The sequence below is a fragment of the Pyrgilauda ruficollis genome, unplaced genomic scaffold (assembly GCF_017590135.1).
Source record: "Pyrgilauda ruficollis isolate IOZ18807 unplaced genomic scaffold, ASM1759013v1 scaffold63, whole genome shotgun sequence".
NCBI lineage: Eukaryota > Metazoa > Chordata > Aves > Passeriformes > Passeridae > Pyrgilauda > Pyrgilauda ruficollis.
The window spans coordinates 2,045,043-2,189,221 of NW_024528044.1; the positions used below are offsets into that span (position 1 = coordinate 2,045,043).

General features: G+C 37.5%; 3 protein-coding genes across 5 annotated transcripts in view; all 3 read left to right on the forward strand.

Moving 5' to 3' along the window:
• Window positions 1-23,064: 23,064 nt before the first annotated feature.
• G2E3 (G2/M-phase specific E3 ubiquitin protein ligase) lies at window positions 23,065-45,437 on the forward strand. 3 transcript variants are annotated; one of them, XM_041484119.1, is made up of 16 exons: window positions 23,065-23,125; window positions 25,757-25,815; window positions 27,181-27,278; window positions 29,207-29,308; window positions 30,851-30,975; window positions 32,046-32,211; window positions 32,881-32,987; window positions 34,067-34,183; window positions 34,988-35,112; window positions 35,214-35,346; window positions 36,026-36,148; window positions 37,289-37,599; window positions 38,246-38,427; window positions 38,590-38,762; window positions 40,602-40,801; window positions 41,399-45,437. In XM_041484119.1, exons 2-16 carry the CDS (start codon window positions 25,776-25,778, stop codon window positions 41,641-41,643), a joined length of 2,247 nt encoding a protein of 748 aa, XP_041340053.1. In that variant the 5' UTR covers window positions 23,065-23,125; window positions 25,757-25,775; the 3' UTR covers window positions 41,644-45,437. The 3 variants fall into 3 exon arrangements, with proteins under 3 accessions (XP_041340053.1, XP_041340056.1, XP_041340055.1); XM_041484121.1 differs by lacking the exon at window positions 23,065-23,125 and adding an exon at window positions 24,496-24,883; XM_041484122.1 differs by lacking the exons at window positions 38,590-38,762; window positions 41,399-45,437 and having other exon boundaries at window positions 40,602-40,689.
• A 5,523-nt stretch (window positions 45,438-50,960) lies between these two features.
• Window positions 50,961-96,481, forward strand: SCFD1 (sec1 family domain containing 1). The gene is made up of 24 exons (XM_041484118.1): window positions 50,961-51,034; window positions 51,742-51,830; window positions 52,813-52,903; window positions 53,645-53,767; window positions 54,840-54,927; window positions 58,607-58,696; window positions 59,880-59,935; window positions 60,910-60,995; window positions 62,703-62,802; window positions 65,931-66,070; window positions 67,107-67,197; window positions 67,548-67,621; window positions 68,167-68,248; window positions 75,050-75,146; window positions 78,533-78,603; window positions 79,534-79,613; window positions 80,163-80,225; window positions 81,278-81,353; window positions 83,261-83,314; window positions 87,695-87,747; window positions 90,242-90,275; window positions 91,504-91,569; window positions 94,146-94,214; window positions 95,156-96,481. The coding sequence occupies exons 1-24, from the start codon at window positions 50,978-50,980 to the stop codon at window positions 95,177-95,179; spliced, it is 1,854 nt and encodes a 617-aa protein (XP_041340052.1). The 5' UTR covers window positions 50,961-50,977; the 3' UTR covers window positions 95,180-96,481.
• Window positions 96,482-132,748: 36,267 nt separating this feature from the next.
• COCH (cochlin) overlaps window positions 132,749-144,179 on the forward strand; it is a 20,975-nt gene continuing 9,544 nt past the window's right edge. The window contains exons 1-3 of the mRNA XM_041484111.1: window positions 132,749-132,786; window positions 132,865-132,909; window positions 138,451-138,607. Of these exons, the coding sequence (XP_041340045.1) occupies window positions 132,762-132,786; window positions 132,865-132,909; window positions 138,451-138,607 (227 nt within the window). The 5' untranslated portion in view covers window positions 132,749-132,761. The remainder of the gene's footprint in view (window positions 132,787-132,864; window positions 132,910-138,450; window positions 138,608-144,179) is intronic.

Below are 144,179 nucleotides of genomic sequence, written 5' to 3' on the forward strand. Positions count from 1 at the left end.
TTTTCTAGAATACTGTCCATCCTTCCAAATGTGAGACAAAAGTCTCTGAATGCAAAACCCAAAGTGGGTTCTCATTATCTGAAAGAAAAACACCTTAACTAGCTTAATGACGTCCAAAATTAGGATATGTGGAATATCTATAATACTGAAAACCTTGTGAAACACCTGTATTATATGTAAGATTTCATAACCACTCAGACTAAGTAAAAGCTGACCATGTCTGAAATCTCAATCATGTGACCAGAATATCAGTGTTTACCACAATAGAGTAAAATATTCAAGAAGTGTTATGGAGTAAGAACTCCCAGGAAGTAAACATGTATCTTTACACAGAATAGCTGCAACCAAAGATAAGGGAATAAGCTTTCCACCCCAACAGGTAGAACACAGTTACCAGACATGGGTGTGAAAACAGAACTACAGCAAGGATGATAATTACATGTAGAAGAAAAGTGGTGCCTTTAACCTTTGAAAGTAACGGTGAAGTGATTCATTCCATGGTCATGACAGCTATTCTTGCAGAACTGTATGGTCACACTCATTCCTGAGGATCAGTCCAGCAAAAAGCACCAAAGCTAAAGAAAGCTAAAGCTAATAATGCTTACAGTTATGTCAGCATAGTCAAAATGCTACAGCCTATGATCCTAAACTGACAAATTGTTACCTAATCACTAACAGCAAGAGTCATGGCACACACAGCCAAGAAATGCCATGATAGAAGCCTAATGAATAGATTAATTAATTGTTTGGATCCAATATTTAAACCCTATGAACAAATATACAATGGAACATAGAATCACTTTGGCTACAAATTCACCTGTATCCTGAATAGATATTGAAGTGATTTTATTGGGTATTCATTGCTATTTTTATTTGGCATTATGTTTAGGTTTCATAATCTAAACAGTTAGGTTATGAAACCTTGAAGTAAATGGCAAGCAGAATGAAGGCTCAACTTAAATGTTCAATTAGTTTTATCTAAGCATTAAAATAATTTCCTGGAATATGCTTTCATTTGAGCCAGATTTTGTATATATTTGCCATTATCATTTCTTATCCTTCAAATAATGTTTCAAGAAAAATGTTTATAAAACTCATTTTGTTCTGCTAACCCTGCAAACTAAATATGTTTCATTTATTTTTAAATTAAGTGAAAATTAGCCAGGTGTGATAGATAAGTTTTCTATACACAGGTCTAAATATTGACAAAAGGAAACGTGTCACTGGAAAAATCATCAGTCTAGCAATTATCACGTTAGCATGTTAAGTGGAAAAAGATGTGAAACTTCCAAATGTGTCAATACAGATTATTTCATTTCCACCAGCTATCAGCTATACTGTGAACATCAGTGCCTTAGTGTCTATTCAGCAACAAGTCAGTTTTTGCAAGCAAATATCTTAACATGCCATGAAGAATTGTCAGATCTCTGGCAAAATTATGCACATCCCCTTGAGAAATGGTCTGCCAAGCAAATATTAGACATTTCTAGAAGGACAGACATTACAGGGATAGAGCCGCAGGCCATGAACTGGAACAACCAGTCAGCAAGACCTGTCTTGCTCACAGACATGGCAATGATTTTCAGGCCCAAATGTGAGAGGACAGGGAACAGAGGAGAAGGAGCTGGTCACCAACCTTTTCTACTGCTGCTGTCCATCAAAAAATGTTTCAAGAAGTTAAATTAAGGGGCACTGATTAACGAGCAGCAGACAAAGCAAGGAAGATAGAATAATGATCCTTGTAGCTGAACAGTGTGCATTTAAAACACATATTTTTCTTAACAATGTAAATAATTACTTACAAGAGCCCTGAGTACACTGGTGCCTAAACCAGTGTTTAAGTTTTAAATCTTTATCTTGTCTATAATAGCACTCATAATTTCATAGCAGCTTATGAGGGCCACAGCTCACAGAATTCATTATCTTGGAGGGAGGACTTAGAGACTCAATCCTGTGAGAAATAACAGCATGAAAAAAGGACACTTGAGCTGAATAACACTTTCTTGCAAGGGTCCTGCAATGTTGCAAGATGTTGGATCTTGAAAAAAAAACCTCTCTCAATTTTGAGTGGTCTTGGAGAGGTCCTAGCTGACTCGAAATGTTATCCCAATTTTCAAGAAGGGCAAGGAGGAGCCCAGAAACTACAGGCCTATCAGTCTCATTCAGTGCCTGGTAAGGTTATGGAAAAATTATCCTATAGCCCTTGAAAAACACCTGAAAGACAAAACAGTCACTGATCACAGCTTCATGAGAAGTTCCTGTACATCAAACCTGATTTCCTTTTATGACAAGGTAACCTACCTAGTTGATCATGGGAAGCCAGTTGAAGTAATCCTTTTGGATTTCAGTAAAGCTTTGACACTGCCTCTCACAGGATCCTTCTGGACAAAATGTCCAGATCACAGATGGATAAACACGTCATGGGATGGGTGAGAAACTGGCTCACAGGTTAGACACAAAGAGTGAATGGGGTGGCATCAGGATGGCGACCTGTCACTAGGGGGGTTCCATAGGGCTCCATCCTCAGTCCTGTACTTTTCAACATCTTCATTAGTGACTTGGATGCAGGACTGGCAGGGATACAGAGCAAGTATGACAAAACTGGGAGGAGCTGTTGACTCCCTTAAAGGCAGGGAGGCCCTGCACAGGGCCACCATTCTGCTAAGGTAAGCAGAATGGGCAGTGCTTCAAGCACAGTCTGGGGACATCTATAGAGAGAACACCACCAATTTCAGTGACATTGGGCCAGATCATTACTGAATTACTCCAAGCCACAAGTTGGCTTTGTATGGGTAGTTTTGTAAAGAGCTACAGTACACCAGTATTGTTTTCTGGCTGAATTATATCCCACCTTTGCAAACTCTCAAGGAGACCATCTCGAATGCATGTGAGCAAGACAGAACTTGTGAGGTAGTTTAATCACAGAAATCCAGTTACTGAAGTGCTGATCTTGCTTATAACAGCATTCATTGTACCATGGTCTAATAGACCTTTTTAAGTGAAGAACAACAGTATCCTAATTTCATTTGTACTGCTTTTTCCTTAGAAGCATCGTTATCCAATATTTTAAGCCTCTTTGCATTAGAAGTGCATTATGCAGGCTGCTGGTGTGATAGTCCAAGCGTTATTTATATTTAAAACTATTTTTCCAAGGACATAAATCTGTATTTGCTAAGCCTTAATAAGCACTATCATTTTATGAAAATCTACTACTTCCCATCTATTTCCTTCAAAAATTTACTAATCTTTAACTTCCAAGCAAGAATTCTCAAATGCATAAAACACTGACAGTTACTGTCATACAAATATCATAATGTTTATGTGAAATGCCTCAATGAACAAATAGGGGTTTTGTCATTTTAATTGCAAACAGTTTGTATGGTATTAAATTTAAGATATTGCGATCATCCCATTCTTCTCTTTTTCCGTGTCCTCAGGACCACATGATTTGAAATCTCCTTTAGCATTGATTTCAAGATAAAATTTCAGTAGCCAACAAGAAAGATATTTTCGTATTTCCTTTTTATCTTTTTTATTCTCCCTTGGTGCTCAGCATCAAACAAGATTTGGCCCCAAGTTGTGGAGATTTTAGGCAATAGCTTCCCCATGCTTAAATTTTAAAAGTAGTTACCATAGCAACTGCCAGACACAGCATATGGTGTGTCTGTTACCTCCAAGATAACAGAGCAAGTTCTAAAGAATTTTCTTTACAATATGTTATGAACCTTTGTACTTTTTACAATTTTTCAGAGTGCAGTATAAGGTACTGTTGTTCCCTGACATTCTCTTCAAGCTGAATGCTCATTTTGTAATTCTCTCTTGCATATTAGGGAAATATTTCCCTCTCTTACTTGTATTTTTATTCACCCAATATTCAGCAAAACAAAAAATAATAAGGTGGGGAAAAGGAGACATTTGTTAAGTTTTATCTCAAGATTCTACTTAGTTTTGCTACAGTTTTTCCCTTTCCTTCACAGCAACAATCCAAAAGCAAAAATACAGAAAAGGCATAAATCTTGTTTAAAATTTTCTACTATATAGGTTCTAGGCATGCAGACATTTTGCAGAGGTCTATACAGCCTTCAACCCTTTGACTCCAGCTTCGCATCTGTAATGAAGAATTAATATATGTGCAAAGTGGCCTCAAACAGGAGGAACTCAGAAACACACCTGTCACCTCTTGTTTGGTAGGTAGTACATATCCCTTGTGTAGCAAAGATTTATGTCCAGACCCCTTTCCAAAGTGTTTTTTCCCTGCTGTGTGTAGCTCCTAAAGAGCAAAACCTCTAGGACAGCTTTGTGGGTGGAATGACTACTTACCTTCCTCCACACACCGAGAAGATGCCTCTGTCCAGCAGAGCTCACAGAAGTTCAGCCTTTCAATGCTTGCCTTGCTTTGCAGAATCACATGCAGATTTGAGGAACAAGGGTAATAGGCCTTTATTCCTCCTTCTGCACCTCTGTGGTTGTATAGGCTGAGACAGGATTAAAAGAATAGTTACTAGGATACATAATAATGTTCTGCTCTATAATTTTCTGTCCCCCGAGTCCTTCATTCTGACAACTTTCTGCAATTCAGGCACCTTCTGCAAAAATCTTCTAAAAAATTAAAAAATAAAACTGCACCAAAACAGGATGTAAGAGTGCACATTTAATTCTTCCCCTGAGGAGAAGCTAAGAAAGGGAATGAACTATTCATTATACACTTACCTTAATGCACAACTACAAGATGGTGACACTACTCTGATGAAGATGCAAGATAGTGTAAGAACAGAGTAAAATATTTTACAGGGAATTTTGCATGCTTGTGGGGGTTTTTCGCCTTTATTTACTCTTCTTTTACCATGCTTACTTCTCAAGGAAAGGGGAGTCATTCAGTAATTGGAACTGCATGTTGTTACCTTCAAGAAATACTTGGTCAAATGTCTTGCAAAGAAATACTTTTATTTATTTACAAGTTGCATGGTTCAATACAGCAATTATTAGTGTAGATGTATCTTTTTAAATCCTCTTTTGCTGCCTGGTCAAGGGGAGAAAGTGTCTAAAGAGCATAGCAGCAGGTACTATTTCTGGACATTAGCTTTCAGTGTAGCTTTCAGCAAAGGCTCAATGATCCTACTGTGGAAAAAAAAAAAAAAGAAAAAAAAGAAGACATTTTTCTGCTGAAAAGAGTGGCAGATTTTTTTTTTCTTTTTTTCCTAGTAATAGCAGTTGAAATTAACTAATAACCGTAGCTACAGGAAAAGCAATGGTAGGAACTTCGGATTTTAGCTGCTAAATGGCATGTAACAGAGAAAGGTCAGGTGTGTTTCACCTCATCTTGATCATGTATTATCAATTTATTATTCTGGAGCATTTAGGAGAAGAAAATTACTCCTGGTGACCTGATTGATAAAAAGACGGTGAGAAAATATGATAAATATGTTTAATTAATTAATATTATAAATATGTTTACTATTAATGAATATGTTTTGTTTATTTATTTATATTAATTGAATATGTTAATTAAGTTAAAATATTTTATTTATTGTATGTAATATAAAAATAATTTTAAAATTAAAGTTTAAAATAATTTCAAATCATAATTAAATGAAAATGCTCTAATGTAGGAAGACATAGTTGCCACCCACCATGCCCCACTTTTATTTGTGCTGTAGGCAGTATCAGAGTACATAGGCAGAATATTGGTTAAAGTCACTTCATACCCATGAATGCCATGTTTCTCATGAATTTCAGTTTCATAGGTACTTATGGCTTACTTTTCCTTGCCAGCTCATGGATGGCATTATTTGTTGCATTGGACATACCGTTGATATTAAGGATATTGAGATCTCCACATGTTCCTAAGGGAACAGTTAACGTCTCATTCACTTCCTTATTTTGATGCCACTTCCTTCCACTTAATCCTGAATTTTTCTAGTTCTGCTCTTAGCAAGCAGCCGTCTCCACAGGCAGTGGTCATGTGTACCAGACAGCCACCAGGCCACCCATTGCACAAGGAGGGCCTGAAAGAGGTGGGTTCCTTCAGCCCTACGAAGAATAACCGAAGGGGAGATCTTAATGATCTTCTTGCTGTCTTCGACTGCTTACTAGGAGGAAAAACAGAGCCAAACTCCTTCTATGGGGCACAGTTACAGCCCCATTCATGCTACAGTTGGTAGCATGAATTGCAACATGGGAAATTTCAGCTAGATCATAGGAAAAATGCTTTCATTGTAGTAAAACAGTGGAGCAGGTTTCCCAGAGAAGTTGTGGCATTGCCACCACCCAAAGCTCAATCAGGCGAGGTACTGAGTAACCTAGTTAAGTTGATCCCGCTTTGAGTGGAGCCAGATGACCTCAAAAATTCTCTTCCAACCTAAATTATGTGATGATTCTGTGATTCTATTCAGTTCAGAAAAGCTCAGCAGGCAGTATTTACCACTGAAAAGACTTCCCTAATTGAAAATATGAATATGCCTGGCAGTTATAAGTGAAAGGGTGTGATTTATCCAAAGTAGTTTGTGCCACAGAGGGAGAGGTTAGTATTTTTCACTTTTGGATGGTTTTTTAGTTTATTACCAGAGAGTATGTTGAATTTAGTAAAGTTATTCCTGGTGAAAACACAAATAGCAGAGAATCAACTCCTAAACATGAATGCACCAAAAATAAAATATCTGAAAAGCTTCTTTTCAGCATGGTTTATTCTATTTCAGGAAACACAGAACCCAATAAGATATATACAAAGCCCCTCTGTAATTAACTGTAAATGAAGTATATCGCTACAGTGTATTAGTAATTCCATATAAACATATTTTCTTCCTGAATGGTTATAAACAGGCACGCCATAACCTCATTTTTAGCTTTTTTCCACATTATAAATTCATTTTTCTCTTTGAAAAATGTCACTTTCTTTCCAGCAGGTTAGTCCCAGGAGGTCTGGTAACTACAATTACTCCATTTAAATATTCCACGGATCTGTCAAGACTCAAAAGAATTCTGTAGTGTCAGTTTAAATATAAATATATATAATTCTAGTTAATAATCATCGCTTCAAGTCTGTTATGAAAACTGTATTACTCATTCGGAGTGTGTGTGATGTTGTGTATGTATGCAGCATTTGTTGCAGCATTTTCATTGATTTAATTGTTAAAACCAACCATACTAATGACAACACATCAATGACCTCATGCAGAAAACAACATTGTTTTTAACAAGGTTAACTGGTCTATAAGTGTTTTTTACTAATTACTTAAGGAAAAAGCACCAGAAATTTAGTAGCTTTTCACATAGAATATATGCTATTGTAAAGGCAAATACCAGCAAAACATATTTGATGCTTTTAATTTCTATAATATTTCCATCTGAAGAAAATACTTTCATTTGTCAGTTACCAGCACTTTTTTTTTCCTTTGTGGGGTAGGGAGGTTAGGAGAAGTTGACAATTTTCTGCTACCTTATAAATAGCCTGAAACACTACACATTTAAAAGACAACCTCCTTAATGGCTTCAAAACAAAAACTGTTATGTTGATCAAAAATGTAAAACAGTATTGTTTCTTAAAGTCTAATGTGTTCATTGGATCTTTATTTACTTACCCTGCTAGAATAGCCCTTGCAATACAGGTAGAAGTGTAGCTCTTTTTACAAAAGTTTCAGTGTAGCAGAATGAATATGCCCTTATGCCCATCAAACTAATACCAATAAATAGCATTTTGAAGCTTTTAATCACCATGACAACCCACCTCAGATTCTTCAATAAAATGCCACAAATATACTGATTTATGCACACCTACCATGTGTTCATAAATATCACCAGTGTTGTGCATCTTAAAAACACATAATGCCATTGATGTCTTTCTCTTGGAAAACTCATCAATCAGCACTACAGCTAAAACTTTATTTGTATCCTTCTATTTATATTAAGTGTTGAGTAAACAGTTCAGTTAAATAAAAAGACAAATCAGAGATACAGACAAATTATGTCTCAAACATGTAAGGACATTCCTCAAGTTTGAAAATCATTGGAAAAAATACCTGATATATAAATAAAGTGGAGGAATTACTTCAAATATTTACAAAACAGAATTAGAATTCACATTATAGAACTCTTCAAAGTACTCTTTCTGTCTCAGAAAGGAAATAGTTGACTTAAATAATATAAGCAGAGTATTTACTAAGCTGTGTGAGTAAGTATCTAATTATTGATATGAGTCACATTCTGATGTAAATGCTGCTTATGCTAATGATGAAAAAATCATGAAAAATGTTCAAAAAAACTGTCCCAAGACCAAAATTCAATTCAAACCACTCTGGGAAATGGGATGTTACAGACATCTACCTATGTAAAGAAAACAAATACCCACTGCCACTTACCAGCACTCACAAAATTCACCAGTTACAGTCCATTATCTTCCATGTTTGCAGGACTGGTGCAGCTGTGCCACCATACCTGCCAGGGGGAGCTCATTATTGTCACAAACCAAAGGACAATGTATGGTCAGGACTGCAGGCAGGCCTGCCACACTTGTCCATGCATGGCCTGAATGGCTCACCATACAGCCACCACCACACCTCCCACAGCCTCTGCCCCTGCCCCAGCCCTCTGGAGCCTCCGCTCCAGAACATTTTGCCATCATTTCCACATAACCTGTTTTAACAATCTCTCATATCTATAGCCGAACCAACCACACAGACTTTATTAGTCATGGTTAATTGAACGTATTTCAAGTACAATTTGTATCTGTTAAGCCATTTTGCAAGGTAATAGCCGACAAACTGGGCAGATTTCTTTGTCCTTACTTCTCTCAGGGGGTGTCAAAGGGTATCCTACCATCAGCATCAATTTTGGGAAAAGCAATTTTCTACACACACACAAAACAAAGACAAGAACCAACAAAAAAAGAAAAAGTCAGACATCAGCCTTCTCTCTGGCACCCCAGGCCATCCCCCACTTTGTCACGAGTCTTCTTACCACAAGACCTTTTATCCCAATTTGTATGGTCAGTCACAGCAGATGACACCAAGAACCTCTGAATCTTTGTGCCAGTCTGGAAGCACAACAGATAAATTCAGCTGAGACATCTCAGAAATACCGCCAAGTACTTTTTGGGATAGACATGAACAAAAATTCTTAGCATTCTCCTCTTCTCTATCCTTTCTACCATTCCTTCACTGAACTCTACTACAGAACAATACCATACATCCATTTGTAGAGGAACAAAGGCCACTTGAGCATACCTGCATTTGCATGGTATTTCACAGGACCTGAAGGGCTTAGGGCATGTTGAAGACCTACAGCATACATGTGAATGGCTTGGTCCCTAGAAGTGTCTCAGAAAGCATCATGGATGCAGGCTGGTTGATTCCCATACTTCAGTAAAAAACACATAACAGAACTGTGCTTCAGAAAATGTGAGGGAGCAGGGCAGCAGGGGCTCTTTGCAGTCTTGGTGTATCCCATGCTTCACTATCTGTCCACTCTGCAGACATCCTCAGCAGTAATCTATCAGATATGTTAACTCTGCCCTATTCACTTAAGATTAGCTGTGAACTCTGTAATAAAAGTGCTAGTTTTAATATCAGGACAAAATCCTGCTTTTGCTCTACATGTCCATCCAAAAATAAAAGCTTCCTGCAACCAAGTACGTCCTATAATGTAGCAATACTAACAACACTGTCTCTCCCAAAAACCTCTAGTTTTTTTCCACCCCTCTTCCTATGACTCTATCATAGTGAAGACATATTGTGCATTCTAAGATGGCATTGCATTATACTATCAAATAAAGGTAACTTTCTTAAGTTTCATGGATAAATGCCAAATTATGTTTATTTTCAGATTTCAGTACATGAAGTCTGCAGTCATTTCACTGCAAGCCAACAAAGTGAGTCTATCGAGATGTATCCCTCAAAAATTTCTTTCTCTCTCTGTAACTTCATATAATACTTTCCGTGCTCAAGAAACTGAAAAATGAGAAAGACACTCATCTGCCTTTTAATTAGCCATTTATGCTCAGTCTAAACCTGTCAAAGGGACAGAATGCATGAAAAGCCAAAATTTAATATTTTCCTTAAAGAAGACTTTCAATACTTTTACATACTAAAAAGTTCCATGGTGATGAGATTATATATAAGAGTTTACAAGACTAAATGAAACCTTACTACAAAAAGATATCTTGAAATTATTTGTCTTTTAGCCTTTGCTGACTTATGGCCAGTTGCATCACTTCAAAGCTTTCACTATCCTCCTTCCATTAAAATTACAATATAAATTACCAAAAGGCAATGCATAATATATATAATATATATAATCACCTTTCATGTATGTTGAATACCACATGCAGTATTAAAATACTAATGCTGTGTTGTACTATCTGTTTAGATTGAAAATCTACATTTCCTACTTAAGAGTTTCCCTGAAAATGCTTTATTTCATAAACCAGTGTTGATGATGCCAAAAGGGCTCAACTACATTATTTAGGTACTCATTACTCAAACACACAAAAGGTAAGAATTATCTTTTACCTGTAGACAGCCCAAGGCTGGAGAGCTAGAGACACTACTAGAGCGTGAATCTTTGTAGAACATAAACCCATAGAGATTAACCTTATTGTTTTCTCACTATTTCTTTAAGGTACTATTAAAATAAAATTAAAAAGACAGTGAGCTGAACTTCTCATGGCAGCTGAATATAGCTGGGAGTAGATTGAGAAAGTCACAAGTTCAGACACTAACTGTTATTAATCACAGTTATTTTTTACTTTATAGCAACTACATTGGTAACAACTTCATTTTAGATAAAAAACTTTCATTGCTTCCTGTGTTTCTAAAGGAAATCTAATATAGGGATCACAGGTTTTGTATGGATTCAGCAGAGCTTTTGAGCTGTCAAGACTCAATCCAGGCTGTTAGAAGATTTAGCGAGGCAACTCATAGAAAAATAAGCACCTTCCTCCTCTTGAATGAGTTTAAGTTTTAAACCAATACTTCACTTTTTAAAAAAAAAGTTTTATCTGCTCATTTTATGACTACTGCATCACACAGTTGATTCTCAAGTCCAAAATACCACTTGTCTAGAATCCTAATGACATTTACAGGGCCTACAATTAAATAAACAAAAGATACTTTACCATCTCTCAGTGTCTTGTCTCTGTAAAAATTACATACTGCACTTCTACAGAAATGTATCTTTTCTTCTGTTTAGTTTATTACATACAGAGAATAAGTTTTAGGTATCTTTTTATGTCTTGTAGCGCTAGTCTCTAAACTATATGCAAGTACTTTCAATGAAAAGAGAAAAAACTATAGTGGGAATAGCTTTATTGTCATATTTTTACTAGTGGGTGTGAGAAGTGATTTAACTTACAGGTACTGATTATTTAATTGTATTGATATAGAGCATAGAGCCTACCATGACTAGTGAATCATTCAGACTGACAAGAGGAGGTGTAAAAACTCTTACTGCTTCTATTCTGCCACATCCTGCCACCTTTACAAAAGAAAAAGCTTTATTCACAAGTGGGGGTTAGTAAGCCATTAAAGTTCTTGATAGCAGCTATGAATGCGTAAAACAAACACGTCAAAACCATACAGTATAGTTCTGTAATTGATTGGATAATGATTATCCCAAGAAATGACTATATCATCAGATGCACAATATAGCTGACTCTGAGCCTACATATGGTTTAAAAATAATCTTTGTAAACTTTACAAAATTAAGCTTATATGGTATATTCCGTTTAATTTGTTAGTGTGTAACCTTTATTCAACACAGTTTTATAAACACATTTACTTGTTTGGATGTGAAAAGATACCACAAACTATTAAAGTCTTTGCTACATTGTATGAAAGAAATTGTACTTTATATTTTCAAGCCTATAGCCCTGCGGCAGTAGTTGATTAAGAGAACATGAATATAGTCTGAAAAATAATTGTGTTTTCGACAATACTTAAACCAAAATGAATCGTGCCCTGGTAGCCAGGAGGGCCAGCCCTGTCCTGGGGTGCCTCAGGCACAGCATCACCAGCCACGCAAGGGAGGGGATTGTCCCAGTCTGCTCTGCACTGGGGCAGCCTCACCTCCAGTGCTGGGGGCAGTTTTGGGTGCTGCAAAATAAGAAGGATGCAAAGCTGTTAGAAACTGTCCAAGGAGGGCAACAAGAGATGGTGAAGGGCCTGGAGGGGAAGCCGTGTGAGGAGCAGCTGGGGTGCTTGGTCTGTTCAGCCTGGAGAAAAGGAAACTGAGGGCAGACCCCACTGCAGTTACAACTTCCTCTGAGGGGAAGAGGAGGCAGCCACTGATCTCTTCTCTGTGGTGACAGTGACAGGACATGAGGCAATGGCCTGAAGCTGCGCCAAAAGAGGTTGGTTATTAGGGAAAGGTTCTTCACCCAGAAGGAGGTTGGGCACTGGAAGAGGCTCCCCAGGGCAGTGGTCACAGCACCAGCCTGACAGAGCTCAAGAAGAGTTTGAACAATGCTCTCAGGAACATGGCATTGGGGCTGGCCTGTGCAGGGCCAGGAGCTGGACTTGATGATCCTTGTAGGTCCATTTCCACTCAGGATATTCTATGATTCTATAAAAAATAATTAGCAGAATTAAGATAAATTCTCAGTCCTGCTTTCAGCAACAAGAATAGAAAAAGCTACCTATAGATAGGTTTGAATATGACTATCTGTCAGGTTTTAGAAATATAAAAAAGCATAGGTTTGGAATTAAAAAGTCTGGTTTTCTTTTCTTCCTCATCAGTTCTATGTTTTTCACTAAATTCAAGATGCTGAAAAGGAAGCAAGTAAGGGATTCAGATAAATCACTTAATTTCTTTTCAGTACCACTTTAAAATGAGGATAATTTTTTAAAAATATGTAAACTATCTACTTTCAAACTTAAAATTTTGATTTTTTACAGCAAGGAACACATTTTAAAATCATACTTTTCTCATTGTTTTTCCTATTGTATTTAAATAACACGTAGCTTTCTGTTTGTGTGGGGTTTTCACCATATATTATACATATCCAAAATTTTTATCTTCTCTTTCAGTATCATTAATTTTTCCTTTATTAGTATAAATTAATATTCTTGGAAGTCAGGTAAAAGTAATACAGTGAAGGCATTAACTAATTTGTCCAGTAACAGAAACATTAATTGTAATGTGAAATTTTTTATTCATATTACGTTTTTCCTTGCTATTATCAGAAGAAACAAAATAAGGTAAGAGCAGTATTAGATAAGATTCAGTGCTGGTAAAAGAGTTCTGAGCTAGTGACCATATTCACTGGGAGCTGAAAGAGTTTCTATTAAGTACTATCGTGTATTTGTTTTCCAAGAAATTGTTTCTTCAACAAACTACTAAAAATCTGCCTGTTACTAGTAGTCAAATATTGAAGGGAAATCTTACCTCCTTTTTTTATTTTGTACAAAAGACAACCACAATGAGTCTGACTGCAGGACACAAATATCAGAAAATGAAGTTGAGAATGGTTGTGTATCCTGCACAGTTTCAGAGATAACACATTAGTAATGTCCCATCAGAAGAAAGCTGGAACATCTGGACAACTCTTTAGTGAAAACAAGTTTTATTTTACAGAATAAAAGTGAATGACAAGGAAGTTAGACTGTACTAAGTAATGCAACATGAAAAAAACATTGCAATAATCCTGGTCTAAGGTGAAGTTTGCAGGTCCAAACAGAATAATCTTTGTGCTTGTACATTTAGCACAGCTTACTCTTAACAACTGGCATTTCATGATTGTTGATGACATCCAAGCTGCTTTTCAGAACAATGCATAACAGTCTTTTTAGTTAAACACGAACTAAAAATTATGTCTGGCAATTCACCCTACTTATCAATTTCTAATTAATAAAAAGGATGAAACCACTAGAATTGAACTTACCCTGTGAAATGACAGGATGGAGGAGAATCATAAGAACAACTTAGTGACATGAATGGGGAAAGTAAGCACTGATACAGGATGTTGTAAGACTGATAAAGAATTCTATTAAGATATTGTTATTCAGCATCAAATTGTAAAAAATCTTTTTACATGAAGTGAAAAATCATAGAATTTTAAAGTTCAAAGAAAAGATAATGCAATTACAACAGGATACAGGTGAGCTACTTAAATTATCATATTCCACTTAACTCAGTGATCATAATAATTTTGCAACTCTATTATCCTGAGCTATGAAGAATAATTTAGAAAATCATTGACTCCATCTAGTGGTAATTTTCTGTAATTTTTCACTTGCAACTTCTTCAGTAGAGAAATCAATTCCAAACCTTCATTTTAATTTGTTACAAGTCAAGAAACAACAACAGAAAACAACAATCAAGAAAATCAGCCCACATCTCTTGCAAGAACAGTGCTCAAAATATTCTGCAAAGAAAGTCACATTATTTTTCATACACTATAGTTTAGAAAGCTGAGATGGAGGGAAATGAGACAATTTTGGCCAGTGGCAGAATATGGACAAGAGTCTCAGCCTCCCCAGCCACAAGGCTGTCCCTCAGAGAACCAGGATGACAGAGGCAATTTTTCTCCTTGGATATCTTTGCCTCAGATTACTGGTAGACTACTGATGGCTGGTACTCTGAATGAAATAAAAAAGAATTGAATGAAGTTGTATTTTTCCTTTTCATAACTTAGAGGAGGGAGGCATATCACTGCAGCCACCACATTAGCCATTACAAGTAACCATGTTTGCAGGCTGCTGAGACAATATAAAGAATCAGACCTTAGAATATGTTCTGCTTACTCAGCCCCCATAATGTAAAATTTAATCAAAGTGGCAGCATGGCATGCAGAAATTTACACTGCAACTCCCTGATGATCTACCTTATTCCAGAAAATAAAAAAACCCACAACACACACACACAAACACACAAAACTCAAAACAAACAGAACCATATAACAGATCCAGTCTCCAGGGCAATAACTGCATTTTTTAAAAAACATTTTTCAAACTGTAATTTTTCAAAAAGTTTTTAAAAGCATTTGACCCAGATGAAGTAATTTTGGATAATCTTGTTTGTATAACTACTAAAATGTAAGCCTGATAGAGACGTTTAAGATGTGGAAAGCCACATGTTTATTCAGGGTCATTGAAAGAAAAATTAAATCCATAGTGATGAGAATCTAAGGAATTATAGAAAAAAAACGATGTTAACATTGTGAAGTTTTGAGGCTTTGGGGAAATGTGGACATCAAAAAAAGTTAATTTTTATTCCTGATTTTACAAGAATACTTATAAATTGTAGCAATATAGTGGACCTCAGAAAGGAGACAGTATTCATATCCAGAGTTTCCATAACAGGGCAACAAAAATGTCACTGTTCTAGTCTATGTAAAATCAAATACATAACACTCTTCCCAATTAATAATTTGGAAAGCTATCAATAAATTTTGAACTGGTCCACAGCTATGAGGAAAATATCAACAACTGATAGGAATAAGCATCATTCCATAAGCAGGATGATTGGAGTTCAGCTCTAGCTTGAGTTGATTAACACTACCTTGTCAGTCATAGTCTGCACAGCCAAAAGAGCTATGACACTGAGCGAGGAATTAACACTACTGTGAAATGGGCTTTCAGAGCTAAAATTTGAATGTTGAAACGATTCACTGGTGAAATTATCCCAAGATTATTTTGAGGAAGTAAACTTGGCAAGCACAGCGCAATCCTAAAAGCAGTATAAACAGTACATGTCAATAAAAAAGCTTAGTTGCCCTCTGCTGGTTTTAGTCAACCACAGTTGATTCACAGAATTTCTGCAGCTAAACCCCATCCCACTCAAACCCATCTCCTCTTTGACAAGAGTATTAATGAAAAAAACACTGGATTGAAGAAATTCTAAGCTACTAACACTTGTTCTCCCAAGCCATTATGTTCAGTGCTCAGTACACTGAACAAAGTAGACAGGACAAAGTAGAAGGATTTTACATGCTATCCTTATCAACACCTATGGATGAGCAGAGCATCTTTAAATAATTCCCTAGACAATTGAGAGGGACTCCATAGCTAGTCACTTTAAAAATGCTGGAATTTCATAGAATAGTTATCTCTCACATATGATTACCAAAACAAAAAATTAGAGGAAAAATTCTTTTCAAATTTTCAAGTAATGAAGATACAGGGTGACTTCAGGTCTTAATAAGAGCTAATTGCAGCCTAAGAGATCTGTCAGTTAGAATATATTACATCCTCTACAGCATCTGATTAATATTTTGGTATCCATACACAGGATGTAGATCAACAAAAGAAATGCAGTACTTGAAACAAATACAGTAAGTATATTTTTCATCGTCAGTGATGCAGCAGAATTGTAAGTAACATAATGTATTAAAGATCGCAGTCGCAGGTATTGGCACTTTTCTATTTTGCTTTTAAATTATACCATAGAGATGATCCCTAGTGCACAGTTCTGATACTGTGGTCTTGTAGCTGCATATCAGAACCTTCTTCTCCTATTACAACCATACCTTAGAGAAAAGAAAAATGTCTGAGCAGACTTTTTAATAGGAATAATTTTCCATGCCTCTAGTTTAAAAACAATCCATTTTATAATAAAATTATTTATTTGTAAGTGTTTGTACTTTTAAAAAGAATAAAGGCTGTTTTCCCTTGACAGTCATTCAGTAAAAGAATGTATTCCATTCCAGGAATTAAGTAGTCACCTGCTATTTTTAATCTTTTGTCTAGCCAATTTTCAGATTCGGGGCAATTTGCAGCATGTGAGAAGTCTGGAAAATCATGGATTGTAGTAGTGAATTTCAGCTCTAAATTTCTGCAATGAGATAATACTTATGAGACAACATCTTAATCTAAATTATTTCTGTTCTCCAAAACAGGTCTCCCTCAAGAGGAAGAATTCCTAGTGAAATAGTAAAATAAACACAGAATGCTTATGTAAGTGCATCACAGCCTAAGTCAGGTGCAGAATATATCATCATCATTAAAACCATCAAGATTTCAGGTCATCCAGCCATTTCAGAGCTGAGAATTTAACCTCACCTCAGCCCTTGAGAAGAAGTAATAGAGAGCTTTATAATCAAATTTCCTTTCTGTGTAAATTCAAAAGAAACCATTGGTAACAAATACAAAAATCAGGACTTAGACTCATTTGTCACCAGCAAATGATGCTTCCTTGGCTGTTTTTACTTCATCTGGTATTTTCCTTACATCTATCCATGAACTTCATAAGAGCAGTGCATAGGTCTTTCCCCCACAGAAGTCTTAATTGCGGCATCTAAAGGTAGGTGTTGTGACCTCCCTAATACCTTCTTGCTTTTCACTTGTGGGTTGCTCCTGGCTGCATGCCAGGTACCCACCAAAGCTGCTCTCTCACACTACTCCCCTTTGCAACTGCACAAGGGAGGGAAAAAATTTATAATAAAAGGTTCATGAGTTGAGATAAGGATAGGGCAAGATCACTCAACAAACACCATCACATGCGAAACAGACTTGACTTGGGGATACTGAATTTATTACAAATCAGAGCAGAGAAGGATAATGAGAATAAAACAAATCTTAAAAACGCTTTGCCCCCTGCCTTCCCTCCTTACTCAGGGTTCTATCTCCTCCCCTCCCCACACTCCCTGCCATGGCCCAGGGAGACAGGAATAGAGGTTTCGGTCAATTCCTGCCACTGCTCAGGGAGAGGAGTCCTTCCCCTGCTCCAGCATGGGGTTCCTCCCACAGGAAACAGTTCTCCACAAACTTTTCCAGTAGGAGTCCTTCCCACAGGCTACAGTTCTTCACGAACTGCTCCAACGTGGGGTTCCTCCCACGGGGTGCACTCCTTCAAGAACAGTCTGCTCCAGCATGGATCCCCCACAGGGTCACAAGTCCTAACAGGAAAACTGCTCCAGCGTGGGCTCCTCTTGATGCTGACATCTCAAGAGTCACAAAAAAAGTTAACAATCTGCCCAGAGAGTTACAGGGAATGAGAAGGGGTTATGAAATAGGGTCCTGCCTTATTCTTGCAAAAGGTGGAATATGTAAAAATTTTCTTAAGAAAGGATGTTCTTTGATGTTTGATCTTTGCATACTTTCAAGCCTAATCAACAACAAAGATTTAATCTGTGAAACAGATAGCAGCCAAAAGCAAGCTCTAAGTGATGTCCAGGTGTTAGAAAGAAAAATTACTTATTCGCCTTGTTGAGGTTTAGGACTTGACAGGATCTAGTGATCTCACACCTAAAGGGAGGTTAAACAAAATTTGGGAAGAAGGGTAAACCACAATGAATTCATAATTTATGGGCCACAAGGACATTCTGTTTGGCAGAACATCCAAGATAAGGAAGAAATTAATAAAACCAACTCAGCAACTGCACTGAATCAGCTCCAACTGAGTAAAATGTAATTCCATAATTCTAGCAGGGGGAAATCTGCAGCCACCAACTCACAGACCACCAAACCTGGAAACCACTGACTCAAGAGAAAGACTGAGTATGCAGACTAATTAGCATGAGAAGACAAGAGAATCATTAACCAATAGAAGATAGAATATTAATTAATAAGAGAACCATGCCATGTATAGCTAATAAACAATAATGCCTTTGGCTGGTAAAATAGATAAATAGTAAAGTTTTGATAGTTGGTGTGCTTGATTTGTTGAAACCTCCACCTTGCACCCTGCACAGAATAAACAATGTCTGCTTTCTAAACGAGACTGGGCCTGTGTTTGGAGAGCTCTTAAAACTGGCAACACTCCCTCCACAGGTCTGCAGGTCCCTGCCAGCCTGCTGAAGTGCAGACTTCCAAAGGATTCAGTCTTCTCTTGGGCATCCCCCTGCTCCAGTGTGGGTCTCTTCCACAGGCTGAAGGAAGATCTCGGCATTTTTGTGGTCCTCCATGGACTGCAGGAGCACAGCCTTACTCACTGTAGTCTTCACCATGGGCTGCAGGGGAATCTCAGCTCTGGCAGCTGGAACACCTCCTATCCCACCTTCTCCAGTGACCCCAGTGTCTGCTGAGTTGTTCCTCTCACATTTTCTCATTGCTTTTCTTTGGCCACAGAGATGTGTTACATATGCACAATAACCTTTTTCCTTCTTAAACATGTTATCACAGACGTATTACTGCCATTGCTGATAGACTCGGCTTTGGCCAGCAGCAGTCCATCCTGGAGCTGACTGGCATTGGCTCTGCAGGACATGGAGAAACTTCTCACAGCTTCTCACAGAAGCCACCCCTGTAGTCACCCCCAGCCCCCCAAACCTGGCCACAAAAACCCATATACACTGAAGTAAAATACATCAGCAGAGCAATCATTGAGGCCATCAACATTTTTCTTCTGCTTTTGTCAGAATCCAGTACTAAGCTTTTGTGGTGAAATTCCTATATTAGCATATAATGTTTTTTTAAAGAGATTAATTGTTACAAATCAACAAAGTTGCAAACAGACACACTGGATCTTGGAGCTGGGATATTCATTCATATGTAATTCAAAGTTATTTGAGCTGCACAGGACAATTACACCCTCAGGGTACACCAGTGGTTTCATGTGGGAGTGGACATGTGTTTCTGTCTTGTCTGGGTCTGATGCAAACAAAATGTTTGCAGGGTGCACTGAAGAAAGATTCACCATTGCCTGAGAAGGCAAAATTAGCATCTTGATTGTCACAGTTAAACACAAATGTCTTAAAAAAACATGTATTTAAAAAAATCCAATAATTCATTTTTGTAAAGGCAGATTTCTTTTCAGATTTGTTCTTGTATCTGTAAAAAAATATGAATGATATTCAGGGCATCATTATGAAAGTAAAATACAATGTAATTGACTGGGTATTAGGTGAAAGGAATTTAGAGTCAATTCTGAATGATGGCTCTCAATGACAATTTAGGGGTATGTTTCCAAATGCTTCCATGCTTTCCAAAATCTGGGTCTCTTTCTGACATTTTCATTGAAGAGCAGCATAAGCCCTAGACTACTAAGAAAGAAAAACTAGTATTAATCACCTCTTAAGTAAGGCTGTCCATAAGACTTTGGCAGAAGTAATGTGCTGAGAACAGACAGAAACCTTCCAATTAAAAAAAAATTATCATCTAATATGCACTTTTAAATGATTTTAAGGTTTGAATTTTGTTTGATTTCTGTGTCCACTGACTGCTCCCTCATCTGAGTTTTCTTGGATTGCTTAAGGTAAACTGTTTCACTCCACTCTTGTTTAATTATTACTGGACAAATAAGCTGGCTACAGTCTATCCAACTGAAAAATTCTGGTTCAGCAGATTTCACCTAAGTTTGCTCAGTTCTGCTTATTTATAAAACCTATAAGATTTCCACAATAAATTAAACAGAAAATACCAGCCCTTGAAGAAACAACCCCTGTCCACCTTCAAAATAAATATTTATATAAATTATCAAAGAAAATGTTTTCTATTCTACTTTACTTTTATAAGTAAGATTCTTGCCTGAGGTGGATTAGGAATTTCTTAAGCAAGGCTACTTATCTTACAAATTATGTTAAATATTTGTATGCTCAAACAAGCATCTCAAGAAACATTAACGTATTTTAAAGGTTTAAGAAACACTGGAAGGCATCAGCATTCAGAGAACTAAGTGGCAGTAAAATTTCAAAACATTTTCCCAACTAACTATTTTCCCTAAAGCTACTTATCATACAAAAACGGATACAATTTTCTTTTGGAATATTTTATAAGTGTCTCAATCAAAAGCATTTCATCAGCATTAACAATAATCTGTTCTACAAAATGCTTTCTGCAAGGCAAGTATTAGCTGATATTTAAATACAGCTTTCAAACATAAAATACAACATGAACTATTGAAGTAAAACAGCACATTCACATCTACAGTCTAGAACTTGATCATTTGGATTGAGAGAAATGGAAGTTTTTCTGACACTTACAGGATGAAATAGGAAAAACTTTTTACAGTTTTTTAACTGAACTTATAATCTCAACAAACTATCAAGTAAAAAAAAAACAGAGATATATAAACTACAGCTGGTCATCATACGTGGAAAGATAATTTTAAAGTGCTTTGTGAGCTTCAGAAGAAAAGAATAAGTCCATTATTTAAAAAGAAATATATATATATAGATTTTAAGGTAACCTGGACAACTTTCTTTCAAAAACAATCCAAGAATAAGGACTTTATTAGTTATCATGTTAATTTTATTATTATATAACAATGTAAACTGAGTATAACATGCTGCCATCATGTGTACATCCTAAAAACTTTATGACATGACTACTAAGCATCTCCATATGTGGCTTGGAATTTTGACCATACTTCAGATGTTTAGAGGATGCACTGCTTGTCAGAGTTTTACATAAATATAGAAAAATGTTTGAGACTGTCTCATTAAATTAAAAACAAAATGAAATGTTCATAAAACCCAGGAGAACACTCAGATACATTCAAATGTTAATACTTCCTTTAGAGTTCTCCCTTATGGGTAGTACTACCTGATTTCTGACTGAGAAAAATTACAATAATAACAATAATAACTATAATAATAATAATTTTCATAACTCTAACAGAACTTAACAGCTGAACCAAAATGAAATATTCTGTATTTGGAATCATACAGCATACATATCTGTATACAGCAAATATATTCTGTAATATATACCAGAAATAGTGTTATATATTACAAAATATGGAGGTAGTATAATAATAACATCCTTTACTCAGTACACCATTACTTGAGACCGATATACCCAGAATGCGACAGACTGGGATCAGACTCTCAAAAGACAACATTAAGGCTTATCATTTCCATTAGCAGTGTGACAATTCCTGACATATACATTAGAATAGTCAGCAAGCCAGACAGGATACAGATAAGAACAATACTCTAAACTTCTTGAATACGTGCATTTGAATCCATGAAGGAGAATGGAAGCTGCTCTGGATAGCAGGTCGGTCACTGGTTATTGGATAAAATGGGACACCCACCATACTGTGGTACATTTGGAAAAATCAACATAATAAGTTATTTTTTTAATGAAGAAAATCATTACCTATAATTGTCTTTCTCTACCTTTCACCCTGTTTCAGATCCATAGACATCCTTCTTTTCTTTTCTTTTCAGAAGTACAGAAAAGAAGGATTAACAGCTGTTTAACAATGCAGGACTTGGCCAAGACACAGAAGTAGGTAAGCCCCAGATACACAAACCGAGACTGTGACAAAGACCAGAAACATTCCGTCCCATTACACTGGGAGCTTAAACTGGAGATTAAGCTGGAACTTCCTAACTGATGAGGGGGGAAGATGATCACATATTTGTCAGGAAAGAACAAAGTCATTATGGGGTATTTTAGGGTAGCAAAAGGTGTTATGGGATGTTTAGGGGAACGGGTGTGATGAAGGTACATTGCAGGTGTACCTGCGGTGGGACAATGGGGCCAGCCGAGTGAAAACAAGCTGCAGGTCCCCACACCTGCCTAAACAACTACAGATTCCAGACAAGCTCTCTGCTCCGTCTCTGCCTGCAGCTAGACAACTTCCAGCCAGGGCAAGTGATCTGGGATCTAGCTTGGAGATCGGCAGAGACTCCGGGCTCAACAGCCAAGTTACCAGGGGGAATAAAGGTGTGGAGCAGGTACTGGAGAGACCAGCGTGAGGGCGGGGATGGCGGAGAGCCGCTCTCGGCAGCGTGCGGGGGGGCGCTGAGCTGACACCCCCTCAGCATTCCCAGCGCCTGGACCTCGGGACTGCAGCATTCCAGCTCTGCTGGGAGGGGAGGAGCACTCGCCAAATCCCAAAGCCGCTGGAATGAGCTCCCTTGTGCCGCACCACCAATGGCATTCCAATGGAAAAACATCAGCACAAACATCAAACACAACTTCACTGAGAAACTCCACTTCATTGCAGATATGGGGAAAAAAGGGTCAGCACGGCCTGACACGGTGGCAGTCTAGGCCCCTTGAGAACAAGCTGCAGAAGACAGAAATAAAAAAAAAAATTTAAAAAAAAATTAAAAGTATTTCTTACAAAAAAAAAAAAAAAAAAACAGCTTATCGTTTCCTCAGGTAAATCCTCCAAAAGAGGCTGGCCCGGTGTTCCGGGGCCGCAGGGGCGCTGGGCGGGGCGTGCCGCACTTCCGGCAGGGGGCGGATGTTGGGGTTTGAATCGGCCGTCGGTTGGCGCGGCCCGGCCCGGCCCGGTCCGAGCGGTGAGTGCCGCCCTCGGGGCTCCGGGGCGATTGATTCCGGGGCTGCGTGAGCTGCCGGGGCAGGGAGGCGGGAGCCCCTTTCTTCGCCGTGCGGGAAGTGGCGTGCGGCAGCCTCCCAGCCCGTGCTTTGGGGAGCCGCCGCTGCTTGGCTCCCGCCACTCGGAGCGGCAGGAGCCCCGGAGAACTAACCAAGCATGCTCCCTCTTGCCTCCGCGCTGGCGGGAGGCGGGCGGCGTCCCGGGGAGACGCGGAGTGCGGCTCGGAAGGGAGCGGGCGGGCAGGACCTGCCGTGGCCCTTGTGCCGGGCGGGGGTGGCGGCTGAGCCCTGCGAGGTGCGGGGCAGCCCCTGAACCCCCATCCTCGGCTCCCTCCTCGGGACCCGCCGGGAGCGCTGCCGGCCCGCCCGGGGCTGGCTGCCGAGCGACGGGACTTTCTCGGGACACGGCTCCGGGGTGACCGCGGGCTCACCTGGAGGTCCCACTGCGTGGAAATTCGGGGTGCACAGGTGGCTTCGTGAGACTTCCTTTGTTCCTGTGTTTGGGAAAACGTGTGCCTGATACCTTGGGGCTGGCTTTGGTTTTTTTGGTTTTTTTTAATCTCTAGTTAAAAGACTCTTCAAACGCGTTACGTTATGGAGCAGTAAAAAAATAACAGAATGTAGCAAAACACACTCTCTGAGGACTTTTCTAGCCTGTTTAGGCAAAGTAGATACATTTTATTTACACCGGTTTTCTAGACACTGGGCGATAATGGGGTCGTTCCTGCCTTGCAAACAGATGGATGCGGAATTGCTTTGTTCTGTAAAAAGCCCCAGAGGACTTCTGCAGGGGGCCTCAATGGTTGATCCGTGTGTCTTTTAACTTGTAAATTCGAACCTTGGGTTCACATACCTGAAAGAATTTGAGAAAAGTAGAGGGAATTGGGGGTGGGTAGTGTTTTCTTTTTTCTTTCTATTTTGCTGGAGCCAAGGAAAGGTGGGAAGGTGATTTTCTTGTTTTCAACCACATATGTGCTTTGTCCACCTGTAGGGCGTTTTGCCAAAAAAAAGCTTATGTGGCCGTGTGTAGGTAGTTTATTTGTCGTATTACTGCAGGAGCGTGAGAACGGTGAAACCGATAGTGATCATCCTGGGGAAATCCTGAAGACAGAGAATGTGTGTGAGCTCTGGGTCTTTTGCTCCCTCTGTACCTGATTAAATATAGTTATTCCTCTTTATTTTGAAAAAGGGAAGTGTGTTCCTGGGAAATAAGTAGTCACTTATTTAATCTATCAGTGCAGTGTGTCTTTAGGAACGTTTTCATCTAATTTAGTGGTGATGCTTTTTAGTTTGTTTTCCTTTTAGACCATTTTGTGGCCAAGGTCCTTTGTGCAACCACTCTGGTTCTCAGTGGCATAGGACACTTGCCTTGTGCCTGAGACTTCTGCCTTCCTTTATTTTTCTTTTTCAATATGCCTCCTTCCCTAGATCTCCAGTAAAATTGCTACAGTGCTTTATTTGCAATAGTTTGAATTAGCCTAAAGTTTGTTCTTGAAGCTGATATCTGGTAGTCATCAAAACTGTAAATACCGGGATAGCTGGCAGTCTGTCAGGCTTCTGGTTTGACCCTTGGATTTGTTACTGGCTGCTTCCCTGTTCACTTCAGCCTGCAAGAGGGAATTGTCTGCCTACCTGAGTTCCAGCCTGGAGATGCAGGCCATCACTCCTGATTCTTGGCTTGCAGAACTTAGGTAGTGCTTTCTTCAGCTTCCTAAGGGAAGGTGAGTCAAAGATCTACAGATGTTCCTGGAAGAGTTCTGAGAAAAAAATAATCATCTTGGTGCTGTGGTGAAAACTAGGAATTACTTGGTTTGGGTTGTTGGGTTTTGATTTTCCTAAGGTGGGCTAGGATAGGGTGCATGGTGTGGCACACAATAAAGGACAGCTCATGTGATGTTTGAAAGAAATGCAAGTTAGGTCACTTTTACTAAATAAATTGCTTTCTACTTCAGAATGTAAAATACATTGTCCTACATGGTGTAAATTCCCTTGTGTGCATGTCCCAGTTTTGGATTCATCACCTTTTTAGTTTGTGGTTTTTTTTTTTCCTTTGGATTTTTTGTGGATCAGGGTTTCTCTGATTAGGCCAGGATCCCGCATTTTCTCCAAACAATGGAGACTGTATTCATGGTCACATCACTGCTCAGTTGTTTGTTTTCAAGTTCTTTGTATTAGTACAATCTTTATTTGAGCAGAAGTCAGAGCTGTTTCTTAGGTTATCTGTGAACCATTATTTCTGTTGCTTAAAATAAGTAGGAACTCTTCTGTACAATTAAGTTTGTAGATAACTAGCTGTTGTATTGGACTTTCTTTTCTGGAAATAAAATGTATTGTTTGTTAGTTTGGGGAAAGAGGCAAAAATTGCTATATCTCTCATGGTCTCCGAAATTGTTTTCTGGACAATTGCATCCTGCTTTCTGAAGCCCTGTCTCCCACAATAACAGTTGAATTATTATATTCTTTTATCATAATCCCACTTTTAGTTTATGGAGTTTATGCGCTTTTTTTTTTTTTTTCAGTTAAACATAAAAGAGGTGTATAATGTTCATTAATGCACTGGATGTATTTAATACCTTGTTTCTTTTGCATGACAGCCAGCCAGAAGAACTCAGGATGAGTAAAAATACTAATTTTGATGTTCAAAGCACAAAAAGTGAGTAAAAATTTTATCAAATAATTTCAGAAATACGTAATATGCATGTATAATGGTAGTCGTGACTTGTTTTATTCATGCTCAAAGAGTAGGTGAGTTTCCAATCATCAAATTTCTGTGTCCAGTTTGAGGCTCCTCAGTACAAGAAAGACAAGGAGCTACTGGACAGTGTCCAGCGGAGGAAACAGAGATGATTTGGGGTCTGGAGCATCTCTCATGAGGAGAGACTGTGGGAGCTGGACCTGCTTAGTCTGGAGAAGAGAAGGCTGAGAGGGAATCTCATTAGCACATATGAATATCTCAGAGGCAGGTGCCAAGAGGGTGGTGCCAGACTCTTCAGTGGTGCCCAGTGACAGGATGAGGGGCAATGGTCATGAACTAAAACACAAGAGCTTCCCCCTCAACATGTAGAAGAGCTTCTTTACTTTGAGGGTGACAGAGCACTGGAACAGGCTGTCCAGAGAGGTCATGGACTCCTTCTCTGGAGACATCCAAAAGCCACCTGCACAAGGTCATGAGTCACCTGCTCTAGGTGGCCCTGCCTTGCAGGGGTTTGGACCAGATGATCTCCAGATGTCACTTCCACCCTAACCATTACGTGAAATTGTGTTAGAATCACCACTTGTCTCAGGAAATGAAAAAGAAATAACTTAAAACTTTTTTAGTTTGTTTGCTGTAATTAGACTATTTTCAAATAGTATTTTCTGCAGATGTTTTAGGAAGGTAATCTTGTGAATTTATCACACAGAGCTGTGTTTGAGATGTACCATTCAGCACTTTCTTAGGCTGAAGCAGTGCTATTGTTACTGCTGTGACTGTTTCTAATCCTAGAATACTGTAAATGTATTTTATACATCTACTGGGAATTAAAGGGAGGCTGGTAAAAGTCTGTGGAACTATGATAGTGGACTAGAAACTTTGGTAAGTGGGAAATCCTCAAGGTATTAGTTAAATGCAGTGTTGTCTCAAATTGTTAAATGTTTTTAAAAGCTGTGGTAGCAACTAGATGACATTTCACATGCACCTGGACATTGCTGGCCATTTGATAATTCTCTTTGGGTGTTTGGGGGAGAATATTTCAATCGGGAGCACAGTCTGCTTGTGAATGTAGCTTGGCTGATAGACCACTCCTGAATCAGCAGGCTGGTGAAGTATTTTCTTTCTAGTAACTAGAGAAACAAATAGTACATTCTTCCATATCTGTTATAAAATTCAACAATAAGGAAAGGGATATCTACTCTCCTTTATCCAGTAATCTACTTGAAGATGCATGTGATTAAAAGAGGTGAAAGCTACTGCTCTGTAGCTGATCCATAGCAATTCCAGTGCACTCATTGTGGTTATAAACATGATTCTATATTTTAGTCTGTGTTCTCTGTGGACGGACAGATGACTGCCCTGAAAAGTATGGAGAAAAAAGGACCTATGTGGAATACAATCTCACTGTTCATTATTACTGTTTGGTAAGTGTATGGTATTGATCTTGGAGTTTTCTGTTTTATCTGAAAAAAAAGGTGCAACAAGTATTTAATACTAATAACCTGTCGTGGTTTTGTAACAATTTTGTTGTTGCAAAGCTTGAAATGTGAGCTTTAACTCATAGCCTTGAAAGCTTGTACTTGTCAGGTGCAGCAGATGAAATAAGTAAATCCCCACAAGCCTTTATACAAAGCTAAATTCTGTTCATGATCCATTTAAAGGAATTAATGAATTCTCCTAACCTATCATAGCAAATAGCAATGAAAGTACATGTTAAGACAAAAGGAAGTTTTGCACTTACATATTGCCTCCTATAAGAAAAATGTAGTTTCAGAATTTGAAATGTGAAAATTCCACTTGGTGTGGAAAATACAGAAAAGGTTTTTTTTTCATTTCTCAGTATTTCTTGCTGACTGTGAGCTATTCTCTGACATTACACAGAACATTGTGACACTTAAGTCCTAATTTTCAGTTAAGTTATATGTACCCTGTTGATCATATTAGCATAGTTTCACTAATTAGTAGAAGTGTATAATGTAAACAAAGCTGTGGATATAACCTGCAGCTTTTGTTATCACCCTTGACATTTTTCCAAGATTCGTATTCTTAAAGGCATACTTAAACTTCCTCTCAAACTCTAATTTTTTTCAGGTTTTTAGAATAACATTACTACTTTACAAAAAAAAAAGTCTTTTGTTTCTTAATAAATAATAATTTGAATTGTTCTCCCCAATTTTAAAATGGATGTCAAGTATCAGAAGTAATGTAAGGGGTATGTTTTCTCAACAAGTTCTTTAAAGAGTGTTGATTGTTGATGGTTTGAATACTGAATGCTTTAAAAACTAAGGAGAGTGGAGGTTTTCTGAAGTTACATAAAGATAGAGAAATTTGGTTTTAAATAAATTTTAAGCAGCTGTAAGGAAATAGAGGCCATTATACCATGTTAGTGGTAATTTTGTCTCCTATATAAGGCCATATCAAATGATTTTAAAAATCCTATCATGATGAACAGGTAGGAAAAGTCATGCATGCAATACTGAGCTTTAGGAGTTAAAAGGTATTTTAACTGCAGGAAGCTCATTGAAGTATCTTTTACAATTTTTTTTTCTCTACTTTTAAAAATGAGCAAAGCCCTGTGATTTTACTTAAATATAGTGTATGTTATGTAAGAAAAGAGTTCTACAAAGAGGCACATTAGTGACAGTTTAATTATTCTTTGCCAAATGTCGCACAGTTGGAAAAAGTATATTTAATTGGTTTGGCTATGTAATCTTACATTTATTTGAGTACAGTATTGATAAAACTAGTTTAAATGGTACTATGTTGAAATTATAAAATGAGACTGTAAAGAATATAAACAGCATCAAGTTGTGAAACTCTTCAGTTATTTGAAGATTGTAATGTAGCTGCCTAACTTTAAATTATCATCAGGCTCTTCTGATTTGCCTAGTTACTTGATTCTGTGTTTATTTAAATCTCCTCTAAAGCGAATTACTTTTCCTCTTAGGTGACACTTCAGTACAGTTACTTCCTACTGTGCTTCATTATCTTCACAGCACAATTGTCATTCATATTAACTAAGCTAATTTAATTTTACTTCCTCTGAAGATTTATATGCTGAAAGTAATTGTTTGACAATTATCTGAATAGTCTGTATACTTCAAAAAGGAAGGCAAAATATGCTATCTCAGACCCTATAATATTATACAATACTCTGATGTTATTAAATACTTATTTTCATTTTACTGGTTATTGTCATGTCAGACAAAAAATTTGTTTTATATCAGATTTTTAATCATTAAAATGTTTCCAGTGAGCTTTTTTAGACTAAACTTCTCTTTTGACAAGCACGCTGTAATTTGAAATCTTTAGGTTAGGTAGATGTTTTAAAATACTTAATTTGTTTTTGTAGTTGATGTCAAGTGGCATTTGGCAGAGGGGTGAAGAAGATGAAGGTGTAGATGGATTTTTAATCACAGATATTAGAAAAGAAATAAAAAGAGCTGCAAAACTGGTAAGAATAATGTCTTTGGTATTAACAAGGGGAAAAAGGTAACTTTTAAGTGCTCTTAGTACTGCCTGTGGGGTTTGTTTTCTTCCTCCAATGGATAATGTGCTGGGCGCATTCAAGCACCTAAATTTTATGTCTAAGTAACAAATATATTGGTTTTATGGAAGCCACAAGGGATAAAACCCCTGCAGAAATTGTAGTGATACACCCTTCAGGAGAAGGAAGCACCCAAGATTTTGCTCACTGGGCAAAAGGAGTGACAAAAGTCAGAGGGTCACTATAAGTCAGAAAGTTTTATTAGTCATTTACACACTTGGCCTGGGCTTTGTGGAGGGTACCTTTTTGGGGATAGGTTTCTCCACCCCCTATGTAAATTAGTTATCATGAGCAGTCTGTTCTTTCAGGCCTTTCTGGAAATGGGTTGGAGGGCTTTGGGGGTCTAAATCCTGCCCCAGAATCCATGCCCGCTTCTGCTACACATTCCTGTGCTTACGCTGTGCTGTGCTGTGGTTCTTTCTCATAGCCAAGTGAATCTCTGCCAGGCCCTGCTCCAGTCAAATCTTCTCCTTTCTCACAGTGTGTCCATACTAGTAGTCCTTGGTTATCACCAAGGTGATAACCTTGTGTGTTACTGCCAGCAGTCCCTGGTTGGCTCCAGAGCCATGAGGTTATCAGTGTCTGGGACATGCACATTAGCCCCATGTCTTCTGGGAATCGAGCTCCAAGAGTCTCACTTTGAACCACTGTTTATAGGGTCACAAGAGAGTGGGCTTTAGTGACAGTAATTTTCCATCCTGGCTGCAATTTGAGTTGGTAACGTTCTCTGAAGTTTCAGTAACAAAAATACTATTCCACTTGGATTGTTATTCAGCCAAGAAAAAGTTTCCAAGATTGGTATAAAACAGGAGCTCATTAGATACCTGTTAGTTAGTTAGATACCTGTTAGTTCCTGAGAACAGTGTTTCTGATGAGCCTTGAGAGAGGCTTAGTCAAGTCCAGTTGGTTCAGGCTGAGGCCTAGTGAATGTTTCTGAGATTACAGTGTGGCCTGGATGCTCCATTATAATTCATCCCACAACTCAAGTCAGCTTCCCTGGGCCTCTAGAGTTTGCAGCTATTGTTATTCCTTGGGTAAGTTCCAGATAAATAAGAGTGAATTAAACTTTCATAATACCTCATGACATTGTGCTGAGCTTGAAGCTGAGAGTAAATAATTTATACATGCCTATATATAAGTATATATAAGTGTATGCCTATTATAGCTATATAAACTATAGGTACTGGCAAAATTACTTGTATGTTATCTTACATGTCACAAGACAATATGCATATAAACCGATACATTAAGTCTGGGAAATAACTGCATATGTTTAGTCTTTGTAACAGAGCTAAACCTCATTAGTCTTGTCTTAGTCTTGTCACAGTTTTAATCTATTAGCTACTACTCTTTCTTACACTTTTTCTAACTTTTCTCTTGGTTTAATTACTGTAATTTTATTTGTATTTAAAATATTAATATTCTGTTTCCAAAACAAATTATTTCTAGACATGTAATATCTGTAAGAAAAAGGGAGCTTCAATTGGATGTGTAGCTCCTAAATGCAAACGAAGTTACCATTTTCCTTGTGGATTACAAAGGGAATGCATTTTCCAGTTTATGGAAGACTTCAGGTGAGTTTTGGGGCTTTGTTGTTTTTCCATTTTCAATTTATTATATTTAGACAGGAGGTGACTTGGGTTTCTTTCGCGGCTTGTTATTGGATAGGCTGATAGTTGCAAATGACATCAGATTATGTAGGAAACAAATACCTGGTTTGTGGTAGACATTAAAGTCAAATAGTTACATGGTGTACCTAATATTTATAAACTTGATTCTTAACACTTTTAAATACATGACTTTATGCTTATACAAGTAGTTAAGTTGTTTATGAAACTGAGCAGTAAGTTCTGAACTCTGAAATAAACTGCATAATGGTCGATTTGGTTTTTTGTTTGCCTGTCTCCTGCGCCTTTGTTGAAATGGCAGAGCTTTGGCTACCTGTATCTCTCAATGGTCAAAACACAGTGTCTGCCATTTTGTTGTGTTTCCAAGTTTATTAGAGATGGACTGCAGGGGAAATGGGCTTAATATCAAATGTCAAATAATGTTTTGTTTTCTTTTACTGTCATCTGTCTAGCATCTTGGCTGTAGTCAAAATACTCTTGAGTGCATTATCCTTGTTGTGAGCTGACTTTTTAGGGTGGATAGATTGAAGTCTAGCAGGCACTTAATACAAAACAACTTGCATTACCTCAAGTACATGTAAAGATAAGGCATTTTCAGAAAGGTTTGTTCTAGAGCTGCATTTCTTTGTTGTGTTGGTATGGAATATCCCTTAGGTCAGTAGGGATTAGCCATCCCAGCTGTCTCATCTCCCAGTTCCTTGTGCATCCCTAGCCTGCTCACTGGTGGGGGAAAACAGAAAAGATCTTCTGTTCAAGATCTGCTGGGCAATAACTAAAACATCACTGTGTTATCAACACGGATTTCCTCACAAATCCAAAACGTTGCCTTACAAGCTACTATTAAGAAATTTAACTCTAGCCTAGCCAAAACCAGGATGTCTGCATTTTTAGCTTGTTGCATAGCACTTACTCATGAAAAATGGATTAATGAATTACTTTTGCTGTCTTCAAATTTTTTATGAAGATGTTTCTTAAAATGTTGTTTTGTTACTGGAACCATAAATTATTCTCTTTAGATCTTACTGTTGGGAACATAGACCAGTCCAAGAGTTTATGGAAAAAGAACCTAGAGGAGCCTCACAGTGCACAATATGCCTGGATTTGGTTGAACATCTTCCAGTGTACACTGTATTGAAAAGTCCTTGCTGTAAAAATGCTTGGTTTCATCGAGAATGCCTGCAGGTAATACAGGTTCTCCCTTTCATTCTTTTTGCATCCATGGAGATCACATTTCTGTTTAAAAATAATGGAACAATTGCTTATTGGTAAGTGTAGGTAGTGGGTATGTAGGTATGAAGTATACTAGGTTTGAAGAACAGTGCTAAAATTGCATTATGGACACAAAAGTATTTTGAGGTTTTAATGCTATTATTTTTTCTCCCCCGTCCCCCATCCATGTTTCTGCATGTATGATACATACTTCATGCCTTCACTACTTTTGAAGTTGAGCAAGTTTCAACAAGTCATTATGTGCAGAATCTGAGTGCTAAAAATGTAATTTCTCCATCATCAGTTCTCTTTGGCTAAATCCAAGACTAGAAAAAATTACAACATTCTTTTTGTAAATTTATACTGGATCTAAAGAGGTTGACCGAAAAGGATGGTGCTTTCATTTATGAACCTTATTCTGGCATATGAGCTCTTTCCTTAAAGGAAGAGAAAATCCTTGCCATTCGCTTTAATGTCAAGTCACATCATGACTGATACCAGCTTTAACACCCATGTCAGGACGGTATCCATGACTGTAATGCATCTGAACATTAAGACATAATTTATTGTCATCTTAAGGATGGTAGTAATTCAATAATTGGTCTGGTTTCTTTGTTGTGTTTTTTTTTTTTCTTGGCACAGTATCAAGCTTTGAGTGCTGGGATATTTTTCTTTAGGTGCACAGTATGTAATAACCAGGACAGATTTCAAAAAGAAATGTTGAGAATGGGCATACACATTCCAGAAAGGTGAGTAATTTTGTTAATGATTACTCTTGTATGAAAACTTTGATAGGCTGTTACAAATATTTATTTTATTCTACAGAACTTCAGCTATTAATATGTGAAACATCCATTCTACCTTCAGTTGTAGAATTGTTCAGTTTGGTAAGGAGTAGCCTGTTTCCTTTTAGATATGCATAAAAATTGGCGAAGGTGAAATTAGTTACATCAAACATAAAACAGAAAGCTCTGAAAAGTAATTTTTAATGCTATGATTCAACTTAAATTCTAAACCTAATTAGAAGATAAAAGCACTTCTTCAATACAGTCATTTTTCCTTAACGTAGCGATTGCTAAGAAGTGTGTCTTCTGTGTCCAGGTTTAATTATCTGAATTTCTGTCAAGGCAGAATTTTAATTGGCTGATTACTCAGCCATACAGCTCCTATCTTCTGCCTAGGGACTGCAAAGGTTATGTTAGTATATCATCTGCTTCCAAAGTTCCAAGCTGGTTTTCCTGTTTCTATCACCTGATGAGGCTCAAAATATGACATAAAGAGATCAGAATGATGTCTCTTTGTTAGAAGTATTATTCCTTAATAACTATTAGTCTCTTCAGAGAGCACCATCAGTGTTCCCTCTTGAGACAAAAGCTTAAAATTCTGGAGAGGAGGAACAGTCAAAATAATTTATGAACTTCACCATACTGGCCTGGAACATTCTGAGTTATCATTTATGAAACCAGTTTCAGTGGTAACTTTTGTAGGCTGCCTAAACAAATATCCTTGTTTTCTGTGAGAGAAAAAAGGGATGGAGACAGAGCAAACATGCTCTGTCACTGAAGTCATATTAAAAAAAAAAAAATACTTGAAATCAAAGTAACTTCATGCAAGAAAAATTCCGTCTATGTGTTTTATAGTATTATTTTAGTTATTAGACTTTTCTTCCCCCCTCCCCCCTCTGTTACCTAGAACGTCCCTGTTACCTAGAACATGACATGACTGAAATATAGTCATATGTTTATTGCATATATCATTTTCAAAATACAAAGTAACCCATTGAAACAATCAGAAATAGAGTTCTGATATTCTTCTGCCTTGTTTACAGGGATGCATCTTGGGAACTTGAAGAAAATGCATATCAAGACTTACTGCATTGTTATCAACACTGTGATGTTAAAAGATGTCTCTGCAAGAAAGGAAGAGACTATAATGAACCTGATAGGTATGATACATAAGCAGGAAAGTATAACTTAGGATAGAATAGGGTTTTTGACATTTTTCATTGTTGTTATTTATAATTTTTATTTATGTAAATGTTTTGGTATTTTTCAGCATCACGTTTTAATGTCAAGCCAACACACTGTCTAGATAGTGTGTTTGTTTTACTCACTATGATCATATTTCAATACTAAATTTCTCTAACTTGATCTGGTTATAAAAGCCATGAAAACCAAATTTAAGGGATTATCAGTTACCTTGTCCTCATTTTATACAGGCTGAAGTAGAATTTGTGTATCAACACAGCATGTACCTAAATTAATATCGTGTATGTATCATTCAGAGTTTAATTCAGCAATTTAAAATACTTAGAGCCTTTACAAGAAGTTATTGCTAAAGTAGTAGACTTAGGTCAGTAGTTTGAATGCTTCCCTAGAGAGCTCTCCTTTAAAAGAATTACAATTTGGAAAAGCTGACTGGTGGATACCCATAAAAACAGAGGAGTTTGCTGACTAGCAGGATGAGAAGAAAATAGTGCCTGCAGTCTGTTGACTTCAGGACAGGGGAGTACTAATAGTCTCATTCACTGCAAGGTGCTGGAACATGAGTAGCTTTTTTTTCTTGTTGCAGCCAGTTATGAGTACATCTTGTGTGAAGAAAGTCTCCTTGATTAGAATCAGTTCTGCCAGACTGATAAAATTATGCTTTGTTGGTTTAGTGTCAGGATTGCACTTGCTATTGATTAGTCTTTGTTTTAACTAGCCTCATTCTTCTGTCTAATTCTAAATACCTAAGTTTTTCATTTTAGTAAATGGGAAATTAAACGTTGCCAGTACTGCGGTTCTCGTGGGACTCATTTGGCCTGTTCATCTATGAAGTCATGGGAGCAAAATTGGGAGTGCATGGAATGCAGAAGTATCTTTGCAAAATCAGGTGAAGTTATGGATGTGACAGTGATTTCTTAAATGATAATTTCAGGTTATGTAAGCATACTTTGCAATGAGAAAATTCATTAATATAATGTAATCCTGCAGGGAAGTATAGCAAACAGAAAAAGCGTGCTTTGGCTACCTCTGAAAAGACAAATGGAACACCCTGTTTGCTGGAAGGGCCACCTCCGAAGTCCCCTCGGCAGTCATCTGGATCTCCATGCAGTTTTCTACTCCAGTGTGTAATTTTCTGTTTTTTCGCAGAAATTGATCATTGCCATAAGATAATATGTAAACATGAGGAAATGATGGCTTATTCCATAGGAGGAACTTACATTTAATTGCAAATCAAATAAAGTTGGAATTAAATTTAGTGATTGAAGTTTTCTGAGTAAGCTATGTACTCTGGAATTTTGCTGTAGTTATTTGGATTTGGTGGCATGTAAACCACTTTTTACTTCAGTAAAGATAGCTCCTTGTTAAAGGAATTTTAACAATTTATTGGTAACTTAAGAATATACAAATGGCAAAGCTTTAAGTTTGCTTATTGGTATTTTTTCCATTTTAATAGTGTTCTAGAAGTCTGACTTAAGGATAGATGTTCATAACAATGTTTTCCTCTGCTGTAATAAAAACTTTTCAAGTTTGTAAAAACTAATATTTTTAGTTTTTACTTACTGTGTCAGGACTTTCATCTGATGTATCAGATGCAACTAAAAACACATCCTAAGACCACAATGTAATAAAATACGGAATCGTTTTCAAAATTGTAGTTCAGGCACTAGTGGACTTCATAGAAATTGAGATACTAATGAGATTCAGTACTGATTTAGGGGGAAACTACACTGCTACCTTGAAATAGGAAGTGTTCATGCATTCTTCATTCTATCTTCTTAAAATACTGTTTTGGCTTATAGATCACCAAAGATAATGTGCCAGAACTTGTCACCTTGCTCACACCTAGAACAGCCAGCATCCAACAGAGTGACAGTGTCCCCATCTCCAGTGATGTCAAACAGGAACTTGTCCCTGAGGCACAAGTATTTCTTCTGTTTTTCTTATTTTGAAGAGTAATCTAGCACATGGCTGTTTACTGTGTTTCCTACAGACCGTGCAAGGGGGAGGGTCTGTCTGTGTGTGTGTGTGTGTGTGTTTGTGTATATACAGTATCCATATATATTTCTCTGTGTGAATCTATACAGTATGCATATATATTTGTGTGTGTATATACGTATATAGTCACTGCAAAAATGAGATGAGCATGCACTTAAAACCAGAAGTCATAGCTTGAGAAAGGCTTCTGCTTATATACTAAGTGCTAGAGGGGTGTGAAGAGAAAAGAATGAAACCTACTGAGAGTTTTTAGGTTAGGTAGTAAGGGGCTCAAAACCCAGAAATGCATGGCTGATGCATGGCTAAACATTCTTTAGAAAATAGGGAATAAAAAGAATCCTAATTGCTTTCTTCTAATTAGACGGGTCCTAAATTTTAAATGTTTTTGTACTTGTACCATGTGAAGAGTTCATGACTGTACTAAAGTCAGTGCTAAAACAACATGTTTTAATATAAAATATTCAGTTTGAGGACATAAAATTCATTATCTTCTTGTGAGTAGTTAATTTATGGATTCTACCTTATGTGCTAACAATTCTGATGATGGAATAAGGTATTTCTAGTAAATGCAGTATTTGAGATAGTTTTGGTTGGAAGCTAGTAAAGAAAACATCTTGTTTTTTTAAATGAGAATTTTCTTCCTAATCAAATATACCTTTTTTATTATACTGACAATGATTACTCTAATTTGGTTGCAAAACATCTGTAATGCAAAATTATAAACTTCAATTTCTCACTTGTTTCATGTTGTTTAAATGTCAATTTGTGTGATAATTGTTTGGCACTGTGTTGGAGTCATTGAATTAAGAAAATCAGTATTTGATTTATGCCAGGGTAATTATTTCCACCTCCTTTTATCAGTTCTTAGAGGTATTCTAAAACTTGCCACTACAGTGTTAAAATTTTTTAAATATATACTGTTTTACTGATATAATTCAGGCAATACCTGAATGTGCCACAGTGTTAAAGAAGTGTTCTTCTTAATAGACTATTTAAATATTTTTGTGTAACTGTTGTTAATTATGAATAATAGATTTCATCTGAAAATACATGCAATTTTCTTGTAGGTATTTAAGACAGCAAAGAAGGGAAGTTTGTAATATACTGAAGGAGTTAAAGATACAAGTTAAAACAAAAACAACAAGACTTAACATCAATGCAGAAAATATTTGGAGTAGTGCTTTAAAAGGATTTAGACAGCGCATCTTCAATCCTACAAACACTATTGAAGTAAATTTCTCAAACTGCAAAAATAGATCGAAGACAAATACTTCTGCTGCATCAAAACACCATTTCTTCCAAGCATTAATGCTTCACCTTCAGAATTCATCATTGTTTGAGGGCTCTTCTGGAAAGAACTTGTCTCTTGATTTTCAAGGTAATTAGTTGCTTTGTTCAAAAGTACATTGAGAAGTGTATAACTTTAAAATATTTTTTAATCTTCAGCCAGCATGAGTGTCAGTTCACAAGTATAGTCCTGAAGGATGAAAATTGAGGATTAATTTTTTTATTTTTTCAATTCTAAAGAGGAATGGTGTGTGGATTTGTAATTTAAAAAATTTGTGTTGGTAGGAAATGTTGATGACAACCATCAAAAAACACCATATAACTAGACTTGGAACTTTTTAGTTAGTGTTTTTGTTTTCTTTAATTGAATTTCTTTCTTCCTGATTCACTGTCTCTGCTAATTATTTTCCTTTCCTCAAATTTATAGAGCATTATTTCTCATTGTGTGTTTTCAAAAGACCCCAAGTTAGCTTCTTTGAGTTTTTATGCTTCAGAATTAAATACTCATTGGGTGTAAAGTGGAAGAGGACGTTAGATCTCCCAAACCTTGACAGTGGCTGAGGAGTTGGCGTAAAAGAATGTGGTACTCCTATGTAAAAATATGGTCTTATAGTTTGAACTGTCAGAAGATAGCAAAAGTCATTAAGAAAAAAAAAAAGGCTATGACATTTTCTATTAAAAATGAGGATCAGAAATAATTTCTATACATCTAAATAAACATATTTTTTTATTTGCAGCTGTAAAAGAAAATCTTTATTTTGAAGCTGGTAAAATGATTGCAGTTTCTCTGGTTCATGGTGGTCCACCTCCTGGTTTCTTTTCCAAAACACTGTTCAATTGTCTTGTCTATGGTCCAGAGAATGTGAAGCCAGCTTTGGAAGATGTTGCTGATGTTGATGTAGCACAAACAATAAAAACGGTAATATGCAATAAGTTTAATTTTATTTCTTGCTCAAGACTATATTTGGAGATAAAGAAGGACTTACTGAATATAAATTTTGTTGAAATGAAAAGGGGTTTTTTTCACATATATGTATACACGCATGTAGTAAACAAGTGCCTAATTTATCTTTTTATGCAGATAAAATATGCAAATAGTCTGTCCAGCCTACAGTCTACACTACAGGACTGCTGTGCATTCCTCACTGCTGCTGGCTGTTTAAGACCTGTAACAGCTTTGTGTGATAAGAACATGCTGGTGAATGACATACTGATCTATCATGTAATCAAGAGAATTACTTTACCCCTAGAAAGGTTTGTTTTGCTTGAGTTTTCGAACTTCTTGGTTCTTTTCCTCACTGCAGCTCTAAATAATCTGTTGCTAAAACTAATACTAAGAATACTACTTTCAGGTATTCTTACTTACTCTCCATTTAAACCACTGAAGTGTACTGTAATTTTCAGTTGATTAAACAGCAACTGTTAACTAAGTAATTAAACTGAAAAACTTATTTCTCTACGCATTTGCTCTGGCTTCTTCTTGGTCACATTACATTCCCTTTTCAACCTTATGAAGAAGGCAGATTTACAGTTTTTAAACTACAGCATCACAAAGACTTTTGCAGTGTAAAATTTCTCTAGCTTATGTTCAATTCTAATTCACAATTGCTTAAATTTAGAATCTTTATGTTTTAGAAATGTTTAACATATGTTTAGAATTCAAATGAGTTTTCTAGAGTTCTAATTAGGGAGTTTGTGTGTGCTATTAGAAGTGCAATACTGTCAACAAGTGTAAGTTGGCCTGCTTAGAACATAAGCATTGCATTGATGTTTCTGTGAGGTAATGATGACCTCATTAGCTGGAAAAGTTGCAGCTCTTGACTGTTCTTTGATTGGTCTCTGGCCTTACTTCCAATTTGCATTCTTCATCTGCTCAGTAAGAATGTATTGGATGCTAATTTTTCCAACAAGCATAGCCTGATTTAAACTTCACATGTAGTATTACCTCTGACAAATTTGATTAACTCTGTCTCAGAGAGCTATGAAAACTGATTCTTAATGTGAGGCTTTTTGTAAACAAAGGTCAGAAGAATTTAGTCCTTCAGTTCAGGGCCCTCTGGGATGTTTGAACAATCTATATCATATTTTAAAACTAGTGAGTTAAAAAGTAAAACATAACAAATAGTGCATTTAAATAAATGCACTAATTTAAACACTTAAATATTAAGTTAACTTGAAAACTTAAGCATTTAAACACGATGAAGTAGTGGAGTTTTGTGCATTTGGGAGATGGGCGATGGGCATAAGTGAGTATAACAAGAAGTTGCTTGTCATTATAAGGGATTGGGAGTAACTAGAGAGCTGGTTATTTTAGCTGTTAAATGTTCTATGCCACTGGGCACCACTGAAAAGAGCCTGTCTCTCACCTCCTTGCACATTCTCTTCAGATATTTCTACGTGTTGAGATTCCACCTGAACCTTCTCTTCTCTAGGCTGAAGAGTCCCAGCTCTCTGAGCCTGTCCTCAAAGGGTTATGCTGTAGTCCCTTAATCATCCTAGTCACCCTTTGCCAGAACCTGGCACTGGACACAGCACTTAAAAGTATGGCCTTACTGCTGCTAGGCAGAGGAAAAAGATCACCTCCCCTGAGCTGCTGGCAACACAGTTCCTAGTACAGCCCAGGATGCTGCTATCTGCATTTGTCACAGGCAGAAATAACAGCATATAAACACATGCAAACTTGCAAAAGCCAAACAAAGACTATCTTTTAATACAACTCATTTTGTCTATGGACAAGGAATTTAAGCTGTTTTCCAAAGAGCTATTTGTAAGAAAGAGAATTGCTATGTTTTCTTACTAAAGTAAAAAGTATGCATTGTACATACAGTCAAGTACCTGACATACAGTCAGGAAATAAGGGTAATTTATACATATCACTGGTATTTCTTTCATCTCCCCAAAAAGCTCTACAGAAACATTTAGATTGTTAAAACGAGAGGTAAATGCATTTCCCAAGATGAAGTTGTAGTACTAGGTAACCTTGACAAGATGTAGAGACTGGAGATGGGGAAGATTTATTATATCCCATCTTGCAGCTTTATAAAATGCAGAGTTCTGATGCATGGTCACTCTTTTTTTATCTCCTTCTCCTAGTTTTAGGCAGGGTTTGAAAACACTTGGCATTCTGGAGAAAATGCAAATGCACCCAGATTTGTTCTCTAGCATATTGTGCTACAAACCCGAAAGACTCTCAGCGGAAACTGTTTACGGCCTCTTTACAATCCATTCCTCATCAGATGTAAATAAAATTGAAGGTGCTCATTTTTGGATGGGCTATTTGCAAGATGTGGAAAGTAAGTTTTGGGGGTGTTTTCTTGTTTGGTTTTGTTTGGTTTTTTTTTAAATGAAAAAATCCTCCCCTTCCCTATCCAGGTTATTTAGTTGCTGGTATACATGCAGAATTTGATTTTTAGATTTCAGTGATGTAAATAAATTAAGATTTTGTAGTCACTGTCAGTTCCTAATTGTTCCTGCTTCCCCCTTTTTCTTACTAATTAGAATTTCTGAAAGTGTTGCCCAAACCTTTAGAGTGGTAAATATCTGAAAGATCTGCTTTAGGATTCCTGTGAATTAAAAGATAAAAATCCAACACACAATCTAAGTGATACAGAAAAATCCTTTATTAGATAGATTGTCTGAAGTCTTAAAGACCACCATTTTCTATCTTTTACTTGCAGAAGAGATTTTTGTATTCACTTAATATTTTTCAGAACTAACTTGAAGTGGTTTTTTCATGCTAAACTTTTTCTTAGGTAGCCATATAACTGCATATTTATTCAGCATATTGATTTGATTTCATATGGTTTTTTTTTCTCTTAGCACTTAATATGCAGGGTAATGGTTTATGTGTAATAGACAATCAGTGATAAAACGTAATCCTTTTCTTTTAGGTGGTGACTCTGTAGTAACGTTGGAGGATATTCTGCTCTTTGTAACAGGCTCCTCTTATATACCATCTGTTGGTTTTGATCCTGAACCTACTATTAAATTTTTGCATATAAGGTATCCCATTGGAAACAGACTTCTTAATTGCTTAGAGCTTCCTAGAACAAAGACATATCAGCAGTTCAAAAATAAAATGGAACTCACCATCAGAAACACACTAAGAGTTGAAAGGGAGTATTTTTGCTATTAAACTGAACATTGGAAACTTGAGTTTTCTGCAGGAACATCTGCTTTCAGTTTGCTACTGTATTTTTGGACAACATCCTTTTAGTATTTTCTGACCTTTCCTTCAAATTATGCTAAAAGTTGTAATGTTATTAGAGGAAAAACTATTTTCAAAATTAAAAAAAAACTTTATCTCCTGAATAATTTTCCTTTTAAAGTTGACTTTAAGAATCCTACATCTCTTGCAGAAGTAATTTAAATGTCAGCTTTTCCTGTAGACAGGTATGAAATGTTACCACACTCTGTAACAGGTAAGTATGTGGATTGTATCAAATACTTAGGTAACTTATTTATCAAAAACAAACCAAGTACATTTTGAAGATAATTTCAGTAGAGCATTGTCTTGCATAAAACTCTGATGCAGTTCTTCAGTTCGATGTATATTTTTTCAGTAATTGTTTTGTATTGATTCATTTATGTTCTGATGGTTCATAAAAACCCAGGAAAATTAAAATACTTGTAGTTTTATGGTCATTGTGGCTACTGCATTGAAGGTTTGGAGAAAACAGGTAAAATAATACAGCGTAAGAACAAAATTCGGTTGAACTTGTGTCTCTGTTTTTAAACAAAATCTTTGACATTTAAACATTTCTGCATTCTACTGTCATACATTAATTTTTAATTATTCATAGAGCCAAAATAGTAAAAAACAGAAGGAAATCTTTGAACCTGCAACAATACCTGGTCTTTCAAAGTGAAATATAGCAGTTAGACTTAATGTTGTTAAGTATGAAATAACAAAAGTTTGTTGCTCATTAGAACATGTAAACTTGTCCTCCATTAAAGTATTTTCATTCGACCATGCACTAAAACCCTTTGTTAAACTAAAGGCAGTCTACCATCAAGCTTGTCTGGGCCTGACACTTTTCCACCTTATATTCTAAATTCTTCCAGTTCAGTCATAGACACATTCTGAGCACTGTATAAAATATATTTCAGTGCTGCAGTAGTTTGTGCAAATGGCTGGGCCATTAAGCTGTAAAATTTAAGTAGTGAAATTCCTATACAGCAACACTTTAATGTTACTAATGCTAAAACTATGACATTAAAAGGGCATTTAAATACATTCTTTTTAAATGTATGCTGCCCTCTGTTTTGAAATTCTATTACTTCCCTCTGTTAGTTGTGACTGCCTGTGCTATATGTTCTTAACATAAGCTGTGCTATAGATGTAATATAGATACATATGTATCTGTATGTGTCTATATGTATGCACATTCTTCAAAATATTGGAAAGTAATTATATACTCTTTTATTAATATAGCTTGGTTTGAATTGAAAATATAAGCAGAATTGCTTTGCATTTAAATTCTTTGGCAAGGAAGTACATCCACAGTAATTATAAATGGATAGGTGCTTCTGAAAAAATAATAGAAATTCTAAGGAAATTATTGCAAGTCTTAGATCAGACATTTCTCATTATTAATGCCTAAAACAGTCCAATCTCATCAGTCTTGTCATTATAAATTTAAGAATATTAGAAATTAAGACAGGATTAGCAGTGGTTTTTGCTTGTTGGCCAAAAGCACATTCAAGTCTCCTGTAAAAGAAACATATTTCCTGGAGAATGTAATTTGACTTGTTTATATACTAAGCATTTTCTCAGTGTCTTCTCCAATAATATTCTGTGTTTCTGATCTTTGCATAATTTTTGACTCTTATTTTGTCAATAAATTCTTTGTATTCTTAGCCTTCTCAGTGGTCTGTTACCATTATAGGGAGAGTGGTTTGGCACAAATTTGTTTACATAATAAGGATTCATGTATGTATTTTTCAAAAATAATGACTTTCCTGCAAATATCATATTATACTTTAAAAATGAGTGCAGTATTTGTTTTTCTTGCCTAGCTAACGATAAATGCCTTCTGTAATGTTATTCTTCCATATGAGAAGTACAGATTTTACAAAAGTAGCAAGCAGAGTGTGAGTAATTTTAAAGGACAAGGACTTTGGGTACCTGCAGTGGCAAGAGAAATTGTTCAGAACCTGAAACTAAATAAACAGCATTTTAAAACCTTCAATGGAGAAAGAAATAATAAAACAATGTGAACATAAGGCTTCAAAACATATCTCAGACTACAAAAATAGCATTCATATCTTTTACTGCTTATTACTTTTGAACTCAGTATTTGAAAGGTTTTTATATAAAGGCAGAACTAACCTATATGCCAGCTGTAAAAAATGTCAACTTTAAAACGATCTGCTGTACAATGCTATATCCAAACACTGAATTTTAAAATCAGTAAAAACATAGTGTGTAGTATTGCTTGAAAGGTTTTTCTTGCACAGATTTTGTTCCCAATTTCTAATACTGACGTGTACCCGTTCAGGACAAGTCGTCTTTCTCTTTTCTGTTGATTTGATCAGCTCTATCTAGGGGCTCCAATATAATACTTCATATATTCAAGTTATATTCCTGAATGCTGCTGTGGAAAGGAATCTCCTCATTTTCAGCATTTACTTATATAGACCAGTCATAAATTTATTTGAACTGTTCATTAGAATTCCATTGAATAAGCTAACTTCCAAACACAGAATTGTCTCCCTTGTCTTGACATTGTAAGAACAATTTATATAGCTATAAGGACCCCAGGTTTTTATTGTTGTAACAGATCACTGAAGTGCAATATTATGGGGTAGTTTTCATTTAAATAAACATAGCCTGAGGCACACCTTGAAATTAGGGAGACTGCTTACTTTCAGTATTTCTGTAACACAGAGAGAATAATTGTGTATGCATCAGTTGTGTATTAAATATATTCTTATAGAAGCTGCATCTTTTATAAGATTGTCAGCACCGTGAAAGAACTATTGCATCCTTTTTGTGTTTGGCCAAAGAACTTCACCCCACAGTTTCTGCATCAAACTTTCAGTTTCTATCTGGAATTAGCACCTCAAATAAGCTATTTGTTTTCTAGAGTGATAGTTTTCTACTAAACGGTAACATATTAGTATTAGTGGGTTTTTTTTATGGTCTCCTTAACAATGTAGATATAATAAAAAAAACCAGTCAAGTATTTTAGCTCTATGTTTGAAAGGAATAAGAAATTTGTGCTTTTTTACCCATTCAGAGGATGCTTACCAGAAAAAGCTGTTAGCTTTTTTAACTGAATGAAAGGTGAAATACAGTCCAAAGGAGAAAAAATTTGTTCATACTAAAAGTCTAAACCATTGTGTGCTGCACCTTTGATTACTTTAAGATGTTATGTCCTGGAATCTGAAAACATGAGGATTTTTTGAATATTAGTTATTAATTCACACTCACATTCTGCATATGCATTTTGAAAATGGTATCTAAAAATTAATTTAAATAGAAAGAATTGAAACATAGAAGCCTCCAAAATAGGCCTTTCAAGTATATTTTGAATCTGTTTTATATGGTAAAACATGTTTAAAGCTCAAACTTTTCTGTTTCTTACCTAAGGGAATGTCTAATAGGAAAAAAAAATGCGAAAACTTTTGAAGTGTCAAATCATATATATACACAAAATCGTTTTCAAAATGTTAATGTTTTTGCACTCTAATCCTCTGATTTTTGTATTACATAAACAACATTATTTTTAAATTTATGGTATTTAGAATGTTATGCAATACAATGTAATTTTGTAAATTTTTCTAGCTCTAACTTGAATTCTGCAGGATCAGTGCCTAAACTGTTGCATCTTGAAGCAATGTTTTGTAGCATCAGTGTTGAAATAATCAGTAATTGTGGGAAATACCGTGTATATGTCCAAAGTGCAATAAAAGGTTAAATATGTAGCTTCTGTGTTTTTATTTTGTTGATTTATGTATTTTAGCTCTATTTTCTGTAGTTTCATTTGGGTAGCTGTAGATTAACAAAGCTGAGCTGGGGCAAGGCGTTTCTTTCCCGTGGGATTGCTGGAAGAGCATGAAGGCAAGGGGCCTGTGGAGTGTGCGACGTGGGGCAAAGCGAGGCAAACTTGTAACTATTCCATTGCAGCAACTCACAAAAACTACATTACTTTAGCTCTAGCTAGATCCCTCCCTGGTTTCGAAGCATCAGTCCTTCCACTTAGCAATGAGGTGGTCGTATCAAAGCTGCTTCAGTTATTTCTTCTTCAAACTTCAGTCCGAGGGCATAACCTGCCACCTACTCAGCACAAAAGCGGTGCAAAAGGCCCTGTGCTCAGCCGGGCACGGCACAGGCCTGCGTTTCACTCGTCAGCGGGCGTTCCTGCCCCGCCGCTGCCGCGGAGCGGNTCGGGCGGGGCAGCGGGGCCGGCCGCATGCCGCCGCGCCTGCCTCTGGCCCCGCGGCGCGGGCTGCGGGCTCCGCCGCGCCTCTGCCGGGGATTCGCGCCCTCTCACCCGGCTTGGGTCTCCCGGCAACGGGGTGGCGGCCCCTCTACCGCCTTCTCCTCTCCTCTGCGGCGGCGGGCCCGGGGCGGCGGGGCTCCGGAGCCTCGGGCCGCAGTGCTCGCAGAGGGACCCCGGCCCCGCTTGGGCCCTAGGCCCCGGGGACGTGGCCGTAGGTGCCGCCGAGGTGTGGAAGGCGCCCCCGGGGCGGGACTTGGCCGGGCCCGGGCCGTGAGCGGTGCCTTCTCCCGGCCGTGGGAGCGCACACTCCGTTTCGGGTTCTTTCTGCCCGTGGGAAAGATCGACGGGAAATAGCGTTCACTGGTGCGAAAATAAAGTTGCTGTTGTCATGTTCGTGTTGAGACAATACAGGGGCGTCCGAGTCTGTACTGACCCTCAAGAAGCTGGGAATGCGATAACAACAACTAAACTAATTGTGCATGAGGATTTCTGTGAGTAAAGGTTTGTTAGTTCAGTCCCTTCTGAGATTGCTGAGAGTCCTTAATTGATTCTTCTTTGCCTTGATGCTGCTTCATAATGCCTTGTACACACATTCCGGGAATGTCAGCTCCGTAGTCCTCTGCTTCCCTTGCTTGCCAAAGTTGTAGTCAGTAGTTAAGCTGTAATCATGACACTTTCTTCTTGTCAGCTGCAGTATCTTTGGTGGTATAGAGGATTCTGGATGCATTTAATTACCATGAAATGTTTGAAGTCGTCTGCCTAAAAATCTCAGTCATAGTCTCTATGGACCTTAAATATTTTACTAGTATGCTTAATTTTTTGGTACCAGTCTCCTTTTTTGTTATCTCATTCCTCTGCCCTCTACCATTGATAGTGCTGTTTGATGTTCTTCTGAAGTCCTTTGCTTATCTTCTCTTTGCTGTCTTTCTAATAAAGCCTATTTTCTTTGAGCTCATATTCTGTACAGCTTTATTCTTTTCTGTTTCACCGTGTTCATAGGGTGGTGTGGGTTCAAAGGGACCTTGAAAATCATCTCATTCTAACTCCCTGCCTGCTATGGCCAGGAATATCTTTCACTAGGTTGCTTAAAGCCCCATCCAGCCTGACCTTGAGCACTTCCAGCTATGGAGTATCCACAGCCTCTCTGTACAACAAGTTCCAGAGCCTCACGACCCTCATAGGGAAGAACTCTTACTTTATATCTCATCTAAACCTACTGCCTCCATTTAAGGCTATTCCCCCTTGTCCTGTTACTACATGCTGTTGTGAAAAATCCTCTCCAGGATTCTTGTAACTCCATTTAGGTACTGGAAGGCACTGTAAGTTCTCCCTGGAGCCTTCTCTTCTCCAGGCTCAACAAACCAAACTCTCTCAGCCTTTCCTGACAGGAGAGGTACTCCAGCCCTCTGGTCATCTTGGTGTTCCTCCTCTGGACTTAATCTAACAGGTTCAAGTTCTTCTTATGTTGGGCCCAGATGTGGGCATTCCACACACACTCCGCCTGTGTGTACTCCAGGTGGGATCTCACCAGAGGAAAACAGAGGGGCAGAATCCCCTCTCTCATCCTGCTGGCCATGCTGCTTTGGATGCAGCCCAGAGTGCAGTTGGCTATCTTGGCTGCAAGTGCACATTGCCAGGTCATGTCAAGCTTGTCATACACCAACACCCCCAAGTCCTCCTCAAGGTTGCTCTAAATCTGTTCTCTGCCCAGCCTGTATTTGTGCTTGGCATTGACCCAACCTAGCTTGCACTTGGCCTTGCTGAACTTCCTGAGGCCCACAGGCCCACCTCTCAAGCCTGTCAAGGTGCCTCTGGATGGCTTCCCTCCTCTCCTTATTGAGGAGGAATTTCTTCATGGAAAGAGCTAAACATTGGAATGAACTGCCCGTGGAGGTGGTAGAGCCATCATCCCTGGAGGTGTTCAGCTGGACGTGGCACTTGGTGCTATGGTCTGGTTGACAAGGTGGTGATCAGTAAAAGTTGGACTCACTGATCCTGGAGGTCTTTTCCAGCCTGAATGATTCTGTGATTTTGTGACCATACCTGGCTTGATGTCATTGGCAGACTTGCTGCAGGTGCACTCAGCCCCATTGTCCATGTCACCAATTGTTGCTTGATTATTTCAGTCAGCGTTTACAACTGAATCCATGTTGTCTTCTGTTAAGGAGGTCTTTTCCAAGGAGCTAGATTCAACAACTAAAATGTACTCAGAAAAAGGTTTCTCATCATTTAGTTATGGTCTTACCATGCATGTGCACCTTCTGTTGTGACCTTTATCCTGGTTCATAACCAGGATTGGTTTCATAACAAAAGCATATCATTGTGCAAGCGCAGTAAAAACCTGATCCTTGCCCCAGAGAACATTCAACATTAATGTAAATGAAATGACAATATGAATACAGAAAAGGAACTCGGACACTTGCTGAATGTTGACATGATTGTCACAGCATGTTAATAGTCTGATTATTCTTTCTTAGCAAAGAGCTTATGCCAAGTTTTGCTTTAGATGATAAACTTTGCAATGCAATTGCTTCAACTTCGGTAGTACCAAAGCACATAACCCGACAGCTTTATATAAAACTGCTCATATGGCTAAAGATGTTACCAGCAGTGAGGGGCCAAAGAATTCAGGAGCAGCCTGTAATGAATTTTCAGAGCTGCTTCATGGTGTTTAAAAAAGAAGAGAAAAAAAGTATGAAGCAAGTGGAAGGCTGGAGTCCATCAAGACTCAGCACTCAGTGCTAGCTTGGATTTTCCCACATTCGTGTTTCACTTCTAATAATGTCGTTTGTATGGGCAGTACACAGGAGGAAGCAGCACAGCAGAAACTCTGCCTGGCCATGGAGAGATGATATTAGGAAAGCCAGAGTTCTACTGAGGTTGAGCTGTGCAGCATGTATCTCAAGAAAGAAGTGCTTCTGCTGCAACATTAGTAGCAAAAATGTAAATAAGAAAAAAGGTTGGATCTTTGCTAAATGAACATGGTCATTTAATGGTGATAGACACAGATAGGGCTGAGGTAACCAGTGCTGCCTTTGCCTCATTCTGCACCTACAAATGCTTCCAGGCCTTAGTGTCACTTTGGAGTCAATCATTCAGTGAATCCTATTGGAAAATACTTCTCGTCACATGAGGGAAAATGCATACATGAATTTATGTATGGTAAATCATGCCTGACCGGCCTAATTGCCTTCAATGATAAAATGACTGGGTTTGTAGGCAACAGGACAGGGGTATTTCATTTACCTTGACTTCAGCAAAGCTTTTGACACCATGGTGTTATATCCAAGTTAGGAAGTCACGGACTAGATGGATGAACAGCTAACTGAAAAAACTGGTTGTATAGTCAGGCTCAGTGAGTTTGTAATTAATCAGACATAATTACCTAGAGGCTGGTAACAACTAGAGCACTGCATGAGTGTATTCTGTGACCTCTCCTGTTTAAAATGTCTGTCAATTACCTGGAGGGCCTGTCAGAGTGTACTCTGATTAAGTGTGCAGGTGACAGCAAACTAGGGGAATCTCTTCTACTTGAGGGCAGAGCTGCCATTTGGAGGCACCTAGATGGGCAAGAGGAATGGGCCAGCAGAGATCTTACCAAATTTAACGGTGACAAATTCCTGCCCTTCTAAAGGAAGAACCCCTTGCAGGTACAGGCAACAGTATGAGGGGTTGCCAGACTGGAGAGCGGCTCTGTCAAAAAGACCTGCAGGGGGTCCCAGTGGACTGTCAGCTGGAGGGAGTCAGCAGAGACTACCAAGGTGGTCAGAGGCTCTGGTGAGGCTGTAGCACTAAGGGTTGTTCTGCTTGGAGTTTTCTCCAGGTGGCTTCAGGGTGGAGCCTACAGCAGCTCCCCAATGCCTGTGGGCAGCACTGAGAAGATGGAACCAGGCCCCTTTGTAGTGGTGTATGGCAGTAGGGTGAAGCACAACAGGCATAAATTGCATAGCATAAACAAGATGTTCAAACTGGATGTAAGGAAAAGCTTTTTCTCCACAAGGACAGTTAGTGCCACAGGTTGCACAATATGGTTGTGGCATCTCCATCCGTGGAGAACTGACTGGATAAAGCACTGAGCAGCCTGGCCTAGCCTCAGAGCTGAGCCTCCTTAGGCAGGAGGTTGGACTGGAGGTCTTCCAAGGTCCTCTCCAGCCTGAGATGTCTTGTGATACTGTAGATCCCAGGAACTGCACTATGTTCATTCAGCCAGAGTCAGAAGTTAAGTGTTTCTACTGCTCTCCATTTATGAGCTAAGTGGTATCCATCACTCTAATTTCTGCAAATTTTTCCTCTTTGCAAAACTCTGTGATGATTTTGTTAGGAGTTTTAAGAGTATCAGCACTATAGCACAAATAGTTTTTTGCTGCTAGTAAAAGATAGGAGAGCAGCACATACTGTGTTGTTTAATCAGATCAATGAGGAATAGTAATAGTTTTATAAATTAGAGGTAGGTAAAACAATCTGCTTTGGTTTGTGGAATGGAAAGTTAAATTAAAGTTCATTCATATTTCAGAGAGTTTTCCTGCTACAAACTGAGGGTATTTTTTATCCCTTAAACCAGCAGTTTCTTCATATGAGTTCTCAAAATCTTTCAAACTGTGCATTGATTTTAGTCAGGCATAAAGGTATTTTTTGTTTGGTGTGTACAATGTTGTTTCTGTGGGGTATGAAAACCAAATCGGGGAATAAAGCAAACTAGTTCAAGAAGATACTGGAATTATTTTTAAGGGAAACATTATTAGAATATAGCCTGTATACTAAGGAGAATTAATGTTTTAGAACTTGCTTCTTTACCTTTTGCTGTGTCCTCTGGAGTCCATAAATTCTAGCAGATGTGAGCCACTTGTCAGTCAAAGCTGCATAAAAATAATGAAAATGTGACTTGTATTTATATTTTGTGATGGTTTTCCTTTCAAATGAAATGTATAATAAAATCCTGCTAAAGTCTTCAAGTCACTGTTGTTGAAGTGTAAAAGAGAGTAAAGCATTCTTTGGCTTTATTTTCCAGTGGCTTTGAAACGTATGCTGAACTTCAATGTTCCTCCAGTTAAAAACAGCACAGGAGAACCAGTATGGAAGGTAAGAACTTTTGGAACTGGAACATGAGAATTTTATGGTGTTCAGAAAAGTTCCGATTTGCAGATTTTAACTAAATCAAGTTCATCTTTCTTGTGTTATTAACTTGTACAAAATATTTTTCCTGTATTGTAAATACACAGAATTGAGTATCAGAACTGCTGAAAAAATACTGGAGTCAGAAAGAAGCCCGTACAAATGGAAGAACTATTGATAGCTTGAAGAATCTGAGTTCAGGCTAGCTTTATTACCTTTAAAATGTAATTTGTAGGTCATGAGGAGTTTTTGTTACTACAAAGCATATATTCTGTCTCTTCATCCATTGTAATTTTTCACTAATTCCTATTTTCTCTTCTGATTTTCCTCTTGTTTTCTCCCAACTGCAGTCAGAAAACTCTGCACATAAAATAACAAACTTCAAACAGCACTCTTGTTTGACAAGACATTTTTCAGGAGATGGAAGTGATGGTTCTTTTTCCCCCTTTATCACTGAGTATCCCCTTGTTTTTTCTTTTATATTTTATTTATTTGTAAGCACAAAGGGAAGTCCATGACAAATTAATGATTTATTATAAATTGGTAGACGTTTAGATGTTGAAGCACTTTTGAAGTTAGGGTGGTAGCTCCTTAAACCTGAATTTCTGTATCTACTGTATTCTACAGTATTCACTTTTCACAGCACTTTATAAGATGATGTGTATCTGTTTCAGGTTCTCATTTATGATAGATTTGGCCAAGATATCATCTCACCTTTGCTGTCAGTGAAGGAGCTGAGGGATATGGGGATCACTTTGCATCTGTAAGTACTTTTTAAAAATTGGGAATTATTTTCTAAGAAGAACATTATTTAATATTTCCCAAAATAATTAACAAATCAGTGAAAAATCATTTAATAAATAACTGCTAGAATAAAGATTATAAACTGACTTGTTCCTGAATCAGATGCCATTATGCAGAATCAGGGAGTAGAGAGATTGTTCCAAACCTTGTTCACTAGGATTTCTTGCTCAAAACAGGAGGCCCTTGTTCAAAAATAAAACTTATCCAGTAGGTATTATTTTGGTATTTGTCTCTACAAATCCTTTTGCAATCATATATGTTAAAATTATATTGGCACAGACTGTTTCGTGGGACTGAGCATGTTCTTTGCTTATCTTTTTACACGTAAATTTTACTTGTCTGCTGTCAAACATGTGAAATCTTTAGGTATTATTTTAAGAGATTTCTCATGTCTTTTTCACCAGATGACATTTACCTAGTCCGTTGTCATTCCTTAACTGTGGTAATAGTCATGAAGAAACTTTGAACATATGTGTGGTTTTTTCCAAGTTTATTAACTTTTGCTAAGTAAAGACTAGAAGTGGAACCAGTTTAACACTTACACATCAGCAGAAACATGAGAAAAACATGTAAGCACCTTGTCTTCAAGCAGGAAAGGCAAGTTTAATAGAACTAAATATAATGATTTATTACCATATGAACAGTTCACATATGAACTTCATGGATGCAGTATTTTAGCTTCCTCTGAATGGATAATCTGTTTTTGAACATTTGTAAAGACTTTTCTCAACTTTGAATAAACTTTGAGCACATCTATTAATATATTCAGCCAAAAAATACACAAATGTGATTTATTTTTTTGCTAAAACTCTAACTAAATATAGAAGGAAATTGTAGGAAATTTCATTCATCTGTACAAATAAATAATTTCTTTAACTTTTTTTAATTTTATACATATCAGAGAAGAAACATATTGGAGATGTCTTTTTTCTTCCTGTCAGGCTTTTACATTCAGATCGGGATGCTATTCCAGATGTTCCAGCTATTTACTTTGTAATGCCAACAGAAGAAAATATTGACAGAATGTGCCAGGTAACTTGCATCTGTAATGTTTCAAAAGAGCCCACACAACAAGGTGTGTGAAGTAATCCTGCATTCACCAGAATGTGACTGTAACTACTAGCACATATTTGTCAGAAAAATATTATTCTGCAAAACCTCAATTTCCCAGCAAGTAGAAGGCTAAATATGTCTGGTATGTTTCAGAGAGAGTTTGGGGAGTGAAAAGACAAGAGGCAGTGGGTCCAAATATTCCATTTAACATTAGAAAAAGCTATTTTAATGAGGGTGGCCAAACACTGGAACAGATTGCCTGGAGAGTTTGTGGAGTCTCCATCCTTCGAGAGGTTCAAAACCAGACTGGACACTGTCCTGAGCCACCTGCACCATTTGATACTACTTTTGGAGGACTGGATTAGGCTAACCTCAATTTTTCACATTTCTGGTAAGGAGATGGATGGAAGGTTGACATCTTTCCCAAAGTAAGGAGAAGAACAAAGGGTATTTTTCGTCAGCAATAAGGGGTAGAATAGTAATTGCTCCCTTCTAGCTTAAATATAATTTCCTGGTTTTTTGCAGTTCCGTTGTAGGTTGTTTATATCTGGATATGTAATCAAAACACTGTGTGTAGAGCTGTATGAATAGGCAGCTAAGCACTTCTGAAGGTTTAGTTTGATTGTAGATAACTGTAATTACATAGTAAAAGCATGATTTCTTCTTTTAACTACTCAGGAATGTATTAGTACTTCTTCAGGAAAATTTTGTTTTCTTTAGGATCTTCGAAACCAGCTTTATGAGTCTTACTATTTAAATTTCATTTCTGCCATTTCAAGAAGTAAACTGGAAGATATTGCAAATGCTGCTATAGGTGCTAATGCAGTAACTCAAGTGGCTAAGGTAAGGAAGTCCCCCAGTCCCTAATATTAGCACCATTAAAGGTGTCACTTCATTCTTATTTTCAGGCATACTGGGGGAAAAAAAACAGAACCTGCAGTCATCCCAGTAATGCAGCTTAGTACCATACTTCAGCTGCCAAAGGCAAAGTGTTACAGGACTTTTGGGCTAAATGATAAGAGAGGAAATACAGTGGTTTCAGAGGATTCCTGATCACATCAGCTGAATGAGCGCTTTCAGTGCATTTATGTTTCTGTATTAGCTCCAAAATACACAAGAAGAGCAGTAGGAGTGCAGTTCTCATTTGAAATAATATTTCATATGTACACACTTTTACTGAGTACTCTCCTTTACCTTAATGATTTAAAGGCATGTGTTAGGGATTTACTTTTATTGAATGGCTGTACCAAAACCTGTAAATTACTAAGTAATGCACTTCAATACATTCACTTTTTCTCACTCCAGTTAGTACTAGTGGCATGAGAGAAAGAACCTGTTGTGAAATAAAATGAACACTACTAGTATTGTTTAAGCCTTAGGTCCTCAGCAGCAGGAAACTGGTATAGCACTGTTAAGTAGCTTTCTTAAATCTGTTTTTCAGTTTTGGTGTCTCATTAATAGTTTATGCTATAGAGGAGTTTAATTTTTTTCCTGAATGCACAGGTGTATTACAGAAAAGTTAAAATTAATGAGCTGTCGTGTCTTATTGTTCAGATATTGCCCTTTTTCCTCTCTCCTGCCTGAGAGCTCAGTGCTGATTATGTTGCAGTCCTTCATATACATAAAAAGGGAACCTATAATATTGAAATGTCCTCCACATGTGTTTTTTCAGTGATACTTGGCTGCTGAAACTTTGTGCACAGAAATAGTTGAAGTTGGACAGTTCTGGCACTTCTCAGTGCTCTAATATTTTTAGTTAATCACTCAACCCTTACACAGGCTTTTTAATTCATAAATTATATCTTGCAATTATTTTTTTAATAGATACTTCTGTAAAATGTGGCAGTAAATCACGTATAGGTTTTTTTTAATGCTTCATTCTGGATTATTCTGACCATTGTTCCTTGCTTTCCAGGTGTTCGATCAATATCTTAATTTTATTACTTTAGAAGATGATATGTTTGTATTGTGTAACCAAAACAAAGAACTTGTTTCATACCGTGGTAAGTAGAATTTATATAAAAATTATACAGGAATGTCTGAAGTTGAAATTTACTTTTGAAGTTGTAGCTAATAACCAGCAATTACCTTATTTTGCTTTGATCTGCTCAGAATTCAGGATAATGTGTTAGATATGTAAAATCATGAAAGAAGCAGTTATTGGATATTCATTTCAGCATCTTTTATTACATGGTGATTGTGATACTGAAAAATAAATACATATTTTCAAATAACAAAGTGAAACTGTGGTATGGACATTTATGGATAATAACACTTTTAATGCAACAAATAATACTGGAAAAATTACATATTGTTTTCACAGGTAGATAGTCACTGTGGGTAGGAAAGGGCATTCTAGACAATAAGCAATACTGATTGCTTCTGCAAGCATGTGAGTCAAGCATGTCAGCTTCTTAATAAAGTGTCAGAGTTGCAAAGTCAGCCTCCTGGAACTCTTTTTTTTTTTTTTTTCTTGCGACTTCTGTTCAACTTGGTTTGGAACATAGCAGGAAAAGCAAGTGGCTGCCTTAGGTCAGTTACCTTGGTGCTATGGCAGCTCAAGTCAACATACATACTAGTTGTCATAATTGTCCACGTGATTTTCCTTCCTCCATTGTGCTGATTTTATGTGCACCTCTGACCCATTCAGTGTGCTGAATGTACAGAGAACTACAACCTCACCACTCCTGCCCCTTACTCTGGATGTTAAAGGGTATGTTGTCTGGCTGCTTCTGCTGTAGTTTTACTCTTCCTCTCTTTTTACATCAGAGCCAGTAATTTCAGAGCTGCAGGGTGTGTTTAATTGACTCATTCCTTAGAAAATACCAACTGATTTGTGTGATGTACAAATGCAATGAAAGGGAAAAAGCAGAAGTCAAGATAGTCCTATTTTTGCAGCAGCTCCTCATTGCTTTAGTGTAGTTGCAAAGTCACACAGCTAATTCCTGGTGCATAGAATACTCCTTAGTGACCAGATAGAGATGAGAAGTCTTTGTATGTCTAATATTTAGCAGTGAGATTTTTCTGCTTTCTTGCCCAATATCTTAAGTCAGTACCTTTGTTTAAAACTGGATCCATAATAACTGAGATGTGTGTCACACACTGGGTGTCTCACACTGGGGATTGATTCCATTGGCAGAATGAAGGACTTTTTTGTTTGAAAAGCAGATTTAATTTTCTTCACTAAAACCAGATGTTGAAGAGTTTTAATACTAATTGTTTTGTGATGTGTTCCTGTGTATATAAAGATACTTAATTGACTATCATAAGATTCCTTATGCTAACAAGGAATTTGAATTAAAATGACTGAACGTTTCATACCCATCAGTTTCTATCTGGCTTGTTTTCCTGTCTTGGGCTGCTGAAATTTGCCAGCATGTTTAAACCAATGTAGAAGTGAGCTGTTTCCAAAAGCTCATGGAACTGAAATCTGATCTCCCACAGAGAGTGATGAGTTTCCATTAGAGCTCAGTAGCTGATCTGTCTCCTTGTGTGAGTTCTAGGTCTGACACAGACAGGCAGTAGGAGTGCAGAGGTGAGGAAGACGTGGGCTTTTTTGCCTGTGGAGAGTAACTCTAGCAGGAGACTGCCAGCTTCATAATCTACAAAAGTCAGTGTAAATCTGAGGGTACTTAAAGACAGCTGCTATTCTTGCAGCAGCACTGCTGTGTGTGACCACAAAGGTATCTGAATGGGTGAACTAAGACCAGATATCACAAAACAGGTTAATTTTCCATTTCCTGATTCCTTGGCTGTGTAACTGCTTTTACAGAGAGGTAATGTCGGGACAAATAAGCAATATAAAATCCTTCAATTATGTGAAAGACTTAGCTACACAGAAAGCACACAATACATTATCTCTGTTTAGTAATGGACAAGAAGTGATGCGTTTAAATGCAACAAGGATGTTTCTGATCAGATATTAGGAGCACTTTCTAACTTTAAAAATAGTGAAATATGAGATTACCTGTAAACATTGTGCTACTTTTGTGACTGGGGAGCTCTTTTTGGTTTAGATACAGAAATTACATGGGTTTAACTCATCTTTGGAAAGAAAGACCAAGTAGTTAATCCCTCAGGCTCCTTCTGATTCTGTTTTTCTAAGACAGTGTATAAGGAAGAGTAAATTATTAGTATTGGTATAAAATTGATATTTGAGACATCCTGTTTCATGTTATTTGAGTGCTTCTTTACCATTCTTTACAATTTGGTTGAATTTTGTAGTACAACAGGAAAATGTAGGAGACCTATGCTTACTTTTTTGTAATAGATGCATTCCCCATAAGCTTGTTAGAGTGGAGAGAGAGAAACTTACATGGTAGAACATTTTACCAAAAGATCCTTAATGAAGTTTCTCAAAGGTTGATCTAAGAAGCAGGAAAATGAAGTATCTGTGTTGGTTGCTATGGTACAAGAAAAGAATGTGCTTGTAAAATGTGCATGGTAGACAAAATTAGAAGGCACTGACAGTATGCAGATTACTGGAACATTAGAAATGAGTACTTTAAACATATTAACAGGATGGGAAATAAATTTTAAAGTCAGAAAAGGCAAGAGAGTAAAAATGAGGGTTTTTTCCACCCTGCAAACTAGGAGACCATTAGTTGGAGATAACTGCAGAATGATAGCCCCAGTGAATTTCTTCAAAGCTTTGTCTTTATAGGAAAATACAGATATTGGGAATGGTCTGCCTTTCTTGGTGCTGATATTTCAGAAACTTGAAACTTCTATTGCTGCTGTCAGCCTAGTCAAAACTTTAGCTTACTAAGTGTAGTTGCTGAAATGCAATCCATGTCTCTAAAGTTCTTACAGGAGAAAAGCTGGGGAAAAAAGCTCCTTTAAAGTTAGAGAATGGGTATGGTTGTCCATGCATAAATTTAGGATGGAAGGCTTATTAATGTTTAAAGCTTTGAAATTCATTTTTGAGGAAAGAGGATAAGACAGGTAATTATGTAAGAAATTTTTAAAGGTAAAGTAAAACAAGGATAGGATTTATGGCATGAATCCTGAGATAGTGCTTGACTTGAGTTCTGTGATAAGATTTGGTTTGATGTTTCCTTTTGGCTATTACATTCTTGTCAGCGTTAGTTACTAAGAGAAATGTTGCTCCATGTCTTCTGTCCTGACATAAATGTGGGAAGGAAATATCTCTTTATCTGTCAAGTAAAATGTTTTATGACTTGGGAATTACCCCTAACTGATGGTAAAATTGTGAGAAAAAAAAGGAATCTCCATACAAGGGGTGGGATTTAGAAATTTTAAATATAGATAACTTCATACTATAATTAATTATTTTATACAGGTAAATCTTGAGGATTTTCTTCCTGAAAAATGTTAGCCGAGTGGATGGCCATTTCTCTTGTATAACATGTTTCTTAGTAGGTTTTTGTTTGTGCAATACTAACAATCCAAAATATACCTGTACAATGAGAGAGATTTGGAAATTATTGTATAGTGTTTGACCTTATACAGTAAGCAATAATTAAGTTCTGCCAGTTTTTTTCTGAGAAAAAAAAGGGGGTGGAAACTAACAGTTATGGTGAGAAGGGCATTTCAGGATGTAATTTCTTCTGCAATGAAAGCTGTTGACTACTAACAGCCATCAGATAAGAAGAGGATTGCTCTCTCACTATTAAAATGGCATAAACTTATTTAACCCTATTCTTTTTTCCACACTTTTAGCCATTAACCGACCAGATATAACAGACACAGAAATGGAAACTATAATGGACACTATTGTTGATAGTCTCTTCTGTTTTTTTGTTACACTTGGTAAGTTTCCAAATTCTAGCATGTTTTCCATATTCAGTGAGATAACTAGAAGTCTAGTGACTTCATATAGAAAATTTAAAGCAGAATTAGATCTGTGACCAAAACCCCAATAATTCACAGGGTGGAATAATTATCTTTCTCAAATTATTGCTTTATATCACTGCAAAGTACAGTAAAGGTTGTCCTTCATGGCGGTTGAGTCTTAGTCTTCAGTACCAATGGGAGGAGAATACTGAAATGCAAAGGTTTGGATGCACTGTTCTAACAGAATCCTGGTTTGCAATGAAGATAACAGTGCTTTGAGTTTGGATTTGTCATTCTCAAAAAAAAAAAAAAAAACCAAAAAACAATCCCCTAAACACCACAGAATTAGAAGAAAAAAAATTCCTCACACAAACCCTGCAAAAATCTAAGTGAAATAACTTCCTAAATGAATAGGAAGATGTATTAAGTTTACTTATTTTATTGTGAGTTTCCTTGACACTTTGCTGATGCATTTTGCATAGTGATGACATTTAACTTAAGTTGTAACTGAAATTGGTCCATCTGAGATAGCTTTCCTGCAAGGGGAACTGGGGATTGCCATGGGGCAGGCTGTTCAAGAGAGATTCCCTTGGAAATATTCAGTTCTTTCAAGTGTTAGTGTGATACAAATTAATGTCTTTTCGTCAGTCACTTAAAATCTGTGGTTTTGGAATTTTCATATTTGTATAGATAGTGAGAAACAGTAACTAAACATTTTGAAACCTGAAAGCCAATGGAAAATGTGCTTTTGAAAATAGCATTACCATAGATAGATAGTCCTGGACATAGCAGTGAGTTGTAACAGATAGATTGTGGTGGTATAATACTTACTATTGTGTTCAAGGGACTTCTAACCTTTTGAAAATAACTTCTAATGAGTCTGTATGAGATAGTTTGTCCCCTCCAACAGTGGATGAGCTTTCTTTCTAATATATACTCTATTTCTCATAAATTGTTGTGTGGGGTATTCACTTCTGTAAAACTTTATTTAATATTTCTATATAGTATTTTTCATTTCATAGATAAAGACTGCAAGAGAAAAGTTTAATGTAAGTTTGTATTTAATCTCAGAATGTTAGTTAAAGTTGTTTATTAAAAGTAATGTAATAATGAATCTAAAAATGACAATGCACATAGAAGTCAATGTATCTTTTATTAGGCGCTATACCTATAATCAGATGTTCAAGAGGAACTGCAGCTGAAATGGTGGCAGTGGTAAGAACTGTTTTTCTAAACACCTAGCATTGCTTTACAACTTTCCAAACATCACTTTCACTTTTCTCAGTACTAGACAGAGGTCTGGTGTCATTGTATCCTTTTCCTTATGAAGGAAATAAAACTGGAAAAGAGATACTTCCACTTTCCTTTCTGATTTCAGTTTCACAGAACTTCTGTAGAAACTGTAGTGTTAGGGAATCAGATAATGAAAAACTTTAATATAAATGATTATTCCTAATCTAAAGTTTATCAAGATTTTCTAATAGGCATTATAATTAAGCTGCATCTACACAGTTTAAAAAGTGTCTGTCGGGCCTGTGTTCCTCTGTGTATCAGTAAGAAATTTTTATCTATCTTACAGGGAAATCCTGCAAGTACAAGACATTTTTAGTATAGCAAATTAAACTGACATTTAACTTGATCATCAAATAGGGATGAAATGACCAAACTAAATCACAATTAACAATCTCTACAGAACTGTTTTCATTAGGAGTCACTGTGGTTCATTTCTTACATCTCCTTCACATCTTCTTTGTCAGTGAAATGGTAATGCTGATTAAATCTAAGCATGCAGTGTGCATGCGCTCATATTGAGCATAATCTCACTTTTATGAAACAGTTGTGTGGCAGTGCCTACCAGCCCAATTCGCTGCTTCTGCTGTGGTTCCCTCTTGATGCTTCCTACTGGTATTTTCTACTTGCATGTTTAGGGAATGGGTGCTAATTGTCTGGGACGCAATAAGTAGACATAAAGGAAACATTCAGTGTAGTCCTGGACACAGATATAAATGCTAGAGAGACAAAATAGATGTAAGATTTATTTATCTCCCGTGTACACTGGACCTAGTCTTCCTGCATTTAAGACTTTTTAAGCTACAAAAACAGCACAATAAATCTTTTAATGTTGATGGTGTAAAGAGGTTAGGAAACCATTGGCTTGTTAAAAGTGGTTTTCTTTTTCCCATCCTCAGAAACTGGATAAGAAGCTCAGGGAGAATCTAAGAGATGCCAGAAACAGTCTTTTTACAGGTGATACACTTGGAGCTGGCCAATTCAGGTATTGTGTTAGTCATTTTATTTTTCGTCTTTCAGTTGTCTGGGTAAGTCACCACTGTACTGAAAGCTGTATTTACAAGAATTGGGTTCAAATTCTATATGAAAAGAGTTTACATACTTTCAAGGGAGTTTTTCAATCCCACAGCATAACCCATTTAAAAACCTCTATAACTATTAAGAGCATGGTCCTAGGACAGTAAGTCAGAAATTATGAACCAGTTAATTTTGTTCAGCCTCTAAACCCAGCAAGAGCCAAACTTCCGCAAATACACTCTGTTTACAGGGCTATGAAATGCAGTTGGATGTCTGAGCATAGCTCTGAAGTCCTTAAAAAGAAAGACATACCCATCTTCTTGCTTGTGAACACTGCTACCAGTTTAGTTATATCAAAAGCAAGTGTTTTCCAGCTGATCCCTGTCTTGATCAGAGGACAGTGCTTGTGGACTACCACCTGGATAATTAAGGTCTCTTAAGTCATGACCATTTGAATCTTTTGTGGATGCTTGTGAGCATCTGATAATGGGTTCTCGGTAGCACCCTGTACACTGTTGCCCCCAGTTAGCTGAATACTCCATAGGCTGCCTTAGGAAGGTGTGTTATGAGAGCTTGTACTGCACATGGAAAGGAGGAGTTGTATTGGCAAGACCGTAGCTGAAGGAAACTTAAATCTGCTAACTGGGTATAAAACAGTCATCATACTTTTATCTAAAATTAAAATCAGAGCTTGGATAAAGGCCCAAAAACATCAACGTTGGCAAAAGGAATGAGCTTGAAAGGAGAGAGAATAGTTGTGTTTCTTCATTTTCATGGGAACTGGATTGTAAGCACTGCTTTTCCTTCAGAGGCGTGACTTGTTTTCCTGATAGTATAGCATCATTGCACTCAAAATTAAAATGCAAGGTAAAGGAAGCATAGGAAACTTTAACCAGTTGAATGGCTTCAGATGTTTAGTTTAGTTTTTCAGAATCAGGTGACTAAGGCTCTTGAGATTATATATTTAAATGAATATACATACTGCAAGGAAATCCAGAGCATGGAATTTAAATGCTTTTTCTTTGTTCAAAGGCACCTCAACTTCATGTTTGTAGGGATAATGTGCTTAAGAGCAATGATTGTTATAATGTTCTGTCAGCTCACAGTCTTCCTATCTTCACTGTAAATTTTTCACGTTGCCGTAGCCCAAGATGTTTAGGCATGAGAGCATTTTTTACCACAAAATTGGATATTGATGGAATTACCACAGTGTATCTCAGAAGTTCGTAATTTATTTTTGGTATGGACTTTATATACAAACAAAGAGAAAAACAAAATTAGAAACCCTTGGATGTGAGATTTTATATTTGAGGATCATAATGGGGATTAAGGTCAGATATTACCCACTGAAACAGTTTTTTGGAAGTCAAATGTGTATCCACACAAAGATGCATTAGTTAATATCTAAAAAGTTAATTGCTGTTCAGTGTTTCGACTTCTGCTCAATATATATTGGTCATTTCACTTAGTATAAAATAATCTTTTTATCATTACTACAATTTGATTCATGGAATTTATCATAGTGATCATTTTCAGGAAGGCTGGAGGAGCTCAGCAGCAAGCAGTTTTGCTTTTATCTTGAAATAGATATATAAAGTAGCTGATATCACTCAGGATGTTACTGGGGTGCTTTAACCATGTTTAAAGAATTACTAACACAGTGTCATCTTTTCAGCTTCCAAAGGCCCTTATTAGTCCTTGTTGACAGAAACATAGATTTAGCAACTCCTCTACATCATACTTGGACATACCAAGCTTTAGTGCATGATGTTCTGGTAAGGATAAATCTGATTTTGCTACCAAAACTATTTTTTCACTCAGTTAGTTGTTAAAACTTATTATCAGATTCTCAATCCAAAATCTGTTTTGTCTGTTTTATTTGGAAATTGTTTTAATAAAGAACAACTTGGAAGATTTTCTCTAGAAGGTTTATTTAGCAATAATTTCTAACATATTTAAAAAGTTGAAATCTTGGTATCATCAGAAGATCGCTAATTCAGCAATCCTGGCTTTTTCTTCAGTAGCTCATGATCTGTATGTTATGTAATATCCAGACTCCATTAAGTGCAATTCAGTTTTGAAAAAGAAATGCTTTTTATGTGTTTTTAAACCAGTTTTGGTTTTAGTTTGAACTTTTAAAAATACTTTTTCCTGGTTTTCTCCACAAGGTGGTGTAGGTGTTCAGTGCAGATGGTATACAGTCCTACTGTAAGGAATCTAAAACAGATTTTTTTTAATTTTTTTTTTAAATTTAGGTAACCTTAAGCTGCCTTTATTTCCTCAAGTTTATTTTATAAAACCAGTAGTAGAAATGTACATGAATGATAGCTCATTCTGTTTACCTCAGATTTGTGCATTTTTTGTATAGGTGTGGAGTAAATAATTATTAAAAAAAAGTAAAAGTAGTTAGTATCTGGAGGCTTTTTATGTGCTGAGAGTTATTTGTGAAATTTAAATATCTAACTTTGAGAATTATTTTGGATTTATTATTGGGACTGTTAGAGACATACATTAAATATGCACATGCACATATGTTGATATACAAAGTTGATGGTGAGCTGTATAGTCATCCATAGTGTCCAGAAACTTGTGTTAATACGATTAAAAATTTCAGCACTAATGTAATGTTTTAGGGCACTTACAAATTTTATTTTATGTAATTAATTTGCTATCACAAGTCCTATCCTCTTAAACTTAAGGGTGCTTTCTGCAAATAACAATTTTTGGCTTAGTTTCTTTAGGAAAGGCATATCTGAAAAAAACACAGTTTGCGCCAAGTTTTCTCCGGTGTTGAACTGGCTAGGGACTTGCAGGTAGAAGTAGTGAGTTTCTACAGGTTACTTTTTAAAGTAATATTGGGTAGCCTCAAGCATGAGTTGGGCTAGGACTTCAGTTCATCAAGATGCAGAGTGATCAAAGATGTACTGGAAGCTGAGGACAACTAGTGCTACAAATCTGCTGGGGTATTAGAATAACACTGGAAGACTTACTCAAAGATATTGGATATCTACTGCATCAGGCTTCTGTAGTTTTTCTGGACCAACCTGTTAAATGTTGCATCTTAAAACTGCACAGATTAGGAATTTTTTTCGTGAAATTGTAACCAAGTGTTCTGTGGTTCCATAACAGGGGCAAAAGTTTAATTTCAAAACTAGTCAAGTTATTCACCCTAAATGCAGGCTTGCTCTTCACATACTGAGCATAATATTTCATGAAATAACTGCTTTAGTCTTTTAAGATGCCATAAATTGTAACCATTAAATTGTTACCAAGATGTTGATTATGTAAGCTATACTTAAAGGGTTTTGTTTAAGGTCTCAGTTACAATAATCCAGGAATGCTGTGCAGTGTTGAACTACCCAGGCACAAAGTTAAGTGCTGCATCCATTGAGATTATAACCATGCTGTTTTTACACATAAACATGCTTACATGAAGGGATTTCTATTTATGAATAAAAAACCTTTCATCAGTGGATACAGAAAAATGAGAGGCATGGTTAGAAATCCTTATAAGGACAAAATGGGGAGTTGAAAGGAAGAACACTAATTAATAAGAATTATTTTAGAAAAACTTGCAAATGCCAAAACTAACTTGAAAACGCAGGTCACTGGTGAGTTAAAATGCTCCAAAACAGATCTCCATTAAAAACTACAGCTAAAAATGCAGTCAAATTAATTTTTTTTCTCTTCAAGGTTTTATCAAATATGTATACTTGAACTGTACTATTTTTCTCCTAAAACATTAAACACCTCTTGTAAGATGGGGTTTGTGTTCATCAAATGCATGTGCTTCCTTTGAGTAGCTACTTGTTTCTGTTTCTATTCTGGCATGGATCATTTGAAGTATCTAAGTCCCTGCCAAGGGATAACTAGAAATGTTTTAAAACTTTATTTCACAGTTTCACTCACAGTGATCCATTTCTGTATACTTTAATGAAAATAATAAAGTGATGTTTTATTTCTGGGAGAAAATATCTATTCTAAAAGGTTCATAACAGTTTCTGTGTAGTTGAAGATTTCACTCTATCATTATTTGTCAAGCAAAGAGCACCTTTGAAGTTTTAAATGTCCTTGAAAAGCACTAGGACAAAGTCAGCAAGTGGAATACTTGTTGAATGCTCTTTGTTGAAAACCAGAGAGAATAGGTAAGCTGCAGAAAATACAGGGCAGTCTTTGGCAGTGGGGGAAAGAACTAGAAGGAGGGAGCAGTTGGTGACATGAGCATAATTGTGTCCTCTAGCAAAGCAATGTAGTTTCTATATTCATGCATCTGTGGAAGAAGAAAAACTATATAGAAAAATAGCAGCTTTGTTGTAAAGTTTTGCTTTATCATGCATTCACTATTTTACTAGTGCTCAAAAAATTAGGGAAAGAACTGTGAGGGTGTGGCTGAGTAGTCCTCATAGTGAATAATGCTGTTGCTGTTGTCATCAGCTTCTTGGCAACTTTGATATATATGTTGTAGTTATGTAAGTGAACAGACTGAGAAACATTTTTTGTCTGCAACAAAGAAGCTTTTCTACTTCAAAGTTTTGGGGAGTTACTGCAGCGCAGTCCTTGCTAGATAACTCATTTTCTTGCAGGAAACTGTGCAAAGTTCAGTGTCAGAAGAGTGCTTGCATATGAGATAATCAAATGTCTTTGCATAACAAGGCAAACATTCATTGCGTGTTTAGTGTTGAAATGATTACAGTTCAGTAACTGTGAGTAATTGTGGAGTCCTTATATTGCTGTTATTATCTAGTTAACTAGTAAACTGTTTCCTGCCTTCTTACGAAGTTCTAATAAATAGCTGTGTTAGTATTTTTTAGAGAATATTCTCTAAATTATTTTTTGAGTATAAAAGACTGAATAAACAATTAAACTGTCAAATATTTACATAAGATTTTTTTCTTTATTTTAGGATTTCCATTTGAATAGAGTTAACTTGGAAGAATCAGCAGGAACAGAAAGTACTCCAGCAGGTGCTAGACCTAAGAAAAAAAATAAGAAGTCCTACGATTTAACTGCATCTGATAAATTCTGGCAAAAGCATAAGGGCAGGTAAGCCATAAAGGTACACAGTTTATATTAATTTAGTCAGTATAAATTCTAAGTATTCTTCATATATGGCAGTTCTGTTTTAAGCTTATTTGAAAATACTTTCTAGCTTTGGGGCCTTTTTTTTTAAGGTGTATTTGGTCTGGCTGAGATGAAGTTCATTTCCCCACAGCTGCCCTCACAGTGCTGTGCTTTGCACTGGTAGCTGGAAGGGTGCTGATAACAAACCATTGTTTTGGCTGCTGCTGGGCAGTGCTCCCACAGCATCAGCCCTGTCTCCCCAGCATTCCCCCTCACCAGCAGGCTGACAGTGGGCAAGATCTTGGGAAAGGGCATAACCAGGACAGCTCACCCAAACTGACCAAAGAGATATCCCATACCTTTCCATACCATACTGTACCATTCCATTCCACTGTTCAGCAATAAAAGCTAAGAGAAAGGAGAAGTGTGCAGTGTTCAATGGGATTTCTTTTAAATGTTTTTTTTCTGGAGCAACTGCTGTGCCTACTGAAGCCCCACTTCCTGGGAAATGGCCAGACATCATCTGTTGGTGGGAAGTAGAGAATAAAACCTGTCATTTTCCTTTGCTTTCACACATAAGCTTCCTTTTTTTCAACCACCTGTATCTTGACCCATGACTTCGGGGGTTCTCCCCTGTCTTGCTGAGGAGAGAAGTGATGGAGTCACTTGGTGAGCACCTGGCATGCAACCAGGATCAAGCCACCACATAAGGAATTATCATTGCCAGTATTCATTGTCCATGATAATTGTCTGTTAGCTTTTTGTTACAGAGTTCAAAATTGTTCTTATCAAAATTACCTAAGATTCTTGAGAGCAGTGAATACGTCTTAGAAAGTTTAAGTAAACCTTCAGCAAGAAAGTTAAAGTAAACCTACATTATGTCAAGATGTCATTATTTTCAGTGATTTGATTCTGCTGCATGATTTGTGTATTGTTATTTCCAAAAAGGTTTTTATTGTCTGGTTCTAGTATTTCAGTTTGTTGATTTAACTGAGCTTAATGCAGACTATTGCATTAGTCCTTTTCCAGAGGTGGCCGAGTCTGTTCAGCAAGAACTGGAATCTTACAGAGCCCAAGAAGATGAAGTCAAAAGACTTAAAAGTATCATGGTAAGTTTTATCACCTGTATGTGTTTTATGTAATGCATAATAGGGCTTGTAGAGATGCCTAGCCCACGCTTGTTATCCCATGGACAAAAATTTTCATTGCATGCTAAATTTTAGGCATTATATGATTTTAAAAGTAGGTGTAGAAGTACCATATTTCCTGAGAAGTTTCAATTTCTTGTTCATTGGTGTTGCAATTATATAATTTCCATACTAACTGAAAAACACAATTCAGACTTAATACCATTATGAGAAAATAGATTCTAAATGTACTGGCTTTATCTGCATGTGTGATATTTGTATTTATTATGACTATTTTTATTCCTCTTTTCAAACCCTTCCTCAAAACCCAGGGCATTGAAGGGGAGGACGAAGGAGCAATAAGTATGCTTTCAGATAATACAGCTAAGCTAACTTCAGCTGTCAGGTAAGTAGTCAATAATGCATTATTGTTGTTTAATTATCTGTGAACCATTTCTAATTTATTTTGTTATTGTACTTTTAGTATTCTTTGAAACAAATATCTTTAAATGCAGGCTGTTCAGCTCTATACTATAGTTTAAATGCTTTATAATTCTGATAAAGTTAAATGCAGTGTCCTAAACCAGTGCTTTCATATGTAACTTCCACAATGTGTTTGTCTCGGGAGTCTTTCCTCAACAAAGACAAGTAATCTAAGTGCATCATAGGTTTGCTTGCACTGTTCCATCAAAATCCCCAACCTCTGCATTCCTTCATAAAAAAAATTAGTGAAATCCTCTTCTTCAGGTATGGTTATGAGAATCATTACATCTATATTGTCATTTTTAGTTCCAACCCTCTTCTGTAATTTTAGATTTTAATAGCCTTTTAAGGTCCTTTCCAACCCAGACTGTTGTATAATTCTGTAAATGTTTCAATGCCTACTGTATACAGTGCACAATTCAACTAACAGTGCAAATCAGCAGGTTAGTTTGTATTTAATCTCTTCAGCTCTCTTCCAGAACTTCTGGAAAAGAAGAGGCTCATTGATCTTCATACAAATGTTGCAACAGCCGTTTTGGAGCACATAAAGGTACAATTGCTCTCTAACTTGGGTTTTCTGTTAGTAATACTCTTTAACCTAAAAAATATATTTGAGGCAGTGAAGATAAGAAAGTGAGCCTTCTCAATGATGCTGCTTTTCAGAATTCACTGTGTAGCATTACTCAGTGTTGAAGGGTGAGAGAGAATGAATTTTGAATGCCTCTGTATGGAAAGTAAAGAACACCAGTTCTTTTCTTGTCAGAATTTGCTAGTATATTCTCATTTTTTAATTGTGGCCACAACTGTTATTGTGGGTTGAAGTCTTTAAAAAAATAAGTTTATGATGGACCTGTTTTATTTTAGAGATGTATCGTGGCAATTCATGACTTCAGTCTAAGCAATCTTCTGTTCTGCATGTGTTTGTCAGAAGGGCACTGTTGACTGCTCACCAACAAAACTCATACCCAGAGATGTGGCAATAATGATGCAAGTTACTGAAGCAGTCTTTCCGGCAGGGTCTGTGTTAGATGTCTTGTGCATAATTTAAGAACTTCACAATGGGGTTTGTCTTTCCTGTTTTAAGTCTGCTGCTTTTGTCAGAGATCTTGCAGAGGGATTGTTGTCAAGTGAAGGCCCTGGTTACTGGTAGGATAACTTGGAAAATGGATTTGTTTTCACAGCATGAAAACACAAATTGTAGATGAGGCTTTCAGAAACACTGAAATTCTTTTTAGTTTTGGAAGGTGTTTCAAATACCAAGTCTCACTGAAAATCAGTAATTAGAGAGTTTTACCCCAAGCTACTTAAAATTCTTGGAAGGCAATGTGTTTTGAAAGTAGCTTTAACATTTGTAAAGAATGGAAGATCTGTCTTCAGTTATTGCTACTGAATTTTTTTTAGTACTCCATATGAACAAAGGATTAATTCTGCAATTAAATTAATAAATTCATTTTACATATTTACAAAGTTGGAAAAGAGGTAAGTGTCTGTGCTTAGCTCATTACTGTAAGGCTAGTAGTATATGGGCTTCTACACTGTTAGGTATGTCAATTTTCATATCTGACAATTTAAAAGCAGTACTTTAATACCACTGAAAAAAAATTGAAGCCAACAATATTAATATTTTGATACCTTGACTGTAAATTCACTTTTTCAGGAAAGATACTGGCATGATAATGGCAGGCCTAGACCAATAGTATTCCATATATGATTTGTTGGTTGGAAAACAAGTTTTAGAACAAGATGTAGAATGGCAGTAACATCAGTTTGGCTTTCCAGTATCCTATTGGAAATGAGCTGGAGTCAGATGCATTAAATGATAGCCACACACTTGATTACCTAGAGGTGAAGGACTTGCTTTATCTGGGCACTCAGCCAGCCCTTGGCTTGCTGCTCTGATAGGGAGCCTGCTATTAGGGAGTGTCCTAGGAGTGGTGGTCCATTCCTCCATGATTCTTAATTCTGGTACTGCAAAGTGCTCATGCTCTTTACCTTCTTATTGTATAAATGTCAAAGAAAATTGTGAGACATTGGCCATGCCGTTTCTTCAATATATTGATATGTACATCTCTGTCATCTTTTATTTTGATTTAGAAAGCATCACTTCATCTTCAGATATTTAGGACACTGTCATAAACTAATGCAAACTAATTCTTTTTTTCTATTGAAATTTGCCTGTGGTAAAGCCTTTTAACTGAATCAAAGTAAAGTTTATTCCAACTGCTTTCTCCTGACCATTTTCTCCTGTCTTTTCACCCTCCAGTGTTAGAAAAAGTATCTTTCAGTCTTGAGCTATGGAATTTTAGTGTGGAGGACATTATGTTACCTGGTGGATTCCTCAAAAGTACTCTCAAAAAGGGCAGTGTCTCATTCAGTACTTCTAAAAGATATTTTGATTAGACATGGACTATGTGGTTAATAGGTTTTATGCAAAGTTACATAATGTAACCAGATTAGGATGAGACTGGCTTTTTTTGCAAGTGCTGAAGTCTTGAGGAGCTAGTGAGGAGCCATGCTCTTCTTCAGATTACTATATTTTCACTTCTAAAATAATCAGGAAGTGCATTCATACTTTGAAATAGACTATTTGCATTATCCATTATGGGGTTTAACTGTATTAATTATTTAAGCATTTTTTTCACTATATATATAAGGTTCTATGCAAAGAATGCAACGTGACCTGCTTTGGATATATTAAGTGAATTTAATTTTTCTTGTGGTTATACTTTAATGTTCAGTTTACAGCTGCTTTCCACATTCTCTTGGATCATTTTCTAAGACACAGCAAGAGGAAACCAGGAATTAATCACATGCTTACGGGTCCTGGCAGTTTTTTGGCTTAAGTTTTTAGTGAAATAATGGAAAGTATGCATCACTTTTTCGTGAAGTGAACCATCAAGTATTTACTGTCAGTGCTTAGAACAAATGCATCCTTGTTTTGCATTTATTGGTTTTTCCTCTGCTGAAGCTGGTGACTGAAGGTCTGGACCCAACAGATAACAGATTTAGAGCTACATTTACCTATCTAGCTGCTTTAAAGTTTCAAGTCACGCTTATCTTTGCATGTCATTCTAATATGAATAGAGTTACTGATATATGTTAAATCATGAATATAAAAAGATGCACACATACACTTTTCTAAAATGACAGCTGGGGGGGTAGATTAGATAATGTCTTGCTAGAATTCTACAGATGTGAATTTAAGTGGCAGATTTTTGTATGTATTGTTGACTGTTTTAAATTACTTGTATTTCTTTGGTTTAGTGTTTTGTTTTTTTTTAATTTTACATAGTTTTATTATGTATCTCTACTTCTGCTTGATCTTGTCTGACACTGAATGATCTCTTAATTGGGATCCCCTTAATTGAATGTAGTCTTTCAAGTTTTCAAATTCATATGTTTAAAGGAGTTCCATTCTTTTAAGTACTCTGTTTTAAATAAGGTTACATTTTGTTCTTACATGTGAAATGGTATGTGTTTGTGAAATATGTGTGTCATAGTGGACCAGGCAGTTTTTCTCTAGTTCAGAACTGATAATTCATGAACCTTCTAGTAACAACAGATTTTTTTCTAAGTTCAGTTACAGTGACCTTCCAATTATCATTCTGTGCAGTTCAGTGAAAAGGAGTTGACTGTGTTTGCCGCTCCCAGCCTTGTTCCAGAGTTTCTCTTCCTCTCCCTAGCAGCACACTATAATTACCTGACCAGCCTCCCTCGTTCTGGAGGCAGTTATTTCTGGTTGTTCTCTGTCAGCATCTTTGAAAAAGACCTCAGACAGTTTCTTAGAAAATGTCTACTCTCTCCTGCATATTCTCTCTCTCTAAAATTAAAAACTTTTGTAGTGTAGAGAGGATAGAAGCGCTTCCAGCAGGTCTTTATAAAAATTACCCTTTAAGAGATTTAATGGGTCCTGCTTCCACTTACTTACTTTGAAAAGAAGGAATTTTGTGTTCATTTTGGAGTACAGTGCTCAAGCAGAATTTCCCATGCACTTCAGTAATTTTCTCTAAAATAAGTTTTGGCTTATGAACAGCCTATTTCTAAAGATAAGTTGAAAGCTTTCACAAATATTTTTTTTTTTAAAGCAAGCTGAAGTGTGGCACTTTAACTGCAATATAGAATCCTGTTCCTGAAAGGGCAGCCAGAAAGGTCACTTGAATGAGATTGGTGTGGAACAAGATGTCATAGTAGAAAGTCAAGAGCAGGAGGCAGAAAAGGAATAAATGTAAATGTAATTGCATCTTTATTTTATTATTGATTTTCTTCCCATTGCTTGCCAGTTTGGCACCCATAAGAACATATTCTTTGCTGTGTTTTTTATTGAATCTACAGGATTGTTTAGCTCCTATTCCCCAGCTTTTCCTCTTGGCATGTCTGTGAGTTTGCCACTGAGTGAGCAAAATTGCACTTATTTAAATTAAATGGGACATCTGCTTCTTATCAGCACCTCTTAGACAAGTTGGCTTTTCGAGAAGTAACTGTCTCATTGATGTGGCATGTCTGGGATATCTATCAAAAGGTAAATAGTAGTGTTTAAGGCTATTCAGTAACCCGTATGAAATTTGATTAAGTGTCCACCTAATTCCTAGCAAACCAGTACAAGAAAAATATTGCCCTAATTAGAACTTTGTTAGTAACTTTCATTAGTTATCTAGTGAAGAAGCAGCTGAATAGACTTACCCTATTGATCCATCTCTTTAGTTTGTCACATCAGACAGAGTCTCAAAAGTTTTACATTGCTGCTTGCTGCTTACATCTGATGTCCCTATTGTGGATAGGAAAAAAAAAAAAAAAACCACCAACAACCAGACAGTCTCTTGAAAAAAAAATGTGGACCTGAAGTTTTGGGATTTTCAGTTTGTTTCATTAATGTTTCCATTTAGGCTCAAAGTACAGAGCATGTATGCAACCAGTGAATTTTCTTTGGTGCTGGTAATCTGTTTTGTTCAGCAGCCATAGTCAAACAGTCATAAAGTTGCACATGGCTGAGAAGAATTTTACCTAGCCTGTGCTCCAAGTAAGTTAACAATTTTCAATCTGTTCTTAAAATTGAAAGTAATTGATGTTTGAATTACAAAATTTTATTTAGAAGTTGATCTGTAAACAAATACAGAGAATCAGTGAATCTTTTTATGTTGTACATTTTTACATGCCATCTCAATAAATTCCTTGTAAACAGATCACCAGCTAAGATAATATGGGCTTTGCCAAATTCAACAGTAATATATTTAACTTTATAAGATCAAGTTTCCACATTTCAAGACAATCCCTTTTTTATTGGATGCCTTTTGTCAGGAAAAATATTTGAAACTTAAAAACATTGAGTTTCACCTCACATAACAAGATACTAATGTCGATAAAACATAAAAAGCAAGCGAATGTAATGGAAATACTTTAAAATTTTTACTAGTTTCTTTGCAATTGCTTCATATGTATAGAGAGACTTAAGGAGACTGTAAGACAGAAAATCTCCAAGGCACTGTAGAACTGAGGTCTCACATGGTTTACCAGATACCAAATTGCATGTGATGTAAGGTCTTGGAAAAAGGCTGGTAGCTCAATTCTATTCAGACTTCATATTACTCTTTTAATATTAGCTCAAGGTAAATATAGCTTGAAAAAAGCTCTAGATATTTTTTTTTGTCATTTCATGCACCTTCTGTGTAGTCATAGTCACTATAACAATCAACAGAAGACATTCTTCTGCCCCTAAAAGTAGCAGGGGGTCATGTCTGAGTGCTCTTCATGGTAATTTACTTTATAAGCTATAATTGCAAGCATCCACAAAAGCTTTAAATTAAGTTGTTCCTTTGCAAGTAACTGCTTTTCTCAAGGAGTTCAGTAAGTGGTGACTGAGAAATGGAAGCATTGTATAGCTACCTGCATAATAAGCTAATCACCATATGCTTTTAATATAAAAATATTCTTGTAATTCATATCTTTTTTACTTTGCTATCTGTTCTCTAGCTCTTTTTTTGAGGAACTTACAGTGCTCAGAAGGTGAAAGACCCTGATAGTCTTACGCTAGAGAAGTACTTTTTCTTTTTTTTTTTGGAGAGGTCATAAAATAACTTTTTTGAAATTAATTTTTTTATTTGTGATCTCAAGAATAATTTTAGTAGTATTCAGAATACCTGAAAACCAGACTTTTAAAGTTTTTATGTACTGTCATTACAACTACTACTGCGCTGAATAAAATATGCCATAGCAATTTTAAATGCTTTGGCATTACCAGGCAAAATTTCACATTTAACCCAAGAAAAGCAAGGTGACTTGCTCATTCTGGCAATATCATTTCAGTCTCACAGCAGCAATGATGTGGACCTGACACACTTCCAAAGCAGCGAGATGGAGATCCACTCTGCCAGTCTCCTGTTGGAGCCAGTACATGGCTGAATGTGTTCAAACATCAGGATTTAGTTAGTTACCAGATACTAAGGTTTTGTAAGCTGAGTAGCTGTAGCATTGGTTGTGATGCTACATTTTAATGTTCAAACACACATAATGATCTGCATTGTAATGGAACATTTTAAACTAAGTTCTGCAGTGCATTTTTCTATTTTTAGCTTGTAAGATCACGATCAGTAAGTGCAAAGTTTGTCTGTTTGTGCAGATGTGCTGCAATGCAGTCATTACTTGCATGGCCGTGTGATGTCTTCCATAAAGCCTTTGCTCAATAATTTTGTATAGTCCCTGTGCCATCCTCCCTAAAAAGGATTTTCACAACATCTAGATGTGTCATTGTATAATGAGAGACTTCTTTTCCAGTGTTAACAAGATAATCTAACTATAAACTTGTCCATCTTTGGTGTGAGTGAATTACGGCAAGCCTTTGATCTGAGGTAGTATTTCCGTACCAGCCCAAGCTGGCAGTTGCAAACGTTTCTTCAGGATGATGCCTTAATGTATAAAGGAATTTCCCATATTTATCTGCAATGAATAATTGTCTCGTGGTCTGAGAGCCTGGAGGTTCAGAATAAATTTGACATAATATTCACTTCATTATTTTTTCCTTTTGCAACATAGCAATGTGTATGATGGCATGTAGTTTTCAGCTGTGGCAAAGCCATAGTTGAAAACAAAGCTTCTCTTCCAGTTCAATATTCACAGCAGACACCCCTTGCTTAACTTGCTTTTTCACTTTTAGTATGATAATTAAATGCACATCAACTTCCCGAGAGTTAATAAAAGCATATTATAATGCAAGCATTAGTTACTTTTACTGATAATTCATTTAAAAATAAAATTTTTAAAACTGTATTTATAACTTAAACTACATACCTCTTGAAAGAGAAAATAAATATTCTTTCACAATTTTAAGATGTTAACCCCAACATTTACTCTTAAACAGAGTCGAAAGCTGGATGTGTATTTTGAATATGAGGAAAAAATAATGAGCAAATCCACTCTGGACAAATCTCTTCTGGACATGATTTCTGACCCAGATGGTGAGTACTTTAAATCTGAACTTGGTATAAAATTTGTTAAGCTGTACAATAAATCTATTCCTGCTTGGATTTCAGGGTTAGTAAAGAGCAACCTGTGCAAGATTTGTAAAGAAAACAGCTTTTGATTGATCTTCAGTAGCAGTCTAGAGAGTTTAATGCTTCAGTTGAGTAATATCCAAAATATTATCTACTTCTGCAGCTCTACTAAAATCCTATCCTAACCCCTTATTTTTGAAGGTCAATATATTTTATTTTTTGTGCTTTTCCAGTATTCAGTAGTATAGCATGGCATTCTGCGGTATGAACAATAGTAATTCTTTAAAATCCTCCTGCACGTTGTATAACATATATATACCTCACAAACACAATGAAAACACCGTAGAATTTGATCAGATCGAGGGACTGTAATGTAGGTAGCTCTTACTTGCGTGAGGAAAGAGATGAATGGGACAAGTGGAGAGAAGGGACACAAGATGTGAATTGGCCAGTTCACTGGGACTCACCTGAAGCTTTGCATGTGTTGATTCAGCTGTGCCATGTCTGTTTTCATCATGTAAGAGCACAAGCAATGCATCCCAGCTTCTGTGTCAGATATGGGTCGTACATATCACAGCATTTCACACCAGGAGTGCTCAGGTTCTCTATTAGCAGGAGTCACTGGGGGTGTTTCTCTGAAAGGCTGACCAAAATGACTTCTCAGCTTTTTGTACTATTCCAGCATCAATTCTTCTTTCAATCTGTCACAGCCTGACGTGTGTCAAAACCCTCTGACAGATTTCAGTATGATCTGATACCAGTTGGCTGGAAGAAAATAATGTGCAGAGCAAAATTGTAAAACTTAAATCATGATCTCTGACTTGTCTGCATACTGGCAATTATGTTGGCAAACCTCAAGCATTTAGAGATCCAGGGTTCCTGCTCTTTTTCCAGTGTGCTCTTTAAGAAAATGTTTTGTTACTGCATGATTATGTGTGTAGTCTTACAGCTACATACTGAGCTTAATGCCTGCTTGGAGTTTTTATGATTCATATTTATAAAAAGAGTATATATACATCCTGTTGACTTTCTGCAGAAATCTTTTAATAGTATCTGTGCTATATAATCAAAAGGCAGTAGGAGAAATAGTGCACAGTTGGTAGGAATCTGAGCTAAAATTTTAAAGATCTCATAATAGGTCAAGTCTAGAAACTAATGAACTTTCAGAAAATCTAATGTCAGGCATCAATCTGTAATTCAGTACATACATTTATTTTTTATTTGATGCTAATAAGAATATATATAATCTGTACTTTCATTAAGCATCAATACCAACTAGTCCTTTTCCATGTTCAGAATTAATATTTCACGTACTGTTTTGATTTCAGCTTTTATGTTTGCATAAACTTAGATATTAAAACAGCTTGTATGTCCTACTGGATCAATTACTTTTTATCTGAATCCACATTTTCTATGCCTTTTTAGAGTTTAGTGTAGAGCAAATTGTTTTCCAAGCCTAATGTATCTTACCAACATTCCTATTGGCAAGGTTCCTGGGTTTTACACACGAGAAAGATTAGATTCACAAGCTAGAGTTTTTCTTCATAAGCTAAGTATTCAGGTTTTCACAGTATTATGTTAGCATTTTATATGCGATCTCTAGGTTTAAGTTTATGTAAGAAAAAGATTTAAGCTAAATCACAGTGATTATTTCCAGGCATGCTGTCTTGTTAAACTGTCTAGCCTCATGTTGTGTGATTCACTGAGAAATACCATCAGAAAACATTTTTAAGGAATAATGCATCAAGTCTTCCTGTGCTTCTGGTGGGTTATTTATTGGCATTATGTGTGGGGATGTTTGTCTTGTGGATGATGGGATCTGCAGAGCTCTTGGTGAAAGCACTTAGATGTGACCACTAAACAGCTGCAGGCTTCAGCCTCCCATTTGTTACTGTGATGTTCCCATCTACCACTCAGTACTATTAGCTGCCCCTCACTTCAGTGGGTATTACCCTACCCTGGAGTAGGGATAAAATGGGAGCTAGGGGCTGCCTGTTGGTTTTTCAACTGAATATAAAATTGGTCCATTCTAGGTTTGCCAAGTTAGGTTTTCTTCAGAATGTTGAGCAGTTTGCCTCTCTGTGCTGTCACAGATTGTAGTCTAGGAAAAAGTAGTGAATATTTGACAGTCAATTGACCTGAGTCTTACGCTGTTCATCACAGCTTTTTTTACCCAAGTGAATTCCAGGTGGATCTCCACCTTGAAAGCTGGCTTTTGGTTTTGATAATACAAAGTTTCTTCAGTTCTTGATCTTCTGACTTACTGGTATTTGGTAAAGTTAATAAAACCTGCTTTGCAGAAAAGATTGTACCAAGTCATAAATGCTCATTATGACAGCGCTTACTCTTAACTTCTGCCAGACAAAATATATGCTCACTTATAAATAAAAGTTGCAGATTAGATCGGATGGTCTCCTGCTGACTTAATCCACATTCCATAGTAGGGGAAAACAACCCAAAACAAACAATACAGAAAAAGAAAAATAGGGGAAAAAGTCATTTTCTTACCCGCAAGTGCAAAAAAGTGCAGTCTTATAAAATATTGTAATGAAAGTATCAGGCTTTTATAATGAATTTTAATTTGAAATGTTTGTTTTGAGAAGTTGTTGAAATCAAAACTTCATTTGAAACTATTGTCTTTACTAACAGTGATTCTCGTGTAGAAAAATAAAAAAGATGGCGTTCAAAATCTGAAGTAGTAGTTTGTAGTCCTAAGTAGTGGCTACATCAACCTTTTGATATGGAGAGATGAATGTTGTTTGCATATGAATAATGCTTCCCAAGAATGGGAAATGGTTTTTCTCCAACAAAAGAGGATTTAGGAGGTGAAATCCTTTCTGAAGGCAAGTTGGAAGTTCAGGGGTTTTTTTCCTGACCAGAGGTTCGTGTAAGTGCTTTTGCAGTCCTTGAGTATTTCAGTACTGTGAACTATAGAGCTGTGTAAACAAGTTGTAGGGTTAAAAAATAATATGCTGTGGCTTCTACTTCTATGATTTTTCTTTAGTCTGCTTTTTCATGGACCTACTTCCAGATAACGTTTGCAATCTCCACATAAAATAAGTAATAATTTCTCTACATAATTTATTTAGTATGTTATATGAAGAATAGTGTTTAAAGGGGGAAGTGTAAAACTTGCAGAAAGAATGAGCACATCTAACACAACTCTTAATAAAATTTCTCTATGTCTTCCTACCATTTTACACATTGAAGAAGGCCATGGTTATCAATAACATTTCTTGTCATAGCTAGAGATCTGCATGTACATATGGATGGCTGCTGAAGAGCAGTTAATGTAGCAGCATAGTTACAATTGTAGCTTATAATTCTTTTTTTTTCCTTTCTTACTGCAGCAGGAACTCCTGAAGACAAAATGCGATTATTTCTCATCTATTACATAAGCTCAGCTCAGGCACCTTCAGAGGTACCTATGTTCTTTACAGCTTCCAACACCAGATTTTACCACAAAGGATTTTCATTTCAGCACTAAGTAGATCTTTCTGTTTCTTTGCAAAGGGAAGTATGAAATGCCCAGGAAATTCTAAAACTTTAAATAAATTTTGTCTTATTGCGGAAATCTGCTCACAAAGTTTTAGCCGCTGTTTCAAAGAATATGAATGACTAGTAAGAAGGAATATTGTATTGTGACATATTTAGATCAGCGTTACTGCAAGACACATGTTAGCATGCTTTCTATTACTCTCCACTGCTCAAAGAAGTAGGTAAAGCAAAACAAAAATATGACTGGTTTCACTTCATATATTCAAGAATGATGGAGTCAGTTGACTAGCAGGTGAATAAAGGAAAAATGCATCTGCCAATATCTGAATAATTGACTAGCAGGTGAATAAAGGAGAAATGCATCTGCCAATATCTGAATAATTCAGAAAACAATTTCTTCATATTTCTTTTGAACTTAGGATGATTAATTTCAAGGAAAATTCTGACACTGTAGAAACATTAGTGCTGGAAAAATGTTTGGTTAGGCAAATAGAAGGTATTTGTATTAATGTATATTAGCTCCTCTTTGTTTATTATTTACTGTTTTGACATTGTACAGAAACCAGCATTCTATTGGTTCTAGTATAAAGGCTGTTCCATATCTGAAAGTGCACAGGATTTAATTCCACAAATACTGTTCAGTTTAATGGGATCTGCTCATGGCAAATTTAATTTCAAGTTGCATTTCCGTAGCTGGTAGGAAATGGGGTTAAGATTCATAATTACTTTTGAACCTGGGTCAATACTATAACTTTGCACTGCCTATTTAATATTTAGATAAGGATATCTTGTCTTTGTACATGGAGTTAAGAGTAACTTCAACCTTTTATAATTCTCCACTTTATGATTTCAGATTGACTTGGAGCAGTATAAAAAAGCATTGATGGATGCAGGTTGTAATCTTGCTCCTTTGAGCTACATAAAGCAATGGAAGTAAGTAATTTCTTTTTTCTCCTGTATGAGGCTAACTGGTTAATATAGAACCCAGCATTGTGTTCAGAAATTAAGTGTTACTTAAATTGTAAATTATCTTTAAATATTTGTTTGGTATAAGTTTTTACTGTCGTTGTTATGGTAATACATGCAAATCTTATTTTAAAAGTAAGCTCCAGTAGTGCCAGAGCACTGTAGAACATGACGTGTAGTAGTGCCCTTAATGATCCAGGACAGAAACAACTTATTGAATTAGTTGAAAAGTTGTGCTAGTTCAGACTCCAAAGTTTTTTTTAGTTCATACCAAGGAGTCATGCTGGATATCAGTTATTGTAGTTTTACGTGTTATTTAAATTAAATACTTGTCTTTTAACTATAAAATCTTATTTCTATTGTATTTGTAGGCAAGAGGGATGCATATAATAAATAGTTACTTCCTGAAAGAGTTCAAAATGCAGAAGTTTTTTCACTTTCAGATTTCTGGAGTAGAACATTCTACAGAAGTATGTGCCTGAGATAAATATTTGATTTCTATCCCTGCTTTCACAGAGCTTTCACTAAGATGGCTTCAGCTCCAACCAGCTATGGAAACGCTACACCTAAACCTTTGGGGTATGCTTTTGGTTAATTTTTTGTAAGCCTTTGGGTTCTTTTATCCTATTTTAGTAGTGCTGAAAGTGTGGTTAGTGTTATACAGGGCCCGGAACAAAACATCTCCCTGTTTGTAAAATTTTTAAGTTACAGATAAATACAAGCACTCGTCTCCCCTTAACAGTGCATAGTACACACAGAGAGGAAAATAAAAGGATCTGTGGCTAAATTCACAAACTATCTTAATACAGTGCTCTCTGCACCTGCACATTAAATGCAATCTCACAGGGGAGGAATTCAGCAGCAGGAGCTGGATCTGTGACAGCTATCAATTTGAGCCTGAAGGCTCAAATTGATAGCTGTCACAGATCCAGCTCTTTGAGGCAGAAGATAAAAACAGCCCTTTATATTCAAAATCATTTCTCTCCTGGGTTTGGAGACTGTCAGGAGTGCAAGAACACGCTGGAATGTCCTGGACTGGCTGTCTGACTGCTTGTTGAAAGGTGTAGTTATTTATTTCAAGACGCGAGAAAAAAATGACTGTGCTAAGGTTACATATATCCCATAGAGGATATAGGACTAGGTTCTTTCCATTCTGCAGAGCATTTCAGTCCTTATTACCAGCTTTACTTTCAGGAATGCCCTGTCACTGTTGTAAGGAATCTGTGGCACAGTATGGTTAGAGAGAATTCTGGTGCTGTTTCACTTGGGAAAATCACTCTTTGGTTGGTTGGAGATGCTCAGCCTCTCTGTTAACCCTGATCATTAGGATACCCACTTGAAAGGAGCACTCCAATCCTTACGTTACTGAAGTTGTAAAATAAACTGTCCAGTGGATTAAAGACTAGAATCCAAGGCTCCCTTTGATAGGTGAGGATCTAACTGGTAGATTACAAGTGTATTCCCATACACTTGATTGCAATGTGATACGAAGAATGTATTTTATGAGAAACTGAATTACTTGGTACTTAGGTCCTATTGACTTCATTGGAAATTGGATGTCAGTATAAAGCTTAAGAATACAAATGAAAACCAAAAAGATCTTATACATCATCTTTATATTGTTTTTTCAGTCTGTTTTCACGTGTTATGAATACAGGATCACAGTTTGTAATGGAAGGAGTGAAGAACTTGGTACTGAAGCAACAAGTAAGTTTGAAAAAACAATTAAGCCTATGATGAGTATTGTGAACATTTGGAAAAATAAATTTCAGTACCTTTGTCGTATTAATAAAATTCATTGTACAGTGAAAAAAGTAAACATAAATCTCTGCTTATGGATAGATCTATCACTTTGTAACTTCCAGGTATCAAATAAGTAACAAATAATTCACATTTTCTTTGAAGACCTCTTTGTAGCAATTAAGACTGATTTCAGCATCATAAAAAGAACATCTTTGGAATACTCAAAGTAGACTAGACCTTCAAACAACAAATAAACAAAAAAATATAAGTATCTGTATCTTTACTTAAAACTACATGCATTAAGTTAATCTATTTCAGAGTGATTAAAAGGCTGAAGGTGTTAGTTCTCTGTTTACTTACTATTCAAACATTTCTTTTTTCCCATGCGAGTGTAATGTCCAGCAACCATAATCTTGTAATGTCCATGAAAATACAAATATGTTTATAATGACAGGACCACTTTCACATATTCACTGAACTTTGTAAAATATTTCTGAGCATAACTTGCTTGTAAATATACATCCTCCCAAAGAAAACAAACAGCAACAACAACCAAAAAAAAAAAAAAAAGAGACTGGTTGTACAACTCATCGTTAGATTGTTGAATTGTGGTTCCCAGAAACGTCCTTCTCTACAGAGGATACATTATTTTCCCAATATGTACTTTCGTCAGATGGCAATGAATAAATATTTATTTACGGTTTAAAATCTTAATTCTGTAGTATTTTCACATCAAAATTTCTGAAAAAAAAAAAGATCATTCATAATACTATAATTCAGTTGAAGAGTCAGAATTCAAATGAGAAATATAACATATAACTAAATAAAATGAAATCTTAACTAAAGATTTATCTTTTTGACCTACTTAATCTTATCATTATCATTGTTTGTTTATTCAGCCTTTATACACATAATTTATACATGAAAGATATTTGCTATCGCAGAAGAGTTTAAAATTGGGGTCTCAGATTTGTAGGGCAGTTAATGAAGTTAATTCTGCAGGAATTTCCCTATGACTACGATGATAAGCTGTTACAACTCAGTGGTATATCATGAAATGTGATAGAGGAAAATTTAAATATGCACCTTGCATGTGTGTTATATTTTATAGAGAACTCTTCAGATAAACTGTTACTTATAGTAACAGAAAACAAGTATAGTCTCCAGGAGAATGCCTCCTCTCCTTGTATTAAACATTTTGTCATTTCTTTAAACGTGTGATTTTAAAGAGTTAATATTATTCTGTACAAGATGGCTTGCGATGTTTTGCGTTCTGAGGGAGCAAAAAGCCAATTTGCTTTGTTTTCAGGATGTGCCTTTCTGGATTTTAATTTCTTCTCCAGGTATTTTAGAGTAGCCAGATGAGAAGCCTTTCTTCCTCATTTTTGTAAGCCTAATGTAGGTCTGTGGTATTTCTATTAAAGCTAACTTTTTATTTTTCCTTCAGTAATTCACATCAGGATTCACATCAGTTTTCCAGTGTAATATGTAGATCATCCTTTGGAATGTCCTCTTCTGATACATCCTGTCAACAAGATTCATTTCCAATCCTGTTACTATGTAAACTCACCCTCAGTTTATTATAACTGAAGTAGTTTAACTCCTTAATATTCAGGTCTTCTGTCCCAGCTGACATATCCTGTGTTAAATAAAGAACAGTAATCTTGAATTTCAACTCAGTTTAATCCTTTGCAGGTCTTCCAAAAATGTGTTGCCAGGGTTGATTTTTTTTACCCACTTCTTAGCATAAGAGGAATACTGTTTAAAATAGTATTTCAGATGCTCTGTAAACTCTTCCAGTAATAATGTTCCTGGGAATAGTTCTTAATAAGCTTTTCAGCATTCCATCAATTTCATGTTATGTTTTACAGAATCTGCCAGTCACACGTATTTTGGACAATCTTATGGAGATGAAGTCAAACCCTGTGAGTACAATTGCCTTCATACAGAGAGAGGTGCAGCAAATGAAATCTTGAGGCTGTGATATGTAATATGCTAACGCTAATTTTTTTCATGATAGAAAAAATCCAATCATGCTGTATTTCAAGAATAGCACCATTTTCATAACTATTTAATAAGGCCTCTTTCATTAAAATGGTCTAAACAATGACAATTTACTGTGTCTCATTGGAAGTAATAATTTTTAGATTTTTCCTATTCTGAGCTTCTATTACACTGGTGTTATACTAAGCTTCTGTTGCTCCTAAATTTCTACATTAAGCTGAAATGGAAATTTTCTTTGCATCAAAGTGTTTAGTTTTTTTTAAAGAGCGCAATTTCAGAAGTGAAATATTTCAAGAGAGTTGTATTAGGGAAGATTACATTTCCCACATATATAAACTTTGCTATGAGGAAAATATTTTACTACTGATTCAGTCATTCTGTTTGCAAGCAGAGGTGTTTTTTGTCAGAAAATTCCTCTTCTTGCCATGTTTCTGTGAAAATTTACTCAGATATTTTAAATTTAAATGTTACAATTTTTTGAATTGCTTATGTGTTAGCTACACAGTTAAGGCATTTGCTAGAACTTAAAACTAATAGTAGGCCTGGTTAGTAGATTCGAAACGTTCTTCTCAGTCCACTTTCACCTGCATGTATGTATTAACTGTATGTACAGAGAGAAAAATAATGGTAAAATATGAATATTAACAACATGCAAGTTATCCTTTATTTTCTTAAACTGTACTTCATAGTGATTCTTAGCAGATAATTTGCTTTCTCTTAACAAGAAAGGAATTAACACTGTTTCCAGCGTTAATGGATTGTTGTTCCTGTTTGAAAGACTTGGAAATTATGTACAGGGCTAACTTCATTTAGTCAACCAGCAGAGGTCACCCAGAACTCTTACCATAGAAAGCCGCAATTGAAACTATAGATAACTTAAAAGAAGGTGAAAAATTATAACCATTTTTTTTAAATAAACATTAGCTTCCTCAGGCTACAAGTTTAGGAGTTGATTGAGAAAAGTTTACAAGTCATATGAGGGTTTTTTTCTGACTTGATTTTTTCACATTTTACTTGGTAGAAAACAGCTACCAGCACTTTGATAATTTGGAGAAAACATTGATCTTCTCACTTTAAAAATCAGCGATTGGGCCAATCTGTCAGTCAGAAGCTTCCTGTTCCACTGCCATGGCAGAGACTGATACTCATGGCACAAAACAGGGAGTCCCACTTTTCAAGACATAGGAGACCAGGCAATCCCTAAAGACTGATTCTCCTAACCTGCAGGAAAACTGACAGCAAGTTTGGGAGTAAGTTTCAGCCAGAGGAAGCAAGCCAGAGAGTCAGTGTGGAATGTGTTTAGACTTGCTGTACTATCAACAGAAGTGAAATTGTATCTGGAAAAGGTCAATGTGTGGAAATACACCATTGTGGCTTCTGTTCATCTTCTGATGTGTGGGATCCTTTTCTATTTCCCAGAATAGAAAACTACTGCACTGCAGGCAAAACACAAAGGGAGAGGAAAAAAGTTCAAGATTTTAGTTTTTTCCAACACGGAAAAAGTCTCCTTTATAGTTCAAGAAATCTTATTAACCACAGTAATCAGTGGATGAAATGTACATACAGATAAAAGGTGTAATGCAAAATTAGAGCAGATTATTGAGAAGTCAAGCAATTATATACAATGAATGTAAATAATTTATTTTTTAGATATTAACTGCAACAATAAAGGAAATATATGAAATCTACATACAAGTTGTACCACAAACATTCACATATATTATTGTCAGTTGAAATCTTAAAACCTATTTAGAATGATATCCTGTGCAAAACTCTGTGGGGTTGTCTGTAAATCACTTTGTGTGTTGCTTGTCTCTGCTGTTTCTTTTGTCTCCCTGGCAAGGACAAAGAAGTCCATGCCACCCATGCTTTCCAAGTTTTTCAGAAGCAGGAACCATATGGGAAGTAGGAACCATTATGGGCCATAATACTATCTTGTGTCTTACTAAATTTTTCTAGATTGTGTAACTATAGTTACACCTTTTCTTGAAAAACATATTCAGAAACATTCCTTGATGACCTTAAAAGTAATCAGTTACTTGTGGGTATTTTAAATAATAATATTTATTGTTAAAAGCACGATTTTCGGCAATTTCTTTTAAGGTCATATTTTAATAAAGGAATATTTTGTTCATGAAACTAAAACATAGTTGCTTTCTTTGGGTGTCATTAAATAGAGGTTGATTAAAACATTAAATCTTCAAAAACAAACAAAAGTGTATGCAAATTTTAATCCATATCTATGAAATTGACCATGATTTACTGTAGAGTTATGGAGATCCTTCTAAGGGTCTTCTAGAAAATTATTTGATTACTGAGTGAGGAAAATCTTTGAAAAGTGAACCTTTACAAAGTGTTTTAGCCTCTGTCAATAGAGTGCATACATTTGTATTGACTTAAGAAGTAGATAGATCTTATTTGTGATATAAATTAATGAAACTGTATTTTGGTTAATACTGTCCCTTTCAGTGGATATGGTACCTTTCAGGTACCTTTAGGATATACCTTTCATGCATTACAAAGAAAAACTCTAATTCAAATTTGTCCTGTTAGATTCTGCAGAAAAACAAATACAGGCTGACAATGACATTTCCCATGGGTCTTTTTCCATTTTAATTTGAAATATTGAAAACTAAGTTTATACATTCAGAAGTATTTATTTTCTTCTGGAATTGCTTAGGGACGTCACACATTCAGTTGTGTGTAAGGAAAGTGCTATACACTTGTTTTTCTTGGCAGACTTGGTATTTGTTAAAGAAAATAAAATCTACTAGGCTTTCTTTTCCTTGCACCCTCAGCACTGATTTCAGCAGGAATAGTGTATTTAAACAGCAACAATGGAAAATCCCTAGGTTATCACATTTCTGTTGCTTTAGCACTTTGTCTGTGTCTACTTACACAAGACTGCAGTGAAAAAACACAGCAGTAATGCATTCAGGAGTAAATGTTTGTAATATGTTTAATAACTCTGATTTTTAGTTCTGCCATTAATCTGTAATTCCCTCTAATAAGCAGAGAAAGTGAATCTCTTTATCCCAGGTAAAGATTTCTCAAATGCCCCTGAGTTTTAGTCTATCAATATCTGTCCATTCCCAGCTCTCTCTTTACCCCAGAGTCACTATACCACCTTCCGGTATGAAGCTGCAAAATCATGAATGCTGGCAGACTCCAGCAGTTGAAATTCCCAGTGGAGCATATAAAAGCATTTCACAGAGATTCAGTGGGAAATTAGATCTAAATTATTTTCTTTTTAAAAGCCAAACTGCAGGATAAGAGAATTATTTTATGTAATTATATAAAAGCTTGTAATATCAAATAGATTTATTTTGTGTGTGTGTAACCACCACATGTATATTGAATACTTTTTAATATTAGAGTTAGTTATGCTATGTGGACTCTAGTAAATTCCCCAGATAATTTGTCTACTACTCAAGTATTATTTCTGCTCTACAGAATCATCAGAATTCAGAGGTTTCTGCATGTAAGCACACAGATAAAATCAACTGTAGTTATGCATGAAGTTTATCAACAAACTAAACTTCACAGTACTTGGATGAAAATGTAGTATAGAAACAGGAGAAAGCCAAGAAGTTGTCAGAAGGAGTTACTGAGAAGTTTTGTTTTTCGTCCATAATAATTGGCAAAAAACCTGCGAGTTGCCAGTAAAAATATTGGAAGTGCCTCAGTGTACTGTGTGAAGAATTTTTTTTTCTGTAGCTTAGAGAGTCAAACTTCTCAAATTTTTGTGGAACTCATTTCTTCTTCAAGAGCTTAATTTTGGTTTAATAGTAGTCATAAATCATGACATGAGAAGGATAAGTTACATAACAGTAGCAGATTTTGATCTGTCTTGTCCTTAGCACTCATTGCCACAGAAGTGTTTTGTTTTATAATGTTAAATCAATAGCAGATCTCCGTAACCTGGAAAATGTTCATGTTTGTTACTAACCATCGGTGTTCCTCCAAAGCTGGTAACAATTTTTCTTTCTGCATGCTGTCTTTCTGTTGGGATTTATTATGCAACCAGTGTATTTTTTGGAAAGTGTGTTATAGTCAGTTTTAGGTGAACCAGAAATAAAAAGCTCAATAGCACCCTTCACAGCTTCTCACTGTTGTTTATTCTGTACTGGTTCAGTTTTATACAAATACAAATTTTTAAATACTAGTGGACACCACAATTAATGTTGAATGATGTGATGGGAAATGATACTGGTTTGAACAATGTTTAATGCAATATATACAAGCAAAAATTCATTAGCCAAAATTCCAATCTTTTGAGATAAAAACATACTTTTTAATAGGAGACAGATGACTACCGGTATTTTGACCCCAAGATGCTGCGAGGCAGTGACAGGTGAGTTTTGCTTGTTTCCCTTTACTCCTTGAAAAGACTGCCTTAAGAAATCTATTTTATTTTACTTGCTGACTACAAGTAATTATTTCGATCATTAATTCTGTGTCAAGACAGTTGGTCTTGAAGGAATGTACAGCTGGGGACTTCGATCAATCAGATAAATTTTTATAACACTGCAAAAAAAAAAATCTAAAAAAATAAGTGCTAACATTAGTTACAGGAATGTGCATTAATATCTAGCAATAATAAATGTTAGATTTCTTCATAGTTGTACTGCTTGGTTTCTTAGAAATTTTGTGAGTTTTCACTGTTAAGTTAAATAGTCATTGGATAGTGCACCAAAATTTCCATGTCACTTTTTAAACAGTTACAATTTTGATTTTAATACAACCCTTCTTTAGTAATTCGTTAATGAGTTTGAAAAAAAATATTTAAATTTGACTGCACTTACTTTTGTTTAGGTTGGTGCACATTTTTTGTTAATGTGTATATGAAGGGAGGCTTGGATATAGTTTATTTTGCCAGTAAGAGGAGTTACATCAAAAGTTTATAAATTTTGATTTTTGCTTTGTATCTTTATCTAATAATTGTCTGATAGTCTCACCTAATCTAATATCCTAGCAACAGAAGATACTGAATTTTGATATTCCTTCTAAAAATAACTGTCATTGAAACTGTGGAAAAACAATCAACTCATTTGGTTGCACCACTTTGTTACCGGATCAGTGTGGATAAAGTAGATCCAGGCTTGGTTTTAGTTACTTGCATGAGAATTCTGTCTCTACTTTGTTCTTAAAACATGAAAAGTAAGAGGACATAAATTTCAAATTATATATATGTTTATGGAAAAGTGTTACAGATTATATAATTTCAAAGATAATAAAATTTTGAAATTACTAAAGAGAAAAGTACTAGTATTTTATGTTTCATTTTGATTTCAGCTGTCACTGATTTGTGATGCTTTTATAGCATTTTTGGTAGATTTTGTGCAAAAGTACAAAGATTTATTTTACTCAAGCTGAAGGGTTTTTTCAATTTTTTGCCCTTTCTGTATAGTTCTTACATTGCTTTAAACAATGTAGAAATATTCATTTACAGCAGTTCATAAATATGGCATTCTGTGTAGCTATAATAGTCATTCTAGGGAATACATTTTAATTTCTGGTTTGGGATTTGTACGTAAGCTCAAGTTATGTTCCTTAAATCATATTTGGGCATGATGGCAAAACTCATATAGTGGTTTGACTAATTCTTCCTTCAAATATTTTGTAGAAAATAAAAACATATGTTAGTTTTCTTGGTAAAATAGTGATATAAAATAATATAATTAATGGATTTAATTAAAAAGTTACTGATTTTACTTTCTAATCTCCTCCCATTTTAAGAAATACTGGCATTCCTACTTACTATGTTTTAAATAGAGTAGTGACTGCATTGCTGTAATTCAATCCTAGCAAAACAGTATCTTTCTGTCCTGTGTAAAGCCTACCTCAAGTATAAACAGGCTTTGTCCTCTAAAAGGATGACACAAAATGTGTGTGGATTTGTTGTATCATACTCAAAAGATGAGAGAATTGGGGTAACAGTTCTAATTATGGGAAGTCTGTAGTATTCCTGACAGACAAAGCAACACAGTAGAGACAGCCATTCCATTTTAAACCTATTTTTCTGATACACTGGAATGTGTTTTGATTCAGTTGTTCTTGGTCACTCAGAGAAAATGTCTTGAAATAAGGGAAAAAGGTAATTTGAAGGGGAAAATGCAGTAGTTTTAAGCTATTTTAGAACATAAATTGTATTTGACTTTCTGGGGCTGCAGGCCAGTACAGGGCAGGAGGGCAGTGGTAGTGTGTGAGCAAAGGGCAGGAGAGCAGACTGACCCTTCACAGCTTTTCCTTCACTTTCTTCTTCCCCTGGAGCTTCAAGGTGATGCAGGAAAAGAGGTTTCTCATCCTCTACCTGCCCTTGTATTCAAGTGGAGGAGTCTGTGCCACCCAAGCTTGTAATTTCCCTCTTCCTGCCTTTATCATTCTGATCCTGCATACCTGCTGCCTGTAGCAGTTTTTAGATTTGGAACCATCAGTAAGTGTGTGTGCAGGCACTGCAAACTGACTGGCTTACCTAGCTAAGGTTCCCGGAGGTAGGATTTCTAGGTGCCATGAGTTGTGCTAATGCTGATCACATTTTTAACTCATTGTATTTGCTCCTTGGTAAGAGCACTATAGTTAGAGCTTTTAAACTATGGAAGAATTGTTCTCATAAAGCTTATTATTCAAACAGCAATATTAGAAGTGATGAAGTAAAATTCCTGTTTACTCATGTATTCAGTCCTGTAGAATGAATGATTTTCCATAACAAATGGAAAGGCAGTTATTGTTCTATCTTATATTTTTGTCTAATATTATATAGTAGACCATAAATATGATGGGTACATGATGCTTATTTTGCATATTTCTATTAATGTGTAATGAAATCTGTGCGGTATTTTTTATAGCTCAGTTCCAAGAAATAAAAATCCATTCCAGGAGGTAAGTTACGTAGAAATTATCTTTCAATGTTCATGTGTTAAAAATAAATAAATCCTGAAGTGCAGTCATTTTTGATGATCATGATTAAGAAAATGAGAGGTCTTATTTGCAAAAAAGCACTCAGACTAATTATATCTAGTATTAATTATAATTAGCTGTTATTCTGAAGCTTTTCATCTTCATAGGACTATATAAGTATTAACTAATACTGGAGAAAAATAGTAGAAAATTTTCCGGAAGGCAAATACTAATAATTGGGTGAGCAATTTAAATCCCTCATTTTTAACCAGATTTTTAGAATGCTCTCTAGATTTTGTCCTTTGTCCAGACTTAAACAACAGCATTGATGTAAATGACTGTATTAAGGAGTCTCTACAGTTAAAGGGAAAAAAGCAAAATAATGAATGTTATAATTTTATACAAATGCCTGTAACTTTCAGTATTTTTCTGTGTAAATATTTCCAAATAGGAAAAGTCTTACCTATTATTATGAAGTTTCATAAGCAAAATATTTGCCTTGGCAATATACAAATGTTTCAAATTTCTCATGAAATGTCCTAATTATCCTCAGGAACAAAAGAAATACCATGTGGTATCCTAAATATATATATGGCTACAGATGGTTGTACCAAAAATGTCAGTAATAAGATAAAGTCTGTATAAAATTCATATAGTATGGTCAAACAATTTTGGATAATGGTCAAACAATTTTGGATAATGAATGTTAACAACAATAAGTCTCCTTTCTCTAGACATGAATTCTCCTTTAAACACAGCCCAGAAAATACTGATGGCTTTTACCTGTAATATTAGAAATTATTAACAGTAGTAGGTGGGAAGAGAAAAAGTGATGAAAAAGTGTATTTCTTTATGATAGAAGTATTTTATTTATGGCCCAAATAAACATCCATGGAGATATTTTAACTCTTCCTGTGGTCATTGGAGACATCTCTGGACAAAAAAAGGAGCATGTTGAAACTGTATATGTATCAAGTATGTCATAATAGAAGAGAGTGACATGTTAAAAGCTCTCAGCTTCCTATTCTGCATCCTACCAAAACTTCAGATATCTTCTTTCAGATAGGAAGCAGTGGTTCTGTATCCAGTTCTTATAAGACCGCAGTGTGATTGTGGTCATTTTTGTTGTATGTTTAATTATCTGGTATATCTCTACTGAAATTTTAAGAACTTGAATGCATACTCTAATAATATGTCTGTTGCCTTTTAGGCCATAGTGTTTGTAGTTGGAGGAGGCAACTATATTGAATATCAAAATCTTATTGACTACATAAAGGTACGTGTACTTTTGTCAGTTGTAGTCCTTAACTTACTGATAGAAACCAGACAGAGCATGTTTTCTATAATATTTAGTATTTAGAAGACAAAGCGTATGAATTTAGCCTTAACATCCTTATTCTGTACAGAGTCTGGGAAAAAAGGAATGTAAGAAATCAGTAGAAATTGTGGGTTACTAATTCAGACCAACAAAGACTTACTGTTTCTGGCATTTTGCTCATGTTGCCATTTGGAGTTGAGTAAATAAACTGCATTCTCTTTTATTTTGTGTTCATACACACCAGCATGGTTGAAGACTGTCATCAGATGCAAACTGAATTAACCTGTTTCAGAGTTGTGTTAGTAGTTTTCGTGTGCTGGTGTTAAATAAAGCATCTGTAGCATATCACAACCTCGAAAGTAAGGAACTGCTGAGAATCTCTAGTTTTCATAAATCTTGCAAAAGAGATGCCCCAGTGCTTTTTTGTATGCAGTTTTGCAATATGGAGTCAGTTTAAACTCAGACCTGCAGATAACAGCATTTTATTGTACAACAATCTTACTTGAGCATAAAGTATTGTTTCAGGAACCAACATAATGCAAATACTGTGCTATCTGTTAAAGCAAACACCAGATGGGCACTAAGCATTTATCACTTACCCACAGTTAGGAGTTTTCCCTACTGAGTTAATAGAAACTCATTCTTGTTAAACTGCATCATTTAATTCTGTGTAGAAATCATCCAAGGTGTCATATTCGCAAGTAAGAAAATACATAATCAACTAAGTAATGCTGGTGTAATGCTGGAGATTTAATTTCTCTGGTTCCAACTGGCCAGACTTAACAGAACACGTGTATACCAAAAATCAGTGAATGGAGAAAAATAACTAAGTCATTACAGTTCCTGGGAGGCAGGAGTGGTATTCAAGCACTTTTCAGGAATTAAAAAAAAAATGCCAAAGAAACCTTAATAAAATTCTGAAGAAGGTAATAAATTATTTAACAGCAGAAGCACACCATTTTTTTCTTCCTGATCTTAACCTTGTTCATGGTACAGTTCTCCTGCCCTCTGGTAGACTAAATTGAGGCTTTTCACATATAAGAGTAGATATGGAGCATTAGTCATTGAAAAACAGTTATTTTACAAAGCACGTGAGAGTTTGATGTCCAGGTAAATTCTGGAGAATGCAAAGTCAGAACATGTGTGCTGAGTTCCTCCCTCTGACAGGCACCCATTTTGAAACAGAGCTGGTCTGGATAGAGGAAAGGATAGGAAGAGAAATGTAAATTAAAGAAATCATTTAGATTTGGCTTAGCACTCATCACTATCCCCAATAACTGATTCAGTGAGGCATCTGCCTGTGGCAGAATGTATTAGCAAATGTTTAGCTTGCTCCTTAGTCTACCCAAAGCCTCTTTAGCTACTATATCAATCCAAAAGATGCCCAAGAGAATGACTATTTATTACTTCCTATTAAAAAAAATCTTCTGAATCCCCTAGAGGTTAGTTCACTTCCCTGATTGTAGTTGCACGCTGACAGAGCTGAGGTTTGCTGTGTATGTGTATATACAGGGCACTGAAACACTCAGCACTTCGTACAAAGTGTCAGAAGCTGAAGTTTCAGAGGAATAAGAGGGCAAACAGGAGGTCATTTTTCAGAAGGAACTGAAAACTATGGAAATGGTAATGTTAGACCTTATGGAGAGTCAGAAGTTGAAAATACTTTCTTCTTCTGGAACCTGTGAACAGAGGATTTTCATTACAGTTGTCACAGCTGAAGTGTGCTGTATGTTTCTTCACTCAGACTGTGTACTTGAGCAGTGGGAGATGACCTCCCAAGAGGGAAGAATTCCTCACCTTTATTCCACATAGCCCTTTGCTCTTGAAAAATCAAGCAAGGTTAATGAAAACCTTTATTCTCCCTCCCACCACCTGGAAACCCATGTGCCTCTCCCAGGTGACACTTAAAATCTTATCCAACAAAATTTGCTTTTCCATGTGGTAGACTTTATATTGTTTCCACAGATGTAGCTTATTAATTATTCTCAAATTCAGTCAGTCTTCCTCCAGAATAAAAAAGAGAAAAATCAACAGCTCTGTTCTTGCAAGCAGATACCACAGAGTTTTTATTCATGGCTTTATTTTTCTAAGCACTATCAGTTTTGCCAGTTTGCTCCTGAAAGCACAGAGAAAGTATTTTAAAACTTTCTGAAACAGGAAGCAATGTTCATTCAGCTTTCACATTCCGGATTTTTTTGTAGAAGAATTAAGAGAAACCTTCAAATCTAATTATTTGTAGTTCTGTGCTGGAATAGACTATCTCACAATGTCAAAAAGCAAATATTTATACTGTCATTGAGGTAGATTGTGCCTTAAAGTAAATGTATTGTACAAGTTCAATTCAACATGCTGAAAATCTGTCATCAAAATTGCAAACCATAGAGAGCCTCCAGGAGGAGGCTAGCATACTGGTGTGTACAAAGTAATTTAGTAGATCCTGTAATTTCCCTTTGTAGATGCTTTAAAAAGTACTGTTTGTTAATCCTCTACTACGCTGTTAAACAATTGATTTCCTATGGACTTTTCTTTTTTAGGGTAAACAAGGCAAACATGTCCTGTATGGCTGCAGTGAACTTTTTAATGCCACACAGTTTATAAAACAGGTAGATAACTTTGATAACCTCTATAATATTTATTACTTCTTTATATGTAAGTTGATTTATGTAACTACATCTCCATGGATTTTTACCGAAAAAACCTCAAATTAATCTGTGAAAGATTAATGCATGTTAATGATTTTTATTTGCTTGAAGTGCGGTTTTGAAGTCATTATTTTTAATTAGCTGTTGAAGGCCTGTTATCAGTGTGAGTTCACACAGGTAATGCAGGTAGACAAGCTCATAATAATTGTCTTAATCCTACTGAAAAAAATTGAGTCACTTCTTGGAACTTCCACAAACACCATCTCTTTCCAGGATTTTCTTGCAACTTTTTCAAGTTACAAGATGTTTAAACCTTTGTCCTGGTTTATAAATATCTACAGATATATGGATATAAAAGTACTGGCCTGGTGGGAGCTTGGTGTCCATACCTATACTAAATTCTATCTTTTAGTGCTGTTAAAAACATCATTACTTCTCTATGCCTCATTCCAATACAAATACAAAAAAAAAAAGTTATTCATGGTGGTCAGCAAATATCAGCCCTTCAGTAGCTGTCACCACCCATGATTTTATGTGCTACTAAGATGAGAGTAAGTTGTTATTCAAAACTACATTTTAGAGAACTAAATTAATTCGTGTTGCACTTCGAGGAGACACATGGTACTTGCTGGCTTTTATCTCCTCATTCAGCTTTTTTTTTTTTTTTTTCTTTCTTGACTGTGCACATTGTACCTTTACTTCATGAGATGCATTCATGAAAATTTGAAGCTCGGGCCTTCTCCTCTGAGGTTATGAATGAAATATTCCATCACCAGAAGATGTTTGGTTCTCAGAGACAAACAAAGCATATGAGACAGAAATATTTGCTGTATGAACTGGATATTTGTTTGACTGAAAGAATAAGATTAGCAGTCTAATGACTTTTTTCTCTTCACGTTTAGCTGTCCCAACTTGGCCAGAAATAAAACTGAAACACCATTACCTGGATGGAAACGTGACAACAGAGAATTGTTACAACATTCAGATATCTTCATATCTTTGTCATTATATTAAAACTTAAACCCATTTCATTAATATGATAACTTTTTAAAAAAATTGTAATTAATACAGTGTATATCAGCATTTCAGAAATAAAACTTAAAACCTACTGTGTTTTGGGTGAAGGTCAGTTTCACTATTATTGCATTTTTATTGCAGTACTAGCTATGGTATATGACAGGACTGGCTGAAAAGTATGGCATTTTCAAGTTCTTATATGTAAGTTTCTGATACAGTAAGCAGGGCAATAAGCTCTAAGAAAAGGTCAAGTTTGTCTTTAGGAGTCATGTTCTTCTTGAAAGCCAGAATATCTTTATTTAACAAAATTCAAAAGAGCAGAACTGCCTTTCAGGACCACAGACAAAGAGCCTTAGTGTAAGAGAACTACTTCTAGTTCTTACCCTTTTATTTTACTGAAGTCATTTGATTGGTGCAGTCTTTGCATTATGGTCAAAAGATGTACTGGAAGATACTTTCAGTACAAGTTTCTGGTACAGTAATTTAGCTTTTCTTTTAAGGTTAAGAGAAAATTGCTTGCCAACATAGTCAGTTTCAAACTGTAAAACTGAAATCTTTAATAGTTTTCTTCTGCACTTTTTATTGTAGCTGCTTTGACTGTTATGTTTGGGAAGAACTCAAGTCATACTCACAAAACAGCTCTTAACTTGTACCAGCACATATTTAAAATACAGTTTTTAACAATTCCATTAGGTAGGGGCAGTTTAGTAGTTCAAAGAATCTGGTAATGATAATTCTGGGGAATTATCATTGCTTACCAAAGAACATAACAAATTCTTTTTATAGGTGGAGGTCTCTGATTTTAGAAACCTCCTCTCTGGAAACAGCTACTGGTGAAGCAATAATATGAATTCAAAACAAGGCCTAACACACTCAGAAAGTGAAAATATTTCATGTGGGTTTATTAGCAAACTGTGAGAATTACTGGCTTTCTGTAAATTTTTCAGTAGTGCTTTTTGCACTGTTTTTCAGTTTTGAATGTTAGTTTTGCACTAAACACAATGCCCTTTCCCCAACTTGATTGTTTTTCCGACATCTGTAGAAGAAATGCCATTGATCTATTCCTTAAAAGTATCACAAGAATAATACGCTTAATCTAGACCATGTTATCAAAAAGTAATAATGTTATTTAATATCTAAGTGTTGTAATCTACTCCACAATACTGCTATAAATTTCTAATTTTGCCGAGTCAATAAATATATTTACTATGGTGTTCATTGTAGTTGTTGCATGTGAACACTGTCCCAGATTTCACTGAGCAAGGACTCACTGTCAAATGAAGTTTGTTATTCTAATTCCATATACATATATATATATATATATATATATATATGTGCTATATTTGTTAGCAAAAACAAGGTCAAAGTGTGTCAAGAAAAGAAAATTACATTTAAAGTGTTTATTGCTTCTTGTGGGAGTTCATTCCAGGCGCTTGAAATAATCCCTCCTCAACTGTGCTTCCTGTGCAGAGAGTTTTAACCTTGCGGCTGACAACCAGCTCACAAAAAATCTGCTACTAGGTTTTTCTCCAGATCTTGGCACTGCTCACTTGAACGAGAAGCACTCCTAAATCCCAGCTTACAGAATTTGCTTTTGCAGTAAACTGTGTAAAGATAGAAGAATTTACATTGGTGGCTACATTCAAAAATCTGTTTTCCATCTTTAGTTACTCTGGAGACAGGTTTCATTCATGCCCAGCTTTATAACTGAATCTTCGGGTCTGCTCTGTGAGCAGGCACTGGTCAGTCTGGGGTTCAAGTTTAAAAAAAAAAAAAAAATACAATTTTTGTACTTCAAACCTTCTTCATCTCCAAAATAGTTTTCTGGTTTAGTTGTAGTAGTAGTCCTGAAGCTCTGTTACCTTTAAGTTGTGCATGTACTGTTCTGTCCCTGTAACAGTGTGCGTAGCTCATGCTTCTTCCTTGCTAACATAACCTGAATTATGGCGTGCAAGTTTTTGTAACATGGCCCTTTTTCCCAAGTACCTCTGGATTTAGGAATGTAGAAGGTTGTACAAAAAGTCTCTGGTTAATCTAGAGGCAAACAATGTTAAAAATAAGCTCTATCTTTGGTAAGCTGTCACAGTGCACTTCATACCTTCAAAGGTCCCTTAAAGGCATGTGCTTAAAGGAGAGGTTATGACTGGCTTAGTGAGTCTTTTAAGTAAAATTGCAGCTTTCGTGTTGCTAATAAATATTTTAGGTGCTGCATGGAAGACCAGTGAGGTTTGGAACTTTTCTAGCCCCTTCTCTGTTGATAAAGCTCTGACAGGGCCAGCTGGTGAGGCAGCATCAACAGCAGTGCCAGCTTCTGGCACAGCAGCTCCAGCTTCCACATCTCAGGACAGGCAGTTCTTCATTGGTATCTACTTTCCCGTTTAGGTAAGCAAAGACAGCAGAATGATGAGTGTCAAGTGCTGTACCTGTTCTCAGGAAGAAAATTAGCAAATTAGCAGTCTGGCCACAGCTGTGGAAAAGTCACAGTCGATCTTTGAGGAACTATGGACAAATCTTATAAACAGTAGCACACACTTCAGAATACATGCACATTTTGAAATTATAGTCCTTTGCTTGCTTTCCTGTTTTAATTTGAAAGTTTTAGAATATTTACATGGATAATTTGTGACTTAATGGTGAATTCAGTGAAAATTTTGTTTTTCAGAATTGGACACTCTAAAAAAGTAACAGTAAAAAATTAGATCAGAATAAAGGAAAGAAGCATCTGGAGACCAGCACTTCATTTAAGGCCTTATTTGTGTGATACTCTCTGATGCAAATCAGATAGAAATCTTTCTTAGGCTAGAAGTAAATTTTGCTATTGACTGATGGTGTTTCCATCAATCTGAATGGAATATAAAATAGCAGGTTTTTCCCAAAACCCATAGGTTCTACAGAGAACAGCAACACTGCTCTCAGTCACAGTTACAGAGCCAACCCAGCTGTGCATGCACGGCTTCAGGACTAAAGCTGAACAAAGGGCAGCATTTCTCTTTCCACTTAAATGATATACTACAAAATGGAATTGCTTAATGGTTAGTTCAGTGTGTTGGCTAGAGCAATCCTATGAGATTTAGGAGGTAAAAGGTTTATTAGAGGGTACATGGGAACTTACTTCAAAACTACCACAGCTGCATTCTTGAGATCTGAAATAAAAGGTGTTGGACTGGAACATCATATCCCTTATTTACTGACAGTGGAGACACCCACTCCCTCTCTTTGTTTGGATCATTCATTAGTTGTGACTCGTTGCTGACAGATGGCTCTGGCTCAGGGAAAGCCAAGCCTGGCCAGTGTTCTAGTGGCACAGAAAAGTTAGTCTCAGTGTCAGTGAATTCTGCGTAGCTTCAGAGATCAGAGAAGATGTTAATATTTCTAACTGTGAATCAATAGATTAGTTGACCCAGTTCTGTTTTACTTGGAAGTGGCTTAGTAACCCTGTTCTGTGCAGCAGTTGCAGTTGTTTTCACAACATTCAGATACATTCTGCTCCTTAATATGGTCACACGTCACTGCAACACACACCATCCTTCACCAGCATACAAAAACCTGCATATTGAATCCACCAATACATCATATTTTTTTCTACTATTGTAAACTATTAGGTAGTTCAGTTGCCACTGGAATTTTAAATTCTAATGATAAATTTGTATCTTTTCCTTTATCTGCTCATGTCTTTCCCCTTCTGTTTTAAACCAAGAAGCACTAGATTTTATATTCCTAAAATGTTATTCCAGCTCCTTCTCATAATTGCATAGGTTGACTTGCTTGATTTGGTAATGGGATAGTGGTCTTTATCCTGTGAAACCAGACTCATATGCCCAGAAGCCTCAGAACTATCCATTCCAGATCCTAGTTCAGTCTTCCCATCTCATGTGTGCATTTCTATTTCTGGCAATACAAAAGGGATAGATCAAAGGCATACTGCTTTTACAGAAAATTGGTTTTAGCACCTCAGCATAGACAGGTAAATCAACTCATTTACTGCTCTGAATTCTTACTTGTATTATGCAGGTAGCATGAATATCAATGGATGAAAATTAATGGATGAAAATTAAGTCCTAGAAGGGGTATCTAGCTTTCCTTAACAATAATCGGTGTGGATTCTTTCAGTAATTTCTGACGGGAGTATAGCTCTCCATAGTGTTTCCTACAGCTAAAACCATTCCCCCACCTTTTTCTCCTTCCCCAAATAAATTTTTATCTTCTCCCTACATATAGATTTTCCAAGGCTTTCAAATCATACTGAAGATACAGTTTTAACAAATAATAGGATTGTTCCTATTTCATTTTGAAGAGTAAACTTACACAGGTCAGATCAAATAATTTATTGTGAGTTAGACTTAATTGAGCTGTTTAGTTTACTCCCTGTAATTGTCTAGGACCATTTGCGCATTCAGCTACAATGGCAAAGCTTCCTGGGCTCTTCCTGCATCTCTGAACCAGGGGAATAATTGCAATATGTTGTATAAGTTGCCAAATGACAATGGAAACTGTTCTGAAGTGTTTATTACATTCAATCTCAGATATGTTCTCAAAAGACTTTTTAAACCATAAATCATCACATATATATTTTATCTGTTTCAAGTGCAAATATCTATGTTTGTTCACTTTTTCTGTACCATAATATGCATCATATGAAATAGATTGAATAAGGTCAACGTTTTCTTCCATCTAGAAATCCCTTGGGATCAGTGTCTTCCTACTTGGTTTGTTCATTCTTTTATGCAGCATGTTCTCTATGTCCATAACAAAGACACTCAGATAAGATCACAAAACTAAAAAAAAAAGAGGGGGAGAGGGGATGGCTTATGGCACAAAACGTTTCACAGGCAAGCACACTTTTTCATGCAGAGCTTGTGTGATAGTAAAGCTAATTGTATTACCAGTTTTGCTAGCACTGAAATAAACCCTCTCTTTTTTTATGTCAAAGAAGTGAAACACAGGTGCTGCCATTTTTTCTTTAGATTCCCTTACCAGTATGTTCCAGTCATCTCGGAGGATGTCTTTTGCTTCGTTTTCCTGGGATTGTTGACAGCTAAACTGCTGAGCTCCAGCTGGGATGTAAATTCGCCCTTGAACTGGAACATGAGTCCATTCCCACAGATAACTAATCAGCCATGGGCCTCATTCAGATATTGTTTGAATTGGTAATTCACAAGGAAAGACACCTAATCCTAAATGTCATAGTCTGCTGCAGTACTGAGGATATTTTTTGTCTTCCCGGGGAGAAAAACTTTGGCTTTCCCTCACTGGGATCATGCTTTGATGAGCTGTTTGAAAGCAAACAATGTGAAAATAAACACCACAACACAAGGAAGGTAACAATATAAATCTACCTTCTGTGGGATTTATAGCTGTGTCAAGCTGGAAATCACCTTTATTGTACAAGAGATAAGTGATAGTTTGAAGAACAGGGAGGAAAAACCCTTGCATTATGCTGTGGGACTGTTCTAAATTCTTACAGGGAAATTGTGCACATCTTCATTGACCAGATCACCAGCTTTCTGATGCTTCTGCAGATCACACTTCTCCCCAGGGCAGGCACCTGTCTGTCAGCCTTGCTTTGCACAGGACAAGGAGCAGTGCTGTTGTTACCAGCCCAGGGCTCTCAGGGAGGAGGATGGTGCCGTACTCCCTCCTCACCGGAAAAGTTGAATTTGTGCCTGCTCAGGGCTCAGTGTCAAAACAGGGGGACCTAAAAGAGGTCACTCTTCTGCAGAGCCAGTTTAAGGGTTTTTTTTAGTGCTAATACTGCTCACTTATTAGTTAGAATTAATTTTCTGTCTTTTTTTAATCTCTCCCTCTCAGTTCACTGCAATATCAATAATCAAAAGAACAGTCCCTGTACTGTCAGATTGGATCCTGCTTTGTCAAACAGTCAGTGAAAACTTCATGAAATCTGATTTTTTGTAATCATAGCAGTCACATCATGAACAAACAGTGATGCTTTCCAGATTGCTTTTCCTCCTTTAGGTGTCATTAGTAATTTGTTCTGCTATTGTCCTGGCCTGGCCTCCCTGTGTGCAGTCTCTCTGTCTGGTCAGGATCTGGGCTTCAAGCGCCAAGCTCACCTGTATCCCAGCCAGGCTCCAGTGTCCCAGCAGAGACAAGGATTTAGCTTCAAAATACTTGTAGCGATACCTCAGAGGAAACAACTAGTTCCCTTCCCAAACCCACAGAAATATTTGTACAGCTAAAGTTCCTGAAGCAAAAACACATCACATTTAGAAGAATCCTTTGGCACAACATGACCTTGCTTTCTGTTACCTATTTCGAATAAACACACATTTTGGGAACAAAAACAGTGCTAAGAAAATAAGTACAACTCTGGCTACAGAAAGGATGAGATGTGGACTGCATTCTTTGGAAATTTTCACAGTAAGATATTAAGGACAAATGTCTCTATAATTTAGTTAATATGCCACATTTTGAAGCTGTTCACATATATACGTATATATTTACTTTTTCTACAATGGCAATAGAAAATCTAAGGGACCTTTAAGTGTATTCATTTAAAGGCAATTTTCATTGTCCAGTGTGATAAGGGTTGGTAACTGAAGCAGTTTCAGCCTGTCATATAGAAGGAATATGGAGAACGAGGCAATTCCCAAGGCATCAAGGTGCAGAGATCACGCAGGCAGCAGCGTGTGAAGGGGGAGGGATCGTAAAAAGACCAGCACAAGTCCAAAAGGGAGATTCTCCCCTAAAATGAAAGTAAAGGAGAGAGAGTAATCCTACCAGTCAGCAAACATACAGAGACGCTACACAGGCTCCCATGCCCTTCCCACAACACCATGAGCAGGAGACCATGAAATAACAGTGGGCTGCATCCCAGGGGTGGTCCCAGGACAGAGACCTGCTCTCTCCCTTCCTTCTCTCTCCTTCACAGGAAGATGGCCAGGGGAAGAGCAAAGCACTCAGTCATGAACCTCAAGTGACCACGTATGGTTGGTAACATCAGTCACCAAACAGAGCCAGGAGGGAAACTCCAGCATCTAAAATGACACCCTGCTGAGCCAGGTGTGAGACTGGATCCATGCTGGCATTCTTCACTAGAAGAATCAGTTCCCAAGGAACTAGTGAATAAATTCACATATTTAGGCACAGTAGCAAATACCAGGAAAAGAATGCCACCTATGCCACCTATTGTCAAGATAAAAGCACAAAGAAAATGCAGTTCAAGTGACTACAGGTGCCTCTGAAATCTTGCACATTGTTTGGTGCCACAGCTCCAGTTCCACCCTATAAAACTTGATGAGTATACAAAATAAAGGTGGAGACAAAAAACATGAGGTTGATCCTACAGTTGTATTATTGGAAATCCAGATTGAAAAGGAAACAAAATCTCAACCACATCCACATATCAGACAAAAGTTGGATATAAGCTAAAGTCATCTTTTGCTACAAATACCGCTACAGCTATTTTGAAAGAAAGCACACGATAACATCAGTTTATGCCATTGGACTGCCTTGCAATGCACACAGTCAGGTTCAAGTCTTTTGAAGAGACTGGTTCTACAAGGATATGCAACTCTGTGAGGATCAAATTTTTGTAAAATAATGAAAGACCACAAGGCAAGGAATATTTAACTGCTGCATCTTATGCTGCTTTGTGTGTTCTGTTGTTCATCCCCAAATTCATCAAAACTCATAAAAAACATCAATACATTATGTACTATAATGGCAGACCTGCAATATATATTTCCACACACAAATTTCATTATTAAATACAAAACATGGCTTTAAGAATCTTAACATTTTCCATATCACAGTTACAATTAGATGAATGTGTTGTCTTCCTTATGAAGTGCTTTTATTTCATTGCATGTTTGAAAGATCCCCACATCTAAATTTAAGAAGTCGATAGTCAGTTGTTTTGAAACAGGAAGAGTTGACACGACAATGTGAATTAAAGTAAAATTATTACTCATCAAATTACATGGTTATTTTGCTTGCTATTTACTTTAAACCTGACTGGTAGGTCGGTGTTATGGGCTATACTTTAAAGGGAATGCAGTTATCTTGAAATTGATTTTTTTATTCTTATTTTAATGAAAGTGTTTTTCATAACTCAGTGTTCCTTTCTTCTTTTCCCACTGTGATCAAAATGTAACTGTCTGAAAGTTCATCTGGCAGAGGAAATGTTGTTTCCAGTTTGCCTACAGATAGGAGGCAAAACTACTAGGGCTCATAGCAGATGCTTTTGTAGGCAGTCTTTAAACTTTGCCATTTCAGAGGCAAGCACTCTTGATCAAAGGATGAATAAAAAGAAAGACCTCAGGAGATTCCTTCTCAGCCAACTACCTCCAAAGGGTCCTCTCAGGTTATGAGCTCTCTGAATTCCAAAGCTACCTATAGTTTCTATTTTTATCTTCTAAATTTCCAGACCTGTAGACCTAAAAGCAACTACCAGTCCTCCCTGTAGATTAAGCATTCTTCATCTTGTTTCATACACTGCCTTTGAGGAAAGAGAAGGGGAACCATGGATGGAAGCCAATGCTGTAAGTGTAAATACCCGGCTGATCTGGACATCTCCCCACAGGACAGTGCTGTCCCATGGACCACAAAAGAGGTTATGTTTGTAGGAAGAATGCACGTTACTTGTTTTGAGAGCTGTGGATGCAGAACAGAATGCAAAGAGCAGCAAACATTTAAACATTTCGCGTGACGGTGCAAAGGGAAAATGCACCACAGCCACCCGTGTGAACGCTGCCCTTTCTAGGCAGCAGCACTGGGACAACAGGGAACGGGAGCAAAGGAGGGAGCTGTATGCATGGTGGGAAAGAAACATCCAAGAGGAGTAAACAGCCCCTATTTCAGATAGAATAGCTCTTAACTGGAAACTCTAAGAGAAAAGATGTAAAAGAAAGAACTGGCACGCACGCATACCGAATTATCCTTGTAGAAGGAAAGTTTTTCCTTCTTCAAGAGAAAAGGGCCCTATTTTACTGAAATGAAATACTGGCTACTTAATAGGACTTAACAAAAAAAGAAAAAAGGATCTGAGAACAATGTATCTATTATAGCCTTGTTTTCCAGCAGATGTTTTGAGGTGACACAGAACAGTTCAGTGGCTGGGTGTTCTGTTTTAAAGACCATGCTGTGAGTCGTTCCGGAACAGAGCTATTTTGGCTATACAGGGCTCTTACATTACCATTTTGAAAGTGTACTTAAGCTAGTAAGCTATGTGTAGCTAAAGACTTTTGTTTGAGGAACAGGGGCAGGAGGCCAAGAAAGGTACCTCCAAAAGGAAAATGGGCCTTATCAAATCAGAGTGCACAAAAAATACTAATCTTATCTGTTTTTTGACACATCACTCTGCAGCCTTAGTAAAATAGCATATTTTACTTGAATTCAAAGCTAACAGTTCTAGCACGTAGAAAAAGAGCTTTTGCCTTGCAAAAATATTTTTGCAGCAATCAGGTGTCTGAATGCACTTCCCAAAGAATGAGCACATGAAGAGAATAATGATGCTATATACTATGTCTGACCTTTAAACAGCTCTCATTTTGAAACAGGCCTTCACTGAAGCAATGGCACTATTCACAATGAAAAAAATTAAGCAAGGTTGCTCAACATGAACTTACCTTCCAGAAGTTTGAATAAATGAACTGCTATCTAAGTTGAAAGAAATTTGAGAAATTCCCCCATCTCATTAGTTCTTCCTGTGTGACAGAGGCCTGGGAGTGATTGCAGGGCCAATCTGCAGCTGCCTGCAGACTGCTCAGACTGTGGGCACTTGGTGTCCAAGTCCCACCCAGAGCTTCTGCAGGTTTGCGGGCAAGAAAAGCACTTTATTTGACTCCTTAGAGCCCACCACTAATGTATTTTTGACACCCCTCTCTTCTTGACTGGCAACTTTCACATCAATTTGATTGAATTCTTTTCAGAGCTGTTGTTCCCCATCACTGCCTGAAAAATCCTTGCCCGAAAAACCTTGTTTTAATGCTGTTCCACCATCAATAATTTTATAGGAAAAGATTAAAATAACATAACTTCAAATTTTTCTACAGCATCAGCATCAGAAAAAATACTCAAATACTTATGCTATAATTTAAAATGAGGATATGTGTCTATGGAAAACAATTTATTATGGCCAGCAGTTTACTGTTGTACTATTACTTCTGTCTACAGCAACCACTTGGAAAAGAGCACTTTCTTTTAGAGGTTAAACACACAAAGCTCTTTAATGTTCAAGCAGTACCTTTATGAAAAGACACCTATCCAGGAGCTGTAGAGCTACCTCTGAAGACACTCAGTTTATCCAAAGTCCTGAGTTAATGCCATGAGCTTTTGAATGCATCGTGTTTCTAATAAGTCCAAACATTTGAGAATAATCAGCTGAGCTAAATCTATTTAAAATCCCAGAAATTGCAACCACAATGCAAGTCACAGGAGAAAGACAGTTTTCCATAGTTCCTGTCTGAGGGATGAAGCAGTCCTGACACAAACAGGACATTGTCCAGCTGCATGTGCCCATGAGGTGTCCGTGCTCCTGAGGAAGCTCCTCTTCCAGCAGCCTCTTTGGTAAGCACCAGCACGCACTGCAACAAGCTGACACACACACTGCCACCATATTCTGCCATGAAGTCAGTTAGAAACTACACAAATGCTTAAATTATTGCTCCTATTAAAACCTCTGATGGTCAGCTTAATTGTTGCTATCAATAACAAAGAAATGACAGACACAGCCACTACCAAAGAAAACACCAAATTATTGGTGTCTATGCAAAGAGTTCACTAAGAAAATTTAACAACCTTAAATGCTTAGCAATAGCAAAGAGCACTTAAAACTGTTTTCAGCCAAGTGTGTTGCACGTTTGTGTTCATTGTCCCCAGGTATCATGTATTCTAAAGGCTTGTGAGTTGAGAGGCATTTGCAAATTACTTTGATTTTACTAAAACATGCACATGCTTTATATAAAATCAGATTTTTCAAAAGGGTTCATTATTATCTTTATTCTACTGCAAGTGAAGTCAGAAAAACACAGGAAACAGCAACAGCCATATTATGGAGATCAGGCATCCATCCAGTCCTGCACCTCCAGCCTGGTCGGTACCAGCAGGTTCAGAGATAAAACATTTTGCAGCCCAGAACTTGGTTCTAATGCAGGTTCACATCCACTGTTGGGTGGTGCCAACGAATTAGTCCAAGCTACCTGTATTTCGTAAGACTCAATGATCTTAGAGGTCTTTTCCAGCCTTAGTGATTCTATGCTTCATAGCTAAAAATCTTGTCATTATGATTACTCTGTTTGAACATTTGATCTCACTGACATTTTGCAGAGAGGGCAGCTGTGTCCTAGCTTGCTTGAATATTTTTTTAATCACAGTTTAATGGTAGCAGTCAAACTACAGTCCAACTTAAGTCCTTCTTGAAAATTTGTAATATACATGCATAAACACGCAATCATTTTTTCCAAGGAAACTACATCACCAACTGCAAGTTCAGAGCTATGCATTTGCAAACACTAAGGGCAGCCCAGCAAAAATCTCTGCACATGAGACGAGGTAGAGGGAGATCAACCTCTCCAACTTTCTCACAGTTGAATAAAAGAACAGAAGTAACATGAGTCTTCTAAAACTCAAATGCATTGGCAGCTGCGGGAAACAAACTCAAAATTTAAAAGGACGCTGCCTCCACTAATGGGTCACTTAGGTATAGTTCACCACCATAACAGTCAGAAAAAATATGCAATTTAAATGCAAGGAAATTCTTAGTGTCTTTATCTCTTTGAAAGTTCTAACTGTATGTGCTTACTAATCCTAAATGTGACTTCTATAATCTTGGCTCTTATTATGCTGCTTGTAGGAAACTAAACCATATAATGTTTTGGACTGGAGGAGAGCTTAAAAATGATTTAGTTCCAAACCCCCTGCCGTGGGCAGGAGTATTCTTCTCCAGACCAGACTGCTCAGAACCTTGAACACTTCCAGGAATGGGACATTCACAGCTTCTCTGGACAGCCCATTTCAATGCCTCACCACCCTGATATTGAAGAATTTTCCCAAATATATAAATTAAGGCTACCCTCTTTCAGTTTGTCCTTGTCCTGTCTCCTGGCACTACCTGCTCTTGTAAAAAGTCCTTCTCCAGAATTCTTGTAGGCCCCTTCAGGTACTAGAAGGTTAAAATTAGGTCACCCCAAGGCCTCCTCTAAGGCTGAACAGCCCCAGGCCACTAGCTTTTCCATACAGGAAAGGTGCTCCCTCCCTCTTATCATCTTGTGGCCCTCTGGACTCACTCCAGCAGGCCTGTGTCCTAAGAAGTACTAAAATTATTTCCCTGTTAATGCTAATGGTATCACTCATTGCTGACTTGCTAATTTTCTCCAGAGAAATGACTCTACCAAGTTCTCTTCTCTCTTTTCTCTGCTCACTCACCAGACAATTTTCACACATGTATTTTCTTTCTCACTGACTTGTGACAATGAATGCCACTTGGCATTCACCATAATAATAAAAAAAAATCAGCATGCTTGGATGGGAATATTTATTTTTATTTAGATCTCTAATAGTATCTCAATCCAATCACCTTAAATAAGATCCATCAGCTATGGCAATGTTAAAATACATCCTCTACCTTCAAACCCCTCTCTCAGGAAGCAAGGGTAACGATGCACTTTTCTGCCCCTCTTCTTTGCACAGCCATCCACAGAGGTACCCACCTGCTGTCAGGCAAGGGGACTAGTCCATGCCACAACAACCTAATTGTTTCAATTAAATCTTCACAACAGTTAAAGCACAAACGGTTGGAGACTCTAAAGTTTGAAGAGTGTTACATGCCAGGAGGGTAAGAGGTTTTTTTTAGTTTCCAAAGCCTGAGAATCAGTAACATAATGAGGCCATAGAGAAGGAAAGGTCAAGGGAGCATTTTGAATTTTTTTCCGTCTCTAAATCACTTAAATACTAAAAAGGACAAGTGATTCACTTGGAAGTTACACTTTAAAACATTAAATACAAGAAGGTAAAATTCTAGTGGTAAAAACTTTTGTTTCTTCCTGACCCTCCAGCAATCCTGCCCTTAATTAAAGTTAGGATAACACTCACAAATTCTAAATCAGAAGATAAAGGTTCACAGTCTAGACTGAAAACTAATAATCAAAAACAACACATGGAAACAAATTATTTGACATTTCTACAGAATTTCCAGAATTTCTAAATACTGTACTTCCCATGGCTTTGTTCATGAGCCTTTCAGAGCCTTTTACGTATGTGGAAACTGTTCTATCAACAAAGTCATTTTAACCACAACTGCTTAACCATTATCAGTGAAAGGAGAGTCCACTCAACACTATTGACAGTTGCCAAAGCTAACAGACTAGGCCAATGTACTCATCTGGAAGTCCTATACTGAGCTATTTTGGAGATACAATGAGCCAAAACAGAAAGTGTTCAAGCACTGAGTTAATCTTACTTTTCTGAGGTAGGAAAATTTCCCAAATGCCTTTTCTAATTTATCTCAATATTCATAAAATAAAATGACGCCTAGTGAAAGTTTACGGCTGTAACTAATTATTTTGGTAACAATGAAGTCAGTGAATTTGACAAGTGAAAAGATATTTTTAAACATGCAAGTAAAGTCAGCCCCTGAAAAGTGAATGTAGAATAAAAACAAAAGAAAATTTATTTATAAGCATAAAACACTATCCACAGAAATTTTCCATACCTACTACCCCAAACCACAGGAGAGAGAAAATAAGATTAATTTCTTTGCAGGTAAGCAAGTAGAAATATTACAAGAATCAGGTACTCTCTCCCTCTAATTAGCCAAGACCTTGAGTTTACTGAAAATTCAGGCTGGGTAAAAGGGAAAAATGAAAGGACCTTAAGCTTCAAGAGAGGAAATTGATCTCTTCCAGAGGTTTTTGGCCTCTGACTTTTTTACCCCTCCACCTCCGTCCCAGTGGCAAGGAAGATTAAGCCCAAAGTACAGAACAAATAATCACAGAGATGACAAAACAGGAAAGGTAAAAGGTGGGCAGAACAAATCTGAGAAGAAATTCACATGGAGAAAAAAATATTTGGGCACTAAAGAAAAGAAGGAATTCTTTAACTAATGGCCATCAGGAAAGATCCTCTCCACAACACCTGACAAAGAGATGTTACATTTAAATCATGCTTAAAATAAAGTAAATGTTTCCTGGGGACTAAGTCAGGGGAAAAAACCTAGTTACTAGATGTTGGGCAAACCAGGTAGCACTCTTAAATTTCATTTGAAAATATCAATAGTATTTATTACAGTAAAGAAGCATTTATTATGTTTCAAATAGTATTTATTACAGTAAAGAAGGAATCTTGCTCAGCATTTGCTGTAGGAACAGTTATTATTGAGACTGTCAGGTGAGAAGTATTCTTCAAAACTTGCTTGAAAATTATCAAGTTTATTAATAATCTAATAATAATGATCTTGAATCAATGTAATTAAAAAATAAAATAAGTCACTGAGAAATAAGACAGAAATCAAATAAATAAACAGCTCAGTGAAATAAGGATAATTTACCTGAATAAGGATAGATTTTCCTGAATTATGATGGTTTTAAAATGTCCCCTTTTTTTCTGGCTGCTCATGAATTCGGAATTACCCACATGTGTGTGAATCAACACATATCAGCAACCAAGAGCAGCCATTAAACCGCAGCTGGAATGTAATGAGTAGATGTGTTTCATTAGCTCCCTAACAAAGCCAGGCTGCCCAGGCACTGGGACTCTGCTCAGCTCATCCTCGAGCCTGCCTGTGAGAGTGTGTTACCTCTCCACAGGGGCTCTACTTCCCAGAACAGCCAGAGGATGAGCAACACCAGGCATAAGAAATGGAGTTTTCCCACACTGACATTTTTAGCATTCCCAGCATCAAGGTCACTTTGAGAGAAACTACTCCTCCTCTTATGGTTTTACACTTTCATCCCGACAACATCCTAAAAATGCTCTATTTTCTGTTAAGGCTTAATTAGCATAACAATGGCAGTGAATATTTAATAACACTCACTGTGAACATTGCAGCCACTGTCAGTGAAGCTACTTGACATCATGAGAGATATTAAAGTCAGACTATTAAAAAACACCATTTACTTACATAAATTTATTGTCTTCAATCCTAAATTGCTTCTATGAGCTAGTTATGACATTGATAATACTGGGGAAGATAGGAGAAGAAAAGGGGATTTACATGATAATCCTTCCAGTGCTGTCAGGGGTTACTACTGGTGTGAATATACATCTTAATACACAGGAAAATCCAATGTTTCCACACTGCTTCAGTTTTCTGGTTGCTGATGTTACTCAACACACCCTGCAAATTGCTGTCTTTTTTCTTCAAGTTTGTTTGCAGTTTTTCTTCTGTCTGAATTAACACAAAAACCATTGGTCATATGCACATCAAGGCATTGCCAAGGATTCATCTTTTGCTGCATTCTACATTGATTCCCCTTCTACAGCTGACAGCCACTCAGAAGACGGCTGGTGACAACCAGGACTTAGGCCCTGCAAATCAATCTTTCTGGTAAAAAAGGCAGAGCTGAGCGGATTTATGCAGGGCAAGAGTATTTGCAATCAGTGTCCAGGGCTGAGAAGAGGCTGATGCTCCTGCCCTCCAGACCATGGATCACTTGGAGCCCTTTGCTCTCCAGGTGTCAGCAGCTCTGAGGGATGCTATTCGTGCGCTAGTAACCAGCTGCAACAACACCAGAATGCAGCAAATACAAAAGAGGGTCTGGAAAACTGGGAGCCTTAGTCCCTTACACCACCCTGCTGTGGTCACAGGCCACAATAGAGGCAGGAAAGGCAATGTCAAGCAAGGCTTTCGTTGCTAAAATAAGGAGTTGTGGGGCCGCTTGCGCACTGTGGAGCACTTCCATCAGCACTAAAAGGCTTTCCAAGAAGGGTATAACCTCATCCAAATCACTTTCCTCAAAACCTGGCACATTCTTCAGAGCACATACCCAAACCCAGCAGACTTCAGGGCTACCTCGACAGTAACTAGAGTAGATCTGGTGACAGAGTACTCTGGAGATCCCGCCAGAAGAAAATCTCAGCACTGAAGATCAGAAAGGACTTTGGCTTGGAACTCTGAAAACTGTAATTTTAATTTTTTCTCTCCCTCAGTCCCACTGGTCTTGGATTGATATTGCATCCTTATCTTTCTTACTCAAAGAGAACTATTAACTTTATGAAATATACTATGTAAATAGTTTGATGAAGGATGTAATCGCAGTAAAATGCAATAAATAACTAACAATATCATAGCATATCTCAGACTAATCTCATGAAAACTCAAACAGACATGTCTTTGACTGGCTTGCACAAACAATGAAACCTGTCTTAAAGTATGGTCTTTCTAACCTTTTTATTTTTATTTCAATATAATCACTTTCAAATAGGAAGCTCTTTGGAAGAGTGGCTCAATAGTATTTTGGCTGACGCCATGAAATCTGCTGAGGATGACACTTGTTAAAAAGGAGCTGGTAGGCCAAAGGTGAAGCTGACTGATCACAGCTGGGTTGTGTATTTGTGATGCAGATGTTATGCTTCTACCTGGTAAAGGCTTACTCCTGTACAGCTCTCCTCCTGCCCTGCAGTCCATCCAAGCAGACTCTGCTGTGCCATCTCTGCCAGCCCCTGAGCAGCTCCCAGCAGAGCTCCCATGCACGTGGAGATCACCAGAGGTGCATGACAGCTAGTGGAGCAGCCATCCTCAGAAGTCAGGAATGTGGTTTTCATGGGTTTATAGCAAGCCTCCTGCAAGGATCTGAAGACCAATGGATGTGTTCTCACACTAGGATATACAGCACAGACTGGCAATTTTTCCTTGTTTACCTTTGCCACACAGAAAATTCCTTTACAGTAAATTCCCTTTACCAACACTCACTCCTACCTGTAGCTGGTTTAAAGACAGCCCACCCAACACACTCACTAGCACTTCTTCACTAGCACTTCTCTCACACTTGTAAATGTGCTGGTGAAATTCTTATTTATTTTACCAGCCTAGGAAACATAATAAAAAATAGTTGAAGATTAACTGCTAGGTAAATTCTCCAAAAGTGGTGCAGTTCTAATAAATTATTTTAATCCTTTAATCTTCAAAATAGTCCAAAATGTTTCTTGGATCCTTCCCAAATATCTCAAAAAAAAAAAAACAAAACAAAAAAAAAAAACCCAGTTACATTCTGTTCTTATTTACAAGCACCCATGTCTCCAGGTTATTTATTTACTCCTGTCTTCCCAAGTATCACAGCCCAGATGTTTTCTTCACATAGAGAAGACTATAGTCAATAAATCCAGCTACTATTTAGTTGACATGCTAAACTGTCCCTAGAAATAAAGCTTTATGTAAGAGAACATTTCCCAGGAAACTACACTAATAATTTGCCAATTGAAACCAGCAAAACAAATGACTGAAACAAAGTTAAGCTTTGATCTCATAACTTTTCCCACTACTCTTTTCTTCCAGTCCTCCTTATTATCCTGCCACGTTACTTCTTCTCAACCCTTTTTCTAAAATGCTTCAGTGTGTTTTTTCTAAGCACACGATTTCTAGCTTCCACGGACTGAAGCCTTTTGAAAGAATCAGATTAGCTATGGAAATTTTTAAGTACCAGAGGACCTGAACACTCAGATAAATGGTTCTGTCAGTCATGAATATCAGTTTTTCCAGTTGTAATATTTGATTTTTCACCCAAGATTATGAATGCTGTAAAACCACCATAAAAAAAAATTAGTATTCTTTTCTACAATACCTACCTATTTTTATCTACAATATCTATCTTTATCTGCCAAAATTAGCTACCCATTTCCCTAGGAATGTTACATAATTAAAATAGAAATGGCATGAAGGAATACTACAGCTTTTCATTCTGTGGCCCAACAGGGGAAAAAAAAAAAAACAAGTATCACTTACATTTATTTATTCTAGGTATAGAGTTTCACTGAAATACAACAAAATATACAACATGTTCTCTTACTTGACTGCATGTTTTACATCTTCTGCTTGCATAATAAAGTGTATTTGGAATGACTAAATGTCAACAGATGTAGTGCAACGTGATACAACACAAGTAAAACAGACATCTACTTGCTCTGGGTGTTTATATCCAAATCTTCAGAATGTCCTTAGATACAGAAATTGTTTCAACAGAGATTTAGTGGAAAAAAAAAAAAAAAAAGTCATTTGAGACACAAAGCTTTAGTTTAAGGCTAGAGATTTTCACTCATCTGAAAACAAAAAGTAAGTAATTAGCCAAACTCCAGAAGGGGTTATGGAACAAGCTAGCAAACAAATGGGCACCTCAGCAGGAGTAAATTGCTGCATTTATGTCAGCCTTAAGGAGCTGTGTGCCCTGAAGTCATGCACTCAGCAGTCCACTGACCTGGGCTGCTGGGCAAGGAGCAGCTGTGGCGTTGGTACACTGATGGTGTGATGGACTGAAGAAAGGAACAAGGGACACTTCCAAGCTGCATACACTGGTGTGCTTGGGCTGAAGAAAGGAACAAGGGACACTTCCAAGCCGCACAGAGGCAGAGGTGAGGGTGATACAATAGCATCAGCCCAGGACGCTGGGTCATCCCGTGCTGGCTGTGTCTGCAGGGTGAGCAGCTGTGCCTCAGGGCACCCCTCATCCTTGGCTGGGGTGCACAGCCCAGCATTAGGGCACGTGGGTTTCCACAGTCCTGGCCCACTGGCAATCCAGAGGAGCTACTAGGGAGAATTTTATCTTCCTCCATGATGATGTGCTTCTGATTCCTTCTGCAGGAAAACAGAATGTGTGATGGGATAGTGCACATCCTCACAATTTGCCAGTGACACAGACAGAACACATCAGAGATCAAACCTGCAGACATGTGGTATCTCCACAGTACCAGTGCGGCCCCTTCTTCCCACACAAAGTGTTTCTGCTAGTACTCAAAAAGGCAGCAGTGTCATAGATCTGCATGCCAATCAGTTTCAAGCACTAGTGAATTTTCATTTTCTAATGGATTTTGAAAATAAGTATCCTATGTCCTTAATCATAATGTTATATTCTTACACTGCCACACTAACATTTTACATTTCTATGGTGTTTTCATCAGGTGATCTAAATGTAGCATGAAGGTCTATTTGGACTTTATTTCTGGATTTCTCACACACAGTCTTACTATGACTTGCAACTATGATTTAGAGTAGGAAGCAAATTATATCTTTTGTTTGGCATAAGTGCATAAAAATGGTGAAAATATAAGTTAACAGTACCCAGCCCACAACTATGAAAGGAGTCAGAGAACTGGAATACCACCTACAGCAGGTGCTCTGCTCTGAGCAAGATGGAATAGGCTGACACACAGGTGGTGGCATCCAGCTGGTAACACATCCCTTGACGAAGCCAGAACAGAGGCTGATCCTTGACAGGAGAAAACAATCCTTTGGATCAGGCAGATCTTGACTCACAGATCAGTGATAAACTGTGAAGCTTGGGAAAGTTTAAAGCTTTCCCTTGAGAAAAGTTTTTGAGGCTAAAACTTCCCTCAGTCTCAGAGGGAAGGATCACCAAAACCCTCAGGACCAGTGATGTGGCATCAGGCTTACATCATCAAATAATTAAGGGCTGACTAGTAAATGAATTCATGTCTGGGGTTTAGTACATAATAGAAAAAAATTGCCTATTATCTAAGGATAAGTGAATGTTTGAAGAGTTGAGGTTTTGCCTGGTTTGTAGGTCTCACTGAGTACTCCCATCATGCTGGGGCCAAACTCACAAATAATAGCAGCAGCCACATGTACATGTGCTGCTGTCTTACAGCAACCTCACCAGCAAAGACCTATTATCCCTATTTTAGATGTGAGAGAATGGGATATAGGGACGTAGTAGCTGACTATTTCCCAAAACTACCAAAGCTAGTATAGCCTACCAAAGCCTTGGTCTCCTCAGAAAAGACTGAGTGGTTCAGCAGAGAGAACTAATGCAAGCTTTGCAAGAGATCAAGGCCAACAAGAGCAGAGGCTGCTACAATGCTAATGAGGATCTATGCTGCCAGTCCAGAGTCCAGCTGCATCTGGTCCTCTCAGAAATCCTAGTTTGTCCTAAGGATCATAAAAACCACAGAAACTAGTAATTTTCTGAATTCTTGCAAATGAATTGTTTTGTCTCTCGCTTTGTACCTCTCATGAATGCATGCAAAGTAAACTGTTGACCTATCGTGCCCTGAAATTTTCTGAAAGAGTTCTAATTTCTGTGAGATAATCTGTCTACACCATAAGTCAAGATTTTCTTAGTAAAAATTCATAAACTTCCAAGTACCACTTTTTTCCAGGCCACAGAGTAACGATGGCAGAATGTTCTGTAAACTTATATGTATGTGTGTACATGTGTCTCTTCTGCCAAGACTTATAACTGTTGGACAAAATTCTGGCAGTTTGGCAGAAGTGAGGCTCTAGTTAGGATTAGTTACAAGAGGAAATTTGCATATAAATCTGTCTCTGTTTATGAAGTCTAAAAAGAGAAATGTCATTGGATTTTACTTTTGAAAACAGCATGAAAATCTTCATGTAAGTTGAGAAAATTGAACTTCTTTCTCTTACATTTCAAGTCTCTGTATGGTTTGAGTCAGGTTTCTAGGTATATAGACTATATGCATATTTTTAATGACTTATATTCACATAGTTGTTCAGATTGTTTCTGTGGACAGGAACGCAGCCATGTGTGCGCACACTGTGCAGTTTGAACTAGACCATTCTGCTCCCCTTCTTCCTCTGCCCCTGATGGATTTTCACTGCTTATTGATCCAGCTGGCTTGCTACGGGCTGCAAGTCTCCTTGCATGTAGTGGGTGGTTTGGATTCGGCTACAAGAATCTAGATACACTTATACTCATCTATTTTTACACTTAGTCACCTCTTTCCAGGCAGGAAACTGGAGCAAGAGAGGCTTATGCAACTAACAAAGATGGGCCACAGGTTTTAGCAAAGTAAGGTGAAATATAACATTAAAATTTGGAGTATAATTACTCTTGATGATACTACAGCTGTGCTGCACTAAAGTCAGTTTGCTTTATGCAAAGAGAAAGTCCAAAACTCTGCTGAATCACCCCTACATTACTGCAGTGCTTCCTTATGAGATGCTCTCAGACATCAGGAGCATATTTTTTTACAGAAAACCAAATGCATTTTAAACTTATATTCAGTATCATCTCCTACCATTGCAGGAAATCCTCGGAATTCAACATTCCCAGTTGCTGGCATTCCATTGGTGAAGTTTTCTTAATTTGAAAAGTTAAATTCAAAGTTCTTTCCAAGTAATACTCAATACTGTTTTGGATGAACAACTGAGTGTTAGAAATGTGGTTTTAAAAACAGTATTTTATAAGTGATTATTGGCTTCTTTCTGTTCATTTTTGTGAGTTTCTGTCAACAGATTATTTTTGCAGGGATTACTGACGCTCATTAAAATGGCAACATCATAGATCTCTTGTTTCAACAGTACTTTTAAGACACTTAACTTTCCTCTGTTAGCCAGCTATCCTCCCTTGAAAACACTCAATCCTTCCATTAATATGTACTTAAAAGTCTATGGAAATGCAGCTTCCTGTATCTCTGCTCCCTCCATGAAGAAGCACCTGCACTAAGGCAGGTAGGAAGCTGTCCCACTGCTGAAGCTGTACCTATGCTTGTACCAATAATGACAAAACAGCAAAACGAACTCCATTTTCCCTGGAATGTCAGTAATTTTCTAGGTATTATGTATTTCTTATACCTAGTGTTTCTAGGTATAAAATGAAATACATCAACTACAACTGCAAAAATTTATCAGCAATTTTTTGTTTGAATTTGCCTTTAGTATAGCTTACATTTTTAATTTTCTAATTAAATATTGCTGAAGTTCAAGGGAAGCACCACAGAAATTATTTTAATACCCAAACCAATATTCAATCAGTTTTGTAGCATAAGGATCAGGTCTCTATCAGCATCTCAACTTCTCTGCACACAACAGGCTTTACAGAGCAGTCTCTGTGTGCATGGGGAATTCACACCTGACAACTCACTTTACAAATTGCCCTTCTTATTCCTGGACCAAATCCCGTAAGGTTTGTTAACTCCCATGGCACTTGGTGGGAGAGTCAGGTGGTCAGAGGGCTGGAAACTCATCCCTGTGTAGGTTGACACCTATTAAACACAAGACCCACTGGTTTTAATACCCAGGATCAGTTTCTGACTGCTCTATACATATCATCAGGATACAGCTGTTGCAGATCTGAAAGAGCAGACATGTTCAACCTGACGCCAAGACAGAGATACAAGGGAATTTGTCTTTCTGTGGAGAAGAGGTTGCTGTGCAAAAAATGTGAAAGAGGTCAATATGGAGAAGACAGCTAATGTAGCTACTAGGAGGAAATTTTATCTCCTTGGATCCAAGTTCTGCATGTTCTGTGAACGACCAGTCTCCACCACAGCAGAAAAAGGGCAGAGGACAGATGAAGGGGTTTGAGATATCAAAATTATTCAGAAGAGTTTTATGAGTTGAAGCTCATTAATTAATCCAATTGAGGTTCAGAAGAGAAAGTGTAACCAGACCTTGTAACCACAAGACTATGAGACTGGGAAGAATTGGAAATTATGGCAGTTCTTAATTTATAACAAGATTAACTCAAGCAGTATTTTCATTCTAATAACTAATTCTAATTCTAAATAACTGAGAAGGGAATAATTACAAGACTGCATAGCTAGCTGTTCTGCTCATAATGAAATGGTTTTCCTTTGGGGCCAAATATTTTGATTTGTGCAGCAGCTTCTAAGTGTGCCCTGGTGGGCAGGTTGAAGAGCAGGCACTGCTCACTAAAGGCCCACTCAAACTGGGTGAATTCATGTTTCTTGTTCTTCACAGCTTCACAAGGCTCTTATTCCCAGCCAAGTGGACTATCTATAAATATTCTCAAATTTAATATTATCAAAATAAACTGTCTGTGGAACCTAAGCAACATGCAAGCCATGAGTCACAGCTTCAGAGAAAAAGCTTTAGGAGAATAAACCAGCTCCAGTTAATTTAATAAGTGACCAAGTGCATACGCCCAAAAGCTCTATTTTTAAAATTTTAAAATAAAAAATTGTATATTAAAAACTATTTTAAAAATCATTTTATAAATTATTTTTATCTAGTCAATTTTATGATTCAAAACCAGGAAAAAATTGTTGACATAGAAAACCCATTCAGCTGTTTCAAATATCTTGGAGACATCCAAAGCCATCAACTAAATTTTAACCACATATCCTTCAGATATGCACCCAAGTCAGAAGTGAAATTTGTGTTGGTTTATGGAATATTAAATACTGGTGTTGAAATATTCTCAGTTGCTAATTTTTGACTGCAGATTTCTAATTTTACATGCAGATATGCAATTGACACAAACAATCCAATACACAGACACAGAAAGGAATGGTTCATGTAAGACAGTGGTAGAACCATTAATAAGTGTTAATTAAGTAGTTGTAGAACTATTAATACAGGGAAGGGTTCTCAGAGAGAAAAAGCCACTAACAAACAGCGCTTGCAGCTCTAGGGAGTTGAGACCAGAAGACCACCTCCTCCATGCCCCTGGTTAACCCCATTGTTTTCAGCAAGAGCAGGATGACAGCCGCAGCTCCAAAGGTGTTAATGGCAGCAGAGTTCATCCTGGCACAGGAGGCTGGCACTGCTTCTCCTGCCCGCCTCCGGCTGCGTGGTCCTGCTCTTCCGCTGCAGCCTCTCCTCTCCAGCCACGCCACGACAACTGCTGGCAGGAGCACAGGGTGAACCGGATTGCTGAGAATAACGACCAGATAATGGCTTCAGCAGAGCTATTTTTAACACGGATCCCTTCCGATGTTGTCAGTGAGGCTCACGAGCCATTGTGCACATGGGCGGCTCCAGAAGGGCAGATAATGAGAGCATGGCTGGGGTGGAGGATGGAGAGAGAGGACCTTTTCTTCTGCCTCTCCACCTGAAGGTGGGGAACTGTGAAACCACAGCCAGGGTTAACAATTGCATGTAGAGTACACAGAGCAGGAAAAATACTGGTTGTTCTGTCACAGCCATGAGAGAGCAATGACTTTCCAAAATGCTTAAGAATCATCAGAATATTTTCCTTTCTTTTCCTGTCCCTGTAGCTAAATATACGGAGAGATATATCTTGCAGTATTAAATAACTATTTCCTCACTTTTTTTATCCTCTCAGTATAATTAATTAACTGCCTCTTCTAAAGGGCTCTATCAAATCTGAGTCCTGAGATGTCAGAGACATTCACAAGAGAAATCCCTGCTAATAATCACAGCAGAAGCACTTAATTCCAGTGATAGTGACACAGCAACTTCCAGACCACTTTTCTACTGATGGTGTCACAGAGAGGAAATAGTGGTGCCTTTCTGATTAAAGTAAAAATCTGTGCGCACTGATAGAAATATGACTTTTTCAATCAGGAATGAAGAGAGGCGCAGCTCTGAAGAAATGGAAGAGTAGAGCTGTACTTGAGACTTGTCAGTGTTTTCCCATCCACAGAGACCAAGAAGGCGTTTATGTATTTACATTACTTACAACCACTGAATAAACATTAGAAGGAGGAAGAGAAATCTTCTTCCTAAGAAGTTCTCTTTCCTTTATTTGTTGCTTGATGAGTCCTATCCTTCATTCTCAGTAGCAACTCTCTCCTCTGGGTTTCTGGAAACTAGCTGCCGGGATAATAAGGAGGACATTTCCTAGCTCACAAAGCAGCAGCAAAGAAAACATCCACTCTCTTGACTGTCTTTTCTCTCAGCATTTCCATGTGTTCTTTAATAGTCATTTTGCTCCTAGATGCCTATTTGAAGGACTGTCTGCATAAACAAACTATTTTTCAGTTGATTCAATTGGTCCTTCTGTACCTAAACAGGACACCAATATTAGCTATTTTAGTCTTTAATTTAAGATTATTTTTGATACTTTTGCAACTCTTGCACTCTGAGACTGATCAAGGATTGATATTGCAGCCAAAGAGGATTTGGGGTTTTATTTAATCCTGTTTCTTTGCCATGTAGCTAAAAGGTTTTTGCTTTGTTATCAATATTATACTTCAGTTAAGTCAATAAATATTCACTATGTCTGCCTACTTCTTTTTGTAACTCCTGGCTGGACAAAAGCCTCAAAGTATTTGAGGAGAGTTCAATAAAATCAATGCTTCAAATGGTAAGCAGGGAAAAAGAACATGAAACAGAGCTACCCAGTCAGATCTCTTTTTCCTGTCTTTTCTCTCATTCTGTATCACACCTGTCATCTTTTTTCAACACCTCATTCCCTGCCTCTTCCTTTTTCTGGGCTTTTTTCACTTGGTCTCACCCTCATTTTCAAGAGTTTGTTGCTTCTTTTTCTGAACTCCAACTGACATCTTGTTGCCACAGCAATATCAAACAAAAAATCACTTCTGCAACCAACTGCTGTTCCAGCAGAAGATTGTAGCAATACAACTCATTTACAATGCTCATACTTGTGAATTTGCCCCTAACATTTTCAGTGCTAACATTTACACTGCATGCTATTTTCTCTGTTATTCTCAACATGCTAAAGCCTTCTGCTAGCCCATCATATTTACCCTTGCAGTTACCACACTTTATAAATAAATGTTACCACACTTTATAAATAAATGCCTGTATATGATGTGCAGATACACATATTTTATGATGTGTAGATACACATATTTCTATAAGTACAAATATCAGTGTTTTAAACACCCCCCAAAAGGGCCAATCCACATATATACACTGACATGTACAGACTGCTTCCTCCAGGTTCCTCCAGCTGTGTAACACCTGTACATTCATCTCTGGTTTTCCTGACTGCTCCTCTACCCACCAACATCCAACCTACCCCCAGGATATGAAAACTCATCTGGCTGCTGCTACACCACCATCCTGATTTAAACTTTCAATGCAAAACCATCTCACATATTTAACAGCCTTTTCCATCATTTTCATCAGCCCTGATACGTGGAATTCAGTTTTTACACAGAGTGCAAAACAAATCCATGCTTTACTTACTATCAGTTGTGGAGATAGGATATTCAGGTGTGGTCAGAATCCCTGGATCTCCATGGCAGGGCAGAAAACATCAACTGGGGTCCCAGGCACAAGACCACTAAAGGCACTTATGGAAGAGAGGACTGTCCTCTCCTGAATCATAGAGGAGAATCATAGAATAGAACCATTAAGGCTGGAAAAGACCTCCAAGATCATGGAGTCCAACCTTTGACCCAATACCACCACGTCAACCAAACCACAGCACCAAGTGTTAAAGCCAGTGATGGTGACTCCACCACTTCCCTGGAGAGCCTGTTCCCATGCCTGACCACCCTTTCAATGAAGAAATTCTTCAGGTTGTCCAACCAGAACCTCCCATGGCATAGCTTGAGAGCATTTCCTCTGGTCCTGGTCCCAATTGCCTGGGAGAAGAGGCTGATCCCCACCTGGCTACAGTCTCCCTTCAGGTACTTGTAGAGAGGGACAAAATCTCCCCTGAGCCTCCTTTTCTCCAGGCTAAACACCCCCAGTTCCCTCAGCTGCTCCAGACCCTTCCCCAGCTCTGTTGCCCTTCTCTGGACACACTCCAGCCCCTCAGTGTCTTTCTTGTAATGAAGGGCCCAGAACTGGACAGGATTTGAGGTGTGGCCTCACCAGTGCTCAGCGCAGGGAGACAGTCACTGCCCTGGTCCTGCTGGCCACACTACGGCTGATCCAGGTCAGGATGCTGTTGGCATTCTTGGCCACCTGGGCACACACTGGATCATGTCCAGCTGCTCTTAACCAGCACTCCCAGGTCCTTCCACCAGGCAGCTTTCCAGCCACTCTGTCCCCAGCCTGCAGTGCTGCCTGGGCTGGCTGTGACCCTGGGAGGATTCAGCACTTGGCCTTGTTCAGCCTCATACTATTCATACTGTACCTCTCTGCCAGATTATCAGTCACACTGGAGAGGGGTCCCCATGTTAAAAGGAACATAGGCTCCATTTGTTCCCTTCCCTTTTCAATGAAACACATCTGAGTGAAATTACTCCTTTACCTTTTGTAGTATCTGCAGAGAAATGCCAAGGAAATCAACTTCTAAATTATGAGAGGAGCTTGTAGTCCAAAATAAGGGGGTAATGAATATTTCCCAGACAGTAATGTCCAATATTCCCATTACAGTTTCTACTTAACCAACAGCATGCATGTGCATCCTGTTTGACATAGCTTGACATCATTAGGGTGTCATCTTGTATTTGAAGTATGTGACAAAATTTATAATATGCACTCTATACATTCTAGTTTCTTCAAAATTTTATTCAAATGCCTGAACAAATATGTCTTACCAGTGTGTTTCCCAATGAGAAAATAAACTTACCTAATTCAGTACTATGTATTGTCCCCATGAAATTATACAGTTTGGATTCTTAATTTTTACTGACAGTTGAATCACAAAGTTAAAAAACTTAAATGTCATTAAACTTGAGAGATTTTCAAGTAAACTAATAGATTTGCATTATAAAAATACATAAGTATGAATCTAATAATTGTTCACAATGAAAAGAAAGCATTATCTCCAAAAAAAAAGGACAGAATGGGGAAACTCAGGAAGGGAGGGACAGCTGCAGCACAATATATTTTTTGTAGCTAGAGTTATGAAGCAAGGTGGTTTGTTTGGGTTTTTTTTGCTTTTTTTTTTCCTGGAAGCAAAGAAAAAACCCGAAACAGTTAGATGTGGCTTTGCATATGCCAGATGTGACAATGAGTTCAAATCCCTTTCTGGGGAAAGAATTGCTTCATGGAGTGTTTGATTTTGAAAGAGCAAGGGTTCATTGTCTCTAAATTTTGCTGGATACCAATAAATGCTGGCATTAGTGTGACATTTCCCTTTGAAAGTTAGAATACAGAATTAATCCTAATAAACAGTGCAGCCCTTGCTAAGGCAGAACAGTGCTCGCTGTCACAGACCTCAGAATGACTCGTGAACACGACAATGGCTGCAGCCCCCGGGTCTTTTACCAATCACACTTTCATCTGCTACCTAGCAGATGAAATTGGTTTCCTCTTATATTTGGGTTATCTTTCAAGCACCAAATGAATTATTAAAACCTTCTGATGAAGCACAGCATTCGTAGTGGTAACGTGCACATATTTTATCAGTTCAGCTTAGCATTTGTGTGTAGCATTTGCTAAATGATTAAACATTTCTCCAGACACATATTACAAAGTAACATCATAAATGTAGACATTTATTTCTTCCATTCTATCAGCTGCATCACTTCCATAAACTTTTTAAAAAAATTAGTATGTTCCTCTGCAATGGGACATCATAGGTTACTTTTTCCATCTCTCAGACTGGACATAGTTGGAAAGCACCATTTTCTCTCCTGCCCTATGGTAAATTACAGTCTACAAATAAAACTGTCTAAATATATTTGTAATGATTCTCTTTCAGGCACATGAAAGAAATGTTCATGTGTGATCTATTTGTTGGTGGTCTTCTTCAAACTGTTTTCCCCAGATTTTTCATACGCACACATTTCATAGATGCATTTATATTGGCCTTAAGTCCTGCACATGTATCAGCCAACTTGTATTTGGTCTACATTGGCCTTATCCCAGCTCTTGTGGGCCTAACTGAGGCACAGAAATGTTTACAAAACTGAAGAATGGACCTCCTACTAGTGTTCTTTTAAGAAATTGCCCGTATTTGGATCAGAAATATTAAAAAAGTGTATTTAAGCATTCCTTTAGCATAGTTTCATGGAAAATATTCTTAATTCTAATGTAACCAATTAATGTTAATTAAATGGCTGCAGTACAAGCAAACAAACAAATTAAGAGTTTAATATTTCCCTGTAAATGTTAAAAATATGTACACTACCAAAAAATAAAAACAATCTTTCCCAGCAAGGAGTACTTGCAATAAATCAACATCTGAGGGTTGCAGCAGCCCTTTTTGTGACACTGTGTGACATAAACAAAACATCTGAACATGAAGTACCATTCTTGGGAAGGAATTTGACAAAGCTGTAATGTGGTCACCTCATTAGAGAGACATCAAATGCTGCTAATAAAAGCAAATATCTTGGAGAGACATATCCACAGGGTGGGGGGGAAAAAAGTGAAACTGCCACATCTGCCGCTGGCAAGAAAGTAACAAAAAGTACGTGGCTTTGTGGACACTTGAGTCCCACAAGGGTTAACTATGGAATAACCTATGTGTACTGACCATTAATTATCAAATGATACATGTAAATATTTCTTACTTAGTACTCATTTCACACACACAAGCAAATGCATAAAACTGGAAAAAAAAAAACCCTGAAGAACTATAATTTTTATGAACAGTGAATTATTCAGAAAACAGAACTGCAGAGAGATATTCTAGAAAGTGAGATTAAATCTGGTAAAAAAATTTAATATTTTTATCTTTAACTACTAGTAATATTAGAGTATTCTAATATAGCCAAATCAGATGTTTAATTTTCAGAAAAACAAAGGGTTTTTAATGCTTTAAAAATAAAATTGCTCATATTGTCAATCAAAATTCCATTATTTTTAATTGAAATCCTAATGTAAAATAAAATACCAATAATTAGTTTGTGATCAAATTGAAATAAAATTATTTAAGGTTCAGATATAAATTTTAAAATCTATTATTTTCTCTTCTAACAATAATCAAATTGGGTCACAATTGTTACTACAAAAAGAAATTACTTACATCGCAGTAGCAAAAGTCATGCTATATACAAATAAATGTGCAATTCAGAGATAGTGAATAGTGATGATACTTGAGGTAACAAATTAGGAGCTTCAAATCCTTTGCCACACTCCCATTTTCAAAATTAACCAATCTGCCTGCCAAGCTGGACGATAGAAGAACATACTTCCTCTCTTTTGATATCATGATCTGAGTAAGATTTTAAGATTTTAATACAGACAGCAGTGTCAAAAGAAAGGAAATAAATACCAGTAAAACCAGAAGGAATTAAAACAAAAATCTGAGAACAAAGCGTATGAGTTTATGGCCTTTAAATCCTTTACAGGGTGTGAGTCTCAGAGACATCAAAGTAAACATTGTCATCCTGAACAGTTCCAGCAATTCTACCATAACCCGTGTTACTCCTAATATTTTTCCAAGCAGTTCTGAAATTAGGAGCTCAGAGAAACCCTAGTCCTACAAAACTACACTAGCAATATGGGAATAAAATATCTTGAATTTCTATCACAAATGGTTACGGCAACACCTGTTTTTAAAAATTCTCTCCATGGGAAAAAAAACCTGAATAGCCATTAATTTCTGAACTGCTTCTTTATTTCAAAATATTTTATATCACTTTCAAACTGGCAATAGCTGACAGGGGAAAAAAAAGTTTTGCACCAAAATGAAAATCTATATTCATCATTCAGCATAACTTTTTAAAATAAGAAAAGCATAGTTTTTTTCTATCTTTTAATCTCTGCTGTTTTGGAGGGGAAAATATTTCCTCTCTTTGATTTCATGATCTGAATAAGTTTTTAAGACACATTTAACAACACAGAATACAGTGTCAAAAGACAGAATAAAAATCAATAAAACCCAAAGGAATTAATCCAGAAATCTCTGGTAGCTCAAAAGTACCATTCACATGAACAAGTTTTAAAGTAATTAATTATTCACTCCAACACTGTGCTGAATACTCTTTGTACAATGAATCATCTCTCTGAATTGACTGGGACTGGCACAGCTAAAGGCCAACATACTGTTTGCTTTCTCCTCTCAAACTTGTGTTCTTTCAAGAGGACCCAGGCTTGTCTCTTCCCATACCAGTGCAGACACTGAAATGGCTCAAAGAACAGCCTCACAAAAGGCCAAACACACATGCTTAGAGAGCTTCAAATATAAAATGCCTTCAGTACATCCTTAGAGGACCTTAAAACCATCTACCCTCAGTCCTAGGCATTCCCCTGAAAAGAAGGGTTTCAGCACTAAAGGTATTTCACCCCCAGAGGCAGTCAGGCTGCGACACTCAGCCATCCAGACTAAGACCACTAACTGCAAGGAAGCCATCCCTGTGCAGATGGCATCTTTGCTCTCTCATCCACAGCTGCCCTCCAGTCATAGGCCCAAGTAAAGATGAGTGATGAACCTGGCTAAGTTCAGATGGGTTTCAGAATACTTCTAGTTTTAAACCATCATTTTTGTTGCAAAGGAAATGCACCAGGTGAAGTCTTCTTTTTGCCTGACTCAAAAAGAGTTAAACAATCTTACCAAGCACCCCTTCATCCTCACACAAAACCAGCCACCAGACAAACCCAAGCATCCTTAGCCACCATTCTCTGGTGCCACAAACTCTCCATAGCTCTTTACTTTTGCAAGAAGAAAAAAGGCTGACACTTGCCATTGCCTTCAGAGAAAGAAAAATGCAAGAAATTTGCTTTCAGCTCTATAACTTGCCCACCCTTTCCATACCTTGGATGAAGTTACTGGAGAAGTTGTGTTTCTGGCAGTACATAACTTGGAGTTAGAGGTAAATTAGTGTTGTAGTAAGCAATTCCCATTTTAAGAAAATATATTCAAATAACCACTGCAGGAGAAAAAAAAAGAATAATGAAGGACTAATAGAGAGAAAAATAGTTACAGCTCCATCTGTTGCTGGAGATGGGTAGTAATTTAGCTACAAAAAATTCAGAAGCCAAATCTACCACTTGGTAGACTGATATAAGTTCTAGCTAAAGGAGCTGAATTCTGGAGAATAAATCAAGCTCCAAATATAAAAAATAGTGATTTAACAAGTGTCAGATTTTTTTTTAATCAGCAAAATCGAAACTATAAAAATATTTAAAACTCACATAAATGCTTACAATACATGTCAAAGTGAAATCTGAACCATCATCCTTATAAGTGATAGATGATAGTGCCACTGATATAAAAAAAAAAAGACATTTCATCTCTAGAGACTACAAACTGCCCTGGATCAACAGTTATTCTCCTACAAGCCTATATTGCACTGAACATGACAGAAACACAATTATTTATGAAATCTCTGAGTGTTATCAGAATCTCAATATTAAATAAAGATATAATGGTACCTAAATAGATATCATAAATCTGTTTACTTTGCTGTCATTAGAATTCTGCAAAAAATATTTTAAAGAAAAAAATTATAATAATACAGAGATCAGATATTATGATACCTGTATCATAATGAATAATAATATGTTATGGTACAGGTTTTACAATGTCTGTTCTTTCTAGAAACCGAAAAGTGGCTCTTTTCAACTATCTGTGTAGATTATTAAATCATGCTCAGCAAAAGCATTGGTTTTCTCATTCAATTAGTGAAATACAGCTACGTTTCATCTCCATTCGTTCATTGTATTCAAAAGCCCAGTGAAATAAAAGAGTTACAAATGGGTTTGCATGTTTCTGATTTTGGACAATTCACCAGTGAATACTTCTGCTTGTCAAAATGGCCAAATACTGGCTAGTTTTGGTAATATGTACTTTTCTGGACTAGCAATAAAAGCACATTACAGAGGGTTTTTAGACGTCAGTTATAAGGGGTTAAAGTGGGTAAGCTGAATTCGTTTTATCTTCACTTTATAAAGTTAGTCAGAAATTGTCTTTTTCATTTATGGAGACTTGCAAATACTGTGTGCAAATGTAAGAGCACATGAAGGAAAGACAAAGAATTTGTGTTTTTAAGAATGGCTACAGTGTGTGTGTGTGGTGCCCTGGATTACCCTCAGAATGTGCAGATGACCGCTACCGAAGGAAGTGGAAGGAACAGCATGTTCACCAACTACAGAGCCAGGAATAACAGAAGCCACACATTCAACAACAGCCATATGACTACAGGCAGGCTCTGATCAGGCACTGCCATTCAGGGTTAACATAATGTTTATACGAAACAGAAAAATGGGCCTCGCTTACAGAAAGACACCTATTTCTCCAAGAAATGTGTGCCCATGGAACAGGAAGCAGTACCTGCAGCCTCTTGACTGAACAGATGGATGAACCCTCAGATTACAGGCGCTGGCCACAGAAACAGGATTTGAAATTCTCTTTCCAGAAAGCACACACCTTTCTCTGTCTTTCACCACAGGTACCAGCATCCCCAATTCTCAGTGTACAAAAGAGATTTTCTGCCTGGCAGTTTACCCCTGCACACAGTGGCACTGCTGCACCAAGTGAAACAGAAAGGTGAATGGGCAACAAATGGAAGCAGGGCCCCATCCTTGTCTTTATTAGTCATTTAAGAGTCCTCAATGTTTTAACACAAAGTTTTCAAAATGTAATAAAAATACACCTACAAGTTAGCAAAGGTCTTCATAATATCCTAAGATATACACCCAAGGATTAACTCAGGGCTATAAACTACTTCTGAAATAATCATTACAGTTTCACATGTGTTTTTAAAATTCATATGTGAAGTAAATTTAATCTGTTTGCCCTTACCTGTTATTTTGTCCCCAGGCCTCTTTTTTATCCTCATGTCAGTGAAACATATAAGATAATTATTTGAATTAATACAGTAATGGAACCCAGAGTAACAACATAGTTAATTTTTTATCTTGAAAAATAAAATGTCCTCAGACATCATAGTAAGGACCAGCCTTCAGGTTACTCTGGAGAGCACACAATAGGACAGGACAGAGGTGAGATCAGTACTCATCACAGGTGAGAGATGCACGGTCTTCTCCCTTCTCATGGGGAAAACCCTGGAAGGAGAGGAAGCAGACTCACATCTAGATCCTCCTCACAGATCTCTGCAGCTACTGTATGAAAGAAATTGCTGACCTAAAAGGTGTAAACTGCAGGTAGATGAGGGTTTGCTGCCCATCAGGAAGTTTTTGCTAGTAGTCATGCCTGAACTCTTGAAAGGGGCACCTTGCAGGCACTTGTCTTCCTCAGTGCTCAGGCTGCTAGGCTGGTGCATCGGAGGGTGGTTCCACACTGCTTTTGGCTATAGTAAAGAGCCCACTCCAGAAAAGCCATCCTGGACAGTACTCCAGGCTGTGCAATACCAGACAAGGTGCCTGCTGTCCCTGCAGCCCCTGCTGAGGTGTCCCCACAGGCCTTGGCCATCTGCCGTGCTCTGGTGCCTGTCCATGCATGGGAGCACTCTCTGCCTCCAAAGGAAGAAGGCAGCATTGATTCCAGGCTGGAGTAACCCCTGTGCTGGGAGCCCATCAGGTGCAGGGGGACAGAGGGTTGCCAAGGAGCATTTCAGGAGTGGGAGAGGAACAGTGGCAGAGCTCCAGTGCTCCAGCCTGCACCCTGGTGCTTCTTAATACTATGTATCTGAATGCATGCATTATATTTACATAAACAAGTGCTTTCCCTGCCGCCCGGCCCAGTGAATATCAAAAAATCCCATTACAGTCTTTGCCTTGGGTGCTGCTTCCACAACCATTTGATTCCTTCTTCTGGCTTGAATGTTTTTGTTTAGTCGACATGTTTTTTCTAAGGGGATATGATTCTGTTTGTTTTACTAGCAAGGCAGTAATTTGGGAACAAAACAAGAACTAATGTTTCATAAAGGAGCCTAACTAAGGAGATGGTGTGAATTAACAAATTGAGCCCCATGTCAGGAAAAGGGCTGTGTCCACAGTCTATCTAACACTTGCATGTGTTACTCTAAAGTCCCTTCCAATCATCTGTGTCTAAGGCATCAAATAGCCTTGCTACAGATGGCTGCCCAGCACCACACACATGTGTGCTCCATCAGCCTGGCATCGGTTTGCCCGTCTCATACCAGCATTCCTGGCAACTCCTTAATGCCTTTCCCAAGACAGCATGGTTTCAAACAAAAAATTCAAGCACAACCCAGAACCTCTTGAACATAAAATTGAAGGTGACGTGCACAAGTCAATGCCAAACAGTTTGGAGGATGATTTAAGTAGCCTTTGTGAAGAAGGTGTAAAGAAAAGCTTTGTAGGTCTGAAAGGAATGCAGGGAGAAGCCAGAAACACAAAACTCCAGAAAACTAAGGGAATCAGAGGAAATAAAAATGTAGAAAGGAGGTAACAGAGGACTGCAATGAGAATGGGTGAATGTATTTTCCCAGCAAGTAAACTGCAAGGCACAGGAAGGGTCCTTCCTACCCAAGTGGAATATAGGACTCAAAATTTAATTAGTGCTTTCTTCTGTCCTTTTTGATCTTTGCACAAAGCATTTCTTCACACAAAGGACAGAGAAGTTTCTCTGGGGCTCTGTGGCACGGCAGCCAGTCTCCCTCGGTTCAGGCATTTCCCGTATTTCCCGGCATAAATGGGATGCCTCTCCCTGCTCTTCCTGCCTGTCCCTCGACCTCCGGAGGAAGATATTCCCGGGACATTTCACTGCGGCAAACGCGCCAGCCCGTGAGGCAAAAGTTTCCGCCGAGCAATTTGCTCTCGCCACCAGAGAAGTTGAAACATTAGCCCAGGACTAGCCAACCCATCTCCCCCGCCCCGGCCGGGCTTGAGCTCCGCTTTCGTGCCGCCTCCGTACGCGCGGCTGGAGCGGGGCTGGAGCGGGGGCGCCCCGCGGCTGCCATCGCCCCCTGCGCGCCCTTCGGCTGCACAGATTTTTTTTCTTTAAAAATAAAAATTGAGTAAATGTCCCTTCTCTCTTAAATACCTCAGCTCTAAGGAAATGGGAACGAGGGTTGCCACAAAAATTGTGCCGAGTAGACTGCACCTGCGGGAGACCCCGCACGGGAGGAGAGCTCAGGGACACACCTTCTGGCGGCCTCTGCCACGGAGGCGAAATGTGACCGACCCGCTCGAGGGCACCTCTTACTGTGGAGGGAGCCTGCTGACGAGCAGGAATTACTTGACAAGACCTCGGGATCCTGAGAAGCTGAGAGAAACGCCAGTAGAAGTTCCTGACATCTGCATCATCCGCCTTGCATAATTTTGCATTTGAGATGCTCCCGTAGGAGAAGACCCTGTCATGAGGAAAGCATCACCACCTTTATCCTGTGTGGGAAGCACAAAAATGTGTTGTTGGGACGATCAAAGCTGTGGGGGAAAGGGGTATCATGTTCTCACCAGTTCTTTGCTTTGATTGAATTAAACTCCGGAAAAGCAATAAGTTACGAATAACTTACCCGGTCATGCTTCCTATTTTGCTTTTAAGGGCCACATATCTCTGAACGGATCTCAGAGTCCTCAAATATATTTATTTTAAATTATACGAAGAGATATTTCACAAAGAGCATTTTTATGCGACCTTTAGGAAAAAAAAAAAAATTAATAATTTTTAAAAAGCCCTAAAGCAAGTTGCCCTGAGCAGCTGCCTTCCAAAGCCGGTCGCTCTCAGGGTTGGCTGAAACGCCTGCCCACACTTAATTTTCTGCCCCGGCAAATCCTAATTCCTATGAAGTCTGAAGGCTTAGTTACATTTAAAAGTTCATTTCGGGAGCAGCTGTCCTAAGCAGAAGTCAAACAGCGCACGCTGACGGCCGTCACAAAATGCGATTTTAAGGCATTCGTTAAAATACACGCACTTCTGGCCTCTGCCCACGATTCCCAGGTGACCTGTCCCGTGCACACCATTGCCAGCCGGTGCTTCGCAGCACACGTGCGAGCATTCAGCTGTGGAAACGGATCGGGCTGTGAAGTGGGGGGCTTGGTTTGATTCGTTTGGTTTGGTTTTCGGTTGGTTGGTTTTTAGGGGGGGTGGTTGTTTTGGTTTTGCTGCTTCCCCCCCCCCCCCCCCCCCATTTAAGCAAAGTTTTACTTAAATGAAAGGCAGGCACCTGCAGTATTTGCACTAACGCTTTAGACCAAACAGGATACCCGAAACGCCGGTTCGGGTATTTCCATCTCTTCGAATGATTCAATTAGGCTTAAATCCCCGGCTTCTCCCCGCTGCAGCGGGAGCAGGTAAGGCCCTCGCACGGCGGCGGCTGCGGCCGGCGGGCCCGGGGCGGGCGGGACGAGCTCGGCAGCCCCCCACCGCACCTCGCAGCGCTCATGACAGCTCTGTCCCTTCCCTCAGCTGCGAGCTAGGGGCAGAGGTTGCGGCTAAGTAGCTAACACCTCGCTCGCATTTCCCAAGGCATCTGGAATAAAGACACCTGCCATGAGGCGTTGGAGAGCCGTGGGTGGAGGGGATATCCAGGGGTGCGCGGGCAGGAGCAAGGGCGCTTCCCCAGGCACGGGAATGTCCTCACACGGCCGCTGCCCGTCCGGAGCGGGCGAGTTAGCGAGCAGGGAGGCGAATCGCGGCAGCCGACTGCTCCGGGCCGCCGCTCCCAGCGGAAGAAGCCGGCGGGGGGCGCGGCGGGGGAGGGACGGCAGCACCTGCCGGGCCCACGGCGGAGCTGCCCAGCCCCGTGCCCGCGCCCTCCTTCCCTCCGCCCGCCCCAGTGCTCATGCGCCCGCCGGAGGTTTAAAGCGGGAGCGGTGGCTGCTGCGGGCTGTTCGGCTCGGCAGCGGTGCGGGGCAGGGCACAGTGCGGTGACCCGGCCGGCACGCCGCTCTCCTGTGCTCAGCTCTGCGCTCAGCTCTGCGCTGCCCTGCCCTCGGTGCGGGCGCGCCCCGCCGCCATGTGGCTCTCGGCCCTGCTCCTCGGTGGGTACCGCGGGGAGCGGCGGGCCCCGCGGGGCGGGCGCGGAGCAGCGCCCTGACCCGCTCCCTGTCTGTTCGCAGGCGCCTTCCTGCTCTCCGGCCCGGTGCGCGGCAGCGACGGCTCGGGTGAGTTGGCCGCTGTTCCCCGTCCACATCCCGTGGGGGTTTCCCCCTCGGAGCGTCTCTGCCCGGCCCTTCCCCGGCGCGCCCGGCCGCGGCCGCCTCTCGCGGGGTGCGCGGGGCCAGCGCCGCCGGGAAGGTGCGCGGAGCCGGCCGGTGGGAAACGGCACCGGGCACGGAGCGTGTCTGGGAACGCTTCCAGACGGGAGTGAAAACTCCTTCCTGGCACGGGCTGAAGCAGCGCCCTGGTGACAAGTGTCCCCATCGAGGGGAGTGCAAGAGTGAGTGGGAGTGTGCTTGTGTGGTTATAAAGGCTCTCGGTGCTTGGCAGTTGAGGATCTCTGGCATATTTTAGACCATGGAATTGATTAAAAATATTCTAAAGTTGCCCTGCCATTATTATTCCGACGTGGAAAGCAAAAGAACATGCTTAGGATGCCTAGCAGGCTATGGCAGGGACTGCCTGTTGTACCACCCTGTGCTGGACTGCATCGTTGCTGCTGGAGAGCAGGCTCTCCTAGAACCAGAATAATTCCATGGGAACCAGGAGCCACAGGAAGCAGTTGGAGAAATATGTGACAGAAGGACACAAGCAGTCTGTCTGCCCCTTTCAGTGGAACCTTTCACCAAAGGAGGATAGGAGCCTCCAGAAGAACATGTCTCCAGATGCAGGCCTGGCCTGCAGAAGGTGAGTGACCCCAAGCTTTTCTGAATGGTTGTTAATGATTTCACAGTTATTAGGAGTCAGGATTTGCTGCTCATTTTGTGTTGAATCAAAGATTTGGAAAATTCTTCTGTGCTAAACTGAAAAAAGCTATCTGTGATGGAATTGCTATGGCTAAAAAAGGGGAAAAATGTGCAGCAATGGAAAACCTACTCTAACCTCCCAGGTCCTTTCCCTTTTTTACTTTGCAGGTGCATTACAGATGAAGTGCTGACAGTCTGACAGGAAACAAGTGAATCTGGGATGCTTCCTTCAGGGCTGGAGAAGCCACTGTAACCTGAAGGTATCTGGAACCAGCTAAAATATCATTAATGTGAACAGTTTTTGTAAGATATTGCCTCTTACCATTATGCTGAACCTAAATTCAGCAACATTTGGTTATTGAACTAGAAACTTGCATTTACAAAAGTGCCTAAATTCTGTTGTACAAAGTAATGAAAGAGCATTAATTTCCTCAAGAATCAGTAGTATTCTACTAATAGAGTAGTATTTAGGCTCGTAATGTTTGTGAAGATCTTGGAGCATCTCAAAACTTTCTTTATACTCCCACCGTAAAGGATACAAATGCTGCCAAGTTCAGCAGCTCTGGTTGCCACACGAGGCTGTGCGGGTGGTGAATGCTGCCGTGTGATGGCAAGTGGCCTTATGTTGGTGAGAAAAGGGCAGGACTCAGATTGAAATTAATGATATTGACCTGGCCAGGTTTCTCTAAATCCCATTACCCCTGTCCAGATCAGGATATGTACTGGAGATTTACATCAATTAGTATGCAATCTGTGAACATGTTTTCCAAAATATGAAGTGTAGGTTTACTAGTATGTCTTTTTTTTTTTCCAACTATTGATATTCCTTGCATAAGATAGAAAAAGCAGGCTTGTTTGAAGCCTCAAAATAAAAAAGGACCTAAAATATTTCTATTGTGAAAAAAAAATACTAAAAGAATAGGAAGCATAATAGGGATTGCAACTCATAGAGCTATCTTCATGTAGGAACCCCTATTTTTAATTTTGTAATCATGTACATAGGATTTCATTTTTCCTTTGCATAAACAAACTGTTTTCCTGAAGCAATGCATGAAAACTTCAAGATTAGAAAATATCAGATTTTGCCTAAGGGGTTTTATTTCCCTAGAATAACTTAAAGCAGTGGCTCATGCTAAAAAATTAAGTCAGAAATTTTATAGATTGACATAAGAGGCAGCTGTTCATGGCAAAATCAGAGCACATGGGAAGGGGCACCAAAAAGATGGAAATTGATTGTAATAATTGAAAACATGATTGATTGTAATAATTGAAAACATGGTTGTTTTAAGAGATAAGTGAGTCTTTGCTTTTTTTTTTTCTGTTTTTTAGGTCAACAATGATGAAAGACATTCGTCCTTACCCTTAAATATGGCCTAAATCAGGAAGAATTACAGTTTCTTTTCCTTGTACCTTGCTTTTGTAGGGTACTCTGATGTAGTGTGTTTCTGTGAAGTTTGAAGGGTGTGTGTCTTGGCAGGATGGGGTAATAGTTGTTCTGTTGTGGTTCTGAAGGCCTAACTGAATGTAACAGAGCATAGGTCTCACATCTTCACCAGAGTCCAGAATGTTTGGAGTCTAGAACTGAATCCTTTCCTGTAAATTATAAAATTATATTTGTTTCTTCCAAGAATACTAGAATTTAGAGTATTGCACCACATAAGTATTGAAAGAAATGCTTCCACTGCTACTGCTCTTGCATTCTTCAATTACAGTGATTAAAACATATGGGTTTTATCTCAGTTAATTTATATAGAGATACAGCTCTGTGGTAGTTTTTGCTGTGTTGAAGTATCTTGGGTATACTAACAAAAACAAGCACTTCTTCAATTTCAATAGCAATATCATATATGAAATTTGTTAGAATGACGAGTATGTAAGCTGTCAAAAACCAATTTTATATATTCTAGTATTCAGACCTCATTAATACATTTTCATGCTTGCAACAAAATCATTGAAGTTTTATGGGTTGGATAGCTGATGAGGCATTGACAAACAGGGAAGAACAAAAACCACTGCAGAGCTGATATCGTAAGTCTTAATTTTTGTAGTCAACAAAAAATTTGCTTTCATTTTGATATTTCACCGAACACTTCTAATGTTAGTTTCTGTTTTAGAGTTATGGCTTAGGGAAAACTGTATCTACCCTACAGAAAATACTGAAATGAAATTGTTGTTTTTAATTAACAGCATTATTTTCCTCAAAGTGTCTTTTTACCTCAGTGCTGATCCAGCTGAGGTATAAACTGCTAAATCCCCTAGCTGCAGCATGTCAGCTCTTCAGTTCACACAGCAGCAACGTGCACCCTTCCCTTGGAAGCCTGAGACAAGGATCATGACAGTCTTTAGGCTGCCAGTAAAGAAAAATCCTGTGGCTGGGCTACAATGGATTTCTGTGTTTTGATTGCCAGGGAAAACACAAAGATTATTTTTTCCCCCCATCTTCTGTGCTATGCAAAAGCCTGCCACATGACAGTAATTAGTAAGTACCTGGTGATGAGGGAAATACAGATCTCCAAGCGATACAGGGTTTGTTAACTACACACATCTGATTACTGTCTTTGTATGCACAGCCAGCCAAGGAATTCAGTCAAGTACATTACATTAGAGACGACAGGAGTTACAACTTCCTGTGGTGTCTTGCACTTTTAGAAGCTGGAAAAATGTTGCAGGGTAAGAGGCACAAGCAGTGCTGTGGGAGCAGAGATTACCAGTGGTGCTTATTGCAATTACTCCTCCAAGGATTTCCAGCCTTCCAGCTGCTGTTTGATTTTGTTGGTCTTGCTAGGTGTCATTTGGTGGATACTACTTGTTCAGTGCCCATTAATTAGCAAACACACTTGTAGAACTTCCATTAAAGGATTAGGGGACTCAAAGAGGAAATCAGGTTTTTTTTAGCATATTGATAATGTAGCACTTTTGACCATGAAATTATGGAGTTTTTAGGTATAAGCACTGGTTCTGCTTGATTTTTCCTTTTTTTTTTTTTTTTTTTTTTTTTTTTTTTTAAGGCAATTAAATAAGACTAAGCATGGCTAGGATGTGAGTAGGTAAGACTAAGTCCCAAAAGAAACTTTTTTTATTTTTTAGAGTACTTGAGAATCAGATTAAATCACTTTAGTTCTTGCTAGGTAGACAACTTTTATTGTCTTGAGAAGTGAAAAATAAAGAAATGCTTAGTGCTTTCTTTTCTTCTTAATCTGAATTATATAGGCAGATTGGGCATATACAAGTCCCATAATTGTACTAACAACTAGTTATTTGCTGCTAATAGCAGCAACAATTTTTCAGGAAGATGTCATTAGGTAGCTTAACATTATTTTAACATAGCATTAATGACTGTTGTATATAATTAAGAGTAAAATTACATGCATGGTTAAGGAATGTGTGTGTTCAATTTACACCGTTAGAATGAACAGACATGCTTCCCATTTCTGGCTGCAACTGTTCTGCTTTTCACCTCTAAAGTCACTGAGATTAGCTGGAGCTATCATCTTTTCCATCCCCTGCTGAAGAACAGCATGTGCTCCAAGTGTTTTCATTTATACACAGCATGTGTTGGGGTCAGGAAACACCCCAGGGTAAGAATGAAAATAGTGGGCAGAAAAGCAGGTGAGAGACAGATCATTGATCCCTGAAACAGAGTCCTTGGCATATAATGCAGTGGTGCATGCACTGGTACCTTGGCCAGCCTCTGCCAGCTTTCATCTGTGCAAAGGAAGTATTCCAGGTGCATTTAGAAAAGTTTCTTGCACCTTCTAGGTGCTGGGGCAAGATGTGCCTTAGGAAGTTCAGAATAAACAGCCAGGCATGGGTTGGACTTGTGCTGCTGGATTGATAATGATTTAAGCCAAATCTCTAATGTGTTGTGCAACAGAGCAGGGGACTATGCTATCTTGTGTAGTAGGAGGATGGTGGTTACCATGCAAGATAAAGACCTCAATGTTTTCAAAAGAAAAAGCACCAGTTTGCCAAGTGAAATTGTGTGCTGATGTCAATCTGTGTCTGCATACCTTCACTGTACACAGGCAAGCACAGTGAAAGCTTAATGATGGTAACCTGGAGAGCAGCTTCTGGAAAAAGGCAGAGTTCTGCATAAAAAATGCCTGTGCCTCAGCTGAATAAATAACTTTTGTATCACTGTGTGAATCTGACAGCCCTCTGCACAATGATAATGATGTAAACTTCACTGTAATGAATTGATACCAATGTTCTAGATGTTACTGTATACTGGAGCAATGAGATGTGTGTTCCTTTTTTTTTTTTTTTTTTTAACGTTGGCCTCAGTAGGATTTATTGCAAGAGGCTAAGGGAAATGCTGCTGTCAACTTGCTTCATGAATGTCACTGGAGAGAAGATTCAGAATTTTGCAAGTGACTTATACGTATCTTATGGCTGGAGATTTCTGTGGGGCTGTCATAGTGATTTAGTTTCTTCCTTGGAAACTGCCACCTGCATCTGTGGTCTGTCAGCCCTCAAAGGTCTTCCCCTTGCCCTTCTGTCTCTGCAGTAAATTTACAGATATGGATCGCTTTTCTTTGTGTAATGTTCCTTGATATTATTTTCATGTTATTTGTTCATGGGAGTTTTTTTCTTGCTACTTTTTTCCCATAAGTAATTTTGAAGTATGTGCTTCCTTGTCATAACTGTATATTTGTAAGATCCAAAGACATCTTCATAGGCATTGTACCTAATTTCAAATTCAGATATTGCTTTAAACTTGGAAACTGTAGACACATTAAAAAAAATCCCCAAAACAAACCCTTAAGACTTTCAGGTCAAAAGTTCTTCTTTTCTCTTTAGCTTCTACTGCTATCACGTGCTTTACAAGAGGACTTGACCTTAGAAAGGGGACAGAAGATGTCCTTTGCCCAGCAAACTGTCCTCTGTGGCAATTTTATGTCTTTGGGGATGGAGTTTATGCCTCTCTTTCGAGTGTCTGTGGAGCTGCCATACACAGGTAAGTCATTGCTAATCCTTGTGAGTTTAGTGAGTGAGTTTGTATAGTTTATAAGTGAGCTTATATAGTCTCTGCCACACTTACAAATCTCAGCCTTGATGCTATCATAGCAAAAATCTCTCTGGATTTTGGGTCCTGTTAACTCAATAGGAATGTCACTGGGAGAAGAGAAAACTAGGGAAAAAAGAAAAAAGAATGTCTGTGCAGCTTGAAAGTTATCTGAATTCCTAAAAACTGCTTTAACTTCCTCTGAAATGGCCCAGCATTGTCCACAGTGGACTTTCACTGTAAAATCACTGGTATCACTAGTAGATATGGAAGGATACAGTATAAATAGTAATTGAAGAAATAGTAATTGAAGAATAAAAGCAGATTCACTTTCTGACTTTAAAATCTTGCATGGAACAAACTGTTTAAAAGAAGTGGAGGAAAAGTGGTTTCAATTTTTTTTTTTTAGCATCAAGCAACAGAAGAAAGCTCTTTCAGAACATATTGATGTGATGCTGCAGCTATCAGAGTATTTTTCTGTTAAAATACCCACAACTATAAACTTAAAATTTTACAGAAATAAAACCAGCTAGAAGATAAATGAGGAAAATAAAACTTCCTTGAGTTAGTATTCATTGCTTGACACTTGAAATGCCATTAAAAAAACATTCCAAGCATTTTAAATAATATTTAGGGAGCTGTCATTACTATCTAGAATCTTATTTAAAGTGTCAGTTAAAATATTCTAACTTTTAACAAGGTTTCCAAAATTTAGGCTATTTGTACAGTATTTAAACTCCTAAGTAAACTAAAATGAACTTTTTTAAAAAAAAAAATTACTTAAGGAGGGGTTTTGAGTAGAAACTCTGGAGTTTCTCAAATGCTGTGAAAGAATCTAGGGGCTAATGTACTATAGGAGGAGTTAGAAGGAGCTTGGCAGGTACCATGTGGGTCTGTTTCTATTTGTTTTTAAAGCTGAAGAGTTTGTCTCATATTTACATGTTTCCATGTGTATTTTATTGTTAGACAGGCTTCCTTCTGATGCTTCTGTAAAAAGCATTAAGGTCTCCATTTAGTGTATTTTAAGAGACTTCATGGGTGTTTAAAAAAATTACTCTTCAATTCCTCACTCTTCCTAGCTAAGGTATATAAAAAAGGTTTGTGAAGAATGTCTAGATCAAATGCAGGTAGTGACTTTGGATTTGCTCTTTTTATTGTTTTTCTTTATTGAACTGAGGAAAACCCAAGATTTCTTTCCATTGTCTTTTTTTTTTTCCCCTGAGGCAATGTTTGTATTTAATGATGTAGCCAATTATTTTAACATTCCATTTCTTGCCAAAGATGTCTTTAAAGCGAAAAGAGCTCTTGCTGTCAAGACCTTCTTCTAAAGAGATTAAAGACTTGAATGTTTTGAAAAGACACAGAAGTTCCTGACCAGTTCAACCAGGCAGCAGTCTCGAATCTCCCATGCCAGGCTGTCAGTGACTGACTTAACAAAGTCCCACCACAAAAGCTGCTGGGGCTCAGTTCTGTCACAGCTGGGAAATACTTCTACAAAAGGAGGAGGTACAAGAAATGGCAGAGGCATATTTCTTTCAATGATTTGCATGGTCTTCCCCTAGATAATAAAGCACAAGCTTTCTTTTATGGTTATCACTTAGCTCTTCACTGAAGTTTGTACCTTACAAACTATGTGTACTACTGTTCTTCAGCCCAGAAACATGAGGCTATAGAAAAATCCATGCTTTTCCACAGTAAGAGTCAATCTAAATTGTACTTGTGAAATATGCAACCCTTTTTGTACGTCCTGCATCTAACAGTCTCTCTCCACAGACATTGTGAGAATAATGAGGGCTCTAATAGTGATAAAGAGATTAAAATATACTCACTTTTGTAATCTGTCTTCCAGATTGGGTTTAAATTAATCTTGTTCAAGTCTTTGAGCGTGGCAAACTGCAGTAAGGGGTTTTGAAAGAGCAGACTAAAGGTGAAAAATTATCTGTTTAGGTGAACTGCTGTTTCTAAAGACTGCTTTTAAGTTGGGGGCTATTAGTTCTGCTGGCCTTTCATTCTCAGAACAGAATTTGCTGCATGAGAATGTTTTGGTAGCTTTGCTGCAACTGTTAACATCCATAACTAGTCCTGGCAAAAAAGGATTGATGCATGGAGAAGAGACAATAGCTGATTAGTTCTCTGCTAATTTCAGTGCAGCCTGCAAAATCCAACAAAAACCTACAAGATACTTGCTCCTTCTTGCCCTGTGTTGCAATGTCTAAAACCCATATTGGCATGAAAGAAGACATTGGCAATAGGTGATTGGAGTTTGCTGTTATTGTGATCTAAGTAGATCTATGCTTTGAAAATTTTGTAAATTTCTTCCAAATACCTGAACTAACCCCTTGTTTCAAGCCAGGTGCACCCTCCATTTCACTGCCTGGTGAGTGCAGATAGCTCTGTACCTTCGGCACTGCTGGGTCCTGGCCCTGTGTCACCTGCCATGTGTCAGACAACCACCCAGCATTTCAGGAAACACCAGTCGTGGGAGCAGGGCTCGTTCAGTTTTTTAAACTGAAAATGGTTGTGTGAGCATGGGTCTCTTCCACATACACTTCAGTTTGCATGCTGGGTCTACATTGAAGCTGGATTCCTTAATTTTGTGTAAATCAAATAGTGCTTAGTCCTAAGAGTAGTTCCATTACTTTGAGGCAGATATTAATGCAAGAATATACTATGTAATACATGAAAATAATTCAGCAGAATTCAGCTACAAATAATTCTGTGTATTACAGATGAATAATCTTTCTGCCTGTTTCAGCTTGTTATATTTGGCTTTTTCTCTCATTTTATGTGTAATTACTCTCAGGAAACAAAATATTTATTTAATATTATTCTTTTTCTGGGCAGAAGGATAAAAGATGTATTTGTTGAGGGAAGAATGGAGAACCTCCTACCAGGCTGACACTATGTAGGCATGAAGAGCTGAGTTAAACCTACCACTGAGTGATTAATTGGATTAATAATCAGAAGGTCAAATGAAGGACTAGGTTCTCAGTTTGTGCAGTTCTGTTCCAGTGCCAATTCCACTAAATGGAGACCTAGCCTAATGTGTTAGTATTTAGATGTTAAATAGGCATGTAATTTTTTTCATAGCCTTTCTAATTTGTCAAAGGGTAAAACCAGTCCTCATTAAGCACTGGGGTCCCAGAACTCAAGTCTACCAAAGGTATATCATGGTATTACTGAGCTGGCCACAAAATGCCCATAAACACAGAGAGCACCTGAGCTGCCCCAGGGTTTGCTGGAAGAACATTGAAGGGATTTCTGAGCAGCTGTAGATCCCTGGGAAATGTTGGTTTCATGCCTGCTTCTGCTGCTGAACTTCTTTCCTGCCAAAAGCAATAGGGGTGCAGAGAAAGAAAGGAAGAAAGAAAGAACACAGCTTAGGGGTCCAGAGGATGCTGGCGTGAGATTTTGAGTGGCTCCGTATCGGTGATGGATGGCAATCAGGCAGCAGCAGGACACCAGTTTGGAGACAAGGAGGATAATTGGATAATTCTTGGGGTGATGGAGAAAGGCTGATTATTTGGAAGGAGTTTGCAGATGGTGATAGTAGGAAGGTAAGATGGGAATTCAGGCAATTCAGCTGTCTTGCCTGAAGTCCCTGAGGATAAACTGACTGCAGTTACATCCATAAGGCTCACCTCCCATGGCCAGAAGACTCTCTTTGTGGTCTAGGCATCAGTTTTGATGCGTAGGCTCCTTGAAAATTCACTCGAATTTCAGCAACACCCTGTATCTCTTTCTCCAAGAGTGCAAAGAAACCGTTTTTGCACACTGAAGAAGTGCATGGGGATCCTAAAAACCTTGCATTTAATGTGGTGATTTATCTCAATTCAGTTCAGATTTTTAAAAATGTTGTAGCTGATGACTAAGTGTGTTTTAGTCCTGTATTTTATAAGACCTTTCTGCTGTCCTTGGCTGGTACACCTTCTTTCACAAGCTGTTGTGCAGTGAGGTACAGGATTACTGCCTTGTGTGTATCTGCTTTTCTGTTTGTGTCCATTTTTGAGTGAAAAATACCATTTAGGTATACATTACAGGTTGTTATTAACAAGCTAGGCAAGAGAATGGACTGAAGCTTTTACATAAATCCCCTGTTAAGCAGCACTGGCAGCAGCATATAACATAATGAGTAGGGAGGTGGAAGCTGTTCCTGGAAAATCTGCTGAGCTCCAGTTTAATCAAAGCAGCCATGGCATGCAAGTCAGTCACACAGGAGCAAAGCACAGCAGTGAAAAGCAAAGCAGATTGCAGTGGCATAAGTCATTCTGAGGAATGCATAGGCGCTTCTTCACTCTTTAAAAACCATTGCAGACCCACAGAGGATGAATCTTGTTTTAAAAGTCAGTCATAAATCATTGCAGAAAGGAATTTGCCGGTGTGGTTCAAAACACAAAGGTAAACTGGCAATACGTGGTTTGCTCCATGTCAGCAGATATAAATATACACTCTGAGTAGACCTACCTGAAGAAGCATCCCAAGTAAAACTGACCAGATTGTAGATGGCCTTAAACTGTTAACTCGCCTACAGAACAAAATGGCAAGAAAGAAGGAATAACTTTCATAAGGCTACAGGTCATGTTACATTCACATCTAATATCAGCCCCCACTTGCATTAAAAGTAGCAGAGCTGTTGTGTGGAAAGTATTTATCTTCAGAAGGCAGCATGGAACTTTGACTTGTGCTCAAATACAGAATCATGTATTTTCAACAAGTAGATAAGGAGCAAATAAATCTACTCCAGCTCAACTGTAAAGCTTCCAAATTCAGTGGAGCCTAAGTAGATTATTATTTTTCCTCTAGAATTTTCAATGACATTTAATTAATTGTTATTGTTGCAATTAAAATGTAAAGGCCAATAGACAAAATGGAATGATATAGACAACGCTGATCACAGTGTGCCTATAAGCTTAAGTTGTTTCCATTCCTGGAAACAACATTCTTAGGCTGAGCTTTCAATCTGAATGTTTTTCTTGAGTTCAGTTCAGCACTCAAATTTGTGAGTCCACAACCAAGAAAGTGGGAAGAGATCCTGAGCTCTTCTTAGGAGCTAACATGGGCATGGATCAGTTTGCTCATGTAAGCCTGAAGTGTCTTCACTAAAATTGCAAGTACAAACTTAAAATAGGAACTGTTCCAATTAAACACATTCTATTTGACACATTTCCTTATCCATTAAGATGGAGACACTTATGAAGGCTTGAATGCCTAAGAGAACCAGGTATTGAAGAAGAAATTTATATTCTAAGTAGACTAAAATAGTCTAAGTACATTTATGTGTAATTTCTCTCAAAGATAATTTTGACTTACTGAATTTTCCTGTCATTTAAAACTAAGCAGTTGATAACTCTTGTCTGATTTTTATCTCACTGTTTTTTTGAAGAACTATAAAGTGCTGTTTGTATTTGCTAACTTTACAAACTGATTTTAAATTAATTTAGTGTAAGCTTACTAAAGCTCCTTTGTCTATATATTCTATAAAGTATTCCTAGATGAGAATATATCTGTATATTTTGCAACTATT

What these genes read in the sequence shown, in the direction of transcription:
- G2E3 (XM_041484119.1), top strand. Translation starts at nt 25,776, where the DNA reads ATGAGTAAAAATACTAATTTTGATGTTCAAAGCACAAAAA. An exon ending in TGATGTTCAAAGCACAAAAA is followed by an intron (nt 25,816 to 27,180) that starts GTGAGTAAAAAT and finishes TCTATATTTTAG; the next exon opens with TCTGTGTTCTCTGTGGACGG. An exon ending in AACTTGTCCCTGAGGCACAA is followed by an intron (nt 36,149 to 37,288) that starts GTATTTCTTCTG and finishes ATTTTCTTGTAG; the next exon opens with GTATTTAAGACAGCAAAGAA.
- SCFD1 (XM_041484118.1), top strand. Translation starts at nt 50,978, where the DNA reads ATGCTGAACTTCAATGTTCCTCCAGTTAAAAACAGCACAGGAGAACCA. An exon ending in AAAGACTTAAAAGTATCATG is followed by an intron (nt 67,198 to 67,547) that starts GTAAGTTTTATC and finishes CTCAAAACCCAG; the next exon opens with GGCATTGAAGGGGAGGACGA. An exon ending in CCACACAGTTTATAAAACAG is followed by an intron (nt 94,215 to 95,155) that starts GTAGATAACTTT and finishes CTTCACGTTTAG; the next exon opens with CTGTCCCAACTTGGCCAGAA.